The 108,153-nt window shown below is 39.1% G+C and overlaps 5 protein-coding genes across 5 annotated transcripts; all 5 read left to right on the top strand.

The window, feature by feature from the left end:
* The first annotated feature begins 19,267 nt into the window (after positions 1-19,267).
* MS4A7 (membrane spanning 4-domains A7) lies at positions 19,268-32,203 on the top strand. The gene is made up of 7 exons (XM_033121209.1): positions 19,268-19,435; positions 23,494-23,644; positions 24,286-24,420; positions 25,897-25,953; positions 27,784-27,963; positions 30,611-30,709; positions 31,647-32,203. Exons 2-7 carry the CDS (start codon positions 23,510-23,512, stop codon positions 31,782-31,784), a joined length of 744 nt encoding a protein of 247 aa, XP_032977100.1. The 5' UTR covers positions 19,268-19,435; positions 23,494-23,509; the 3' UTR covers positions 31,785-32,203.
* Positions 32,204-33,741: 1,538 nt separating this feature from the next.
* On the top strand, positions 33,742-53,364 carry LOC117029898 (membrane-spanning 4-domains subfamily A member 14-like). Its single transcript, XM_033119184.1, has 7 exons — positions 33,742-34,691; positions 37,291-37,445; positions 38,860-38,988; positions 41,799-41,849; positions 43,441-43,589; positions 46,340-46,438; positions 53,232-53,364. The coding sequence occupies exons 2-6, from the start codon at positions 37,308-37,310 to the stop codon at positions 46,359-46,361; spliced, it is 489 nt and encodes a 162-aa protein (XP_032975075.1). The 5' UTR covers positions 33,742-34,691; positions 37,291-37,307; the 3' UTR covers positions 46,362-46,438; positions 53,232-53,364.
* Positions 53,365-53,939: 575 nt separating this feature from the next.
* Positions 53,940-55,457, top strand: LOC117029897 (membrane-spanning 4-domains subfamily A member 14-like). Its single transcript, XM_033119183.1, has one exon. It carries the CDS (start codon positions 54,107-54,109, stop codon positions 54,800-54,802), a length of 696 nt encoding a protein of 231 aa, XP_032975074.1. The 5' UTR covers positions 53,940-54,106; the 3' UTR covers positions 54,803-55,457.
* Positions 55,458-60,374: 4,917 nt separating this feature from the next.
* MS4A5 (membrane spanning 4-domains A5) lies at positions 60,375-81,531 on the top strand. The gene is made up of 5 exons (XM_033119247.1): positions 60,375-60,527; positions 66,340-66,468; positions 68,918-68,974; positions 69,940-70,092; positions 81,445-81,531. Exons 1-5 carry the CDS (start codon positions 60,375-60,377, stop codon positions 81,529-81,531), a joined length of 579 nt encoding a protein of 192 aa, XP_032975138.1.
* A 5,967-nt stretch (positions 81,532-87,498) lies between these two features.
* MS4A1 (membrane spanning 4-domains A1) lies at positions 87,499-99,874 on the top strand. Its single transcript, XM_033118807.1, has 7 exons — positions 87,499-87,684; positions 93,732-93,909; positions 94,353-94,472; positions 95,772-95,828; positions 97,408-97,644; positions 98,394-98,495; positions 99,384-99,874. The coding sequence occupies exons 2-7, from the start codon at positions 93,748-93,750 to the stop codon at positions 99,597-99,599; spliced, it is 894 nt and encodes a 297-aa protein (XP_032974698.1). The 5' UTR covers positions 87,499-87,684; positions 93,732-93,747; the 3' UTR covers positions 99,600-99,874.
* The last annotated feature ends 8,279 nt before the right edge of the window (positions 99,875-108,153 follow it).

Below are 108,153 nucleotides of genomic sequence, written 5' to 3'. Positions count from 1 at the left end.
CCAGTGGAGATGAATTTCTGTAAAATGGCAACAAGTTGGTTGCATAGCAATAACTAATGTGACACCTTTCTAAATCAAAGAGGTAGCTGGTATCATACAGAAAGCCTGGCCTTGACTAAGACAAAGTCAATTCCAATCATTTATTGCATGACCTTATTATTTCTCTGAACCTAAGATTCCCTATTAGCAATATGAAACCAATACTTTCTTTATATGGTTAGCACAGGGGTGCTCAGCTCTCATTCATTCAGCGTTTTCTTAGAGGAAAATTACTATGAGCCAAGCACTGTGCTGTGTGCTGCAGAGAAAATGGTGAAAAATGACAGACACAAGCCCCGTGCCCCAGGAGCTTATAGACTACTGGGCATACAGAAAGGTAAACAAACCATCAGAATCCAGTTCTTTGCAAGGTAAAGTGGAGTATTCTAAGAAAGCTCATAGGAAGATCAATTAATCTAACAAGGGACCTGATGCATGAGCAAGAGACAGACAAATAGAGGAAGAGTTAGGAGACAAATGGAGACAGAGTCAATAGAATGAAGAAAAACCAAAGGGCTAGAGAGATCTTGGTGCATTCGAGAAACTAAAAGAGCTTCATAGTTGCTGAAGCCTAGAACAGGAGCAGGGAGCGAGACTCGTCAGATGATTCAGAGCCTTACATCACCTGCAGGACTTTGGAGTTTATTCTGAGTAACTGGAATTTACAAAAAGTCTTCAAGTTAATGAATGTGATTGAACGTTGACTGTACGTCAGTCCATATGCTTTAGACATATGCCTACTTTGCTTTTCATAGAAAATGAGACTAAAGCTGAGCTGGCATAGCTGAGATTGAAGCCCAGTTTTGCCTAATTCAACAGACTATGTTGTCTGGAATCCTCTGGAATATCCTTCTCAAAAAAAAAAAAAGAAGTATCTCAGAAATATTGTCCTGGCTACCATGTGGAGTAGAAACAATAGGAAGAAACAATACTGAAGTTAGGGAGTTAGACTCAAAGAAGCAGCCGTCAACCCAGGGAGAGATAATGGTTACTTATGGTTAGTGAAGGCAGAGAGACGTGAATAGGTTTGAAAGGTATTTGGAAAAAAAAGAAAGAAAGAAAAGTGTTTGGGGGGTAGAAACAGCAGTGCTTGGTGGGAGAATGGGTGGGGTAAGGAGAAAGAACAGGAAAGGGTGATCCTCAGATTCTGGTTTAGGGAACTGAATGAGTGACAGGACCATTCACAAAAGCAATAGACATGGACAGGGACAAAGAGTACAATTTTGAGCATGTTTAGTTTGAATTATGTCAGGACCCTCCAATAGGCTTGACAGTTAGGGGCCGGCAACTGGCAGGAGCTAGGGAGTAAGAACACGGCTATAGAAATAAATCGAGGCAATTATTACATATGGACAGATGAGATCACCCAGCGCTGCAAGTGAAGGCAGAGAAGATGAAACCCTTGTGAGACAATAAAACCAGTATTCGCAGAACTAGGAGTTCCCAGAGGAATATAAAAAAAGAGCTAAGGAAGGTAGCAGGAACACTAGGAAAATGGGGCATCACAGAAGCCAAGGCTACAGAGAGTTTGGTGATTTCACAAGAGACATTGAGATGCTGAACTAAGGACAAGTGTCACTCTCCCTTCTCACTCTATATTGCATGAAATGACAAAAAGGTTAGGGATATCAGTAGCTGACAAGTGATTCTGAAGAATTTGGGCAACATCGAACTAGTAGAGACTTGAAACTTGACAGAACAGCATGACTAGAATCACCCCACCCCAAAGTAAGCATAAAAGAAAACTACTATAGTAAGATCAAATGCAGGAAAGTCCAAGTTCAGTGTCAAAAACTATAAATAGCAGGGGGGATGGTGCAGAGCCTTGCACAGCTGTTTATTTAGGTAATTGATTTTTTAAAAATTATGTTGGAAACAGCTGAGTCAGCTGTCCCTTTCTCCCTCATTCAGGCACCACACAACAATGTGGTTTATCCCCAAGGTCTGAGAACTGTTATCCGAGAAAAATTACAATTATGGTGCAGGCAAATACATAGAATGCGAGTGCTATAGCTAAGTAAGAAGCAGAACAGGGACCGGGATAACTTCAAACCTTCAAAGTAACAGGAGAAAAAGAAAAAGTTAGGGAGATGGGTATTATGGAATCGGCCTCCAAATGAGAGTCCGGAGTTCACTTTGTAGAGCTAGGATTCTGATGGAGACACGGAGGGCACCTTGGTCTGGAGAAGAAGGGTGCTCTCCCCCACCTAGATCCCAACCAACCTTCACCTTTGACCTGTCTTTGTGCCACCACCTCCCTCACAACCACCAGATGTAAGCTACAGTAAAGCACTGAGAAGAAAAAAGCAATTACTAAATAAAAGTGTGAATAGACACTAAACATTAACGGAAATAAATACTGTAAAACAGAGAAACAGAATTAAACAAACAATTGAAGAAACAAAATATATTTTCCATTTTTTTTTGCAACTGCTCTATATTCTCTTATCTCCTCTTTCTTGCATCATTTTCAAATGATCGGGTATTTATTATTATTATTATTATATGTCTCCCTTCAATTAGTCTGGTGATGACACCGTTTTTATTATGTGTTTACTTATAACCCTAAAAATTACAGTGTGTATATTTGATTTTTCAAATGCTAATAATTAGAATTTTATTTCTTCCAGGAAGACTAATAGTAACATGGTAGATTCAATACCAAATATACGAATAAATACTGGGGGTGCCAAAAAAATGTATATACATTTTAAGTGATGTTATCTATGCTCAAGCAGTAGTTTGTCGTAATCAGAAGTGTCTGGATGCTGATGGGAACCACTTTGAGCACCTCTTGTAATTGCAGTAGTTAAGCATGACTTGTATCCTTCTTTTGTTATTGGTATATATTAATACAGGGTTATCCTTTCTTAAAATGTGTATACGTTTTTTTGGCACCCTCTGTATAGTATATGTAATCAATGACAAAGATTTCAGACAAGATTTTTTAAAAGTCAAAACTTAACTAGCTATTATTTTTAAAAAGGCAAATCTTAATGGATACCAAAAAGCTTAAAGTAAAACAAAGAGAAAAGATATATCAGGCAAACCCTAAACCAAAAGAGTATTAATATTAAACAAAGTTGACCTTAGAGCAGAAAGCATTACTGATACAATAGAGGAAGTTGAGGGCACAAAAAGTGCTCTTTAAAATGAAAACATTATCACTATATCTTTCATTGTCAGTAATACCTCTTATCTTGAGAATCAACTTTGTGCAAAGCGTTTTACATGTAATCTCAACTATCCCTACAAACACCTTTCTATCTAAGTAATAGTATCTCCATTTAGCAGATGAGACAACCGAGACTCAGAAGGATGAATTATTTTACCCACTAAATTCCATGTAAGACGGGATCCAACCCAGACCTGTTACAAAAACCAGAGTTTTAGGTCTGCCTTTCAGGAGAGCCTCCCACAAACAATGGGGTGATGGGTGGGGATTCAGGGCACATTTTCTTGCTCACTGACTCCCTCTTGTGGGTCAATTAAATATATCACTTCAATGTTAAGGAAATGAAGCAGATTAGGAAAGAGAGTCAGGGAAAATCCATTATTTTCAGAACCCATACGAATCACTTTCTTTCTCTGGGCCACAGTTTTCTCATGTTTCAGTGTAGTTGTGTAGGAAGATCTCCAAGTCTCTTCTAGCTCTTATGTTCTGTATTTACAATATGTATATGGGGTCACTCAGGGGAGGCCCAATCCTCGCACCTTTACATTATGTGTGTGTGTGTGTGTGTGTGTGTGTGTGTGTGTGTGTGTGTGACTTGAGCGCTTCCTCAGTGTGTGTCTCCATGAGTTTAGCACTGCTATAGCACACATACACAAAATTGGTGTGTACAGGGCGCTGAATTCATCCGTGTATCACATGCTCACAAGAGGGCAACCCAGGGCCTAACTCAGGGTACTGCCTAACCTCAGGAAACATGGCCAAAAAGGCTGGTCAGTGCAGGATCCAGGATCTGAACCCAGGTTTGCTGGCTCTAAGCTCCTTTATTCCTGCCACACTTATCTATACCAGACTGAATAAACTTGGTAATGAAGATGCCAAAGACAGGCAAAGAGCACAAAAGGAGCTATAATTGTTTGGTGAAACACCTAGCCAGCAGTAAGAATGTGGGTTTATTATAACTGAAAACATTAGCATTTACCTGAATCCTCTTAGGTCTGTGGGGACAGAGCCAGGATTGGTTTCTAGGTTCTTGTCTTCACATGGAAAGGTGCTGGCTCAGGTAGTAAATGGCCATCAACTGTGATTGGATGGCCATCAGCTGTGGCTAGTTGGCTGTCAGCTGTAACCAATGAGCCATTGGCCACTAATATAACTGCTGTGGCTACGCTAGCAGGAGAATGGGGGCTAGCAAGGAGATGGTGGCTGAGCTAGCAAGAGCAGATTGCAGTTAGCAAATGGGAGTCAAGAGGGAGTCGAGGGGAGTCGGTCGGATGGCAGCAAAGCGGACAGCAGGTCGCACATCGTGTGAATCCAGCCTCCAGTGAGACTATAGTGGTATGACTCCCCTACCTATGGCTCCGTGGGTGTTCCTGTTTGGCCTCACCTTGTCCTGTGTTCTTATGTGGGGAGCGAAAGCAGAGACCCTGCAGGCCGCCCTGCATGACAGGTTATACAATGGTTTAACACGAGTGGCTGTGAATGATGTACACTCTTGTGTCTCATACACAAAACTGACTTAACTAAATTGCAGAACTGTCATAAGGATTAATGAATGTCATAAGAGGGAATGTCATCTTTATTGCTTGGGAAATGGCGATAAAGATGATTGCTATTTCTGAGCTTACAGAAAAGCAACCCAAGAGAAACTGACTAGGAAATTCCATGAATACAAAAAAAAAAAAAAGGACAGAATTCAGAACGCCTCTTGAAGGAGAAAACTTGTTGTCATGGCCCTGAAAGCACAGTGGTACCTCGGTTTTCGAACGTAATCCACGAGTTCTGAAACGTTCGAAAACAGCCGACAGCTAGGCCTCAGGATCTTGCCCTCAGTGGAAGCCGTGAGACTTCTGAGTCGTGTTCGAAAACCAAAGCATTTACTTCCGGGTTTACGGCGTTCATAAACCAAAGTATTAGTCAACGGAGATGTTCGAAAACCGAGGTACCATGTATTTAAATAGGCTAAGCCAGTACCAGAAGTGTTGGGAGGGAATAGCCAGGTAGGGAGGGCAGTGAGGAGACGGGGGAGAAGGCAGCAATTAGGATTCCAAGAGCAACTGTTAGGAGAACTGTGTGCCTTTATCCTTCCGGACACCTTCAGATTGTGCACTATTTTCCACACTGTTTATAGTCAGTAGTGAACAGACCAGGCCCTGAGTGCTATGAGAATTCTCCTGATGTCAGAGTTCGAGGTTTCTATTGTTGCTCCATCCTAAGACATCCTCCCAAAACATGTTACCCTTTTCTTTTTGATGGAGAAAGAGTGAAAAGTGCCTCCTGGCTTGTGTTGCTGGAATAACCAGCCCCTGGGAGGTCTACACCTTGAAGCTTGGATGGGGGCCTCTATCAGATGACTCAGGCTTCTTCACATGGCAGCTGGGCAGGTTTCTGAGACCTGGACCAGACTTCTTGAGGCCTACACTCAATTCGGCACACGGTCATTTCCACTGCATTCTAAAGCAAGTGACAGGGCTGCCGAGATTCCGGGGGAGGGGAAATAGATGCCACCTGTTGATGGAAAAGGCTGGAAACACATTGCAAAGAACAAGGACGCAGGAGAAAATGAAAGATCATGGCCATTTTTGTCATCTACCACCCTTTTCTCTCACCCTCAATGTACAGGCACCTGACGAACACATCAATCCGTGGCTTACAGCATCTCTGAGAGCCTTGAAGCAGAAGCGGCTCTTCAACTTGAAGAAAGTCTGGGTCTTTCTAGAAAAATCCCCACCTTCTATTTGGTTCATTTCTGTCTTTAGCTCTCTCCCTAACTAGTCTGTTGAGTCCAGTGGCTTCTCTATAATTTATGTCTCCCTTGTCCCTTTTTTTATGCAAGAAATTCCCTCCTGTTGGTGTTCTGGTACCTTCTAATCTCTGATTTATTCTTCCCTTTTGTGTGAATGGACTACCCTTAGCAATGAGGGACATTGGACTCCCCCAAATCCACCCCCATCCCTTAAAAGTCACTTCCAAATGTCATAGCAAATCAAAGAAATAGATAATTTTGGACGTTTTATCCATTGGCTTGAAGCCTATATGACTTGTGTCAAAACCATCGCCCGACTAACTTCTACTTCTCCTCCAGGTCTCTGTAAGGTCATTTCCTTAGAGACACTGTCCCTGACTTTTCCACACCTGAGTTTGACATTCCTCTTTCGTGATTTCATAGCACCGTGCTCTTATTCTTCTGTAGTACTCACAACTGTATGGCAATAAGCAAATCTTGCCACTTGCTTCTTTTCTCTCATAGACTCTAAATCTCATGAGGATACGGACAATGAGTAACTGGCTCCTCAAAGATCTTCCAGGAATTAGCACAGAGCCTGATAATTATTAGTATTGAATATTTATTGACCAAACACAGAGGAATAGCCCACAGTCTATGCTAGACAGGCAGCTGGCACACAGGAAATAAACCACTAGTTGTAGGTGTTAAGAAAGGAGAAAAGCTACTTACTACAAAAGTCTTAATATACATAAAGAAAAGAATAAAACGTGTGTATTATGCACACAAAAAATGAGAAAAAAACTCCAAATAATGACTTTGAAAGAGGGGCTATGGATGAGGGGGAGAGAGTGTGAGTTTAGGGAATAACTGAACAAAAAAATCAAAGTCAGGACAAATGTGTTTGAAGATAATTCTACAGGGCCCAGGGCTCGATTTAAGACAATGAAACCGGTACTCAGCCAGGTCAGTTTCACAGATCTTTCTAAGACTGTCCGGCCTCCTACTGAATAAGAAGAAATGACTGGTCGTTCCCCTCCTACCATACTCAAGCTGGTTATGTAACACATTCTAGGAAGAATCTGCATTTCAGCCTCATCGAAAGTCTCTTGAGTTTTGAGAATGCATTCCATATACCCAATAAAACATTATTTTAGGAAGAAACAGAGATATCCCTGACATGACAAGAGGAACCTATGAGAGATGCAGCTCAGGAGACACTCAGAGACACTCAGGTCCTCTGGAGGGGGAGAGGCAGGTAGATAAGCTTGACTCACTTCTTATTCCAGAATTCTTGGATAATCTTTGGCTTGAAAATAGGTTTCAGAATCTCGTGAGGGGGAGATTAAGGTGACTGGGGTATCCGGTGGTTTGAGCCATTGCTGATACTACGTCAGCTCTTGCCAGCAGCTGCTGGAAGGTTGGCTCTGGTATTCCATAGCAGGAAGGTTTGGGCCACATCTGGATGCATGAGGCCAAAGTACCCTTCCTGCCTCCTAGAATGTATTACATCCACACTGAGTATCTCTAATCCCTTGGGTTTCCTTCTTAAAGGAAAACCCTAGGTGATAGCCAATGGGCAGAACATTCCATGGTTCTCCTGAGAGTCCATCAAGGACCTGGGTGGGCATAGCTACTCCCCAAGGCTCTCAGAAGTTGACTCAATTTGATTACTTCCCAGGCTGCCAGGCCAACAAACAAAAACATGCATCTCTTTTAATGGGTGACAAGTTGAAAGGTGTTGATTTAGGGAAAGGAAAATAATGAGGGAATGGTAGAGAGCTATTCTCTGATTCTCCAGTTTTCCATGTGTAGGTTCAGTCCTGGGACACTGGCTGAGACCAGCCTCGCCTGGATGTTTATTGGTCACCTTTGTGTCCACTGGTCACTGGTCAGTCCCAAGCCTGAGCACTGAGGCCTCTCCAGTACTTTCTCTGAACCAGTTAACCAAGATTCTGGATGCCAGGTACAGACGAACCCTAGAGTTGGAATTTTCTGGGCCTGGGCTTTCAGGACAAGAATGAGGACAAAAGATGTTGGGATGTGTAATTCAGATGTTCGAGCCTCTCATTCGGCCTTCCTCATTGGGCCCTTTCTCCAACACTGAAGGACGTATACCAGTGTCGTGCTGTCAGCTTGCTCATGGATGTAACTGTTTTGCATTCTAACTGGGCACAGACAGTAGACAGCAGGACCTGGGTTTCACCATCAGCTCCTAACTGACTGCATGACAGACACCACATTCACTTACTGAAAGAATCCCCCTGGGAATGTGGATTCTGACCCTCTCTGTGCTGATTCTGCAAAAGACCCAATGTTGCATGTCAGGTCCCCGATTCTTCTTTCCCAGGAACTATCACATCTTGCATGTTCTCCCTTGAGGTACCCCAGAGCCTTTCTTCCCACCCCCCTCATTTGCATTTTAGGATACATCACTTTTCATTTATTTGATCACACAAGTCATTTGCTTTCAAATCTAATGTTTTTCATGTATAAACACCTGGCTATTTCTATTTCTTTGAGTTGAATTACATGATCATGTCCTTCCTCCATTTATAGCTTTCTTGTTTGTTTTCTTTCTCTCGCTTGTTACAGATGTTACAAATATTTATTCCTTGTTATAATTTGGCTTTGCCTTTTGAATTGTTTATCGGGTTTTTACGTTAAATAAAAAGTGCTTAAATTTCTGTGTAATCAAGCACATATTTATATGTTTAGAGATTGCTTCCAAACCCTAAACCAAGAAGAAAACAAATATCTTTTCTAGTCTTAATTTTTTAACATTTGATTATTCATTCAATCTGTTATCTGTTATTTATTTGGGGATGTAGTATAAGTGGTATGAGGCAGGGCCTAATCTATTATCCTTTATGGAGTTAGCTGTATTTTTTCCCCATGGTTTGAAAATATTTATTTAGAATACATTCAATAGACATTATTAACATTTCTCATATACTATTTTCACACATAGACGGGTTGCTGTCTGGGATTTCTATTCTCACTGGTTTATCATTCAGTCTAGTAAGGCAGCAGTAACACACAGTTTGTATTATTTAATGTATATTCTATTTGAATGTCTACTAGTACAATCCTTACTTCAGCATTTCTGTTTTTAAAAATGCTTTTGGCTAGATGTACTCATTCCATATGAACTTTAAATCAATGTCAAGTTCCCCAAGGCACTTTTTTGGGAAGTATTTTACATTTGAAATACATTGTAGAATAATTCACATCCAGAAATATGTAAATTTAGTCAAGTCTCTTTTTATGTTCCTGAATAAAAAACGTGTATCTTTCCTCATACAAGTTTTTCACACTTCAGGTTAAGTGAATTACAGTATTTTTCATTTTTGTTGCAATATGAAAAAAATTTACTTCAGATTATTGGTCATTGACAATTTAAATATGTATACATTTTCACTGGGCTTCATTTCTTTATCGTGGGAACCAATATTTGTTTCCCACTTTTTTTTTTGTTGTTTCCCACTATCTATTCCGTATTTATTGCAGTATGATTAGTAAAGGTGACCTGGATTTGTTTTTTTCATTTAATGCGGTTTTCTTTGTGATGAATATATGGTCAATTATTGTCAATATATCAAATGAGCTAAAAAAACATGTTTCCTTTATATTGGTTCATTCAATCATTTTATTATTCAACTCATCTGGTTTTTTTGCTCATGACTATTGTTCATGAGCAAAAATGCTCATGACTATTGTTTTCGTCAGTTTTTCATATTCCTAGGCAACTTTTTTATTATTGGTACATTATGTTATTTGGTCATAAAGATTTCTGACAATATATTGTCATTAGAAAGGAGCACCTTTGTCATATTTAAGAATTTTCCTTAGACTTTTGCTGTCTGATATTAATATTGCATCCTTTGTCCTTTTATTTTGCATTTTCTTACCTGTCTACCTCTCTTTACCTTTGCACATCCTACTGTACTAGGGACCTTTGTAAATACAAATGGGACCTTGTTACCACTCTGCTTAACTCCTCTGTGGCTGCTCGATGCTTCCAGGACGCCTTCAAAGCCCTGGGCAGCCAGGGTCTTGTCTCTCTCCCAGTTGGTTCTCTCACTTTTCAGTGTGTGACAGAATCATAGCAAACTGCTTCCAGGTCGCCCAACAGGCCAAACCATTTCACGGCCCTGGCCTTGCCCACACTGATCCCCTCCCTAGAATGCACAGGGCCACAAGCACCTGTTCTTCTTCGAAAGCACCTTTTAAATGTCACCTGTTCAATGAAGGCTGTTCTTCCCCTTGTTCAACAGACCCCTCACACCTTTGTGCTCCCACAATGCTCTCTACATACCATGTTCAAGGACAAGGACAATATCTTACTCATAAGGTGTCGCTAGTCTCTAGCATAGTACTGGCCCACGGCAGGCACTTCACACATATTGGCTGAGTGAGAGACTCAATTGTGAGTGGCAGTTTATGTGGAGTAGTGACCCAAGAGAGTGCTAGCATGGTAGGACAAAAATACACGATCAAGTGCAAAATAATAATATTAATGTTACAGCCTCTGATGTGATTCTTCAGCTTAGTATCAGTTTTCCACAGCCTAGAAGAACCTGCCAGCTTAAGAACCCATAAGGGGAAGCCAGAATTCCTGCTAGGAGGGGAGCCTCATTTTTTCACTTGGTTGTACTGGACCAGATGCCTGCGCACTTTCCTTCCAGATGCCTCTCCATTGTTTCCCTGAAACACAAAAACTTTGATTTGGGGCAAGTTCTTTCACTTCTCAGTGTCTTCCTCTGTTTGTCTGCAAAATAGGGAGAGTTAAAAATACAATAGCACTCCAAGCTAATAGGATGGGAAAATATATATCAAACAATGCTCAACACAGCGTCACTTCATCAGTACTCATGAGGTTCCTTTTCTTCCTGTATCTTTCCCTGCCTTGTTTTCCTAGACAATAAAGCTAGTTCACCCTTCTGTAGCTTGACTCCTTTATTTTTTCCAAGGGCCCTGACCCCCTTTAGTTCCCCCATCTCCCAAGGCCCACCTAAGTGACTTTCTGGGACCACTCCTGCTACGCCAAACAAAAAGAAAAGCAATATATGGTAGAAAATTGCATCTTAATTCTTTGCATTTTAGATAATACTAAATGTTCCATCTGCTTTCTCACAGTTGTATGTACACACGTATACACACACACACACACACACACACACACACACAAAGTACCACCACGTATGAGTGTGCAGGTGGAGCACTACACAAATCTAAGAAGCTCCATTTGTGCCACCATAGATTTGTGTACTTTTTACAATTGCCCAGCAGATGGCAACAAGGTGTCCTGAGGAAGGGCAGAAGCTACTGTAAACCCAAAAAGTAAGCTGTCGATCTGGACATAATAGAACTCAAGTAGACCAGAGACCACTCAGTTTCATCTGAGGCCCAAAGAGGATGGATAACATAGTGTCCTGCCAAGCACGGGGCAGTTGGAAGTACCTTGTCATGCCGGGAGTCACGCAGGGTCTCTGGTCCTGCTCCCCACATAAGAACACAGGATATGGTGAGGCCAAAAAGGAACACCCACAGAGCCATAAGTAGGGGAGTCATATCACTATACTCTCACTGGCGGCTGGGTTGGAGACACAGGAGGCAGGAGCCACACTATCGCAACCCGCCGTCCACTTCTCTCTGCCAACCAACCTCACTTGCTAGCTGCAACCCGCCATCCTAACTGCAATCCACTCTTGCAGGCTCAGCCACCATCTTCTTGCTAGCCCCCATTTTTGCTAGCATAGCCATGGCAGTTATATTAGTGGTCAATGGTTCACTGGTTACAGCTGACGGCCAACTAGCCACAGCTGATGGCCATCCAATCACAGTTGATGGCCATTTACTACCCGAGTGAGCACTTTTCCATGTGAGGTCGGAGCCTGGAAACTGCACTCCTGGCTCTGTCCCCACAATACCTCCCCCAGGAACAGGCCATTTTTAGATTATAATTTAGACCAATAAAAGATCCTCCCCTCCCTGATGAGTATTTTATTATCACTAATGTTTAGCATTTCTGTACACATGGGTAATAAAGGTAGATGGCAGTTTTGTTTTAAAGTTTCTACAGACAATGCTTCCCCTTACTGCCTGCACCTGGAGGAACCATTCCCCACCACCCATCTTGATCTGCCAAGTAGATGACAGTTGCTCCCGGTTTACAAAATGAAATGCCGTTCCCCAAGAGTTACAAAAGAGCCAAAAAATTACCAAAGAGCCAAGAAGAAGAAATTACAAAAGAGCCAAAAAAATGGTTTTTTCAACCAGCATATGAAAGAAATTTAGACTGAGATCCAACTAAGAGAATTTCATTAGAAACAGAATTTCACTTGAAAACTTTACTGGAGACTTTGCTGGACGAAAACAAAGTGTGGTTTTGCCCCTCCTCCCCCGCAGGAGAAAGCAAGGGGCATTTACCCTCATCTCTAAACTCAGAGAGACAGAATGCAATGGGACCATGTCAAGATTTTAATGTACAATCCCACAGTTTGGGGAAGACGGTAGACTGGAGTCTAACACTCTGAGGAACAAAAAAGGCTACGGCTCGGGCTTTGGGTTCTGATGCCAGTGTACGTGTATTGATCTATTGCTACCTAACAAATGCCACAACTTTAGAGGTTTAACACAACACACCCCGTATTATTTTGTGTGTCTATGGGGTGGGACTCTGGGCCGGGCTTACCTGCTTTCTTTGCTTCAGGATCTCACAAGGCTACAGTCAGGAGTGGCAGAGTCTTGACTAAGGAAGGCAGAAGCTACTGTAAACACTTCAAGCTTCCACTGTTGTTAGAATCCCGTGCCTAGCAGTTGTAGGACAAAGGGCCCCATTGCTGGGTGTTGTCTGGAGGGTTCTTTGCAGGCTGTTAGCTAGAGGTCACTCTCAATTCTTAAAAGCTTGTCCACAATTCCTTGCCACATGGAGGCCCCTAATATAGCCACCTGCTTCTCCTAGCAAGCAAGGAAGAGAGACAGATGGTACTGTGTTTCCCCGAAAATAAGACCTAGCTGGACCATCAGCTCTAATGCATTCTTTTGGAGCAAAAATTAATATAAGATCCGGTACTATATTATATCATATTATTATATTATACCCCAGTGTTATTTTACTATAATATATAAGATTGGGTCTTATAAATATATAATATGATATAATCTAATATTAATATAATATAATATAATATAATACCGGGTCTTATATTAATTTTTGCTCAAAAAGACCCAGTAGACCTGATGGTCCAGCTAGGTCTTATTTTGGGGGAAACAGGATATGACCTTCTGCAATGTAATCATGCAACCACATACATCCTGTCACCTTTGCCATATTCTACTGAGTCAAAGCAAGCCACAGGTCTTGCCTATACTCACGAGAAGCAATCACAAAGAACATGAATGGCAGGAGGCAGGAATCATTAGAACCACGCTAGAGTCTGTCTGCTCCAGAGATGCAGGAAGAATAGGTTGTATTGGGATGGCCTGTCCTTCTCAGTGTAAGCCATGTGAAGGAGACTCCACCTGGGTGGTCTTAGTGCTTGCTCCAAAAGGACACCAGCGGGAAGCAAGGAGATCTTGAAGAGAATGAGGCTAGAGATGTTCACAGGACACTCAGGGGTGAGACAACGGAAGAACCATGAGCAACCATCTGAGTGAGTGCATTAGAATTCTGAGGGAAACAGAGCCAATGGATCCATCCCACTGATGGACTCACAGTGCATTCAACCCCTACCAGCCTGACAGCAAGTTGGGAAAGGAATCAAGGAATTCATCTTCTGCCCCTCAGCTTTTCTCATTCCTACCTTTGGCTCAGCAAGAATCAGAAATCCCTTCTAGCTTGTTTCTTCCCACAATAGGCACCCTGTCCAGAGCAGACCCAAACTGAGGAAAGGAAGTTTTCACTGTAAATGACAGTTGAGTTTTGATTCTTGTGTAAGACTGTACATTTTAATTACTGAAGTGACTGGAGAACTTGTCATTCACTGATCTTAGATTTTAAATAAGAAGCTGAAAGGAACTAGGCCCAGCCCTCTTCATCACCCACCCCAGAACATTTGGAAAGGACAGTTGTAGGGAAACAGTAAGGTTGTTTTCTTTGAATTCTGTGAGTCCCAGTTATTCAAGTACAAGAAACAAAGACTTTAAAAACCCAAAGAGGAGGAAAAGGGCTATATAATTTTTGTGTTCTCCATACTGCTATACTCATGCTTTACAAATTGAGCTATTAAATTCCTTAACAATACGTGATGCCCCTTAAAGGAGAACCGGGATTGTGTTTAGTGCTCTATCTTACAAAAAGGGCTCTATCCCCAAATTCTGTAATTAAAAACCATAACTGTAAACCAATTGTAATATTATTTATTTATTTTAACTAACCCACTGTTTCTACGTAAATACATTCATTTAAAAATAAAATAAATTTCATCACTGTACATTTTTGTGCAGTATTATCTGTTACAATAAAAGGTAAAGACAAATAAATGTGATTTAAATGAAAAATCATCACATTTCAGATAAATAATATCTGTAAGTTTAAACTTAGTTGACTATTTAATGATAAGAATTAATGTGATTATAATTGCTTAAGTCATGAAGGAATTTTGTCTGAATATCACTTACTTAAAATGAAGATGCCATTTCATATCAATAAGATAACTTTTAAAAAATTTGACAAATACTAAGAATCTCAAGTCACACGTGTATTGAGTCAGAATGTTCAAAAGATTTTAATCCCATTATATAAGATTTGACACATGTCAGAGTAAAATAAATATCACTAGAGCTTTCCAAAAATGAATAAATAAAGCTGAGTTTATATGTTTATATATGTGTCCAGTAAGGAAATATCTCAGAGAGGAAATTCAGTAAATATTCACTGAGGGGGAAAGTTAGGGGTTTTCCAGCAGTTAAAAAGGATGTTTCAACTGGTTATGCAAGCTGAAGACTGAAAACTAGCACTCTGGGTGAAAAAATGAGTTGTTTAAATCAAGTCCCATTGTTCAAAGTTTATAATCATTTATCAGCTTCAGTGGGTTGAATTAGTTGTAATGAGATAGAACACTCAGTTTTATTTCCTAGAAATATTTAACTTTTACACTCAAACTTAATTGCTAGCCAAAATTATAGGGGGAAAAATTGGTGAACAAATTTTGTTTTTTCAAAATGCCATTAAAATTTGATATAGGGGAGGGGCTGTGCATGTGTGGGGGGGATTAAAGATGATGTCGTGCAGGGCGGCCTGCGGGGTCTCTGGTCCCGCTCCCCACATAAGAACTCAGGACATGGTGAGGCCGAAAAGGAACATCCACGGAGCCATAGGTAGGGGAGTCATACCACTATATTCTCGCTGGCGGCTGGGTTGGAGAAACAGGAAACAGGAACCACACTGTTCGCTCCACTTGCAGGCTCAGCCACCATCTTCTTGCTAGCCCCCATTTTTGCTAGCGTAGCCACGGCAGTTATATTAGTGGCCAATGGCTCACTGGTTACAGCTGACGGCCAACTAGCCACAGCTGATGGCCATGCAATCACAGTTGATGGCCATTTACTACCCGAGTGAGCACCTTCCACGTAAGGCTGAGAGCCTGGAAACTGCAGTCCTGGCTCTGTCCCCACAGATGAAATATGAAATCCTCCTAAATTTATTAAGATTTGCAGAATGATGGTACATTTTTTTGGCAACCTCTGTATATGAGGTCTGACTATTAAGTTCGTGAACTTGTTGCAATGATGTTCCTAACCTTTTTTGATATCAGAAGGTTTATTCGCTATGAATTTGTACCAATTGGACAAACAGTTAACCAAGTTTACTATTTGGAAGTGCTGAAAGGGCTGCATGAAAAAGACGACCTGAATTTTTCGCCAACAACTCATGGCTCGTGCATCACGACAATGCACCAGCTCACACAGCACTGTCTGTGAGGGAGTTTTTAGCCAGTAAACAAATAACTGTATTAGAACACCCTCCCTACTCACCTGATCTGGCCCCTAATGACTTCTTTCTTTACCCGAAGATAAAGGAAACATTGAAAGGAAGACATTTTGATGACATTCAGGACATGATGACAGCTCTGATGGCCATTCCAGAAAAACAGTTCCAAAATTGCTTTGTAGGGTGGACTAGGCACTGGCGTTGGTGCATAGTTTCCCAAGGGGAGTTTTTCAAAGGTGACCACAGTGATATTCAGCAGTGAGGTAGATAGCACTTTTTCTAGGATGAGTTTGCAAACTTAATTGTCTGACCTCATATGTAATATGTTAAAATTAATATTTTTTTCAAGAAGATTATTGAGAATATAAAGAGGATAGAACTGGTAACCTAGACAGCAAAGTTTTTGCCTCACTTGATGCAAGTTGTATTCATGTTTTTAGGGGAAAAAAATCTTTATTTTTATAACTGAATAAATGAGATACAAACGTGTCAACTACTAATTTTTCAAAGGAGGTGTATTATAAAACAAGCAAATCACATCTGCTCAATACATGCATAGATTCTCTAGAATCTTCTTTGTTCTTATTTTCAGACCATAAACAGTAAAACAGTTTTATATAAAGGGCAGCATGAAATTAAGCAGTTTAGCTTTAGTATATATGCTTTTGCCTTCCATCTGATAATGCAGAAAGATTTGCAGCATCACCCAGTGAGCTATGCTGTGTCCTCATTTTAAATAACATTAGTATTATAACGTCACCATCTCTGTGATCAGACTCACAGTTTCAGCTTTAAGTAAGCTGTCAATCTTCAAATACCTACCCCAATATTCCTATCTCCATCTACCTCTTCACCTCTGGGTTATTCCTCTTCTGCTTCCTTCAGTCATTTTATAAGTAATTCCACTTTGATGGTTATTTGTCTGGCATTTCTCTTGTGACCTACTTCTTAGAAGCCTTTCCCAACCAGCTGATGATAACCTCTTCTTCCAAAAGCCCTGCAACCTATTTCTCCTTCAAAATACATAGAATGCTTGAAGAATTGCTGCTATGCATTACAAAAATTTTTGTTGTTACTATGCCAGAATTGTAGAAAATGGCACCTGTATTTCTTAATTTGTTCATCACCACCAAACTAGTATTACAAGAAATGTTAAAGGAACTTCGTTAAGAAGAAGAAGAAAAAAAACAAAAATATGAATACAAAATTATCATAAAGAAAAATAAAATCTTATTGACAAAGGCAAATACAGAATAAAAGCAGTGGCTCAACCAACTCTAAAACTTTTACAAAGGTTAAAAGGCAAAAGTAGGAAGATTATGTGTAATTACAACAGTAAATTAAGGGATACACACAAGCATACACATACATAAAAGAAGTAAAGTATAATGACAAAAGCAAATGTGGAGGGAATACATAAAAATAGTACTGATTTTAGAATGTGTTCAAATTATTGATCATCAACTTAAAATAGACTACTATAACATAGCTTGTTGTACATGAAACACATGGTAACCACAAACTCAAAAATCTACAAGACATACACAAGAAATAAAGAGAAAGGAACCCAACACAACACTACAGAAAGTCATCAACTTATAAAAGAAGAGAGCAGGAGAATAAGAAAGGAACAGAGAACTACAAAATCAGAAAGCAATTAATAAAATGGCAACAACTACATACCTATCAATAATTACTTTAAATGTAAATGAATGGATTCATTAACATTTAAATGTTAAGTCCTCCAAAGATGAATGGATAAGAAAGATGTGATATATATAATGAAATATTACTCAGCCATAAAAAAGAATGAAATCTTACCATTTGCAACAACATGGATGGAACCTAGAGGATATTATTCTAAGTGAAATAAATTAGACAGAGAAAGACAAATACCATATGATTTTACTTATATGTGGGTTCCAAAAAATAAAATAAATGAACAAACAAAACAGAAACAAACTCATAGATACAGTGAAAAAACTGATGGCTGCCAGATGGAAGGTGTTTGGGAGACTGGATGAAAAGTTGAATGGATTAAGAGGTACAAATTAGCAGTTACAGTCATGGGGATACAAAGTACCCCATAAGGAATATAGTCAATAATATTGTAATAACTATGCATGGTGCCAGGGGGTGCAAGACTTTTCAGGGAGAACATTTTATTATCATTTTACCTGTGAAAAACTGACTGGAAATTTAACTGATTTCCCCACAGATTCCTTCTCCCACAGATTCAGGAGAGGTGTGAGACAAACACAAATGACCAAGGTTCTTCTTTGGTACTTTGTTCAAAGCAGGTCACAGACCCAGAGGAAGGTCTGGGCTGTGAGGGTTTTCTTAGATGAAGATGATGTGGGTCATGGGGCTGAAGATGAAAAAATGGTAGAAACTGTTGCTGTGGCGTCAGCCTAGCTGCAAAGAGACTTGGATTCTAGTCCCATCTCTTCCACTGACTTGATGTGTCATCCGTGGTAGTTTCATTCAGCAATATCACCTCATTTGGAGAGGAAAAAGATGGGACTAAAATTCTCTCCAAGCATTTTATGAGTTTCTTAAACCCCCTGGCTTAGATTTGCTCCTCTCTCGAGAGGATAGCCTTGCCAGCCTTCAGGAAATTGAGAAAGTATGGAGCAGGTCATGCTGCCAGCTTTTGCTACAGGTTCCACTTCCCAGAGACATTTTAACCCCCCAGCCCTTCTGAGCAAAGGCTGTTCCATAAGCATCTTTAAAAAGAATGTGAAAGTAGCAACAATGTCCCCTCAACACCCCACCCTTCCCAGAATATGAGCTTGTTTGCAGCCCTGATGGCTCTGCCTTTGACTCTAATCCACTGACGTCCTTCCCAAAATGTACCTAAACTTCCCCTGAGCATGAAGTTAGGAAGATATAAAGCCAGAGACAGAGAATGAAGAGGCACCCAAAGGAAATACCTATTGGGCTGAGAGTTCTCACAGGTTGCTCTCGGTTTGCCAAGAGCCTGGGAAATGGGAAAACAAACAAATTCTCCCAAATTCAAAATTAACATCATTATTACCGCTAGTTACCGAGTGCCTACGTTTTAGTATATGTGCTGCTGAGCGAGCAAGAGTGCCTACTTTTTATAAGCCCTTTGCATCCTTTCTCTTTAATTCTCCCAAAAGCCATATAGTGGAATTATTATTACCCATCCTATTTAGTAGATAAGAAAATTCAGGCTAAAAGGAACTGGTAGAATTACTTACGGGAATACAGGAATTACTAAATGGGACCCTACAACTCACTAGTCTTGACAAGCTCTTTTTCTTGTGTGCTACTTCTAATTCGTGTCATTTTCCAGACCTTGAAATTTAGAAAGAGGAAGCAGAGGTTACTGTTTATATATCAATGGTGTACAAGTACAGCAAGACTCATATCTTGTGTAATCATAAATACTACTCTGAGGAGACAGGAAGTCTCAGAGTTTGGAGAGCAAAACAGCAAGATCGTCTGACAGGAACCACCAGTAAGCAGGTTCTGGCTGAGAGCTACCCAGTGGTGAGCTGGCTCACCAGCCACAACACACAGGACTGGGCTGCAGGAAACAGGTAGGCCCTTTGCTTTGGATCATGAATTTTTTTGGGGGGGGTGATTACTGTTTTCTGAACAGACAGGCCAGGAATCAGATTTTCACCCTGTCTCTGCTGCTGACCACCTGTTTGGATTGGTGAGTCAATTCCCTCTTCGGACCTCCATTGACTTGCTTTGCAAAAAGAGCATTGCTGGAATGATCCTTAGGTTCTTTCACGATTTTAGGTGGTGATTCTCTACAGTTCTCTGCATTTCCTGGTGTTCACTTGGTCTTACACAAAATATGCTCTCAGCAAATACTGTTGCAATTAGATTGAATCCTGCGTCAGGACCCCACTGCTCCGTTCTAATTCCATAATAGAGACAATTGCTGTGTCACAGCCGTTGTCCTCCAAGCTATGATTTGCCTTCAAAGTGGGGATTTTAGAACTGTCATGAAAAGTTGGGGCCACCCCAAGTTTGTCTCCACTTGGTGAAGGTGGAAGGACAAAGAATCCTTCTTAGACTGTGGAGTTTGGCCATGATGGCATGAGTCTCGGGACTTCATGTGAAGTTATAAAGAAGCGTGGCTATATAGAATTTCTCCTAAAAAGTAGCACTATGTGTCAAAATTCAAGTATCATAGCCTTCAACTCAGTAAATCCACTACTAAACGTTACTCTGAGGACATAATTCACTGGGTGAGGCACCACAAAGTTGCAAAAATGTTCATGATAACATTCTTAATGGTGAAAAAAATAGAATATGTGACTTGGGAAGTGACTCTTGAAACATCTGTTCATATGGATATACTGTTTGTTTTTTTTTATTGTGGTAAAATACATATAACACAAAATTTAGCATTTTAACCATTTGTAAGTGCCCAGTTCAGTGGCATTTAGTACATTTACAATCGTGTGCAACCATCGCTATGACTGAACTCCAAAACACTTTCATCCTCCCAAACCGAAACTCTATGCCCACTAAACAATAACTCCACGTTCCCCTGTCCTCCCAACCCCCTGGTAACCATCATCCTACTTTTTGCCTCTATGATTTGAGTACTCTGTGTGCCTCACAGAAGTACAGTCATACAGTATTTATCTTTCTGTGACTGGCTTATGTTCCTTAGCATATCGTCTTCAAGGTTCATCATGTTGTAGCATGTGTCAGAATTTACCATTTGGCTTTTAAATTTAGGATTTTTATCATCTGTATTCATCAGTGTCAAAGATGGCCACAGAATAATGTTGAGTGCAAAAAAGATTTGTGAATGGCATGGAAAGAGTGATCCTGCTTATGTAGAATTATGAACGTTTGCAAATATGTATTAAGAAAGAGGAGAGAGACAAAATGAGAGAGGAAAGAAAAGAGAAAGTAACAGATATGTAAGAAACAGTAGTTATTGTGTGGTAGTTGAGATTTAAAGAACTTTTTTGTTTTCTTCTTCAAATTTTATTTCCTTTTTTATTTATTTGCTATGCTATGAGCTTTTTTAAACAAAACAGACAAAAAATAAATTAAATAAAATAAGTGTACATGGTATCTGAGAGTGCACTAAGCTAGAAGCACTAAACCAGCTAGGCTTCCAGGTTGTAGCTTAAGACTTAGAATCAAGCAATCAAGCACATCCTTTAGTCCTTGGGTATGAGAACTAAAAAATACAGAAAGGAATCCAGAGCTACAGAGGTTCTTGTTGTTGTCTTTTTCCTTAAGTTAGGGGTCAATTTTTTTTCCTTTCTTGCCAATTTTATTTTTTTAACTGTTTTATTTGGTAAGAACACTTACCATGAAATCTACCCTCTCAACAACTTTTAAATGTACAAAGCAGTATTGTTATCTATAGGCACAATGTTGTACAGCAGATCTCTAGAATTTATCTTGCATAATTGAAATGTTATATGTGTATCGCAACTCTCCATTTCTCCCTCCCACAGATGCTGGAACCGCCATTCTAGTCTTTGCTTCTGTGAGTTTGACCAGGAGGTGTGATTACAACATATGGTGAATGCTTATGATAAAAAAAAAATTTATTACAGTAAAAGACACATTGCCATTAATCCCCCTCAAAATACTCCCCGTCGCTTTGAACACACTTATCCCATTGTTCTTGCCACTTTCTGAAGCAGTTCTGGAAGTCCTCTTTTGTGAGTGTCTTTAGATGCGCTGTCATGGCTGCCTCAGTGTCTTGAATCAATTCAAAACATTTTCCTTTCATGGTCATATTGACTTTGGGGAAGAGCCAGAATTTGTACAGTGTCAGATCCAGTGAATAAAAACACCATAATGTTTTTATTTGACAGAAATTGCCATGCCAGAAGCAATGTGTGACACGGAATGTCGTCATGATGGAGAATGAAGTAGACACGAAAGACAACTCCCAGAATTTCTTCAGAAAGTGGCAAGAACAATGGGATAAGTGTGTTCAAAGTGAAGAGGAGTATTTTGAGGGGGATTAATGGCAATGTGTCTTTTACTGTAATAATTCTTTTTATTTAAACATTCACTGTATTTTGTGATCACACCTTTTATTTTAGATACTTTATATAAGTCAAATCATGCAGTAGGTGTCCTTCTGTGACTGGCTTATTTCACTTAGCATAATGTCCTCCAGGTCAACCTTAAAAAAAAAAATAAGGAAATCTTGCAATATGTGACAATACAGATGAAACTTGAAAGACTGGTTATTAAGACTAGAAAGAAGAAGGGGTCTACATGGCATATTTGGGCTTTTAAACCACAGGAGCAAGGCAGAAGCCAGGATACCAGAATATGGGGACAATTCTGGAGATAGAGATCATCAACCCATATTCCCTAAGGTCAGAAATGTTCCTGTGGGTGAACATGGAGCTTGTGAGCTTCAGCTATCAGCGAAGAAGGATACAAGAGCTGAGGATCATGTGTAGCTAGCTGGGCATGCCCAAACCTACAGGGTATAGCAGAGTTCTGGCCTTAGACTGCCTGGGTTCAAATCTTGCCTTCAGTACATGCTAGATATACAATCTTGTGCAAACCATTTAACCTCTCTAAGCATCATGTTTATCTGCAGAATTCAAATAACAATAGCACCTATCTCTGAGAGTCATTATGTATATTAAGTGAAACTCCACACAAAGCTCTTAACAGAGTGTCAGACTCACAGTGGGTGCTCAGTAATATTAGCAATTACCATTTTATCAAAAACTACTATTTGCTCTTGAAACCTGGAAAATCTCCAAGCCTGATGCTTTTTCTACTTCTCTGGGTTTAAAGATGTGCTAGAATGCTCAGCAGAAGGCACCTAGAACCATCCATGGCATCCTTGCCCCAACTCTACTGCAAGGAATTGGTGTCAACACTAGTCTGCTCATTGTTCATGTAACCTCATCCATACTTCTGCCCAGATTCCAAAATCCCCAAAAAATGATAATTAACTCCTTAGACAAGGAGAACTTTATTTTTGGTAACTCTGGTACTAAAGATGATGCCCAGAGACATAAGAAACTCGACCAAGGCATAGGTGTAATTGTAGAAATAGGAGAGTGGTCACTAGTGTCTTACTGAGTATTATGGGGTATCTGATCAAGACCTTAGAGGCACAAAGGGCACCAAAGGGCACTCATGGGCGTCCCTTCATTCAACTCCTCACAAGAGTCCGATGGCATCTTAATGGAAAGAAAATAAGACTGCGATGGAAGACTGAGCAGGGTAGATGCAACATACAAGTGCAACCCGTACTGGGAGATGTGGTTTGGGAATATCCCACAGGTAAAGCAGAGGAATAGAGGTAAGGAAAAGAAGCTGGAAGTAGGGGTTGTTGGAGAGAGTGAGGTGGATACACTCAAGGTTGCAAAGAATGTTCTATGTGAATTGTTCACCTCTCAGTTGTGTGACTCTTCCAAATGTTTACGGTTTTCTCCCAGTAACACGCTTCCTGTTTACAATGGAAGCTTTCCAATGCCTCCATGGCTCCCCATACTCACTTGTGTTCCTGAAGTACAGGTCATGCCTTGGACAATGGAGAAAAAGCTTAAGTTCCTGCAAAGTCTGTTTCCTGGGAGTTTCATATCATCAAGTCAAACCTCGGGTCCTAACTGAGTTCACTGCCTCTTCCAGCATTATCAGCATCATGTTATCACAGCCCAAGACCAAGAAAGCCTTTCAGTCCTCTACTCCAAAGGGCATCATTATCCCCCCAAAAGAGAAACCTGGACACATCGACCAAAAAGAAGATGAACTGCAGAATGAAGCCACCATTCTTGGAGTAAGTCCACTTCATTATAAGGAAGACACCGGGGAAATACTGCAAATGTATCTCAACTAAGATCCACAGGGGATTTAGGAGATTCTTCCTTTTCTTTTTTTTTTTCCTGATCTGATTCCAGGCTAATTGGGACATGAAATGGGGTTTTATGGGAAGCCTGTATGCTCCTCGGGCGTTTATGTAAGCTAACTAAAACCACTATATCTTTTCCACCTGAAATCTAGACAATAAAGTCTCTTGTAATTAGAGATTTTGGATTTAACCATATGATTTTACTCAATATGGTTAAATTAGATCATCTTCTTTTGAGCTCATTTCTTAAACATTTTGAGAAGAGACATTCCGGACTATACATTCTCTCCCTATTCATCTGAGTAACTGTGAGACGCCCCAGTGTCCTAGGTCATCATTCTTCAGATCCAGGTTCTGAGTATCGCCCTTTGAGACCCAAATCCTACTCATTTCCAGTTAACTACACATGAATTTCTCGTCGAGAATGCCTATTGGCTCCTTATAACACTTTTTTTTCCTTTTTAGTATGACAAATTTTAACATTTTAATACTCGACATAATTCAAATATCACTTTCATCTGTGATAAAATATAAGTGTATTCTAGAATTTCCCCTCTTGTCTCTTGTAGACTGTCCAGATCCTGTGTTGCCTGATGATTTCAAGCTTGGGGATTGTTTTGGTTTTTGCTCCTTACTCTTCTCACTTCAACCCATCAGTTTCCACCATTTTGATGTCCGGGTACCCGTTTGTAGGAGCTCTGTGTGTGAGTAGAGTGGGGTCTCTAAGAGGGGATATGCTTCATAAATACTAACAGCGTGCTAAGCCATGGAGTAACTAAATCCCAAGAGGTGGGGAGACAAGAGAAGAAGGGTAAGGTCTCCAACTTTTTCTCTGTTATCATCCCACATCTTATCTCTACAATTTAGGAAGCTCAGAGAAGGGTTTAATGTGCCTTCTTGTGTGAGCATCCCAGGGAGTGAATGGTTCGGGCAGGAAGCAAGAGGGTAATAAAATGGGCTTACAGTACAGCATTTTTTTTACCTGGTTTTACAGCACACCTCTGGAAAAGTGGAAGATTTGTCACATCTTTCTTTGGGCCATTGGATTCCCTCCATTTTAAGAATAATCCACCTGTCAGGTAGAAAGTGGAAGCAGTCATTTTAAAAATAAAATGAGCACCACTGGTAGATGCCACAGGTTTGCAGAGAATTCAACTAGCAATAGTAGAATTCATGGGAGTCAGGGGCCCTCTTGCTATGTGTTCAGAGGCAATCCTGAGCAGTTGGAAAGCTTTTTTTGCAGCCTTCTATTGAATGCCTCATAAAGGAGGGCCCAGTGAACCCCTTTCTTTGGACAGTACTCAGGGCCTAGTCATCCTCCCACAAAGAGCCACTTTTTTTCTATTATATGTAGTATCCTGTACAGAGGAAACAAAGGCACACATTCTGGGCAGATGCCTTTTTGCCCAGGCATCACCTCTGTATGAATACAGTCATTACGTGGACACAAACTACGTAGTGATGCAAGAAGGCCCTGCTCCTGCCCCCAAAACACAATTGGTCCTGGATTTCTCTATCTATTCAGTAGTTGTGGCTCCCACATTCTCTTAGAGCTAGAATTAGCTGGACCCTCTCTGTCTGTGACTACCCAACCCCTAAGCCACAGCTTAACCAAGGTTTCAGCTCAGAACACCCTCCTTCTACCAGCTGGTCCTTAACACCACTAAGATCAAATACTGACTTCTGGGCTTTATGATACAAGACTCTTCACATCTGACCCTGTACTTCTTACTTTCCTCATCTTCCAGTCTAACTCAGGCCACCTACACCGATGGCTTGAAATCTAGGTGTTTCTGCAACTGGCACCCTCAGATCCCCTTTCCTCAGTGCTTCTGTGGGCTGCTCTCATCTTTCTATCCCTTCAAGTCATTGGTCTTTCTCAACCTCCTTCCTTTCAACCTTGTAATTCATAATGCTCTCCTCCCTCCGTGTACACGTCCTCTCCAGGCCTCCTCAGCTCATAGTGATTTTCACTGACGTAGATTCAGGCAGGCCCTTGTGCATCTGCCTATTGTTCCAGGTCAGTGTAAGCATCTTGAAGGCAGAAATCAGGCTTCTCTATCAGGATGGCCCCATGCTATTCCTACACTGTTATCTCCCTAAAAGTTTTACCTTACTGATTGAGTGATTGACACATTTTCATAAAAACTGAACTGATTGTTTCTCTCTTTCCTGAGCAGTTTGCCATTACGGGATACCTCTCAATTATCTCTGGGAAAAAATCAACTAAGCCCTTTGTAAGTATAAGAACCATCAAACCTCAGCTGGTTGGATAAGAGGAACTTCAGAGTTAATTCTTCCAGTTCAAAAATCTCCATTTGACAATTTATGGAAATAAGACTCAGAGCAAGTGAGAGAGCCCAAGTTCTGCCTGCTAGTCCACTGGCAGAACTAGGAGTAAAGCCCAAGTTCCCTGCTTTTTAGACCAGTGCTCTTTCCCCTAAAAAATGGTGCTCCTGGATCATATTCCAAGCTTGTAGAATGTTTTCCTCAGTTGCTTAAACAGTGGAAACTTTTAAATATACCATGGACTCTTCACAACTTGTTATGTTGGCTCTGAATAGGGTAGACAACCATCCCAGCTAGAGCTGCCAAGATCTTTTTCCTATAAAACCTGCCTCATGATGAGTTGATTTCCCTAAATGTCAAGATCAGAGGCAGAGGTGTGCAGGCTTAGATCCTGTGGCCATCTCCTCTACCCCTTCAAGAACAAGGAATTAGCAGACTGTAGCCACTTTCCTGACAAAGATCAAGAGTTGAGGGGTGGGTGGGGAGGGTGGAAGCAGCTGAGGTCTTTGATTCTGTGCATAGCAACCTTTCCCTGTCCCCTGCCACACACCCGCAGAGATGACTTAGGGAAAAACCACATCCTGACTCAGGAAGATCCGGGGTCTGGTTTGCCGTGGATGAGGGCACATAAGATGTTGTATGAGGCTGGTATGTGCTTCTGATTCTCGAAGCCAGAGTCGAAACCCCACAGCCAGTAGACAGGGCTTTGAAGAGTTCACACCATTGAATGAAGTCCAAATTCTGGATTTGGAATCAGGACACTTACGCTCCTGCTTCAGCTCTGTCACTGACTCATCTGTGAGCCTGAAAAAATTCCTTCCTTCTCTGGGCTTCAGTTTTCCTATTTACAAAATGTAGAAAATGAACATATGGATCTCAGAGCTGGCTCTCCAAGTGCCTTGAATACACAGAAAGGGACAAATATCCTTGGGATGACCTGGCACAATGTGGGCTCCACATGTGGGACATAGGACAAAATGTGGGCTCATAGTCCACATGACAGCTCTGGGCAAAGATGTGCCCATTCACTCTGTTCTTCCTTTGGAGACAGTTCTTAAAGCCATATAGCTTCCAGGCCAAGGGAGAAGAGGGTAGGACAACCATCCTTCCCAACACACAGTCTTCTACAGTGATGCTCAAACAGAAAAGACCGTGTGCTGAGAACCTGGCACAGAGTGGGTGCACCAGTGTCATTGCAGAGGAATCATATCCTGCGTGAGCCCTTTTCCCGAAAAGGTAGACTATGACCCAGGGGAGACTGTGGCGAACGTGGTTCTCATAGGCCTGATCTACCAGTAGGAGGTTTTCCAACTTCTCCAGTTTGCTTCTGCCTTTTCTCTGAAGCTGCTTCTTTATGAAAGGAGAAGCCATAAACTGGTCTTCCCAGGAGGGACCAAAAGCCATATTCCAGAAGCCCTTAAAGCAACAGAAGGATTCTAAGGCTGCTGAGGAAGTCAAGGGAGATGCTGGCAGTGGCCTGAGCAATACCACCTCTGCCTTTGGTGTTGCAGAGAGTAAGGAGCCAGAACCCCCTTCCCTAAGCAGGAATTATTCATAGATTCTCCCATTCAACAAAGAGTTACTAATTACAGCAGGTGATAAATAGATCATGAGGAGGGATACAGAGATGAAGGAAACACAGTCTGTGTCCCTTAGTAGTACGCAGATTAGAGGGGAAACAGATCCAGGGGAGTCCCACTGCAGTGCAAGGGACGGAGGGATAACAGAATGACATGCGACTTCTGTGATGAGATCCCAGAGCAGAATTTCTCTTCCAGGCCATAAGTAGTCTGTCCTCAAGTGCAGTGAGTTTTGTTGCTGCTGGAGCAGGCCTCTTCCTTCTCACTGCCAGCCTGGTGGCCCTGGGGACTGCCACTCAGCTGTGTGACTCAGAAAAGGAGCATCTATCTTCAATACATGAAGTCAAGGACTGTCTCCTGACCCGTGTTAGTCTAATAGTAAGTACTTTCAGATTGAATATCCTGTCATGTGAACTCTCTGTCTTCCCTTGGCAGAATCTTGCTTTTTCAGTAGTCCTTATCCCTGTTGGTTGGACTACCTGGAGGCAGACAGAAGGAAAAAAAAGCATTACAGTTGAAAGAGTTCTGTCAGCAGACTGCATAATACGGGGGGATGCATCGTGCAAAGTCAAAAAAAGGAAATCGAGAAGGAATGTGGGTAGGCCACCCTTTCAGTAGTCTTTCTGAAATAATACAAATTCATTCTCAATAGGTTTATCTCTCAAACTGACCCCTTTGTTGAACAAGCATTTTTCCCCCCTCAACACAGACAGAAATATCCATTTTTATTTGAATTTCATTTGATTTGGGATTATTGTGTCCTGCATTAAGTTAGTACAGAACTTGAACCTGAAGTCCAAGCATAATTATTATACTTTAGTCCAGCAGGGCTGGCAGAGCATGAGAGGAGGATGGGAGATAATCCAATGGTTCCACTCCCAGCAGAAATGCCAGCATTTCTGGGCAGCATTTTATTGTCCTCTTTCCCCCAAACTTTTTGGTCGCCACCCATTGATGGTGATAATCCTGGCTGAGCCAATCCTCTATATACAGTCTAGTAGTTTTAAAACCATAAACTCTGGCTCCTTAAGGAGAAAGATTTCTTCTTTTGTGACTTCTAGTAGGAGTTGGGGAGCAAAAGCAATATCTCTCAATCTTTCAGATCTATCTGTCTCGTGAATGACAGAGAATGTGCACAAGTTTCTGGACTCCATCTTCCATGGGTCAGCCCATGTGACCCAGAGGTTGTCAAAAGCAACCCCTTTGATCCAGGAGCTTGAGGAAGTAGAAGAGCACAGAGAACCATCTGGTAGGAAACCAGCATGAAGAAGCCCAGGAGATAGGATAACCCTGGTACAGGGCAGACATCAGGCAAAGCAATGAGGGTGGGAGAGGCATTTTCCCCACTGGGATAGTGGGGGCTTAATTTAATGAAAATAAATCTCAATATGTCAAACTCTCCTCCCACTCTCAGATAACTGGAGCCAAAGGGAACTTCCTATAACATCAGAGGAGTTACACCATGGCAGACTAAGTGGACTCCAAAGGTTCATTTTTTCTTATTAACACAAAGATGAGCTGGGCAAAAGTAACAAATTAAAAAATATTAAAAATATATATCCAAAGTTGGAAAAAAAAAAGAAGGGAGCATGGAAGGAAGAAATAAATCAAGGAAGAAAAAACATCTTACATTCCAGAAGCTAAGAAAAATCCTAAATCCAGGTAACCAAAAAAATTGCTGAGATCAGAAAACCAAGGAGGCCTGGATAGGAACACAAGTATGAGAGGCTGGAATCATGGAGTTTTACAGCCTATGGTGGAATTGAAGTCTCCGCAGGAAGTAGGGAGCTCACACTGAGTACTCTTCAAAAATGTTAGAAGCTGAAAATGAATATTTATACTATTTTTGAAAATAAGGCAAGGAAACTCTGCCCAATGTCCCAATAAGCTTCAAGAACCTCTGCCATAAAGATTTCTAGGATCACCTCACCAAACCTTCTGCAGGTAGGGTTACCAAATCCAAAATTACGTATAAAATAGAAGATTCTCAAATAAAAGAATTAATTTAAAACCTGTTCCTAGATCTGTGAAACTCCTAAGGTTCTATCAAAATCAAACCTAAAATTACCATTGAGGGAGACCGCCATAAACCCAACTTGTGAGTCTCCTACATATCAAAGAACCCCCTCATAACCACCCACATACTACAATTATCTAAGAATAAAAATATTTTGTAAAACATAAAATATGGGGAGCAGCAGCAAATGGAGCAAACACGAAAATCAGTTGCCCAAGAATTAGAGATTATATAATAATTTGAAAAAGGCTATAGTGAAAATATATTTTAAATGATTAAAGACATAAAAAAGAAATAGACACCAAAATGAAAGAACATGACAGTAAGAAAAAAGAACAAGTGTGTTTGAAAAAGAACTAAAAATATGATTAGAAACGAAAATTATAATCCTTGACATTAAAAACTTAGCATACCAGTTAAATAGCAGATTCAACATATCCAAAGAAATAGTGAAATGAAATGTAGGTCTGATGAAATCACACAGAACACAACACACTAAGATGAAAATTTGGAACATATGAATGAGAAGTTAAAAGACATGGAAGATACAGTGACGTGAAGAGGTTCAACACAAATCTTGGAACAACATGGGAGAGAGCGAGTGTGCAAAGAGAAAAAAATCTGAAAATTTTTCATAATTCAAAAAAGACATAAGATTTCAAACTGAAGGAATGCACTGAGACCATTGCAAGAGAAATACAAACAAATCCACACCTAGAAATATCATGACAATAAAAAGCACCAAAGGAAAAAAGAAAATAACAAAAACCACTAGAGATAAATGAAGGATTACTCTTATCTCAGAATGCAGGATATGATTCTGAGATGAAACTCTCGCTGCTTATGTCCCTTCTTCTGGTAAGAAATCCAAAAAAGAAGTAGAAAAGGGAATTAAACAATTTTCTCTGTCCCTATTCTCTCCACTGCTAGAGCCTTCATCCCCCAGTCTCTTTTCAGTCAGGTACAGCGCTAGTTTGTGGCACCAATCATCTTTGTCCTGATTTGCAGGGTGTGCTGGTGGTGATGCTTACCTTTACTGTGCTGGAGCTCTTAATAGTTGCATACGCTTCTGTCTTTTGGTGGAAACAGGTCTATTCCAACAACCCTGTGAGTACTCTGACATGTCACATGATACCTGCTGGGTCATGAGCTATGATGAGCCAGGTCTAAAAAGTGGAATCAATTATTGGTCATGAGATACATGTGGAAATCAGCTTTAAAACTTTTTTTAAAATTTAAGTACAGCTGGTATATAACAGTATATGTTATATTAGTTTTCAGGTGTACAATATAATGATTCAACATTTTTGTACCTTGCAATGTGATCGATCACCCCACTAATTCTAGTAATCATCTGGCATCGTGCAAACATATCGCAATATTATTGACTATTGAGAAAAGAGTGCAATTAATGGGCTCCCTCATCATGACACTATGGTCATCTGAGATCAGGTGGTGCCCTCTGGGCAGCAAACCAATTAGATGATTGCTTAACATGAAGCTAGATGGCTTTAGAAATCACCTGGCTCAGGCCCTGATAAAAGAACCAAGACTTGGGTAAAATCACATAGAGAATGAATGATACAGACTAACGGGCTGAGAATGAGAACTTGCATCACCTCACTCTTGTCATGAATGGCCACCTGCCTCCCTAAGGAGTCTCCATAGCCCAGTTCCCTTGCTAATGTGATGAGATTTTACCAGGGCATCTCTGTTCTGTTTATACTTTCCCATGTTCTTCCTTACTTCCTCTTGGGTCTTGACATTACAATTTTAAAATACATTTCTTTGCTCTAACAGCTATGGTAGTAAAGAAGGAAAATTGTTAAGGCACTGAAAAATTATGATTCAATTATGATCTTGGTAACATAATTAGCAGATTAGAGAATGGCATTTGAGCTAATATTGATGCAATTATATGTTATAGTAAAGTTGGAAGAGCTACCACTGCACAACATTTTGGGGGAAATGCATTATAAATATGTATCAAAAAGGCTTCCAAAATCAGAGTTAAAAAGCTATTAACTAATTTTATCTTTTCTAGAGTACATTTTCCTTGCTTCAGTCACAAGATCTTATTGAACATGTCAAAAAGATTCTTCAAGGTCATGAATATGAACGACACTTGGCTGTAGAAGAAAAAGGAGGAGAAAGCCCAGTGCTCATGGTTAAGTGTTATTAGACTGTCTTGAAATTTCAGCTACTTTAAACACTGAAAGACACTTTTGAAAAATAGCTTTTGTTTTGTACTGGGTCAGTCTGAGTAATTTTATTGCTCATGAAAATAATTTCCCAAAAGCCCAGTTAGAATTTTATGAGCTAGTCTCCCAAAATGGCCATTAAACTTTATAAATTTCTTTGGGTAAACTGAACAGAAAGTGATTCATCTATCGATAAATAAGAAGAGAAAATGTGCCCTCTCGTGCTGGTGTGAATTGGCTAAGTCCTGTCACCGTGCAGACCTCATTTCTGTATTATTTTCACACACATATTGCTTAACTCTAAGATATTAGGATTGCAAGAACAGTTTAATCAAAAACACTTTAAAAATATAGGGTTCCATTCCTGTCAACTGAATGAATTAAATTTCTGTCAATTTAATACGGCTCAATGTTCTGTCTCATTTAATGACTTTATTCTTAAATATCTGGATTCAAAGATTGTAATTAATCACAATGCTTTCTCCTATCTAAGTTCTAGATCAGATAAGAAATCAGACATATAGAAATAATATCAACTTTATTACTGTATTGGAGTACATGACATGATCTACCCAGTAAAGAGATTCCTAATATTTCCCAGAAGGGAATGTGCAACAGAAATAAATGCACACGTCTGTTTTCCAAATGACACATAAACATGGTCGTAGAAGCTATACACAGAATGGCCCCTAAAAGAAAACTATCCAAATAAACAAAAGAGACAAATAAAAATTGTGGTATATTCAGACAATGGAAAACTATACAGCACTGTGTGTAGACAAACTACAATGTGCACCCACGTAGATAAATCCCATAAACATAACGTTCAAGGGGGGAAATCCATGTATAAAAGAGTACATACTATATGATTCCACGTATATAAAGTTTAAAGACAAGCACAATATACACTGTTAGACTCAGGAGCATGGTCACCTTTGGGGGGAGTAATGGGTTGGGGACCCAGAGGGTCTACGGGTTCCTGGAGACGTTCTTTTCCTTGATCTGGATGCTGGTGCTGTGCATAGATGACATGCTCTCTTTTTCTATGTGATCGGGAAATACAAACATTTTTAAACAGTTACTTTTGATCTTTAGTGCCTGTCCAGTTATTGAGCCATCCCTCACTTCTTCTCCATAGTCAAATTCCTTCAAAACGTCATCTCCCCAAAAGCTTGCAGTCATCCTTGACTCTTCTATTTCTTTCACACACCATATCTAATCTAGCATTAAAACCTGCTAGTTCTAACTTCAACATATATCGAGTCTGATTACTTCTCATCATCTCATGAGTTCATTACTCGTTGGCATTATTCCAACTGGGCACCCACACCATTCATTCTTTTCTCCTCATAGCAGACAGTGCAATTGTTTTTCAAAATCCAAAATCAGATCATGTCATTTCTCTGGTCAAACCCATTAGGTTTCATTCCAAATAAAAGTCAGCGTCCTTAAATGTTCTTATAAGATCGCAACTCTCATTTCCTCTCTGCTCTTCTAACTTCTCTCCCCCTTGCTCCTGCTCTTCCAATCACATTGGCCTTTTGCGGTCACTTGACATCTTTCTTCCAGAAATTTACACGTGCAGGCCCTTCTACCTGGATTGCTTTTCTTGCAATGATTTCCATTGCTTGCTTTCTCACTTCTTTCACATTTTCCTTCAAATCTCAGCCTTAATGAAACTTTCTCCCACCAACCTACATAAAATTATAACCCTCTTTCCCCTTCATGTACTTAATTTTTCTCCATAGTAGTTACTACCATCTGACATACTATATATTTATTTGTTTGCTAATTGTGTGTCTAACCCCCACTAGTCTGTAAGGTACAATGGGGCTTTCACTATTTTCTGCTGAGGTTTTCCGCTCCTATTTGAGTGTTTTCAAGTGTGTGTGTGTGTGTGTGTGTGTGTGTGTGAATATTTTAAATTGGCGGGGGGGGACCTTTGAGATTCCACTTTATACCATAAGTCAAGCAATACAATAAAATTATGTTTTATCCAGGATCTATTTCTTATTTGTGTGGGGTTTTGTTGTTTGTTTGTTTTTTGCTGTAAATAGCAAGTTTCTTTAGAATACCTAAAGAATCATATTTAGAATTGTGTGCAGTAATATTCCAAACTGATATTCCAAACTGTTGCTGTAAGAATATTGCATCTTTCATTTGTAACTCTCCTCTGCTCCCCCACTTCACCCCAACACTGCCCTCAGCCTCGTTGTCTTTCACAAATGGCACAACCATCCACTCAGTTTTTTAAAGTCAGAAATTTAGGAGTCATTCTTGACTACTTCATTTGTCTCACTACTACGTTCATTTTGGGAAAACAATTAGGCAAGAACCACTAACAGGAATGTCAAATAAATTCATGGCAAGAAAGGAAGGGAACGGTTTCAAACCAAGTCCAGGCTGACATTGCAGATCTTTAGCATACGTATTAGAACACTAAGTTCTCATGCTTGATTTAAAAAAAAAAAAAAAAAAAAGTACAGCTTCCCCAAAAGGTAACCCAAAACTAGTGGCTGAACCACACATACTCAGATCCTCATCACAAACTCTGCAATCCTTCCTCTGATCTTAGGCAACTCAGTGAAAGATTTTCCTTGCTGGCCTGCTGAAGTAAACAGCCATGTTGAGGAAGCAAGGAACTGAAGGCATCCTCTAGGATCTGATGGCAGTCTCTGACCTCTAGCCAGCAAAACTTAGAGCCCTTAGTCATACAACCACAAGGAAATAAATTCTGTCAACTACCTGAATGCGTTCGGAAGTGGCTTTTCCCCAGTCGAGCCTCCAGATGAAAATCCAGCCTGGCTGACACCTTGATTGCAGCCATGTGAGACCCTGAACAGAGGCACCCAGCCAAGCCATGTCTCAACTCCTGATCCATGAAAGCTGTAAGATAATAAATGTGTGTTGTTTTAAGCCACTAAATTTGTGGTAGTTACATGGCAATAGAAAACTAACACATACTGGATTGCTGCATGGAAAATGAAAGAAGAAAAGCCACGTTCAAATTTCAGCTCCACCACTTACCAGTAGTAACTGTGGTTCTCAGTTATCCTCACCTTTCAAATGGGTGTGATAATAGAGCCTACTTCCCAAGGTTGTTGGGAGGGTGACACGGTAACACATGCAGAAGGATGAATTTAATAAAGGAATAAATATCTCATTTTATTTAGAACAGCAGTGTCACATACCAAGCGCTAAATGATACTTGTCAAATTCAAGGAAGAGTGAGTGACCTTCTGCAGGTTGAGAGCAAGAGGAAATGCTATTTCCACTCAAAGAATATCACCATGCTTATAGATGTCCCACAGGATTCTCACTTCACTTCGCCGTGGATTAGCCTACTTCCTGTTCCCTGGTCTGAGTCCATATTATAGATTTAAATAGTACACGGCCCATCTTTATGAAGCCAGAAAGTCAAAAGCAGGGGGAAAGGCAGAAGCTTACAACTACAACCTAATTGAAATGATAAAATGAGCTGCATTTTGAAATAACAAAAGCAGATAGAATTATAAGCTTCATCTGCTTAATATCAGTAATTCATTCCTAAAAATAAAGGATTTTGCATGAAGACAGTTCTTTTCCATCACTTCAAAGGAAAAGAATTACAGGCTATTATTAGTCAACCCAACCTCCCATCCAATTTTCTAAAATGTAAGTAAAAGGAAGTAAAATATCTACATATGTGTAATATAAATTAACATGTTAGGTTATAAATTGTTCAAAATATTGTAATTCCTTGATCCCCAAATGATCACAAGTGTCGATAATAAACAGATGTTTTGTATGCAGTTTGTGGCTGCGGTCGGAGTCAGCACCGTTCTGGGCACACTTCCCTTTTTATTGCACTGCACATTTTTCAAAACGTTGCCATATGATTCTCATGATCTATCAGTTCTGCTTAGGATTTAAATACAGACTGGACCTACCCTTTGTTTTATTTAAAATGTTGCATTGCACTTTGGGTACATAAATTAAAGTTTAATTGAATGAACATAGGCACGAAAAGGTTGTATTGAAAAAATACCTTCTCTGAAGTTTGGATGTGAAAAACAAAGAGACATTCTATCAAAACAAAAATTAACAAAGGATACAGTCTGCAATTATATCTAGACATCAGAGATTCTCACTCTGGAATGATTTTGCTCACCCAAAGAATAAATTTGGCAATGTCTGGAGACAACTTTGGTTATCACAATTGGGGACGTGCTCCTAGTATCTAATGAGTAGAGGCCAGACATACTGCCAAATATCCTACAATGCACAGAACTCCCGACAGCAAAGAATTATCTGGCCCCAAATGCCAGGAGTGCCAAGGTTGGGAAACCTGCTATCCGTGGTTCCCACAAACTAGGAAAAACTCAAAATAATATCTGTATATATTGTTTTTGGTTTTGTGAGATCATTTGCCTTTATAATTTAATAGTTAAGATCATAACAAATATAGGAATATAAAGGATTAATGTGGAAAGCAAAATTCCAAAAGGCACTTTATGTTGTTTTGATTGTGTTTGTATAGTTTAAACCAGGAAGGTCTTGAGCAGAGTTAGTTTTACATGTCTTTCTGAAAGCTAAAATATGCTGTATTAAAGGGACAGCTACATCTGGTCCTCTGCCTTCTTTTTTTTTTCCCCCTTCTTCTGCCTCTTCCATCCCCATTCTGGTTCAAGCCATTGTTTCTCAGTCTAGTTGTATAGGACACAGCTCCCTGGCCCGTGCTGGTATTATGAGCCTTGCACTTCCCCGGCTGAGGCAGTAGGTTGCTAGTTGTTGTTCACAGTCTTAGTTATAGAGGGCACAGCTCACTGGCCCATGTGGGAATTGAACCAGCAACCTTGGCATTAGGAGCTCGGTGTTCCAACCGCCTGAGCTACCAGGCCTCCTCCCTTTTACCTTCTTAACGACTGATTTTCAGACTACAAAGGAATATGGTTAAACAATATGTGAGAAAATTTGTCTCCTTTCAAAGAGGATGGAAGCATCATTGAGCAGAGAAACAGCACAGATTTTGGAGACAGACAAGCAGCGCTTGACTCCTTCCCCTACCGCTTAGTATGTGACCTTGGGCCACTTAACCTTTCTGTAACCAACTGGACCTCAGTTTCAGCACTGTAGAATTGTTAAAAGAATGAATGTTAATACATGTTAAAACAGAACACCTACTACAGTGCCTGGAACACAGGGGATATTTCATACATTTTAGTTCCTTTATATATCATGAACATAGGTACTGGAATTTGTTTTATAGATGCCATCTATTTACTTGTGTTTACTTTCTGTTTATAAACAAATTGAGAAGTCTTCTGGATAACTGGATGCTTTACCAGGAAGATAGGGGGCTGGATATTCTCTAGAATTCTAAGACTCTATGACTCAATGACTGATTCTGTGGTTCTAGTACTAAGTGATTGCTAAGGACTCCATGTCAGACTAATGGAAGATCATGATTTGGGCTGCAATGTTCACTCACTCAATTCTTTTTAATAGAGTTTTGCCACTGAATTATGGAGCCATCCTCCGAGGTCAGAAGACCTACGCACGTCATCACTGTGCAACCAAATGAAACTGTACTGACTGCGTTTCCCTATGGGCCTCATAGCTCTCTGCTGAATTTCCTGAAAGGAGACCCAAAAGTCTTGGGGGTAAGTCGTCTCCCATCCATGGGTCTTCCTGGAATGGAGAAAATAAGTTACTTCTCCATGTATGTCTGCAAAGATGATTTTCAGGAAGGGAACTGATACCCTTTTTTACCCCCCGACATTTCCTCTACGATGTATTCTTCCTGATTAATCGTAAACACTTTTAAATCATTTGGTTGTACAAATAACTGTATCATCAGTAGAAGAGCCAATGTATAGCCAATAACACATTTCCCTAGATTTGGGTAAAGAAGAGAAATAAAAGTTCTGTTTAGAAACACACACAGTTTGCCTCACGTCATAGAAATGCTTCTGAGGGCTTATTTATCTCTGAGAAATGGAACATTTCATTGTAATTACTAACTCCCTGAGGCCTAGGGGAAATGCGAGGGCTGTTTCATGAGCAGTCAGTAGTGGTCTTTGAATTCTAGCAGAGGGGATGTAGGAAGCCAGTGTCGTTTTTCCAAATATTTTATTGAGGGGGCGACCTCAGGGTGTGGTGACACCTCCCTTGGAGCTAAAAGCCATTAGAGGAGACGTCCAGCTTCCCCTTTGTGCTGTTCCTGGCATTGGGAGTTGTTCAAAAACCATATTCAAAGCTCCATAGGGAGCCAGCAAATAGACATCAAAATAAGTTCAGTCATAAATGTGCCTAGAAGGGAGCGGTGTGCATAGCTGCCATTCTTAGTACAAGAGTAAAATCACTACTTGTGGCGTGATGACACAGAGGCATGACCTGGGGGGAAAGCCCCGATAATGGAGGAGAAGCTCTGGCCTGAGAAGAGCCCTGAGCCTGCGACACCATCATGTTCCTCTCCCTGCAGACGGCGAAGCCCACTAGGTTACTCCCAGCTCTAGCCAGGCCCTCACATGAAAAGGAGGTGGGACATAACCTCACCCCAGCTTCTCTGCTGTACATCAGCGAACTTCGTAAGATTTTAGAGAAACAGGATGAGCTATAATCCCAAAAGCGTACATTGAATGTGGAAAATGTGTGTGTGTGTGTGTGTGTGTGTGTTTGCGGGGCGGGGGGTTTAAGGGGGAGTGGAGATAATAACAGAACGCTACCAAAGGGAAATCATGTAAAGTTGACTAGTTTGTAGTCTCTGTCTTCGGGGCAGAGTCAGACATACCTTCAAATTTGTCTAATACAAGATAAATTGGTAACAGCAGGGGGTGTAGTAAGTAGCAAAGGACAAGAGGAAAGGATTCGAACCTGAAGGACCCAGGCAAGTGTGACAAGGAAAGAGACACTGGGTCTCCTGGAAAATCTGAGAGTGGTTGGTCAATGGAAAGAGAAAGGCATTTGAATGGAGGGGGAAGCATGACATAAGCTTAGCAGGGTGCCCAAACCTGGGAGACTCGGTCCAAAGAGGCTGGACCTTGTGACCTCATGTACCCATTTTTCTCCTCACAGGCTGTGCAGGTCCTGCTCGCCCTGGTCACTGTGGGCATTGGAGCTATATTTGCATTTAATTACTTCAATTTCTCCCAAAAATTCCCGCTCGTTTTCCTCATAGGATATCCATTCTGGGGAGCATTTATTGTGAGTACTGTCTGTTAGGGGCTTTAGAGAAATTACTGTAAAGACTGGTTTGAACTGCCTCAAGTCTTGGGGTAATGAACCCCAGGAATCTGGTCCTCAAGGAGACCAGTCCCTCCCATGGGAAGAGATGTGACTCCTTTTGGTCACTGGACTACCATCATCATAGTATTAACTACTCTTAGGTGTACAGTGTTTAAGAATTTCAAAACCCTGTGTGTAGAGTAAGGCATTGTCTCCTTTCTACCAATCTGGGAGATTACCGTATTTTGCCATGTATAATGAGCACTTTTGAAACCAAATTTGTGAGGGAAAAATAAGGGTGCGCATTATACATGGGTAGTACTAATTCTTGTATTTACATAAATGTTTTTAATTCTTTTATTTATGCTTATGAGTTAAAAGTGTAGCTCTAGAAATCAATAGCAATATCTGCATGCAAAATAATACCCTGGAATACAATAATCGGTTTTGCTGAATTTACGACGAAGAGTTCTTGGCTTTCTATGATGTGTAAATATCATAAATTTGTTATCGATACATAAAATTTCTTGTACCATGTACCTGTTCTTGTGTTTTGTAATTATTTGTTACATAAAATTTCTTGTACCATAATATGTTAAAAATAAATGCTAAAATTCTTTTATAATACAAAACACAAGTACCTAAACATTTGACAAAACAAATAAACATTTGAATTAAAAAATTAAAATGAAAGATTTTTTTCCCTGAAAGTTTGGGCCAAAAATGTGGGTGTGCATTATACACGGCAAAATACAGCAGATGGGCAAATATCCTTCTCTCCCCTTTGCAAATAAGGAAACTGAGTTTGAGAGTAGGTAATAATTTAAACACATCTAGCTAGCCTCATAGAATCACAAAGTCTCATAGCTGAAGAATTTTGAGATGATTATTATAGTTTATCCCAGAGAGAATTTTACGACTGTCACTCATCATTGGATTTCCATCCAATCCCCACAGGCTTGGTTCCTATTCTTGTGCCACAATATTTAAGGGTAGACTCATTAAAGCTTCCCCCACTAGGACATACCCTCCCAAGAAGGCAAGAATGTGGTCTGTTTCAGTTGCTGTCACGTTCTCAGAACCTAGAATCATGCTAAACTCACAGTAGGCATGAATGAATGAATCATTCAATGAACAGATGGCTGAAATGATAAATAAACGAGACTACTGTCTCTATTAAAAATCTTGCTCTCTTTTAATAAACAAAAATATTCCATGTCTTTTCTGTAAGTCTGCATTTCAAACACAATTAGTAATGTTTTCATTTTCCAACCATAGATAATATTGAATATGATTTTCAAAGTACACATGCTGCAGTGCAGAAAAATCAAGCAGACCAACTATTCACTTGCCCATTTCACAACAGAATTTCCCAAGTGTGACTTCGTGTGACCTGTATGCATGAATTCTAGTGGGATTCTGGCATTCTGCTTGTTAAAACTCCACTCTTTGTTGAGAAGATATTTACTGAGCACATAGTAAATATTCGATAGTGTCCTAGGTGCTGAGAGTTCTGTTAAACAGACCCTCTCTGAGAGAAGAGGTGAATTGCTTAGAATCAGATGTCATCTAATAGGGAGGCTAGAAATGGAAAAGAAAAAGAACTCCGCAGTGACATCACTACGCTTATGCTAAGCACACTAGGAGAGGAGTCCCAGCCGTCCCATGTGAGGGTTTCATGCAGGACACACCTGGCCTGGGAGGTCAGGGAAGTGCGTGGCCCCTAGGTGCTCACCAGGTGATGTGGAAGGAAAGCCTCTCCTGACAAAAACAATCTGTGAGCCAAGGGCTTGATGCAGGAAACAGCAACAGAAAGGAGACCAAAGAGTCCACGCTAGTGGCCCAAAATGTGGGCTGAAGAACATGAAACTTTAACAGGAGAGCCAGGGGGATCCACTGATAATCTTTAAAGAGGGTAGTGATATTTGAGAACTTGTTGTCTTTAAAATATCATTGTGTTTTCTGAGTGGGAAATGAATTCAAGGATGATAACAGCAAACCTGGGAGAATCAGCTGGTGCGTGGGGGTGAGGCTGCAAGTATCCAGGGGAAGAAAGATGTGGCCCTGAACCAGCTGGGCCACAGTGGAGATGAGCGAGATGGACAGCTGTGACAGAGTTGGAGGTAGAACTCAGCTGACGGCGAGCCGATGTGGGCAGGAAAGAGGTGGGAGGTACCAAAGGCAACTTGCCAATCTCTGCCTGTCACCTTGTGGTCCTCGGACACCAAGACCCAGAGGTGTTCAAGGTCCAACACCAAGGCCTTCAGGAGAGGTTCCCATCCCCAGAACTCTGTCACACCCAAAGTGTGACTGAGTGCTCATTTTTCCTGGGTAGTACTAGGCTCTTATATTCCAGATAAAGAAGTGGCTGAGATAACTACACCTAATTCCAGCCCCCATGTCAGCTTGTAGAGAGTTTTTCCCTGAGAAAGTCTCCCTCTACTTGCCCAGAGCAGACAGAGCTCACCCTTTGCTTTTCCAGGCCCAGAGGCCAGGATTACCTTTTTTTTCTGGAGCCCAGCTGGGCCAAACATCTGAGTGGTACCTTTTGGACCTTAAAGAGGAGCCCACCCCTCCCTGCTTATCCTGACAATGCTGAGCACATCCAGCGCCGTCTTTCTTCTTACGTCAGTGCCTACCCTTCTTCTTCCCTGATGCTCAGGTGGAAAGACTGGGTGGTTTGGGAGATTCAAAGACATGTAGAGTGCAACATAATCTGCAAAAGAAGTTATAGCGTAAGGTGGTCAAACACATCACCTGTTAACTTTGATCTCTTTTCTTCTTAAAAGTTTATTATTACAGGATACCTCACAGGACTCAACAGGAAGAAAAAATGTCTGGTAAGTCACTTTTGTGACTTCTATGTCATTTAAAATCTTCTACTTGCTTTACGTCATTTTGTACATAAAGCCTTTAGTAACAATGGATCTCCCAGGAAAATTTTTACACATCAAATTTGCACTTCAAGTCATTCCTGTTTGCCAGCGTCACCATTAGCCTTACATCTGTCCACTGGTTCCCATTTCCCTGGTCAAATAAACTGAAAGAATTGCTCATTGGAGGAGAGTTCCTACATTCCTCTAACTCAACGGTTTTTAATTGGGAGCAATTTAGTGCTTGCGCGCGCGCACACGCCCAGAATATTTGACAATGCCTGAAGACGGTTTTTGGTTGTCACAACTGGATAGCGGGGTACTATTGCCATCTAGTGAGTAGAGGCCAGAGATGTTTCTAAACGTTCTAAAACATACAGGACAGTCTCTCCCAACGACCACATTATCTGGCCCAAAATGTCCATAGTGCCAAGGTGGAGAAACCCTGCTCTAACCAAAACCAATCCCAGAATCCCAGGAATCCTTCCTCCCCCAACACCACCATCGGCAACATAGGCTCTTCTTTGGGGCTTGCCCAGGTCTTGAGAAGAGTCTGGTATTGATGCCAGATGATCCTAGGACTGAATCGAGGTTATCGCTCATTGCTGTGTCAACTTGAAGGGAAAGCACCTACTCCAAAGCGTTATTTTGAGGATTTAATAAGATATTACATATAAGAGGCATGATCTTACTTAAATGTTTGTACTCCTTTCTAACTACTCTCCTGTCTTTCTCTCTCTCCCTCCCTCTCTCTCTCTCTCTCTCGCTCTCTCTCTCTCTCTCTCTCTCTCTCTCTCTCTCTCTATAGATATATATATATATACACATATATATATATATTCACTTGTTACCTTGAACCCTGCAATGTGGGGGTGACAAGTGATCTGTCTACATCTATTATATATATACATCTATCTATCTATCTATTATATTGGTTATTATATCGGTTATTGTTTGAATCACCTGGGGAATGGATATAACCCATGTGAAGGCAGGACCTCTTCTATCCCATTTATCTTTGTGTCCCAAGGGCCTAAGGCAGTGCCTGACACAGTTGGTGCATACAAAATATTTATTAAAGTAAGTGAATAAATGGATATGGCCCTAAAATTAGGTGACATCACTCTCGTTTAAAAGGTAGAAAACTGAGATTGCAAGGGATTAGTTACTTTGTACAAAACCCTAGTTCACTAGGACTCAAATCAGGTCTAATTCCAACACACTATTTTGTTTATAGATTAAGAAAGGTGGTGCATTGGGATAAAACGGACATTTTCTTAAGCACTAACCATACAGCACCCCTTCTCTACCGGTTCTCTTTCTTGGCTTCCTGGCTCTTTCTAAAACTTGGTTTGTCTTCTGACTTTGATGAATCAGGATTTAATTTATCAAAGCCTTTCAAGCATCCTGACCTGATGGAACACTTTATCCTGGGGGGTGGGGAGGCAGTGGGCAGTACCTAGAAAGATAAAAGCACTAAGAATTTCTTACACGGTATTTTGGGTTTGGTTTAGTTTTTATGTATTTCATTAACTTATTTATTTTAACTGTTTCCCAGAGTCAAAGTGTCATAGCCATGAACGTGATCAGTTCCTTGGTTGCAGTAGCTGGGATTACTTTCACCATTATCAGCTTCCGGTATCAGCACCAGTACTGCCAGACGCCTTCCCTTGAGGGAATATGTGTTATAGGTAGAATCCTTTCAATGTAAGTGGTCTTATTCTTGTTTGTGTTATATACATATATATATACACACACACACACACACACACACACACAGTATATATATTATATATATATATATATACACGTATATATATATATATATATATATAATTTTCAATTGCAGTTGACATTCAATATTATTTTATACTAGTTTCAGGTGTACAGCACAGTTGTTAGACCGTTATATAATTACAAGTGATTCCCCCGATAAGTCTAGTACAGATGAAATCTGAATAATCTTATCTGAACTATATTCACGATGCATCAATTCATTAATTTTGATTCCAATAACTGAAGCTCTGTCAGCATTTGAACTGACTATTGAGAAGCATAATGTGATTTAGTGTCTGGATGTGAATCCTGGTTTTGTCACTTATAAGCTTGTGACCTTGGCTTAACATTTTATCTTCTCTGAAACTCAGTTTTCCTCGTGGAAAACAAAGATAAGAATACCTATCCATTGGGTTGTTGTGAGGATTCCTTAAATGAGAACACTACCTGGCATAGTGTAAAGAGTCAATAGGCTTTAGCTATTCTTATTAGTATTGACTTGGATTGGATTATGTTTTACCTTTTCAGCATTAATGAGGAATAGATCCAAAAAGTTTACTCAATTAATACTAAAAACAAAATACAGTGAGGGAAGGGGTTTAAGCCACTTAATAAAATAATTTTAATAATTTTAGAAGATAAGTAATTTTATATAAATGTAGCAATTTTATTCATTAAAACAGATGAGATGTATCTTTATCAGAAAATATAATTGTAAGCGTAATTTTAAGTATTTGTGTAAAAAGTATTCAATGAGATTATTTTTTTATGCATGTCAATAATTTCAGAAAGCCTTTCTCTCTACTTCCCCAAGCAAATCCTGGAGTTTCATTCTATTTCTACTAGCCACATCTTTAAGACTTTGGTCCTAGAATTTTAATAAGATTTGGCCTTTTTGAACAGAAGTGAAGTGGAATCACAGAAAATTGTCTCCCTCAATGAAGAATAAAAGAGAAAAGAGCTATTAGTTACTGAATATGAGATCTTATTTAATCTTTACAGTCATCCATTACAATGAGTCTAAGGACATTCCCACATGTTCTGAGATAAATCCAGACTTCGGCTCTAAAAGGAAAGCCAGGAACCATATAAGGGACAAAATCCTGTCCTAATTAGGCCAAGAATATAACATTATAATCCTTACCCTTTTCCTAGTGGACAGGAGGCCACTACTGTACATTACTTTAGTATAAACGGGAAAGAAGTTGTATCCTGAAAGGGTTAAATCTCCATAGAAGTGAAACTGCTGTCTCCTTCCTGCCCCAGATGGTCAGCTATTGCAGGATCAGTCCTGCATACAGAATCGTGGAGAATGTGTGCTGAGACCTCCCTTGCATAACTCCACCATTCCTTGCTGTAACCCACACATCCTAAATAAGCTGAAAAAGCCAGAACATCAGCTTTAGATATCTCTTGGACTGACCTCTGCTCCAAAGACCATCCATTGTCTATACTGTAGCCAGAGTCATCACTTAAAAAGGCAAATCTGAGCACATTACTCAATGGCTTCCTGTTAAACACAGAATTAAGACTCCAATCTTACAGGACCCTACAGAACCATCCTGACTCCCTTTCTGACATCATTCCAAGCCTTTATCTTCCTCACTCCACTTGTCTGTCACTTCCTGGAATTCCTTAATGTATCAAATACCCAGGACCCTAAGACCAGCTTTTTCTTGCTTCCCCGGCCCAGTGCCTACCCTCTTCTACCTACTCAATTAACTCCTCCCGTTCTTACTGTCAATTTAAACATCACTTCTTTGAAGAAGTCTTTCCTGATTGCACCTCCACCCTTCCCAGTGCAGACCTGGTCAGATCTCCCATTAGAGCAGTGCATAGCTCCCAATACTTTTTCATAATACTTATCACAATTTAGTTAAATAAATAACGAATTTGTTGTTACTGTCTGCCCCATTCACTATGATGGAAGTTTCACAAAGATCAAGACCAAGTCTGTCTTGTTCAACAGCTGAAGCCAGTAAATTTACAGTAGGTACTTCATACATATAGGTTACCAACAAATGGGGAATATCCAAGCTTTTGGATGTGTTGGAGAAGACCACGATACACTCAGTCACTTGTCCAAGGTTAAGTGTAACCTTAGACCCAGTTTGTACCCAGATCTTTTCTGTCTCCAAAGTCTAAGCTTTGTGGACACCATGCTATTCCATGCCGCTTCTCAATTTCTAAACATTGTCTTAACGCAGAATATGCAAAATGACATCTGTGGACTACATCCAACCTGAAGAAATGTTCTATTTGATTCACACAAGTGAACAAATAACTGGGAAATGTCACATTAAAAATACGTGTATCTGGCTTCCATAGGAAAGAAAAAAGAACAAGCATCACGAGGCTCGTGTTCCCTATTCCCACATGGCAACCATTGCCTGGAATTGAGTAATGGACGCATCCTAGGAATACCTTTACTCTCAACCATCTCCCTTCCTCACTCTTTCACTCATTTGGGATGGTTGCCTGGCCCCTACAGGCATTGGCGTTGCCCCTGCTTGTCAGGAAGACAAAAGATGGAAATTGTTCCATCACTGGTGTTTGCAGAAGCATCCAAAACCCCGGGTTTCTTTCGCTTGGTCATACAGTATAAGTGGTCCTTGGCTTGGGTCTGTAAACTGGTACAGCTTTCATCCCCAATGTCATTTATTTCTCCTCACTGTTTGCAGGGAATTTTGTCAGTCTTACTGATCATCAGCGTAGTAGAGCTCAGCATCTCTGTGACTATCATCTCCTTGAGAAGCCAGTGCTGGACAAAGTCAAATGAGGTGCGTTCAATGTTGTTACTGAACAGATCGCCATTGGGAACCTCTGGCCTATCAGTGGATGGAATGATATTCTCAGATGCTGGACTAAAACCGATTCTAAGCTTAGGAAGGTCAAGGAAAGACAAATTTAAAATCGAAGGTCCACTCCACCCTCTGAGACAACTATGCTTCTTTTTCTTGCCCTACCTGCTTTCCACAGTCATCCCCATTCAGACATAGCTCGTTATTTCCCTGCCAAAATATATGAAAGGCCAGTCTTAATGGGAATCCATATTACTATAACATGGGGAGCTTACATCTAGGTGATAAGGGTGTATGAGACGGAGAAGAAGCAGAGAAGAAAAATATTTAAAGTGGTACTAGTATGGTTTATAATAATCATGAGAGCTTACATTTACTGAATGGTATATCAGTCATTGTTGTAATCACATAGCACCAACTCACTCAATCTTAACAAAACTATTAAAACACCCTTATTTTACATATAAAAGAACTAAAGCACAAGGAGCAACTCTCCAGTGTCATACAACATCAGGATTCTGACTCAAGTAATGTGATTCCAGAGTCTTCTCTCTAAGTCCCAGAGAACAGTTCCAGGCCCTGTGTTAGGTGGGGTTTTTTTTCCCTCCTTTTTACATCAATTTTATAGAAGTATAATTTACAAACAATAAAATGCACCTGTTTGAAGGCATTTTGACAAATTTCAGACATCTGTTTAGCTACTATCACAATCGAGATATAGTGAATTCCTATCACCCCAAAAGGTTCCCTGGAACCTCTCTGCAGCCAATATCTTTATCACCTCAATTAGTTATTACTTTCTCAAATTTCATATACGTGGAATCATAAGTAAGTACTCTTTGTGTCTGACTTCTTTCACTCAGCAACGTGTTTATGAGATTTATCCATGCTGTTGCATGCATCAATAGTCCGTTCTTTTACGTAAGGATCCAACACAATTGGTTCATCCATTTTACTTTTTGACGGGCATTTGGTTGTCCAGGAACATCTGAGTTCACATCTTTCTATGGCATATGTTTTTATTTCCCTTGGAGTGTTGTATCTAGGACTTGATGGTTAGGTCATATGGCAAGTAGATGTTTAACTTGGTAAGAAACTGCCAAACACCTCTCCAAAATGACTGTACCATTTTGCATTCTCATCAGCAATAGGTGAAAGGTTCACTTGCTTCATATAATCATCAACACTTGAAATTGTCAGTTGTATTAATAATTTAGCATTCTAGTGGGTATGCATTAATATTTCATTGTAGTTTTAATTTGCATTTTCCTGATGACAACGATGATGAGATTCTTTCTGTGTGTTTGCTGTCCATTTGTATATCTTTTTTTTTGAGATGTGTCTGTTCAAATCTTTATTGTTAATATTTTTCCCAGGCTTGGCTTCCTTTTCATTTCCTTAATAGTTTCTTCAAGCAATAAATTTGATGAAGTCCAATTTATGATTTATTTCATTTATGGTTAGTCTTTTCTGTGTTCTAACAAATTTGCTTATGCCAAGATTGTAAAGATTTTCTTCTCTATTTTCTTGTAGAAATTTTATAGTTTTAGCTTTTATGTTTAAGACTACAATAGATTTTGAGTTAAATTTTATATATAGTTGTGAAGTAAGGTTAGAAGTTCATGCACACACACACCACCACCACCACCACCACCAAGAATTTCAATACTATTTGTTGAAAGTGCAATGCTTTCCCCCATTACTTTGGCACCTTTGTGAAATCAATTGACTTCTTATTTATAATCTCTTTTGGACACTTTATTCTGTCCCATTGATCCTTCAACATATTTAACACTGTCTTAATTTCTGCAGCTTCAGAGTAACTTTTTTTAATTGTGGTAAAATAGACATATTATTTATCATTTTAACCATTTGTAATTGTACAATTCAGTGGCATTCAATACATTCTTAATGATATGTAACCATCACCACTGTCTATGCCCAAAACTTTTTCATCATCCCAATAAAAACTCTGTGCATAAATCAGTACCTCTCTTTGCCTCATCTTTCCAGCCCCTAGTAACTCATCTACTTTATGTCTCTATGTCTACTTTCTATTCTTAGTGCCTATTCTACGTAATCCATAAGAGTTGAATCATACATTTGACTCTGTTTGTCTTATTTTACTAAACACAATATTTTCCAGGTTCATTCATGTTTGTAGCATATATTAACATTTAATTCCTTTTAATGGATAAATAGTAGTCCACTGTGTGTATATATACCACATTTTGTTTAGCCATCCATCTATTGGTGGACACAGGTTTTTTGCACCTTTTGGCTACTGTGAATAATGCTGCTATGAACATTGTGTACAAATGAATATCTCTGAGTCCCTGCTTTCAATTCTTTGGATATACACCTAAGAGTGTAATTCCAAGGTCAAATGGTAGTTCTGTGTTTAACATTTTGAGAAACTGCCAAACTGTTTTTGGCAGTGGTTACATCATTTTACATTCCCACTAACAGTGCATAGGGGTCCCAATTTTCCACATCCTTGTAAACACTTGGTATTTCGTTTCTTTTTAATAATAGCCATCCTAACAGGTATGAGGTGGTTACCTCACTGTAGTTTTCATTTGCTTTTCTTAATGATTAGTGATGTTGAACATCTTTTCATGTACCTATTGCCATTTGTATATCTTCTTTGGAGAAATGTCTATCATAGCCCTTTGCCCATTTTTAATTGGGTTGTTTTTGCTATTGTTGAATTATAGGACACGCACACACACACACACACACACACACACACACACACACAAAGGTCAGACAATTAGTTTGTGAACTTTCCATTGTGCACTTATACACTGGAAAGTTTGCGAACTTAATGTCCGATGTTGGTGTGTGTGTGTGTGTGTGTGTGTGTGTGTGTGTACTGGGGGTGCCAAAAAAAATGTATACACATGACTTGTATTCATCTTCTGTTATCAGTATATATTGAGTATTAAAATTTTAATAGTTTTTTTCCTTTCTTAAAATACATTTTTTCGGCACCCTCTGTATTTTCGTGTTTCCCTGACAATAAGACCAGGTCTTATATTAATTTTTGCTCCAAAAGATACATTAGGGCTTATGTTTAGGGGATGTCATCTTGAAAAACCGTGCTAGGCCTTATTTTCCAGTTAGGTCTTATTTTCGGGGAAACGTGGTATATATATATATATATATATATATATATATATATATATATATATTCCCTTTCTTGGCAGTATTCTTTGATGCACAACACTTCTTAATTATAATAAGGTCCAATTAATCTATTTTTCTTTTGTTGTCTGTGCTTTAGTGTCATATCCATGAAATCATTGCCGAATCCAATGTCATGAAGATTTCCCTCAATATTTTCTTCTATAAGTTTTACAGTTTTAGCCTTTAGGTTTAGATCTTTGATAGATTTTGGTTAGATTTTCTATATGGTGTAAGGTAAGCTCCAACTTCCTTCTTTTGCATGTAGATATCCAGTTTTCCAGCACCACCTGTTGAAACTGTACTTTCCCCCCCACTGAATGGTCTTGGCATCCTTGAGATGAGAAAGCAAAGGACATAGAATTCAGCTGCAATGTGTGAATCCTAACTTGACAAGTTAATAGCTCGGTGACACGAGTCAGGTTACTTAACATCTCTGAACTTCAGTTCTCCTCTCAGTTGTAAAACAAGGATAATTATCTCATAGGACTGTTTTAAGAACTACTTGAGCTGACTTAGGAATCTTGCCTAGTACCTGATAACCACTCAATTATCATCAGGAATGAGTAAATTTAAAATCACAGCACGTAAGAGCTTGAATAAAGTTAGAGAGCCTCTCTCTTAACAAATGAATAAATTACATTTCAAGTGAAACAATAATTTTGGATGAGCAAAAATGCAGGAATCTCTCCTAAAGCATTTCACATAAATAGCCCTCCAGTGGGGATAAAATATAGGTGTGGAAACAAATTAGAAGGGTGGGAAATGACAATGTGTAGTGTAAGATAATGTGGAGATTCTCATTTTAGCCCTGCCCTCAATCAACTAGCTAACCATAATTAGATCATTTAATCACTCAGAGTTCCAAGCACTTCAGCAAACGGAACAAGTAATCTACACTGACCCTATGAATGACCTCAGAAAGGCTGACAAAAATCAGGAAATTGGTCTGAAATGACACCCCTCTCAAAAAAATATTGTAAAACAAGGGAAGCATTGCCTAAAGTTTGTATCAGATACTGTCACTTAGCTGTTCAAAAACTCCAAGAGATCTCACTTGTCTGTAAAGCAAAGCCCAAATTCCCTAGCCTATTATCTTAGTCCATTCAGGCTGCTAGAACAAAAATACCATGGGGGCTCGGAAGTGCAATATCAATGTGCCAATAGACTCTGAGTCTGGTGAAAGCCTGCTTCCTGCTTCATAGACACCCATCTAGCTTCTCACTGTGTCCTTATATGGTGGAAGGGGTAAGGGAGCTCTCTGGAGTCTCTTTTGTAACAGCAATAATCCCATTCATGATGACTTCATCCTTGTGATCTCATTACCTTGCAAGGCCCCACCATCTCCTAAAAGCATCACATTGGGGATTAAGTTTCAACATATGAATTCAGGGGAATCCAGTCTACAAAATTCTATTGTAGCAACCCCCTAAATTCATGTCCTTCTCACATAAAAAAATATATGCTTTCCATTCCAATAGCCCCCAAAGTCTTATCTTGTTTCAGCATCAACTTTAAAATCTAAGTCCAAAGTCTTCTCTGACTTCATCTAAATCAGATATGGGTGAGACTCAAGGTATAATTCATCCTGAAGTAAATTCCCCTCCAGCTGTGAACCTGTGAAACCAAACATGTTATGAAACCAAACTTACAAAACACAATGGTGAGATAGGCATAGGCTAGATAGCCCCATTTAAAAAAAAATAAAAAGAGAGAGAAAGAGAGAAATAGGAAAGAAGAAAGGCTAGGTCCCAAGAAAGTGAAAAACCTAACAAGGCAAACAACTAAAACCTTAAGGCTCAAGGATAATCCTCTTTGGCTCACTTGCTCTGACTTCCAAGCACACTGGGGTTGGACATCACCCCCATGATTCAGCAGGAAGGCCCCCCACAGTGAACCTCTGCCTGGGCTCTACCCCTGCAGCAGGTATCTGCCTGGGTCCTGATTCTTTTTGTTTAATCCCATCTTTCAGTCATTTCTCTCCCCTCACATTTACTATAAGCTGTCAGGAGTAGCTAATCCTCACCTTCAACACTTAGCTAGAAATAGCTTCGGCTAAATTTCATTGCTTACAAGTTCTACCTTCCACAAAAAGAAACTATGCAAATGGAACACAAACACAATTCAGCCAAGTTCTTTGCCACTTTATAGCTAAAATCTCCTTTCCTCCAGTTTCCAATAACACGTTCCTCATTTCTATCTGAGACCTCCTCAGAATGACCTTTACCATCCATATTTCTACCAACGTTCTATTCAGGATGATTTGGGTCTTCTCTAAGAAGATGGAACCTTTCTCTATGGCTCTACTCCTTTCTATGTTCTCACCAGAATCTCCCTTAATGGTCCATTCAGAGCAATATAAGCTTTTTCTGGTTTATACCTCAAGACTTCCAGCCCTTACCAATTACCCAGCTCTAAATCTTCTTCTACCTTTTTAGGTATTTGCTACAGTAACACTCCCACTTCTAGGTACTAATTTCTGTCTTAGTCCATTTGGGCTGCTATAACAAAGACTGGGTGGTTTAAACAACAAAAATTTATTTTTCACAGTTCTGGAAGCTGGAAAGTCCAAGATCAAGGTGCTGACAGATTCAGAGTCTGGTGAGGACCTGCTTCCTCGTTCATAGATGGTAGTCTTCTCACAGTGTTCTCACATGGAGTAAAGGGCAAGGGAGCTTTTTGGAGTCTCTTTCATAAGGGCACTAATGCCATTTATGAGGGTTCCACCCTCATGATCTAATCACCTCCCAAAGACTCTACTTTTATATACCATCACATTGGAGGTTAACTTTCAACATACGAAATTAGAGGGACACAAATATTTTGTTTATAGCACCTAGCATATCATCTAACAATTTCTAACTGCTTACTGTCTGCCATCCCAATACGTTATATCACAACCTTGTGTTTTTGTACCCATTGTTTCCTCTACTTGGACTTTGACTCCAATCTTAATTCATATTACCTTTTTGCCTGAGGAATTCCCACTCATCTATCAAGACATAAATCAAATACCTCTTCTGTGAAGTATTTCCTGGCTCTCTCAGAATTAGGTTATCTTCTATATTCCCATGAAGATGTAGTAGCTATTTTCATAATAGCATTTGCGAAACTATACTATTCATATTTTGGTCTACCTATAATTGTGAGCATCTTATGGGCAAAACCCACATCTAATTATCTTTGATTTCCAGTACCTAGTTCATCTAGTAGGTGATCAATAAATCATTATAAACCTGAATATATGAATATTGAGTGGATAATTTAGAGTATCTTAGAAGCTTTATAATGTTAAGAACTGAAAGACTAATTCAGACAATCTTAATCAAATTCCCCTTTTCAATATTTGAGATAATACAGGGTAATGACTTGTCCAAAATAAAAGCAATGAGTTGATGGTAAAGGCAGTATTGGAATTTGTTTTCTGATTCCTCATGTAGATGTCATTTCCTGTCTACTGTCTTAAGGCAGAGATGAAAATAATTTGGGAATTATTTTCCCAAATTAGAAAAGAATATCCCAAAGAAGAAAACAATATCAAAGATGAGTATTATGATAATGTTTCCCCTACCCCTTGGTTTTATAGGTTGTGTTTTTCTTGCCTTCGGATGTTACTCAAGACAGTGAACTACCTGTCCCAGAAGAAACTGCTGCAATCAAATTTGAGCTTCAAGAAGAGTTTCCCAATGATGACTCCTCAACAAACATACAACCTGTTTTCTTTGGAGGCTACGCTTTCTTCAAGTTGAGAGTGTCAAGAAATCCTTTAACTTGCCAATGTTCAGGGAAGAAAGGCAGTAATAATTACTACAAATCTTTATCTGTGACAGATGAACAACAGAAATATATTCTTCCCCCTTTAAAACTTTATGAGGAAGAAAACAAGCTGAAATCTTTGCCTGCCATACAAGAGAAAAGGACCTCAGAAAATATCACTCATACTGAACAAATTAATGATGAAGACCTACAATTTGCTATGGAACAACCTCCAGAAATGCAAACCCAATTTCTTCAGGCTGAAGCCTTGCCACTCCAAATTTTTCCATCCCATTCTACAAAAACACTTGAAGCATTACCACCCCAACACTTGCCATCCCAAGTTCTGCCAACCCAAACTCTGCCAATACAAGCCCTGCTATCTGAGACCCCAGCATCCCATGTCACACAGTCTCATGGTCTGATATCCAAACATGTGCCATCCCAAGACATACCACCCCAACACACACAATCCCAAGACATACCATCCTTAGGCCCATCATCCAAGGACACACCATCTCAAAATATGCCATCCCAAGACATTCCTTCACAAGATATGCTTTCCCAAGTACAAGTTCTGCCAAAAGAAGCCATGCTATTTGAAGCCCAAACATCCAATGCTGTGCAGTCCCTTAATGTACAACACCTAGAACAGCAATCCCTGCATCTTCAACTACAAACATCCAACAGCAAAACAAGCAATTTATGCATATGGTATATCAAGACATTCAATCAGAAGTCAATTTACTGACACAAGAATGGAAATCTGAGGAGAAACTCCAAAGCAGGCAATCCTTAAAGCAGCATTCCGTAGGTGAGCATAGCAAAGGTTGGCAATCTCCCAAAAGGAAATCCCTAGACCAGCAAATCCAAGGCCAGCAATCTCCAAAAAGGAAATCCCTAGACTGGCCAACCCAACGCCAGCAATCTCCAAAAAGGAAGTCTCTAGACCTGCCAACCCAACGCCATCAATCTCTAAAAAGGAGATCCCTAGACCTGCCAACCCAACGCCAGGAATCTCCAAAAAGGAAATCCTTAGGCCAGTATGTCAAAGACTGGCTATGCCTAAAGAGGAACTCCATAGACAAACAAGTCCAAGTTAAGCAAACCACACAGCAACCACCAGATCAACAAGCTGAAGACCAGCTGGACCAGGAAGAAGAATCCCTAAAGCAGCAATCCCAAAATGGGCAAGGTGAAGACCAGCAGGTAGAGAGGAGCAATCCCCAAAGGAACAATCCAAGGACGGACAAGATGAAGATCAGCAGGCCAATCAGGAAGAATCTCCCAAGGAACAAACCCAACACCAGCAAGCAGAGGACCCGCTGGTCCAAGAGAAGAAATCCCCAAAGCAGCTCGGCCAACACCAGCAATCTCAAATCCAGGGCTGGCCATCTTTAGGTCAACAATCTCAAGGCTGGAGAAACAAAGATTATAAAGCACAAGAATGCCCAATTTGAAATGCTGCATTCCCTAAATTGGGGATCCCAAGACTGGCAAACCCAAGATCTATTAAAGAAAGAATACCTAAAGCAGAAAGCTCTATACCAAGAAGCCCAAACTGTGCATGACCTATGTCGATATCACCGTGGTTGGCAAATACCAGACATTTTATTTCAAGATGCTCAGTATCAAGAGAAGGACCAAAAAGACCTTCAATCCACAGGTTACCAAAAAGAAGATTTACAAACCAAAGACTTCAGACTAGGGGAAATGAAAAGCCTGTGCCAAAACCCAAGTGACCTGCAATCAGAAAACATGAAGCCAGATTTTCATCATTCCTCCTGCGAAAGCTCAGTACAAGACTTGCATTTCACCTGTTTGGCCAACATAGATTCAGATGCACAACAGAAGGTTTCTGTTTGCTCACCTTCCCACAAAAAGATCTAACTTTAACTTCATGTTATGCAAAAGATCGACAGCAATCGGAAGACTCTGACTAACATGAAGCATCTGTCCAAATACCACACTACTCCCAATTATGGAACAAAATTAGGGAAAAAACAATATAGTCTCCTCCAACCTATGTTCTTAAGTGTTATTGCTACCTTATTCACTCACCAGAAATCAAAGAGCATGCAGTACACTCAAACGATGTGTCCTTAATTAAAATAAAATGACAACAAACATTAACACTGTATCAGAACTTTCTGAGGGTAAAGGAATAATTCACATTTAAACTCTGTACTCAGTGTTAGTATTTTCAATTTATCATCAGCAATTCATTTTACAGCTTAATATTTAATGGACCTACTTTTCTATGGGGCTGATATTTCTTGCCTCCTCCTCTGTGTATTATAGGGGCTGAGTAGGTCAGCCAAGAAGAAGACTATGCAGATTCTCTAAGGAAGAGCTCAAGGACCAAAAGAGTCAGCAAGGAATAAAAATCAATCCCACCATCCCCCTGTTTTGCTGTTTCCAATCACCCAATGTACTCCCCCATCCCGTTCAATTATTCATGAGATAGAATGTGGCAATGAGTACAGAATGTGGTACAGGGAGAGAATAAAACACAGCTAGAGATAGGGGAGTAGGAGGCAGGGGAAAGCAGAGGTACAGATGTCATCACAAAAAGATGACAGACTGTAATGTACTGAATGAAGCTCTAGCTCCCTTCCATGTGCTTCTCACTGCTTCTAACTTCTCAACCAACTACAGTGGTTAGAGGAAATTGTGTGATCAAAAGCCATCAGTTACCCTCCATCCTCCAAGCTTAATTACATTTTTCCAACCCTCTTTATCCTTGATAACTTCGATACATTTGGAATTGTTAACCATCCCTTCTCTCTGCCATCTTCATCACTCTTGTTAGTTTCTGTGTTTTTCTCTTCCTGTTTAAAAAACTCTAAAGTATTTCCAGGGGGATCGTTCTCCAATTTCCTTCTTTTTTGAAATCATATGCACTTCTGTAGTTCTCTTATATTCTTGTAAATAACCCCAGACTGTGTCATATCTATGTGTCTTCTACAGAATTCCACCCACAGGCTTGCTTCTAGCAGGCATTCAATAAATCATTCGTAAAAGCATAAAAGGGAACCTGGACTCTCCACTTAGAGATGAGTGAAGTTATGTGTAGTAGAATAATGAGGCATAGAGCTGGAGAAACTGGCTATATGTCCCTTGCTTTCTTTGCCTCTGTAGTAAGGATTAGCCTCCTGAGCTTCCCAAGGTGGTTCGACCTTGGTAGACTCCATACCTGAGTTCACCTCCAGTTTCTAAATGGTTGCCACTTTTATTCAACTTGTTTTAAATAATACTAGTAATTCTCCCTTTTGTTTTGGTGAAATTAATACATTTGTATGGTGCTTGTATAATGGGTTTAACTTTCAGTCCACAAACACAGGTGTTTAGGAAATACATATTTGCAATTCTTAGTCAAATTCTTTGAGAATCCAACCCATGAAACCATTCCTAACCCCATATCTATCCCCTCCCCCAACACACACGCACACACACTGATGCACAAGTGTTCTGGGGTCTAAATAGTGCCGAGTCATTGGTGAGGCGATTCCTGTCATCACTGACTAGTCCACACCACGTATCACTGAGAAACTCATTGTCTTAGTTCACATTAGACCCTCTCTGTCCTGTGAACTTGAAGCCAGGGTTTTTCCATAATTGGAAAAAATACAGTGCCTCCTAAGGTCTAAACTTACAATGTGAAAAAGAATATTAAAAAAAAAAAAATCCTCTCTGAGCTTTTTCCATCCCACTGGAAACGATATTAGGGAGCAAGTCAGAAGCTCCTATTACCCCACAGAATGAATATAAACTAATGAATATAATGAGATTGGCTGGTTGCTCCTATTGTCACTGGACAAAGTGGTGAAAGAAAACGATAAGCTCAGGGATTCGAATTCCTAGCCCAACTACTACATAAATAATTTGACAGCTTAAAAACTTTGAGCCCTGAAGGAAATGCATACATAGAAGCCCAGACATACAGTGAAAACTAAGAATTCAGCAGAAGCAGGAAATACAGAGATGAAGACCACTAAGTAAAACAGAAGACCAAGTTGCTTCCTTCATATCCACTTACCCCTTCCAAGATATATCTGGGACAGAAACTAGGTTTTATCATCATTCATGGGACTAGATCTAGAGCCATTATTATTTATAATTTAAAGAGCAAGAGAAAATGAGAGGCTCCTGGGAACCCCTAAGCAGTTGACATCTGGTCACACTAGTTGACGGCTCCTGTTATATTCTCTAGGATATGGATGTGGATCTTTAAAAAGGGGTAGTTTTGCAACAGAGAGAAAAATGAAAAACTGAAAAATAAATAAAGTTGAGCTTCAGCTGCAGGAAGAGAAGAATAAGAGAAAGAGCACAGAGAGCCTTCCTTGGAACTATCTAGACAGGGAATCAGAGCTATGAGAAGGAGAGGCCTAATTGCACTATGAATCACAGAACTTTGACCACTTGGATCATAACTTCCCTGTAATACTAGCAACAAGAAGCTTGAAATAAAAACTTGACTTAGGAACATTGAGGAATTCAGGGATATCAAACATAAGCCACCTTAAGGCCGGAGTAATTCCAATGAAAAGAGTAGGTTTGGGCAGATTAGGAAATATAATACGAAGAAATCTGAGGACATGGAAGACGAAAAGTGGTGCACAAACAAGTGTTATCTATGTATCAATGGGCCTAGCAGACTTATTAGCAGAACACTATGAAGTTCCACAGTCACCCTGAAATGGAGAAATGAGGTAGAATAACTTCTGGACTAACTCAGTGTGACATGTCCAATATTCTTATCACCAAGCTCATAAAAATAAAACAGGACAATTAGCTGATAAAGAGCCAACCAAAATGAACTTTGGAAATAACATGGAACTAAAGCAAAACAAAACACCTAGCCATCCTGATTTAAAATGGTAATAATAATAGAAATATATTCAATGCTATTATTTTTATTATAACAATTTATCTAGCATCCACTACATGCCAAATACTTTAGAATTCACTCACAATAACCCTACAAGGTAACAATTATTATTTCTTTTTTGGATAAGAAATATAATATTTTAATACATATGTAAGTTAATTTGAATATGTAAGTTAATATATCATTTAGCCAAAACCCCATAACTAATACATAAAGAGAGGACTTAGAATTAATTCTAGGAGAGAGAGAGAGAGAGAGAGAGAGAGAGAGAGAGAGAGAGAAACTGGACAAGGTCCAGAGAAGAGCTAAAGATATGAGTGAGGATGAAATGGTATATATAAAATGTTTGAAATAGAGATTTCTTAACTCAGAGAACACTAATCCAATATCAGAGGATTTTCATAAAGGATGGATACCATAAGGATTCTATGTTCATGGTAAATTGAATGAGAGATGGTAAATTCAAAGAAAATAAATCATAAGGGGGATGGTCTTTTAAAACGTTCTAACTGGCAAGTGGCTAGAGGCTGTGACATCAGGATTTTCAATTTAGGAAAACCTGATCTTATTAGGAAACAATAGAGGATGATAAAATAAAGTGTATAAATGGACACAATTCTTCCCTTCCCTTCATCGATGAAGGTCTGACAATCAAGTTCACGAATTCATCCTAGAAAAATTGCTACATACGTCATTGCTGAATATCACTATGGTCACCTGCGAAGTACTCCCCCTGGGAAGCTATGCACTGATGCCAGCGCCTAGTCCACCCTTCAAAGCAATTTTGGAACTATTTTTCTGGAATGGCCATCAGAACTGTCATCGTATTACCCTTGATGTCCTGAATGTCATCAAAACGTCTTCCTTTCAATATTTCCTTTATCTTCATGTAAAGAAAGAAATCATTGGGGGTCAAATCGGGTGAGTAGGGAGGGTGTTTCAGTACAGTTATTTGTTTACTGGCTGAAAACTCCCTCACAGACAGTGCCGTGTGAGCTGGTTCATCGTCATGATGCAAGAGCCATGAATTGTTGGCAAAAAGTTCAGGTCGTTTTCGTCAAACTTTTTCATGCAGCCTTTTCAGCACTTCCAAATAGTAAACTTGGTTAACTGTTTGTCCGGTTGGTACAAACTCATACTGCACAATCCCTCTGATATCAAAAAAGGTTAGCAACATCGTTGTGACAAATTCGCGAACTTAATTGTCATACCTCATATGTCCTTGTAATATGACAGTACACATCCTCCCATGAAGATATGGAGTCTATTTCCTTACCCTTTGAATCTGGATTGTCCATACAATTTGCTTAGGTCAATGGGACATTAGCACACATGATTCAACAGTTTTGAAAAACATTTGTGAATCAGAGGAGAACAAATTGTCTGCCAACTGCCAGATACGTGATTGAGGCTATACTAAATCATCTAGCTCTGGTCACTTCCCCGGTTGACCACAGATGCATGAGAAAACCTGAAAGAGAAGAGCTGAGCTGGACCAGAACAATGGAACCACCCATATGATCTACAGAATTGTGAGCAAAATCAAATGGTGGTTGTTTGAAGCCACTAAGTTTCAGGGTGGTTTGTTCATAGCTAAAGCTAATAAAATCAGATGGCAAAAAACAAAAGTGACAGGCTAAATAGACACTATGTCTACTTCAAGCAGTGGTGAACTAATTTTATGGCCTATGGGGTGTCCTCTACCTGCCTGAAGATCAAGAACTAGAACAAATGTTCACAATACTCATTTATTTGGGACTTGAAATGTCTTTCTAGATCTTCTAGTCCAACCTGATCCATGTACATATATGGAAGCTGAAACCAAGAGAGAGGGATTTGACTGAACAAGGACTACCAGTCAGGTCCTCGGACCGGTAGACTTGGTCCTTTTACACACTCACCTTCTTGAGATCTTGACCAGTCCAGAGGTTCCATGACTCTGTGACTCTATGATTCTATAATTCTAAGACAAAGCACAACAATGCCAGTGCTCCACATAGCCTTGGTACAGGAGAAGAACATGGTCTAGACTGAAGTACCAACTAAATCAGTTTTTCACTTCAAAAGATCAACTACTCTATCATGGATTCAAACACTGCACACAAACCTGTGTTTCTGGTATTTCCTCCAGAGGTCACTGTTCCCGAATTTCAGTCAATGGATTATACAACCACAACCTATGAGTCTAGCATTCCCTTTCCAAAAATACTTGCTACAAAAGTGAAACTCTTTGGGGTAAGTAAGATTTGCCCCAATGCAAACTCTAGTGAAGGTGTGTTATAGACTTAATATTTGTGTTCACCAAAATTCATATTTGAAACCATAATCCCAATGTGGTAGAATATGAAGGTGGGGTCTTTGGGGAGTAATGAGCTCATGATGGTGGAGCCCTTACAAATGGGATTAGTGCCCTTGTAAGAAGGGGTCAGAGAGCTACCTAGTTCTCTTTTCATCATGTGAGGATACAACAGATAAGTCGGCAGTCTGCAATCCAGACAAGGGTCTTCACTAGAAGCTGACCTCAGTCTTCTGATCTCCTTGATCTCAGTCTTTTAGCCTCTAGAACTGTAAGAAATAAATTTCTGTTGTTTATAAGCCACTCAGTCTATGTTATTTTGTTATAGCAGCTGAAATTGACTAAGACAGAAACTGGTACCAAGAAGTGGGTTGCTGCTATAACAAATAACTTAAAATGTGGAAGCAGCTTTGGAATTGGGTAATGGTAGAGACTAGAAGAGTTTTTAGGAGCATGTTAGAAGAAGCTGAGATTTTCATAAAGGGACTTGTAAAGGCAATTTTAGTGAGAGCTCAAAAAGAAAAGAGTAGAGCCATAGAGAAAGGCACCATCTTAAAGAATACCCAAGTCATCCTGGACAGAATAATGGTAGAAATATAGATAGGGAAGGCTATGCTGATGAGGTGTCAGATGAAAATGGGGAACATATTACTGGACAATGGAGTAAAGGATATCCTTTTTGTAAAGTGGCAAAGAACTTGGCTGAACTGTGTTTGTGTTCTACTGTTTTGTGGGAGAATTTGCAAGCCATGAAATTGTATATTTAGTTGAGGAAACTTCTAAACAAATCATCGAAGAAGTGGCTTGGTTCCTCCTGACTGCTTACAGTAAAATGCAAGAAGAGAGAAATGACTTGAATACAGAATTATTAAGCAAAAGTAATTAGAACTTAAAGATTTGGAAAATTCTCAGCTTAGCCATATTGCAAAAACTGAGCGAGTGTTAGGAAGGGAACACGAGGGGTATGGCCAAAGGGCCTTTTAATTAAGAGATTAGTGTGGGTGTGAACCAAGGACTTAAATCAGCCACCTCAGCAGGCAAACTGTCAGGGAAAGATGACAAGAAGTAATGAAGGAAGGCTGTCAGATTTCTTGGATTTTATAGGATGAGGCATTAGAGCTCTTGGGCCATGAATGCACACTGTTCTTCAAGACATGGGAAGGACCATCCCAAAGGTGATTCAGACAATATCAAGGCTACCACCTGGGCTTCAAGAGGCCAGATGACCGCTGCTAAAACCCATGGGGGAAGAGCCACCAGAACCCTGGGGACTGAGCCAGTCAGAGCCTATGGACCCAACTTCTGTCCAGTGGAGCTGCAGGAACAAGATCACTACCTCAGTGGCTCCTGAAGACCAGACCACCATCCCATTGGATCCAGAGGCAGAGCATCAAGCCATAAAGGATTATTCTGAAGCCTTAAGACCTGATGGATCACCCCTTCCTTCTTTCCTATTTCTCTCTTTTAGAATAGGAATATCTATTCTATATCTATGCCACCATTGTACTTTGGAAGCCATAACTGGATTGGCTGCAGCGGTTCACAGGCTGGACAGGAATTTGCCTCAGGATGAATCGTACCTGAAGTCTGACTCAATATCTGATTTAGATGATATTTAGATGAGCCGTTGGACTTAAACTTTAAAGTTAGTGCTGAAACAAGATAAGACTTTGGGGCTATTATGATAGAATGAATGTATTTTTTGTGTGAGAAGGACACTAATTTGGGGGGACCGTGGGCAGAATGTTATGGACTGAATGTTTGTGGTCCACCCAATTCATATGTTGAAACTCTAATCCCAATATGATGGTATTTGGAGATGGTCTTTGGGAAATAATTAGGTCACAAGGGTGGAGTTCTCAGGAATGGGATTAGTGCCCTTACAAGAAGAGGCCACAGAGTTAGCTAACTCTCTTTCTACCTCGTGAGGAGATAGCAGAGTTCAGTCTGCAACTGGAAGCAGTCTCCCACCACAACCTAACCTCACTGGCAACTTGTTCTCAGACTTCCAGCCTCCAGAAACATGAGAAATAAATTTCTGTTGCTTATAACCTACCCAGTCTATGATATTTTCTTATAGAAGGTTAAACTAAGACAGGGGACAAGGGGAGGAAGAAAGGGAAAAATATCTGATGGCACAATGTTCTAAGGTAGAAGCCAATTCCAACATTCATTTCTATTCGATTCAGGAAGTATGTATCATGTTTCTATACCAATTTCTGTACAACGTTCCATGGACAGAAAGGTATAAAACAAATAAGCCAAAGTCCCTGGGCTCTTAAAGATCACAAAGTAAAAATATCCAAACTGAGCACCTCAGAGATATTTTTCCAGCCAAGTTCAGGGGAAATAAAGGAAAGAGAAAACCAAGTTGAAGTCAATAGACCAGATTCTGTATCCTGGTTATTGAGTTCTACAGTTTTACATTTCTCCAATCAAAAATCAAAATTCAGGGGTGGCCAGATGGCTCGGTTGGTTAGAGTTCGAGCTCTCAACAACAAGGTCGCTGGTTCAATTCCCGCATGGGATGGTGGGCTGTGCCCCCTCGCAGCTAAAGATCAAAAATGGCAACTGGACTTGGAGCTGAGCTGCATCCCCCACAACTAGATTGAAGGACAATGACTTAGAGCTGATGGGCCCTGAGTTCCTGTTCCCCAATATTCCCTAACAAAAACTTTTTTTCTCTTTAAAAAAATAAAAATTAAAAAATTAAAAATTCAGTTTGACAACATGACATGATATTTTTATACATGTGGCTTTTGCAGAAAATCCCATTGATATTGTAAGTGCTCATCTCTCCATCCACGCATCTAACCATTTCATGAATATTAATTACCTTTTATTTACCAATCCTCATTTCAGACAATGTGGGGATTCAGGTATGTTTGAGGCTGTAATATTGCCCTGTCTTAGAAAATATTTGTCCTTTCAATCCCCAGCCTCCAAGTATGGAAAACAGAAAGAAATTAACTTTTTTTTTTTTCAGAAAAACAAAACAAAGAAGTAGAGAAAGATAGTACCACTGACATGCAAGAGGTCCATCTGTTTAAACTGTTTTAGTGTCTTTCGACTATAATGGTGTCCAAACGTTTGCTACAGAGTTCAAATTATTTTAACAACATGTATTGAACTATGTGGAAGAAGCTATGTTAGACACTATAAGGGTTACAGAAATAAATACAACCTAGTTTTCCTCATTGAGGGAAGAAATATACAATTTAGAAGCAATAAAATAAAAATATTAAAAACTACTTCAGGGGCGGCCGCATGGCTCAGCTGGTTAGAGCACGAGCTCTCAACAAGGGTGCCAGTTCAATTCCTGCATGGGATGGTGGGCTGCGCTCCCTGTTGAAAACGGCAGTTGGACTTGGAGCTGAGCTGTGCCCTCCACAACTAGATTAAAGGACAACGACTTAGAGCTGATGGGACCTGGAGAAACACACTGTTCCCCAATATTCCCCAATAAAAAAACAAAAAACAAACAAACAAACAAACAAACCACTTCAATGTAGCATATAACGAGAGCCATAAATGGTGTTGGTGGTGGGGCAAAGTAACCCCACCAGATAGAACAGTTAGTACAATCTAAAAGGGATAAGGCAACAGCATGGCACACTTGGCATTTAATTTGAACTCTGAAGAAGTGATGGAATTTTAATAAGTGGAAACGAAGGGAGAAGAGAGAGGGAGAATATTCTAGAAGGAGAAAGCATCATGAACAAAAGCACGTGGTAGCGTAGTTTGAATATGGCAAAGGAAAGCTGGGAGAAAACAAACTAGAATTAAAAGATATAAGAGAATTAAAAAATACAAATTAAGAAATAAGAAAAATCAGAATGGAAAGATAAGCTGTGGTACATCCATACCAAAAAATATTATTCCGTGCTCACAGTAAATGAGTCCTCAAGCCAGGAAGAGACATGGAGGAACCTAAAACGCACAGTGAAGGAAATCAGGCTGTAAAACCAATAAACTATATGATTCCAACTACAGGACATTCTGGAAATGTCAAAATATGGAAACAATAAAAAGATCAGTGGCTGCCAGGGGATGGAGGGGGAAAGGAGCGATGAACACATGGAGGACAGAGGAGTTTTAGAGCAGGAAAACTATTCTGTACTGCAGTGGAACAGTGGATACTTGTTGTTACACATTTACCAAAACCCATAGAATGTACAACACACAGAAAGAAGGTTTAAAAGGACAAAAGTGAACTCATTTTTGGACATATTGAATATAAGGTAACTGTGGGACATTCAAGTGGAGATGTTTGACAGGAGCTAAAAATGTTGGTCTGGAGTTGAGGAAAATAATATCGTCTAGAGCTCACCTACTTAAAGGAAAATTCACTATGAGAGTATATGAGATTGTACTCAGACTGAGAAGGTGGACTGGGAATAAAAGAGATCAGAGGATACAGATTCATACATTCTACACCTTCCATTTTTCACGTCATTCTCATCAATCTTCCCTAGCATTTGTCAAACCACTGCTTGGTGCTGTAGTGTCACAGGTGTAGAAAGTGCTTTTGTAGTAACATAGGAAGAAAAAACAAAAAAGATGAGGAGTGCTCTGAACCCAGGGATGTGAAAATTCCTCCACAGGCTCAGAGGACTCGTTGTCAACAGAAGGGTTTTCTGACAATCCGCTTCTGCTTGAGGCCAGGCTGGTCCAGTGATTTAGAATCCACTGCTTCTCAAACTTTAGAATTTGTATGCTAAAGACTTGGAGGTTTCTCCCCAGCTTTATTGAGATGTAATGAACATCTAACATTGTGTAAGCTTAAGATGTTCAATGTGATGATTTGATATACCCATGTATTGCAAAATGTTTACCACAAAAATTTTAGTTATCACATCTTTCACCTCATGTAATTGCCATTCTGTTTTTATACTAGTGAGAATATTAAAGCTCAACTCACATAGTCCATTCAAGTATAAGATACAGTATTGTTAACTGTAGTCATCATGTTGTACTTTAGATCCCAAAACTTCTAACTGGAAGTTTATATCTTTTGATCAACATCTCTCCATTCTGCCCACTCTTCCACCCCGGGCAACCACCATTCTACTCTGTTTCTATGAGTTCGATGTTTTAAGATTCCACATATAAAGGAAATCATACAAAATTTGTCTTTCTCTGACTTATTTCACTTAACATAATGCCCTCTAGGTTCATCTATGTTGTTCCAAATGGCAGGGTTTCCTTCTCTTTTTATGCTGGATAGTATTTCACTGTATATATACACCACACTTTCTTTATCCTTTCATCCATCAATGGACACTTAGGTTGTTTCCATGTCTTGCTTATTGTAAATAATATTGCACTGAATAAGTGCAGTTATCTCTTCAAGGTAGTGATTTCATTTCCTTTGGATAAACAGCCAGAAGTGGGACTGGTGGATCATATGGTAGTTCTATTTTCAGTTTTAACCTAGGGATTCTATTCAGTTCGTATAGGATTTGGCCTGATAGTTTGCATTTCTAATTCCCAGGTGATCCTATGGTTGCTGATCTATGGGCTGTATTTTCAGGAGCATTGATTTAAATCATTTTACCTTTTACCAAATACCAGATAGACAGGGATCAAGAAAATACCTGACTGCATCATTAAGGGACTTTTGCTATCCTTCTCTTGTTTATAAAAGAGGGAAATTGTCAAATCCTTTTACGAAAAGGAGATCTTCTAAGTTTTCAAAAGAACCCACCATTTTGCTATTTCCTCACCATGTCTTTTTTCCTCTATTTACAGGCTATCCAGATCTTGTTTGGACTGCTGAACTTTTCCTTTGGAGTTATTTTTCTTTTCACCTTTGAAAAACCATACCCAAGGTTCCCCTTTATATTTGTTACAGGATATCCATTCTGGAGCTCCATTTTGGTGAGTATAGTCAATCGATATAAATTTGAAGCCAAATTTCACTAACAGGCATATTAGTGAATTCTTAGTTATGAAATGAGCTACATTCAGTTGCATGATAGGCTTTGAAAAGTTAAAACAAAAATCAACCTTGTTGAAATTATTTCCCCATTAATTCATCAGAGTCACTGACATTTCATATTGGGTCTTAAAGTTCCTTTGGGAATATTTCCGTGTGTCTTGAGGTTATTTATCCATGCATTCATTCAAAATTAGTTACTATTTATTATAAGCCAGATACACAGAGGAAGGCAATGAGGATCCAAAGTTAATAATATGTGGGCCCTCACTATGGAAACCAGTATGCAGGCTCCTCAAAAAATTAAAACTAGAACTACCACATGATCCAGCAATTTCACAGTTGGGGATATATCCAAAGGAAACAAAAGCACTATGTCAAAGAGATGTATGTACCCCCATGTTCATAGCAGCATTATTTACAATAGCCAAGACATGGAGAAAACTTAAGTGTCCATCTATGGACAAATGGATAAAGAAGTTATTATATCTAGAGCTAGATCTAGATGTAATTAGATAAATATAGATATATTAGATAGACATAGATATATTAGATAGATAGATAGATAGATAGATAGATAGATAGATAGATAGATAGGATGGAATATTATTCAGCCATAAAAAAGAGGATATCCTGCCATTTGTGACAACCTGGATGAAATTTGAGAACATTATATTCAGTCAAATGAGTCAGACAGAGAAAGACAAATGTTGTATGTTCTCACTTATATGTGGAATCTAAAAAAAGAAAAGAAGACGAAAGAGAAAGAGATCAGATTTGTGGTTACCAGAGACAGAGAGTGAGGGAAGGATGAAGGTGGATGCAGGTAGTCAAAAGGTATAAACTTCCAGTTATAAGAGAAAAAAGTTCTAAGGATGCAATCTACAACCCTATACGTGGTGACTACAGTTAATACTGCTATGTGATAAATACAAAAATTTTTAAGAGATTAGATCCGAAGAGTTCTTCCCATGACAAGGAAAAACACATTTCTTTCTTTATTTTTCCTTTTTTGCATCTATATGAGATGATGGATATTAACTAAACTTATTGTAGCAATCATTTCATGATATATGTAAGTCAAATCATGCTGCATACCCTAAACTTATTCAGTGGTGTATGTCAATTGTATTTCAGTAAAACTGGGGGGAAAACAAACACCAAACAAACAAAAATAATAATACATGAGCTCTTCCTTCAAATGCCTCTCAGTCTAGCAAGAAAGAAAACATGTAAACAGATCATTTCCAGGCAATGTGACAAATGATATCACAGAGATGTAGAAAGTGCTTATGTAAGCCAAGATGAAGGATCAATTTAGTCTTCAGAGAAGAGAGAAGGCTTCTTAGATGTACCTTTGAGCTGCACAGACGCATTTATTAGACCACATTTAATCACATTCAATAAACATTATTTTATATTAATTTAGTGCTAGAGAATTGGTAGTGTATAGGGATTCAGAGAAAAGGCAGTCCTGGTCTCAAGGTTGCAGCTGAGTGGAGAATCAATTACCATGTGGTGCAATGAGTGGTGATAGAGGACACACAAACTGCCTCAATAGGAGAAGCACCTACAAAACAGAGGGGAAGTTGCCCAGAGACATTTCCAGCTTGACTGAGTTTTAAAGGAAGTTAATCAGATGAGGACATATACAGAGAAGGGACGTGGAGATGGTTGGATGTCAGGGTGTGTAGGGATATCTTGCTGTATGCCAAAGGAGAAACATGAGAAAAAAGCTTAAGGCATAGGAGAACACTTTCTATTCTGCAAACTGTAAGAGTTCAGTGCAGAGATTAAGAGTGAAGGGATGAAGCTATAGAAATACCAGGCAATGCAACTAGAAATTTAAAAATGGGTGTGTTGTAATCGGATTTGAAGTTTCTGCTAGACAATGGTGATACCACAGATGACTCACCACCATGAAAATGCTTGGGATGCTTTCAGAATTCCCAGAATATTAGCTCCAACTCCACCTATGTTCCCATCCAAGAGAGCACATTGGATTGCAAATGGGTGAGAAGGATGTTCTTAGAAAAATAATGGAATCTGATCATATTGATTGTAAACTGATTTGACTACAGTATGTCAGGAAATCCAAGCTGAGTCTGCAGTCGCTACTCAGGGAGATGGATGAGAAAACTAAAGCCTAGTGAGGTTAAAACAAGTTATCATGTTCAAATAAATAGTTAAGGTTAAAGCAAATTTCTAGTCTAGTATTTTGTCTACTATTCATTTATGGACAACCATACAAAGCATCTCACCCTTGTCATACCCCTGAGGATTGTGTGAAGTACGAAGGAGAGTCTGTAAAAGAAACATGTAGAAGTCTGTGAGAACTCTTTAATATCAGCTAGACATGTTCATAGCTAAGATATTTATTCTTTGTAACAGTTCATTAATTCTGGAGCCTTCCTAGTTGCATTGGAAAGAAAAACCACAGAAACTCTGGTGAGTTATATTTTCCTTTTATTAAAAATTTATAACTTTGAAATAAATAATTCATTCTAGCCTTGGAAATGAATTTGGAAAATCATTAAGCCACTAAAATTCCACAAATTGTCAATTATTGATACCAATCAGTATTGTTTACTTCTTTTTTTCATAGAGAGTTTTCTAGGTCAACTAGTATAATTCTGATTTTTGTATATAAAGACACTGAGGTATAGAATAAATGACTTGTTCAAATTCTTCAGCTAAACGACAGAATGGGTGTCATTATTTCAGTAACTCATCATTGTTTCTCCAGGTATTTTTGGTGCCTATTTCATGACAGAGACTTTGATAAGCTGTAGTTTGACTCATATAATAGGGACACTCTGTAAACAACATAAATAAACCTGATAAGCAGAATCTAAAAAATAAATAATACAGAGTCAATGAATCCAAAATTCTAACTTACAGATAAATCATAAGTCGGATATTTTTACTCTGCTCAAAGAATCGAAGATATGAGATGTTAATTAATAAGCCAATAAATTATTTTCAGCAAAGGATATCTCCTGTAGATTTGTAGTTTTAGGAAGAAATAAAAATTGCCAATAAATATAATGTTTAGTTAAACAGTCATAAAACCAGCATGTAAATGGGTCATGACTTTTACCAGAGCATCAAAATGCAATGCAATGCTACCCCAAGAAGCTTCATTTGTCCAGTGTGTACCCCTCCCCCAATTAAATGGGATTTAGGCACAGTTTATGGGGGATGGGAGGATTATTAAAAGTTCACTGGATCCCCTCGTTCTGTAAATGAGGGCCGGAAGCCCAAAGAGCTAAAGTGACTCACACGAGATGACACAGCTGTTTCGCGGCATTGCCTCGCTGTGACTAAAATCCTGCTCTCCAGTCTCCCCACCCATTGTTCCGTCAACTCAGACTGGGCCTGAGCCACTGTGTTATGTTCTTATTCTCTTTCAGGTGAAGATGAGCCGATCAATGAATTTTTGTAGTGCCCTGGCAGCAATAGCTGGAATCATTCTTCTTGCATTTGGTTTCATTGTAGATCAAAACTACCTTTGTGGCTATGCTGGAGAAGTTAGTGAGTGCAAGGCTGTTACTGCCCTATTCATTGTAAGTATGCTGCCATTTTCAGGTGAGGAGTAATGGGTTTGGTCATAAAGACTTATGCGCACCCAATCAGCACCGTCCAAATAACGTTGCAGACACATGTATTTTCTTTGATTCACAAACATTTCCAGAGATCATAGTAGCTGACAGACATTATACCAGAAACTGTAGAATAGAAAAATAAACACATTATAACCTCCAACTTTAGGAATTCATAGATGAGTAGAGGAGATAACACATGTACATCAAATGAGTATAATATAAACGATAAAGTGATATGCTAAGAGAAAAATGCAGGTATAGCAGTATGGTAGTAGTTCACAGTCCTGGGTGTACATTGGAATCACGAGTGGAGTATTATGGTTTGGGTTTTAATACTTAGACTGGACTTCCGATAAAACAGGGTAGACTGAAAACAGGCATTTATTTCTGCTCTTTCTAAAATCCCACTAAAATTAGTGCAAAGGAATGTAAAAGAGATGAATCTACATGAAGAGAAAAAAATAGCCAGTAAGACCCATTAAAAATTGCTGAGAAAGTTGAAAACTAATTGCCTAACTTTTTGAAAAGGGGGTCCTAATAGAAGTAAAATATTTAAAATGGGCATTTGGATGTACCAGGACCACCAGAAACAGGAGAAGAGAAGAAAATAGAGAGACTTGTTCTGGTAATAGTGAAATGGGTTGTGTGGATCAACCCTTCTCTGAAAACAAAGAAAAAAGCTACACTGAAAAAAAAAAATTTAAAACACCTTACAAGCACTGAAGAGGTGAAAAGTGATCTGGAACTCCTAGATCAAATTTCAGATGAAAGTTTAACTTGAAGTCTGTCAATGGAAAGTAAAAGAGCAATAAAGCTGTTTATACCTCAAGGCCACTTGCCAAGGCTGCTCAGTTGGAATCTTATTCCCAGCCTAAGTGGAGTGAAGGAAAAAGAAATCAAGGTCCAAAGTCCACTGAAGATAGGAAGACATAGAAAAGACATTCCTTGATAGAGTATTAACACTCTTCAGGTAAAGGCAAAAAGACATACAAAGTACTCCGCCATATAATAGCAGAGAAAACTTACTGAACAGAGTGAGAAAGAAAAAGTCCTTGACAAACTGTGTGCACAGACCAGAGTCCCTGACTACATCCTCTCATCCCCCACCCCCACTGGGATTTTAACCATTAGTAGACATCAACTGGGTGAGCCAAGAATGCACAAGCCTGAATTTGAACTTGGTATTTGGTGCATCTAGCATCTGACAAAACCAAAACCAAAGGTTATCTGGGGGGAACATCCAATAGACTCACAAAACTCTGACAAAATTTGGTACAATATTTGATACTACACACTAGATAAATCAGAATGAATCACATTTCATGGAGAAAAAAATACAGAAGAAAGAGTAGGGATATGAAACAGAGTAAATAAGTCTAACGTGAACTTGATTAGAATTATAAAGAGAAGAGAATGAGAAAGAGAAAATAATGACAGATTTTTAAACCAATGAATAGTATTAGCCCAAATAAGCAAGAGGTCCCGTGAACCCCAAACACGGAGAAACATTACAATGAAAATATAGAAAACAAAAGACAAAGAAAAATTTTAAGTAACCAGTGAAAAATGGCAGATTGTCTTTAAAAAAAATAAATAGGCAATTAGAATAATGGCTACCTTGGGAGAGATAGTAACTGGAAGGAAGTACGACAGGGCCCTCCAGGGTGTAGGTCTAGCCTTCCGTTCAAAATAACCTATTTTGACATTTTATAATTCACACTCATGTAATTCTTCACAGAAGTATGTATTTCAAAAGTAAGATTGCTGTTTAGTTTACAACATCTGACCAGTCCTTACCTGGACGACCCTGTGAGTAAATTTATCCTTTCAGGTTATATATATATTCTTTTCTCTATACTCATATTTTTGAGACCCTACTGAGACTTAGACCTCAGAACATTTGATAAATTCAGTTTGTATGGTCAATCGGTTTTCCTGGAATCATTTGCAAAGAGAACTTCCACAGAAAAAGACAGATGTAATGTTGAAGTGTTCAACATATTTTTTAAACTTTTATAAATTTAGGAAGTGTACAGCTTGATGCATCTTCATAAACTGAATACATCTCTGTATCAAGTTACTGCTTTCCCCCCTTTCTATACTGTAGTCTTTGGAATGAAGTCACTGTGGGCAAAAAACAGCGGGGAGTTAGGTGCCAACTCCTTGAAGACAGAGCATATACCTAAATTATTTTAAATTCTTCTAAACTGAGAATTTATCTATTCTTCCTCTATTGATTTATTTATTTAATCATGTATTTATGTCAGTATGGATGTATGGGTGTTTATTTTATACTTCGGGTTATGATCGAAAACTATTCATTTTGTTGTGCAAATTTTTCAATTTTAACCATTGGGAGCTCTTTCAGTTGGCTCCTGTGATCCTTTGACATATCCCTATATTGTGACGGGTGGGGGGTGGAGGGTTTGTTTTAGTGTTTCCATACTTTCTGGCATGACAAGATTCTCCAGGCTCCTCTTATATATCTCCTGCCTTAGGCCTACAATAGGCCAATTCTCCAACGAGCTCTGGTTCCTTTTGTTGGAGAATGGTATTAGAAACCAAGGTATGAGCACTAGGTATACTTTCCGCTACAGACGTACCATTGCTTCTGAGGCCCTCCCAGCTGACAGAGCAGGAAATATGTGTGTGTACTAACCCATGTACATACACACATCTATAAATATTTCTTTATGTATCCATCAACATTTACATTAGTCTGGGCTTGAGTTTCATAATGATGTTTACAGCACTAATCCATCACTACATGGATCATTTTAGTTCCCCCTCCCCATTGGTTATCTGTAACCTCCCCCTCCAACAGTAAGAAACCTCACTCCCACCATCCTCTATCCATTTCCTTAATTTTTCAATTAGTTTATACATGCAGAGTAGTGCCAGATTGTTAAATGATACCGGCATGGGAAACAATTTATAAATAGTAAATTATAACTTATCAAATAGATAAACATAACTTATAAATATAAGTGACAAGTTATATTTAACTGATAAATCCATTGGAAACAGTGCTTACAGTTAGTTACTTTTGCATTTAGTCTTAAAGACTCCATTAACTTCCAAAGCAACTTCATTAAGCACCTACTTCCACCCCTAACCCTCGTTGGTGAGCTTATTTTACATATGTATGAGACAATTAGATTACTTTGTCACAGTCTAATTTACATTCTGGCATTCTTTAATTACCTAAAAGATTTTTAAGAATTTGCATACATTAAGGTTCATTTTTTGCAAAGTAAAAGTTCTTAATTTTGATGAAGTCCAATTTATTGTTTTTATTTTGTTGCTTGTGCTTTTGGTGTTGTATCTAAGAAACCATTGCCTGCCCCAAGGTCATGAAGATGTACTCCTGTATTTTCTTCTAAAAGTTTTATTGTTTTAGTGCTTGTATTTAGCTATACGAGCCATCTTAATTTTTGCGTATGGTGCAAGGAAACGGTTCAATTTTATCATTTTGCATGTTGTCCAAGCACCATTTGTTGAAAAGATTTTTTAAAAATCTATTTTATTTTCATGGCACACTTGATGAAAATGAATTGAGCATAAAACGTAAGGGAAAATATTCTTCAAAAGTAAAGTTGAAGTGAAAATATCAGACTAACAAAAACTGAAAAAATTTGGCATTGGCAAACCTGCACTACAAGGGTATACTAAAGGATTTCTTTAAGCAGAGGGAATCACATGAGATAAACACCAAAGGAAAACACAGTACTGCTTGAAAGAATAAAGGGCATTGAAAATGGCAAATTTGAAGATAAAACTAAAAACATCTGGAAGGTTTAAAAAAATAGTAATTTTTTGTGGTGTTTAAATGACAAAATGGCATAAGAGCAGGAAGGGTATAAATAGAATTAAAGAATTCTCTTACATCCTAGCATTGTCTGAGATGTCAATCTTTTGTAAGTTAAAGAGGCAGTTGGTAATTTCCATGGTCTTCACTTTGAAAAATCTTTTCTTTTTTTTTAATTAAAGTTTATTGGGGTGACAATTGCTAGTAAAATTACAGAGATTTCAGATGTACAATTCTGTAATACATCATCTGTATATCACATTGTATGCTCACCACCCAGAGTCAGTTCTCTTCCCATCACCGTGTATTTGATCCTCTTTACCCTCATCTACCACTCCTCCCTTACCACCCTGAATGCACCCGATTTCGTCTGAAAAATAATTTTTTAATGTAGATTAAGTAAGCTTAGACAAATGATAAATTCGAATAATCAAAACATAATTTTTAAACAGTTTATTAATTCAAGTTTGAAAGCAAAGAGAAAAATAACAAATGGAGTATTTTAAAAATAAATAATGAGAAGAGATATTTAAATATAAATATATCAGTAACCATATTAAATGTGAACTACTCCAATTAAAAAAACAGAGGTTGTCACAGTGAGTTTAAAAAAAAACAAAACTGCATAATGTTTGCCAGAGGCATCTATCTATAGTAATAACAAAAAAAATAAACTTAAGGCAAAAAGCCTTCCAGGATAGGGGGACTTTCATAATGATAAAGGATCAATCCATGAGAAAAATATCACAATTCTAGGTTTGATTTCTCCTTATAACACAGCTCAAAATATTAAGAGGAAAGCTTACAAAACTTAAAAACATAAGTAGAGAAAGGTAAAATCATCAAAAGAAATTTTAGCACACACCTCTTAGTAACTGAAACGATATGCAGAAAGATAATAAAATTATAGGATTTTGAAAAAGACAATTAAGAAAATAGACTGCACCGAAGAACTGCAGAATACTGTTAACTACTTTTGAACAAAATTGATGGAGGCCAGAAGATAATGGAAAGACATTTTTAAAGTGCTCAAATGAAATACTATTAACCTGGAATTCTATGCCTGGTTAAAATGTTCATCAAAAGTGAAGGTGAAATAAAGATGTTAACTGACAAATAATAATTGAAAGATTTCACATAGAACACTTTCAATAAAACTACACACTGAGCCATAGGACAATTCTCAATGAAACTGAAAGGAGTCTATGTTCTCTGAATACAATGGAACTGTTAGATGCCAGGAAAAAAAAAAAAAACTAACAATTCCAAAACACCTTGGAAATTCTAAACTGTGCAAGGCTCTAAGAAGAATTAAAAATATATTAAAATAAAATGATAATGAAATATTCATACCAAATTTTATCGGATGCAACTAAAGTATGTTTAGAGGAAACTCTATGCCATTAAATTTGAAACATTGAAAAAGAAGAAGTATTGAAAAATAAATTATCTAAATATCCATATCAAGAAAGTAAAACATCAGGAGTTAGGACTTTCTATTAGTCTGCTTAGCCTGCTATAATAAAATATCATAGGCAGTCTTTAAAGACAGTGCCATAGGAGGCTCCTAAACTCCCCTCCTCTCATGAACACACCAAATTTACAGCTATATATGGAACAATTCCCTGTGAAAGAAATCCATAAACCAGCTGATTGACTCCTACACATTTGGCAAACAAAACAAATACCCATTTTAAAATACAGGAAATATAAAATCTGAACAGACTAATTATTAATATTAATAAGGATATTGAATCAGTAGTCAAAACCCTCCCAACAGAGAAAAGTCTAGGAACAGATGGCTTCACTCGTGAATTCTACCAAACATTTACTATAAAGAGGAATTAATACCAATCATTCACAAACTCTTCCAAAAAATAGAAGTGGAGGTTTAAATTTCATTTTACAAAGTCAGCATTATCCTGATACCAAAACAGACCAGGACACTGCAAGAAAAGAAAACTACAGGCCCATATCCCTGTTGAATGTAAATGCAAAAAATCCTCAACACAATATTAACAAACTGAATTCAACAATATATTAAAAAGATAATATACTGTGATCAAGTGGGATTTATTCCAGGATGCAAGGATGGCTCAATACCACATTAACATAATAAAGAATAAAAATCATATAATCATCTCAAACATGCCGAATAAGAATTTGACAAAATTCATTATCCTTCTATGAAAAAGAAATCCAATTCTAAACATGTTGAGATAGATGAATGTGCCTGAACACAATAAAAGGTATATCACAAGCCCACAGCTAACATCATAGTCAACAATAAAAAGCCAAAAGCTTTTCCTCTAAGATCAGGAACAAGAAAAAGATGCCACTCTCACCATTTCTATTAAACATTGTGCTGGAAGTCCTAGCCAGAGCAATTAGGAAATAAATAAATAAATAAATAAATAAATAAATAAATAAATAAATAAATAAAAGGCATTTAAATCAGAAAAGAAGTAAATCAGTCTGTTTGCAGATGACATGATATCATATATAGAAAATCCTAGATTCTACCAAAAATAATTGTTAGAATAAATGAATTCAGTAAAATTGCAGGACACAAAATCAATATACAAAAATCACTTGCATTTCTAACACTAATAACAAACTACCAAGAAGAAAAATTAAGAAAACAATCCCATTTACAATCACATCAAAAAATGAAAATATTTAGGAATAAATGAAACCAAAAAATTGAAAGATCTCTAAGTTAAAAACTATAAAACATTGAAGAAAGAAATTGAAGAAGACATGGATAAATGGAAAGATATCCCCTGCTCATGGTTTGGAAGAATTAATATTATTAAAGTGTCCATACCACCTAAGCAATCCACAGATTCAATGCAATGAGTACCAAAATTCCAATGGCATTTTTCACAGAAATGGGGATGGGAGCAGGATGGATCCTAAAGTTTGTATGGAAGCACAAAAGACCCCAAATAGCCAAAGCAGTCTTAAGGGGAATAAAGCTAAATGTATCATACTTCCTGATTTCAAACTATATTACAAAGCTATAGTCATCATAAGAGTATAGTATTGACAAAAGACATATAGATCAGTGGAACAGAACAGAGAGCCTAGAAATAAACCCACATATATATGATCAATTAATGTACAACAAAAGAGCCAAGAATATACAGTGGGGAAAGAACAGTCTTCCCACTAGTGTTGGGAAAACTGGGCAGCCTCATCAAAAGAATGAAACTGGACCATTGTTATTACACCTTAAACAAAAATCAACTCAAAATGGATTAAAGACTTGAATGTAAGATGTGAAATGATAAAACTTCTAGAGGGAAGAAAAAGAAAAAACATAGATGGTAAGTTCTTTAACATATGTCTTGGCAATGACTTTTTTTTTTTTTTTGACACCCAAAGCGAAGGCAACAAAAGCCAAAATAAACACGTGGGATTACACAAATTAAAAAGCTTCTGCACAGCAAAGGAAACCATCAACAAAATGAAAAGGCAGCCTATGGAATGGGAGAACATATTTATAAATCATATATCTTATAAGGAGCTAATATATAAAATATATAAAGAACTCATACACCTCAGTAGCAAAAAAAACAACACAATTCTATTAAAAAAATGTGCAGAGGATCTGAACAGATATTTTTCTAAGGAAGACATACAGATGGCCAACAAATACATGAAAAGATGTTCAGCACAAGGAATCATCAGGAAAACACAAATTAAAACCACAATGAGATATCACCTCTCATTTTATAGAATGGCTATTATAACAAAGGACAAGAAATAACAAGTGTTGGAGAAGATATGGAGAAAAGGGGACGCTGTGCACTGTAGGTTGGAATATAAATGGTGCAGCCATTATGGGAAAATAGTACAGAGGTCCCTCAAAAAATTAACTACCATATGATCCAGCAATTCCACTTCTGGGTATTTATCTGAAGAAAACGAAAACACAATTTGAAAAGATATATGCACCCCTATGTTCACTGCAGCATTATTTATAATAGCCAAGATATGGAAACAACCTAAGTGTCCATTGATGGATGAATGGATAAATAATGTGAGATATATATAATATATATAAAGAATATTATTCCAATATGTATGTGTGGAATATTATGCAGCCATGAGAATGAAGGAAATCCTGCCATTTGCAATAAACTTGAGGAGATAAGTCAGATAAGTGAGCTAAGTCAGATGGAGAAAAACAAATACTATATGATATCACTCACATGTAGAATCCAAAAAAGCCAAATTTGTAGAAACAGAGAGTAGAATGGTGGTTCCCAGGGCCTGGGGGCGGTGGGGGATTTGGGGAGCTGTTGGTCAAAGGGTATAAACTTCCAGTTAGAAGATGAATAAATTCTGGAGATCTAATAATAACTTTGTGATTACAGTTAACAATACTGTATTATATACTTCAGTGTTGCTAGGAAATTAGATTACAAATGTTCTCACCACAAAAAAGAAATAATAATTATGTGATGTGATGGAGATTTTAACTAATGAACGTTATGGTGGTAATCATATTCCAATTATAAATATATCAAACTAATATATTGTACACCTTAAAGTTACACAATGTTGTATGTCAATTATAGCTCAATTTTTTTAAAAGTAAGTGCAAAGGCAAGCACAGAACTGGAGATAATCTCCTCAATACGTATATCTGACAGAGAACCCATATCCAGAGTATATTGAGCATCCCTGAAAATCCATAATACAAAGACAAAAAAATAAAATGAGTAAGACTTCAGAAAGGAAGATATACTAATGGCTAGTGAGCATGTGCTCAACATTATTAGTTACCAGAGAAACGAAATTAAAATTCAATAAGATACCACTGCACATATACCAAAATGACTTCAATTGAAAGAACTGGCATAACCAAGTGTTGGCAGGAATGTGAAGCAACCAGAATTCTTCTTATACATTTTTGGAGGGATTGTAAAATGGTTCAACCACCTTGGGAAACTAGTTGGCAATTTTTTACAAAATTAAGCATATACCTATTTTATGTCTCAGCAATAAATGCAAGAATGTTCATAGCAAATCTATGCATTGTCGTTAAAAATAGAAACAATTCAAATGTCTATCAACAGCAGAGTGGCTAAATAAACTGTGATTAGTCAAACAATAGAATACTACTTAGCAGCCAAATAAAAGGAACAACCTACTGATACAGGCAACAACATGGATGAATGTCAATCCATTATACTGAACGAATAAATTCAGACACAAAAATGAGCAGGCAAATTTAATACATGGTGCTAGAAATCGGAATAGTGGTTCCCTCTGAATGGAGTAGGGGGATTGACTGGAAAGGGACACAAAAGAACTTACTGAGGTGATAGAAATGTATAATGTATCTTGATTTGGAAAGCAAAAACGAGTAACATATATATATATATTTACATATAAACTCTGGTATGGTAAAAGAATTAGAAAAATATTTTTAAAGTAGATAACAGCAAAATTTTAATGTTTTTACTCATATATACAAAGATTGAATATAACTAACAAAAGTCAGGAACACAAAAAATAGACTAAGATTATAAATAAGGAATTTACAAAAATGCAACTGTAGTGGTCAAACCAACTCATAGAGTGACGTTCAAAATCACTAATAGTCAGGGAAATGCCAATTAAATTAACAATGGACTAAGATTTACAGTCACTACATTGGCAGAAATTAGAGAGTTTAAAAAATGATCACAGGTAGGAAAATGGTGAAAAGTATGCTCTTGTATATCAGTGGTTAAATGTGAAAATGTCACTATCATTTTGGAAAGCAAGGAGATATTTACTTCTGTGAAAGATACACATACCTGTTAATGCAGGTGTCTATCTCCACAGCAATTAAACCACCTCTGTGTAAGGGTGTGTGTGCAAGAATACTTATTGCATCATTGTTCAGTGTGGTAAAAACAAACAAACAAAAACAGAAAAGAGGGGCAGCCGGGTGGCTCAGTTGGTTAGAGTGCAGTGTTCATAACACCACGGCCACCAGTTCAATTCCCCCATGGGCCAGTGAGCTGCGCCCTCCACAGCTAGATTGAAAACAACAACTTGACTTGGAGCTGAGCTGCGCCCGCCACAACTAGATTGAAGGACAATGACTTGGAGCTGATGGGTCTTGGAAAAAAAACCACTCTGTTCCCCAATATTCCCCAATAAAAATTTAAAAAATAACAGAAAAGTAGAGGAGGAAGAGGAAATGAATTATTTCCTGTCACAAAAGAATAAATGAATGATGCAACTACGTACATTATGGGATATTATATATTATGTGTGCACTAAAAACCATGTGACTCTAAACAGTTTTTCATCCTATAGTCAAAACACGTAGGCGAATATGGTTGTAGAACAGGACGTCAACCATAGTCATCTTTACTAACCATCACAGGCTAACCACGAGTGTGTCGAGCCTCTGAACTCCTAACAAGGTGTGCAGCCTATTTGTGCTGTTAGCGGTCAGGATATAACATTTTAAAGGTCCTTAGCAATGATGAAAAGGACACAAAATGGTGCTGAGCCTGTGCTTCTTTTTATGTGTCTTTTTCTACATGTTCCTCTTTTTCTGGGCCTGTAGTTTTCTCTTTTCCCTCTTTTTCTTTTCTTTTCTATTTTTGCTTCTATCTTTTTCCTGTTTCTTAACTTTTGGTTCTCCTTCAACAGATCATTTTTTGATATTATTTCTTTGTATTTTATTTATGAAATGGAGTATTTCCTACACATAATTTAGAAAGTAGACTATTTTATGTTGTGTTGTGCTGTGTTGTGCTGTGTGCTGTGTGCTGTGTTATGTGGTGCTGTGCTGTATGTCATGTGTTGTGCTGTGTGCAGTGTTCTGTTGTGCTGTGTTGTGTGGTGCTGTGCTGTGTGGTGCTGTGTTGTGTGATGCTGTGTTGTGTTGTGTTGTATGGTGCTATGTGTTGTGTGTTGTGTGGTGCTGTGTTGTGTGGTGCTGTTGTGTATGGTGTTGTGCTGTGTTGTGGTGTTGTGCTGTGCTGTGTTGTGTGGTGCTGTGCTGTGTTGTGTTGTGTGGTGCTATGAGTTGTGTGGTGCTGTGATGTGTGGTGCTGTGCTGTGTTGTGTGGTGCTGTGTGTTGTGTGGTGCTGTGTTGTGTGGTGCTGTGCGGTGTTGTGTTGTGTGGTGCTGTGCTGTGTTGTGTGGTGCTGTGTGTTGTGTGGTGCTGTGTGTTGTGTGGTGCTGTGCGGTGTTGTGTTGTGTGGTGCTATGTGTTGTGTGGAGCTGTGTTGTATGGTGCTGTGCTGTGTTGTGTGGTGCTGTGCTGTGTTGTGTGCTGCTGTGTTGTGTGGTGCTGTGTGTTGTGTGGTGCTGTGTTGTGTGGTACTGTGTATACTGTCATGAGCCCCCACTGATTAGCTTCCTAAGCATCAGATACACCTGAGACATGTTAGGGATCCTTCTCCCAGGTATTGCTACCTCATTGCCATCAGAAAAACCATTATTGTGCTAAGACCATGACTCTTCATTTCTTTTTCTCCTATTACAGGGAGTTTTGACTATGTTGATGGCCTTCAGCATTATTGAATTGCTCATTTCTATGTCCTTCTCAATTTTGACTAGACCCTTTGACTGATGTGACTGCCAGGAATGGTGTTGAACAGCACTGTGAAAATAAAGATGTGTTATAATATTATGGAGAGATGAATTATGCTTGTGGGAAAAGCCAAAAGGAACACAGGCTCTTAAGGCTGGCAACTCTTTGAAGCAAAGTGGAGTGACTCAAGGGTGTAGAGTCGGGGAACATTTTGGCTGATAAAACACACACTGCCTCTTTGCAACGCCATCTCCTCCTCTCCCCAAAACATATGGTCACATTGGTGTCACCTCCTCTGTCAGTCATGCATTCACTGAACTAGAGAACAGCTATATAGTGTTGCCACTGTAACAAACAGAGAAATGGACCAATACCCAGGGTGTGGATTTCTCCAAGAAACTCTGCCTAGTGGCTCGTACTCCACTGTTGTGTGGAAGGATGAGTCGGTTGGAAGAACGGCTGGGCCCACTAATGTTGCATTGAGTGTGTGAGATCACCCGTGTTACCCACTTATGACAATGACAGTAGTAACAGCAATGGGGGCAAACATTGGTGAAAGCCTCGACAATGTTCCGGGCACCGTGGAAAGGGTTTTACGTGTAGGACTAACTTAATCTCACAAAAATTCTAAGAGGCAACTTTTATTATAATACTCATTTTACAGACAAGAACTGGAAGCACAGGGAGGGTAAGTAATGTGCGCAAGGTCACAAAGCTTGCAGAGCCCAAGGTCTTAATCTCTATACCAAGGTACCAATGTTTCTTGAAACTTTTGATCTGGGAACTCCTTTACACTCTTCAAAATTATTGAAGACTCATTACACATTACTACACATAATAGTTTTATGAAAATACCTAGATTTTCCAAAATAGAAAAAAATAGTGTAGAGAGTAGCACTGATGTATAGTTTTTCAAATTTTTTTTAAAGTTATTTAACATGTTTACTTTTTTAGCTTTATTCAGTTATTGTTGCTATACAAAAAAACTGCACATATTTAATGTATGCAGACACCTGACACCATCCCCATAACCAAGGTACCAAGCATATCCATCCCCGTCAAAAATGTTGCTGTGTTCTTTTGTGAGGTTTTGTTTTTAGTTTTTGGTAAGAACACTTAATATGAGATCTATCTTCTTAACATATTTTACAGGGCACAATACCATATTATTAACCATAAGTACTGTGTTATACAGCAGATCTCTACAATTTACTCATCTCGCATAACAAAATCTTTTGTGACAATATCCTTTGTAAAACAAATCTCTGGTTAACTTCACTGCCCATTCACATCACCTAAGGAACTTTTATAACCCTTCATGCACCACAGACTATCTCATACCAAGTAAATCAGAATGTGGTGAGAGCCGGGCATCAATATTTTTTAAAGATCTCTAGGTAATTCCAACGCAGAGTAAAGTTTAGGAACCACTGCTTCTCTCTAGCTTAATGGAAGACAACTGGGTTCCCTTAACTGCTTTTGCAGTCTGTTGTGACAGCTCATCCTCTGTATCCTGTGGAGAATACCCCTGTAGTCTCATAGAAAGGGGTAAATAAGGTCTTAATATTATTATGAAAATTATTTTGAGGTCACAGATCCCTTAAAAGGGTCTCAAGGACTCCAGGCGCTTCCCAGACTGCGCTTGGAGAACGGCTGCCTTAACTAATACAGCCTCCACTGACGAAACCCCTGCATAGTATTAGAGGTCTTACGTCTGTCACCTCAATTGTCACAGCAGACCCCTGAGAGGTATACCTGGCCTATGTCACACACACGATAATTGAAGCTCAATGTGGTTAACTTTTCTGACACCACAAAGGGAGTACGATTTAGAACTAGGATTTGAATCAAGCTCCCTAATTCTAAATCCCATTATCTTCTGCTGTTTTGGGCCTAGAAGAAACTTTCATACTCAGAGCAATAAATGATCAGGCTTTCATTTCTGCTACAAGCTGGAAAGAGAAAGGCCTCTAGGTTCATAGGTGAGGGCAGGAGATGGGAAGTGAGGTTCTGACGAAATTTTTTTTATTTATTTTTATATATTTATTTCTACTGAAGTGAGGTTCTGATGAAAAGTATTTGGTGGCTGAGTGAAGTTTCAATGTGTGGGGTTTGAGATATATTTAAGTGTGAGAAGCCATCACCTCACGGTGAGGACTTTTCAATCAGACCTAGTTTTAAATGTCGGTTCTGCAATTTAAAACTGATTGACTTGAACAAGTTATTTTACCTTTGTGAGCTTTAAATTTCTAGACTAAAATGCATAATAATACCTACCTAGTGAGCTTACATGAGCCTTAAGTGGAACATGCAAACTGATTTTACCAGTGCCTGGGACTTAAAAATCACTTAGCAAATGATAGGTTTTCTATTACATTTATAATTGAAGTTTTCTTGCTTTCTAAACATTACATTTTATCACTTACTATGTGACTTTAGGCCAGTTTTCCCCATTTCCTGAACTTTAGTTTCCACAATAATAGAACAGAATCAATACTATAGGTGTTGTATACACAGTACTTGGTGTAGAAGTAGGTGTTCAACTAATGTTACTTTCATAACTGTTTAAAATGTAAAATAGTCCCTCAGAACAGAAAGAAACCCTCATAAACTACAGAGCTCTTAAGTACTCAAATTTACATTTTCTTTCATTTTAATTATTTATAAGTACAACATCGGGACTTTCCAACTTGTAACCAAGTTCTATTTGCAATAAGATCTTTAGTTTCACCTTGAAGGACCCTGCATCTCCCTTATCGATTCTCTGAAACCCAAACCCTCCACCACCAGATAATTCTGGGCACCAACACCTTGCTCGGCGTCTAGGAGCACACCATGATGTTAGTTCCTGACGCTGGGGAGTTGTGATAATCGTCTTGGTGGGCAAAAGAACCAGGGCGGAAGCATCAACTCTCAGGGCACTGCACAGAACACCGCAATCAGAAAAAGGGAACCTGCTTCCAAGGGACATTCCAGACCAAAGGACACAAATAATTGTGATAGTCCAGCACAATAAATTACGAAATGTAGTTTTCATAAGAGGCAAAAGGTTTCAGGGATTTAAAAAAAAAGAAAGAAAGAAAGAAAGAGAATGTTAGATGGTGAGGGGAATAATATCCAGGAGAAAAATTCTCTCAGACAAATATTCACTAAATAAAAGTTGAGTGAATAAACTGTTAGGTAGACTTTAAAAAAGAGATCATCATTTGGAAACAAGAAGGCCACTAGCTGAGGACAAGGCTTCATTCAGAGAGACAAATTTTAAAGGTATAATTGACCTGATAAAATATCATCAAACATTATAGACTAAAAAAAAAAAAAAAAAAAAAAAAAAAAAAAAAAAAAAAAAAAAAAAAAATTTGGTAGAACAAAGAAAGTGCCACTGACAAATCCAAATTGTAGTGGAGGTTTCAATACTGACTGCTGAAATGTATATTGATCCAAACCAGCAAAGACACGGTGAAAGTTTGTATATAAAATTCAACTTCAAGTTTACTTAGAAGGAATCACACACAGAGCCACCGAAGTGATTCCACTGGCCACAAAAACCAGAGTAGCAAACACCTGAAGACAGACTTGGAATAAAATAAGGGACCTACTCAGAGACAAGGACATGGCAAATCAGGTGTGTGACCCCAATCCAAGCTTCACTGATGCCAGACATTGGCCAAGTTCTGACCCTGCTCCTATGCTCACTAAAATGAAGGCACAACCTTATAACCACCCATCATCCTGGACCCAAACTTCAGCCTCATCGTCATCCACAACTCAGACCCTATTTAATTACCACCCCCACCACCAACCATTCAAGGCCTCGAGCAGATGCTCAGAGACCCACAACCAGAATATTAAGTGGATGGCAGATTTTAGGTTTCCAGTCCTATTCTCTCTACAGCTTTTATGACAAGTGACTGCATGGCTTACTTGTGCTTACTTGATGACAATAAGTTCTCTATTCAAATAGTAGCCTGCTCCATTGATGAACTGCTCCAATGGTGGGGAGGTGGCATTTTTTTATGTTGCATCAAAATCGGCCTCTCCAGAGCCACTGCTACCCATGGTTCTAACCCTCTGATTCCAAACCGTCCTAAAGAAAAGGGAAGCAGAGGGAGAAATAGAGAAGAAAGGAGAGAGAGAGAGAGACAAGAGAGAGACAGAGACAGAGAGACAGAGAGACAGAGAGAATATATAAATGAACCTTAGATTAAGCAATAGAACTGCCATATTTCAGCCCTTTAGATTAGGCAAACAAATAATTACTAAACTACAGCCCTGGGTCTCTAATGAAATAAAGCAATGGACAAAAAAATTGAAAAATAAAGAGAAATCTAACTCATGAACATACAGTAATTCCCCCCTTATCCACAGGGGATACATCCTAAGATGCCCCCAGTGGATGCCTGAAACCATGGGTGATACTGAACACTATATATACTATGTGTTTTCCTAAACATACATAACACATTATAGCCTCTGCCATGCAGGGTGTCACGGGGGGTCTCTGGTCCCGCTCCCCACATAAGAACGCAGGACATGGTGAGGCCAAAAAGGAACACCCATGGAGCCACAGATAGGGGAGTCATACCACTATAGTCTCACTGGCGGCTGGGTTGGAGACACAGGGAGGAGGAGCCACACTATCCGCAACCTGCCGTCCACTTCTCTCTGCCAACCAACCTCACTTGCTAACTACAATCCGCCGTGCTAACTGCAATCTGCGCTTGCTAGCTTAGCCACTTAGCCACCATCTTCTTGCTAGCCCCCATTTTCTGCTAGCGTAGCCACGGCAGTTATATTAGTGGCCAATTGGCTAACCTGCCACAGCCGACGGCCATCTACTACCCGAGCCAGCACCTTTCCACGTGAGGCTGAGAGCCTGGAAACTGCACTCCTGGTTCTGTCCCCACAGCCTCTCTTTGGCATATCCAAGTTGCCAACATCACTACTCTTGTGATTTGGGGCCATTATTAAGTAAAATAAGAGTTACTTGAACACAAGCACCGTGATACCAGGACAGTCGATCTAATAACCTAGAGGCTGCTAAGTGACTAGTGGGTGAGGAGCACCTACAGCGTGGAGATGCCGGACAAAGGGATACTCGTAATTCACGTCCCCGATGGACCAGAGCAGGACAGCACGAGATTTCATCACGCTACGCAGAATGACACATGATTTAAAGCCTATGAATTATTTATTTCTGGAATTTTCCATTTAATATTTTCGGACTGCAGTTGACTGTGAGTAACCAAAACCTCAGAAAGTAAAACTGTGGATACGGGGGGCACTGCTGAAAAAGATGTGTACAGTGGGGGCAAGGGGTACAATAGCTTTGGGCAAAACTTTCTGATTCATCTCCCAAATGTTTGCAATCCCCTGGTCACCAGCTTCCTCCATTCCCTCACCTGATCTAGCACTAGGGCTTGACAGCCACACAGTTCCAGCCCACAATGAAAAGAGGGGACACGAGGGAACTAAGCAGATGGAGGGAAAAGGTCGGTTTGTAGGTAAAAGTGCTATTTCAATTTATATCCCAACATATGAAACTCTTGCCTCAAGCTTCTGGGGACATGTTCTACAGCTCCAGCATACATTTTTAGGCTATTTCTACTAAATCCAACACAAGACATACATGGTCCCACTAGAACCCTACGTGTGGGCAGGTGAGGACGATAGTTGGAGATGGATACATAGAACACTCCCAATGTACGGGCTTAATGCTTCTTAAATCTCTCCACATGGGTGCCTCCTTCCCACCCACTCACTCTTAAAAGTGAAGTAAAAAGGTAAAAGTCCTAACAGCCCATCTTGGCAGAATTTCTAGAGCCCTTCTTGCCCTTGGGGACCCACGATCCACACCTGCTTTCAGGGTGGGGGCTGCTAAGTTCTTCTAATTAAGGTAGCGTAAAGTACGCCATGCGGTCCCCTGGGGTCTTTTTCAAGAAGTGAAACCTCCTGGTAAGGCAGAAACTTTTTTGTATATCCTTCAGCTCTGGTGAGTGGATTAAATCAAAGTAGTTGGGGCGAAGCTCAAGGTAGCAGAAGCTACCAATTTCCTGTCACCTGGTTTCTATCAGACATCCCAGGCCTGGCCTATCTCACTTACCCCTGTGTATTGGAGAAACTGGCCGTTGAAGTGAACTCAGCAGCGAGCATCTGAATCAGCCCGTGCACCCTAAGGCCTTGGAGACTCAGGTAAGGAAATAATTTGCTTGGTTTTAATGACTAAAAGGGAGTGATGGATAAGGCACAGGATGGTTTTGGAGACTGGAGATTCTCAGGTTTAATTCTAGGGCTTCCCTGGTCAGGTTTTCTGAGAGTCATGATTTGTGGAGGGGTGATATCAAAGCTTACTGCCCACCCACTTTCTCAACCACTCTCTCAAGAATGACCCTGGCCAATGAACTATGAGTCATTCTGCAAAAGTAGCAGGTTGCAGCATCTAGATTAAGAAAGGTTTCTAACCTGTGGGGCTCAGACCTGCACTCTGCCACTTACAAGGCACGTAACCTCAGGCCAATTTACTAAACCTCTGTGTTTCCCCTTCTATAGAATGAGGGAAATAGTGATACCCACTGCAGTATGAAGCTGAAATGAGCTAAGCTCCTGAAGCTCTTAGAACTGGTTGCCTGGTACCAAATAGGAAAATAATCAATTGTGGCTATAATGAAGATAAGTCCATGGCTCTTGCTTTAAATGCTTTTGTCTCCAAAGATATCCTGCTAGATGTAAATACTCTTAGATGTCGTTAAGCCTCATGAGCTAACATTTCTGGAGGGGGTTGATAGTCACCAAAACGAGCATGAAATCCTGCCTCAAATCCATCACAGGAACCTAGAGTAAGAGTGGGCACTGGAGATGAGAGGAAGCGCTAACAAAAGGGAACACAGAGGAATTTTAACCATGTCATAACTGTTTCCTGAAACCAATATGTAATGTGATTCCTTCCCCCGGCTGCCCATAAAATGGCCCCATCTCACTGATCACATCACCTTTTTGTTGGACATCCTGAGCAAGGACTTTGTATAAACCTACTCCGAGGAAGCAGTTCCGTTTTAATGTTCAGTTTAACATTTACTGAGCTCATGTATGGAGAAAACAGGTTCATCCTCGTAGGACATTCTCTTGCAGGATTTAAACCCCAATAGAGAAGGTACACTGTGACATAGAAAGGAAACAGTTGGTGACAAGTAAGAAATGCAAACGTCTTTGAAGGAGAAGTCCTTGCCATGGGTGAGAAGAGTGGGAACAGCCTCAGGTGATGTGAATGTTCCCTGGGTAGTGTGAGTGAAAATGAAGGGGCAGAAGGAGCATTTCACAGTGGAGAGGATTCAGAGAAGACAGCGGGATGCATGTCTGGAGCCGCGGCTCCCGTGGAGAACACTGGGATACGAGCTTAAGAAGTTAAAAGAAGAGAACCATATTTCACTGATATGTGGTATATGAATCTGAAACAACAAAAGAACAAGACAAACAAATGAGAAACAAAAACTCATAGACACAGACAATAGTTTAGTGGTTACCAGTGGGTAAGGGGGGTGGGGGGTGGGAGATGAGGGTAAAGGGGATCAAATATATGGTGATGGAAGGAGAACTGACTCTGGGTGGTGAACACACAATGGGATTTATAGATGATGTATTACAGAATTGTACACCTGAAATCTATGTAACTTTACTAACAATTGTCACCCCAATAAACTTTAATTTAAAAAAAAAAGAAGTTAGGTAGAGCTGAACTGTGATGAAGTAGAGATAGAGTTCAAGCTCAGGAAGAGCGTGGCTTAAGCAGTGATTCAGGGAGTCTGATCTAGCAGCCTGTGGAGGGTGGATTAGAAAAGACAGAGATTGATATGATGAGATCCGCCGTCACTGGGGAGGCAACGTCCTGGGCCCCAAGTCGGTGGCTCGCATTGCCAAGCTGGAAAAGGCAAAGGCTAAAGAACTGGCCACCAAGCTGGGCTGAGTGTACACTGTTGGCGTTTTCTGTACATAAAAGTAATAAAAAGTCTCCTTTAAAAAAAAAAAAAAGAAAGAAAAGACAGAGATTGAAGGCAGAAAAGCAAGCTTTTTAATGCTTAAACCTGGAGAGGATATGAGAATCGAACTCACGGGGTGACACTAAAAGTAGGAAAAAGGTCCACTTGCCAGATAAGATACATTACAGAGGCAGAAATGGCATGACTTGGCCATTGCTGGAACTTGGGAGATAAAGGAGCTGGAGTGAAATATGGCTCCATCTTGTGAAGCCTGGGTGAGAGGGGAAACAGAAATAAAGCAGTCTAAGGAATGATGCCTGAGGAAAAGCCATTGGCTTTGCAGCAGTCCTTGAAGAGAGCAGTTTCAACAGAGTGGCCCTGGCAGAAACTAGCTGTGACGTATTGAGGAGTGGGTGGGCGGTGAGGCAGTGGACGGACAGAGTGGAACCATAAGCTTTTAAGAAGCTGCAGTTAGAGGACAGGGCAGATTGGGCCGTGGCTGGAGACACGGTGGGATTAAAGGAAGGAGATTTGGGATTAGCGGACACTGCAGCACATTCTAATCGTTAAAAACACTCCAGGAATAACGATTATTCTTTGAGTGTTAAGTACTTTATAAATTGCAAATTATCTCATGTTCTCAAAAGAAGACTTTGAATAGAGAAATCACAAAAGTAGCAAGCAACAGATGTGGGACTACCTCTGTACTCCATAGCACCACAAAGAGCGAGAGACTGATGACGCAAGAACCCGTTTCTTAGAACTGATGTCTGGCTGGAAGTAAAGGGGCTGAGGAGTACCGGGCAAGGGAAAGGAAGTTAAGAACACTCTTCCTCAGAGATAAGTACACAGGAGGCCGGAAAGGATAAAAATGCAAAACTATTTTGAGTGGCAAAGGAGGAAGTTGAGGTAGCAAAAGCGAGGTAGCTTTGAACTCAGTAAATGATGGAATTAGTGGACCTAAAAGTCATTACTTAAACCCAAACCCGTAAGGGCTGTGAGCTCTTCTTCAGTGGATGAATGCAGAATCAGTGGTGCCTTTTACAAATCGAAAGAGATTTGCAGAAGTTGCAGTAATAAAATGGGGCAGTCAGTGTCTGATGAAATGAGTCCTGTTTTTAATAGTGTTTAGTGAAAATAAAATCCTTGTGTTACCATATTTTGACCAATGTGGCCAGTAACCCCGATTAATGTACCAACTCGCCTCTGGGCATAACTGTGTAGGGCACTATTTAGTAACTGTGAACAATTTTTTTTTTTTGATAGGGCAAAGCTGTTGGAATCTACAATACCCTTTGGGGTATGTGGTCTGGTTTTATATATTCCAATAGAATGAAATTTTTTTCATTATCCAGTCAGTCTACAGTGTCCTGGCATAAAAATATCTACCTATCTATCTATCTATCTATCTATCTATACATATACATTATAGAGAGATTATTTACATAAAAAATGAAGCAGCAGATAGAAACAGATATGCTTGTGTTTATAAACTACCATTTTACAGTAATATTTGTTGAAGCCTTTGTAGAAATATAATTTCTATAGCGAGACATCATTTTAACAGAGAAAATACTTTTCCCCGATGGACATTACTGCCATTAGCCAGTGCAAACACACACTGAGTAGAACTTGCTTACATAAATGGTTTATCTCACCAATAAAACATGCATAACCTTAGGCAGTTGAAAAATAAGGATAAATTAAAACAACAATACTCCAATCATCTCCTTCTGTCCAGATGATTGATGACCTTTACTATTTAAAAATCACCCTCACTAAAATGAGCCCTCGAGAGAAGAGTGTGGTGTTTCCCAGCTCATTCCATGCTTGTCATGGAAAAATTAATTAACCTCTCTGAACCTCCATCTCCACCTCTGCAAAAAGAAAAAAATGTCTATTTAGTAAGGAAGGTGTTGGGAGAGTCGGAGCTAGATACATACACACTATCCCTGGCACATAGTAGGTGCTCAGTAAACAACTCTATGTGGTCTAGCCTATGATACAGCAGAAAGAGCACCAGCATCAGAGCCATGGTGACTGCCTTCTTGTTTGGCTCTGTCTCTAAGTGCAAGGTCTTTAACAATGCATGACCCATCCCTGGGCCACAGTTTCCTCATTTGTCAAACGAACAGAATGGTTCTGAAGTTCTGACTAGTTCTAAAAATTCTGCCTGTTGACCAGAATCTATTTGTAAACTCCCTAGTGGACCACATTAATATATTCCTTTTTGTTTGTGGTCTTGTGGGGTGGTTGGTGGTGCAAGGCAGATCCCCAAGACCACATGACATCTGATAATCTAGAGCTGGGGCAAAATCAAGTGCAAAGCACCACTCAAAACCTCCTCTCTTCCCTTCAGCCCATGGCCCAGACAGATATTCTGTTTTCTGTTGATTTATAGTCACCGCAAAAAACACATCTAGTTGAAGAAGGGAAAAGTTCATAAGTGAAATAGGCTGAATTCCCATTCCTCACAAGGGACAAAGCAGCTTGGTACCAAAGATACTTCAGTGGATAGGTCCAAGTCCTTATTTTAGATCTCTACTAGTCATGTAACTTTGAACAAGTTACCCAACTTTTCTGTGTCCTTCTTACCTTCTCTACAAACGAGGGCCAATGATTTATCCCTTGTCTACTCTGTGAGGCTCAGGTGAGATGCCAGATTGAAATCTCTTTGTAACCATAAAACGGGTCCAAATGTGAGGCCCAGGAAACTGCCAATCACTTGTCTCAGAGCACACCTGCAGTTGCCCAGCTCTGTGTGACTTTGGTAAGATAAGCAAGGTAGACAGACAGTCTTGGTTTCCAAGGCCCCTTACATGACTTGTACTCAATAAAGGCAAGACTAAAGATGTGTCCCTAAAGATAGATTTCCAGGGCCCGGGAAAGACCCAATAGAATTCATGTATAAGTAACTGACATAAACAAATATCGAAAGGAAGCCCAAGGTGAAGAAGGTTGAGCAGTCTTAAAATGTTAGAGCTGGAAAGGACCTTGGTCCTTTAATACTCACGATCCAACTTCAGAAATGAGTACATTATGGATTCTAAGAACAAACAGCATTTACTACTTTCTCTCTATGTACTAAGCACTTTCATAGGTTAACTTACTTATTTCTCATGATGTGTGTAAAAGGGGGACTATTCTCGTTTTTCAGATGGAAACAATGGAAACTAATGTTCATAAAGATAATAACATGAAGAACAAGAATAGCAACAAAAACAAAGGATTATTCAGACATGGGTGCTTTACATACTTTTATTTCTTTGATCAGATTTACTAACAAACTACTAAATCCAGGCATAATTTTAGCTTATGAGAGAGAACAATGTCTCTGCTTTGATGGAATTTATATTTTAGTGGGAAGAGACAGACAATAAGCAAGCAAGCAAATAATCAAGGTAATTCCCCACAGTGACAAGTGCCATGAAGCTAAAACCATGCGGTGCTGTGAGAGAAAATAAGTAGGAGGGTGCATTGTGGATTAAGGCTTCTCTGAGGATCTGACATTTGAGCTACATTTGAACAAAAAGGCATGCACAGGCCATCAGTCCATTTAAGTCTTATAGCAACCCTATGAGACAAGAATTATTATTATCCCCAAATTACAGCTAAAGAACTTGAGGCCCAGGAAATTTAGAAACCTTGCCCGAAGTTTCACAGCAAATAGAACAATCCTGATTTAAACCTAGACAATCTGACTCAGGAGACCACAGTCTTACATACAACCTTAGAGAGCCTCCTTGAAATGATTTACTCAAGGTCACAGAGTTAGCGGTAGAGGGCAGACTAGAATCAGCCCTTCCAGATTCCAAGGCCCGTCCTCATCATACTCTGTCACGATGCCTCTGGTCCATTACAATGCACAAAAGCAGATAAGCAAAGGGACAAGGATAAGTCAACACAAAACATGTTTTCCAATATTAAAGCATTAAGCAAAGCATCCAGAGGTGAGAGACAAACAGGACATGCAGATATATAAGCATGGCGTTCTCTACAAAGTACACCCCAAAATGGTTGTCAGGAATACTGGCAGCAATCCCTGGGCCCATATGTCCTCACCTGAGATGTCCCCTCTGGATCTGGTCTTAGAAGATGGCAGTAGGCCTTGCCTCAGTCCCAAAGTCATGAGGAAGAGGCCATGTCTACCTCAGTGACACTCAGAGAGAGAATACAAAGAAAAGCACTCAGGTTCATGACACAGGATAAAAGACTACTGACATCCTGTTCTCTCTATACTCATTTGATTATTTGTTTTATTTTTAGGAGTTTTGAAGGTGAAATGACGACACCCAGAAATTCAATGAGTGGAGGTTTCCCAGCAGATCCTCCAATGAAACGACCTGTTGCCATGCAACCTGCTCAAAAATTAATTCCCAGGACAATGCCCTCCATGGTGGGCCCCACACAAGGTTTCTTCATAAGAGAATCCAAGGCTTTGGGGGTGAGTCAGTTGCCCTCTGTTCCATGTCCTGGGGATGCTCTGGCCTACGGAAGCGGGTGCTATAGGCCAAGTACAGAACTCAAAACAACTTGAAGGTATTTGACCCAACCTGAGGTGTTCTTTGTGTCTGACACAGTGGGTCAAATCAGGGGTGTACAGAGACATTATCACGGTGATCTTATGCCTCTGTTGATTTTGAGGCTTGCATATTTAGGGGTCTCCCATCCCAGTTCGTTGCCAGCATCCTAGGCATATCTGCCTTGGAAATGCCCCAGGTGGTGGGGAAAATGGATCTGAACAAGACAAACATCTTAGCACCTTCACCACTTCCTCTGAACATTTTATACAGGCCCCAGTCAGGAGCCTTGGCTTCCAGCCTCACCTTTGTTTTCCGACTTGATGATGCTTTCCGTTCACCCATCAGTGCCCCATTTTCTCCCCAGGCTGTCCAGATTATGAATGGGTTATTCCACATCGCCCTAGGTGGCCTCCTGATGATCCATGCGAAGATCTACACGCCTGTCTGTGTAGGTGTGTGGTACCCTCTCTGGGGAGGAATTATGGTGAGTAAAAGCTCACAATCATTCGGGGAGTGATGCAGACAAAAATGTTCAAAAGCTCCACAGGAACATACCAGGTTATTTCAGTGTTGAGGAAAGTATATGGGTTGGAAATAAGTTATCAGGTTCAAGTAATTCAGTAGAAAGAGAGTTGACTAAATCGAGCAGGAATGCAATGGTTGAGAGTTGGTGGTCATGCTTCATGTGAAGTCAGAGAAAGATGCCCTACATGGATCTACACAGGGAAGGAAGCAAGTCCTCTCCAAAGTTAATTGGGGGTTGGAGGGGAGAAGCACTAGATATTTGGATTGTATAGCATGGTGTTTCAGAAAGCAAAACAGGCAGGAGAAGCCCACTTCCTTCCAACTGATCCTTCTTCCCTATAAGTCTGTTTAATTGCTAATTGCACATGGTGAAATTAGTCCCATCCCATCCCAAACAGATCTCCTTTTGCGTATCAGGAGAGCAGCATTCCTTATGGCTGTTTCGGTGTACATGTTTTCCAAGCTTGTAATCCTGTCTGGGTGTGGTATGGGGCAGTGGTGTGTATATCACCATTACACTTTCATAGTTGCTATTATAAAGAAAGAGTCCAGGACTGAAATTTTCAGAACAAGGGGAGACAGATTAGAACAAGAGTTTTCTCCATTTTACTGCTTGAAGAGTAGAATAGGAAAATGAGAAATAATCATCATTACTTCCTAGCAGCCAACATTTTAATGGCATGCCTATGACTCTCAGGTCAAGTATTTCCTACATTCTTCATTGGCATCAAAGTCATTTAAATAATTATGAACTCCAAAGAGCAATTCCATAAACTGAAAAGAAAGAAAGAGAGAGAGAGAGAGAGAGAGAGAGAGAGAGAGAGAGAGAGAGAGAGAGAGAGAAGGGAGGGAGGGAGGGAGGGAGGGAGGGAGGGAGGGAGGAGGAAGGAAGGAAGGAAGGAAGGAAGGAAGGAAGGAAGGAAGGAAGGAAAAAATAAGACTTCTAAGTTCACAGTGTGACTGTTAATTGACATAGAAATGTGAATTCTGCCTTTTTGGTCTAATATTCCTAGTCACAGCTCCCCAGTTGGTTTAATAAAAGGCATGGATTGAATGTAATTGAACCTGAATAAAGGAGAAACATAACTGCTGAAAAATAAATGAATCCAATAAAAATGGCTGGACAGTTTAGTGAAAGTGGTTGACAGTGTGGATAGCTCTTTTTACAACCCGTTCTCAATGTTAAAAAGTAATCCCCCTCTGCCCCTTCTCCCATCTCTCCCACACCCTGCCCCACCTACAACCTCTCTTTTCACAGTATATCATTTCTGGATCACTCCTGGCAGCACAGAAGACAAACTCCAGGAAGAGTTTGGCAAGTAACCATATGTTCTCCTTTTCCACACACATGAGAGAAGTATCTAATTTCTCAGTTAAAAAGTAGGACCTTAAAGACTTCTGGAATCATAGTAGCATTGAGTTCTCTCAACCCTAAAAGGCAAAAGATGCTCTCCAATGCTGTTGTGATTTCATGTATGAAAAACTTAGAAATGAGATCTCCTTGAAATGTGTCCATGGAAACAGAATTAAAGGCTGATTGATGAAGAACATGCTTATGAACTTATAACTGATCAATGCTGTGTTAGACTCAGAACTCTTGGAAAGCTGTGTCATTTCTCTCAGGCCACCATTTAGGACAACTGTCTCATCGGTGCTGTGATTGAGTCAAGTCCTAGTTAACCTTGAGCTGTAACTTTGAGCAAGTCAATTCATCGCCATGTCCTCTGAGTTTTCACCTATAAAATGGAGATAACAGTCCCTGCTACCATATGAAATTGTCATCAGGATGAAATGGAGTAATATAGAGGAAAGTGCTTCAGAAGCTATAAAGATACACAGTGGTCTTGTTCATATAACCCCTGGGGACATATTTACACCCAGGAAGAGCTGCTATCCTGTATGGGTCAAGAGCTTACCAGCAAGTTTCCTCCCACAACTTTTTAACACTTACTAAGCTGTTACTTATTGGAGTCTGATTTCCAAAGTCAGTGAGGGACTGAGGGGATTAAGATAACTCCTCTCTAGGGGAAAAGAAAAAACAAAAAACTTTATGCAGGTCAAGTTGTTTTATTCTCCAAATATAGCCAGTGCTATGGTAGGTAACATAGTCAGGGATGAAATATGTGATTAAATTGATTTAATCATCAATAATGATTAAAATGATCATCAATAATCTCATATCATTATGGTACTTGTCACATGTATTTTCCTATTTTGACCTTTTATCACCCTTGCAAGGTAGAATACTTCCACTCACTGACGTCCTTTTACCTGTGCTACCAGAGATATTAGCCCTAATTTTATTTTGAAAGATGGCTGACTGGGGCTCATTGCAACCTACGTCAATAGGGAGCAGGTGTTGTTATTCTTGCTGTTGTTTGCCTCCACTTGATGGTCCACACCTAGAGGGCTCTGTCTGCTCTTTCTTCCACCTATACCCACAATACCATCCCATTTCATTGAGATGGAAGGACCTCCTTCTCTCTCTTTCCTCTACCTCTTATGCAGACAGATGTGATCTGAGTATTATTTATCTTCCTTTATCCAACAAATATTTATTGAGTGCCTACTAGGATGGTGGCAGTGCAAGGAAGTGCAAGGATACAATTTATAAGAATGAAGGATTACTCCTACATTTTTTTCTTGATAAACTGATTGGATGGTGATGGCATAAAATGAGATGGGGAAGACTGAGAAAGGAAGAAGAGTGAGAGATGAAGCTTTTTGTTGTATAGTGACAAAGAGACTAAAAACGACTGAGAGAAGTATGAAACAGGATGATTTAGGTGCAGTACCTTTGTGAGTCAGAGGAGTGAGATCTAGAATTCCTTCCTCGCTTATATTCTCCAAATGAAATCAAACCCAAGTAATAACTCTTTATGTCTCCATTGCAGGTCAAAGGGAAAATAATAATGAACTCACTGAGCCTCTTTGCTGCCATTTCGGGAGTAATTCTTTTGTTCTTGGACATATTTAATATTACAATTTCCCACTTTTTTAAAGTGGAGAGGCTGGACGTTACTAAAACTCCCGTGTCAGATATTGACATATACGACTGTGAACCAGCTAACCCCTCTGAGAAAAACCCTCTCTATATGCCATATTGTCACAGAATTCGATCTGTGTTCTTGGTAAGTGTGAAATTTGATTTCTTTTCATAGAGGAAGTGTGGCATTTTTATTATGAGCATCGAGGCTAGATCCAGACTGTCTGCATCTGCTACTTATTGCCTATATGGCTTTGGGCAAGAATTTTCACCACACTTTGTCTCTTGTAGAACGGGGAAGGTAACAGTACTTACCTTGTTAGTCTGTTTTGAGGGATGAGTTAATATATGCAAAGCATTTAGAACAGTGTCTGGTACATTAAAAGTACAATATAAACGTTTGCTTTAACATTAATATTAGTAATGGTATTAATATTTATTATTATTATTGATGAAGATAAACATTGAAGAACTACCTAAATTGTTATGACTATCTTTTGCCTCAAGGAGTTTTTAGTACAGAGTTTGAAGGTGGAAAAAATGCATCTCCCAAGTATAAAGAGGTTTCCTCGGTGTGACGCCACCTAAATAAAGCTGGATATAGTTTAATTTGAGACTCAGTAATTATTCTTTCCTACATAAAATTGATTCTTCAACTAATTATTACTGCCTAACTTTCTATCAGCAACATGCGTTAACTATCTGTTGTATGTCAGGAGTTCTGCTAAAGGTTAAGGTTAGAAAGATACTAGTAGTTCTTACAGTTAGTCATTACTCACCTAAAGATTTTATCTTTTAATCATTTAATTTTAGTCAACAGTCATTTACTGAGCACCTACCATATTCTTATATGTTTCATGACTACATGTTCACCATTTTTCTGTTGTTTTGCAGAGCGTTTTTGCAGTGATGCTGATCTTTGCCTTTCTCCAGAAGCTTGTGACAGCTGGCACTATTGAGAATGAATGGAAGAAACTATGCTCCAGATCCAAAGCTGTAAGTGGTAGCCACTGTGTCCCCAGCCTCCCTCTAGGAAAACCATGTCTTACAAAAGATCATTTATAGAGAATGTGATCTGATGTGACTTTGGGAGCTTCATGAAAAATGGCCTTGGCATATTTCTGGAAAGTCGAAAATACCAATAATGAGGGCAAATGTCTTGAAATTTGAAATTAGTTGGTTAGACAGGTGATATAGTTCTATAATATGGGCACTCTCTTACTAACCTTGAGTTCTGCTTGACTCAGGCATCCAACTTGATTCCACACTTAACGTGTAAAAGTAGGATGGCTGAAGGGTGAAGCCTGGTTAAACCCACTAGTTCTTCCACTTTATTTCTCAGTATTCCTCTCTTCTACGCTCTACCACCAGCTTTTGATCCAATCCCTCTTCCTAAACAATAGGTTCAAAGAGGCTCCACAATGGGATATAGGAATATCCTCATAATAGATCTATTATCAATGGCTTCAGAACCATAGAATGTCAGATTTAGAACAGAATTTAAAAATCATCATTAATTCTTTCATTTTGCAGATGAGGAAAAATAGGATTAGAGAGAGAAAATTATTTTCTCAAGGTTCTCTCCAATAAAGACAAAGCAAAACTAAAATCTCAAGTCCTCTGCTATTGCAGTGTTCTTTGCCAAATACTGCATGATTTTTCCAGGCAAAATGGCAAGTCACTCTTGACCTTGAGGATGAATCTCGATAAGTGATTGGAGAAGGATTTGAGCACCTGGGAAATCAGTCCTGGCACTTGAAGGCACATAGGAAACAATCTAAATAGCATAAAAACGAGAAGGTAGTTGATAAATATCCGTAGAGACTGTTGAGAAATGTGCCAATGATAAAGGTCAAGAAAAGTTTGTTTAACTTTGTGTTCTAGGATGTTGTTCTTCTGTCGGCTGAAGAAAAAAAAGAACAGGCAATTGAAGTAGAAGAAGAAGTGGTGGAGTTGACTGAAATATCTTCCCAACCAAAGAATGAAGAAGACTTTAAAATTATTACAGTCCAAGAAGATGAAGAAGAAACAGAAATAAATTTTCCAGAACCTCCACCAAATCAGGAATCCTCACCAATAGAAAATGATAGCGCCCCTTAAACTACCCAGTTTTTGTTTTCTGTTTTCCTTTTCTAAGCATTAGTGTTCATAGCTTCCAAGAGACATAGTTACCCCCATTTCTTGAAGCACTCTGCATATATCCTCCACACATCTCTTTGGTCTTTGCATGGAGCGACCACACCTCCCGCCTCTCTCTCATCCAGAGAATATAGCCATTGTAGCAGATTGTGTCAGAACGTTTCTTGTTTGGAGCAGCTTTCTTACATTAAAATAAAAAGGCAGAATGTGATTTCCTTTGCCTTGGACAAGCTGTAGTAATAGCAGCAGCAGTTTCTTTTCATTTCTTCCCTTCTCAACAGGGAAACTCTGCACCTGATGCAAAAGATAAATGACTGCTCCATGCCATCCCTCAATGATTTCTAATTCCTTCCACATCTATATTTTTGATGGAGTCACTTTGCACCACTGTTTTAAGGAAAGTAAAATATAATTATAATGAAGTGCAATAAGGAACCTATTCTATCTGTCTATCTATAGCGGTGACACTGTGGCACATTCTCAGAGCCTCCACAGCCCGTCAGAGAAGCTCTAAGTGGACAAACCCAATCCTTTCTTTAGACAAACAGCACAGCTTATACATGGACATGTCTCTGTCTTGTTTCCCTAACTCCTGCTCTAGGTTCTTAGTTACATTGTTGACCTACTTTTAGGAAAAAGAAGAAAGAATGAAAGGAAAATGTCATGAGTATCCAAATCTCAAATGATAATCAACATTTATATGTGTAGAATATTTTCCAGTTCACAAAGTATTTTATTAAATAATTGCATTTGATCTTCCATGATCAAGAAAAAATAATTCAAAAAGTTTAAGTAACTTGTAAATAAGTAAAGGTAATTTGTCAATGGTCACAGCTAGTAATTTTGAGAGTCTTGTTTTGTATCCAGATCTTATTACTCAAATCCTGTAATGTTTGAAATAACCAAATTGCCTATCCAATGCCTGCTAGAGCTAAGTCAACGGGTTTTATCAAGCACCTACTCTCTGACCAGCACGAAACAGGTGTTGAGCGAGACACAAAAGAATCAGAAATCAGGTTTTTCCCTTGGGAATCAGAAGACTTAGACATTCACCACCTTTGAAAACTACTTACATCATTAATATGTAATTAGCTGTCAGATGATATGATGCAGACATTAAGTGCTATAGACAGTCTAAGAAAGAAGATCATGCTTGAAAACAACCTGATCAGCTACAATGCCAACTCTCAGGCAATAGCTATCGTACTTCTTGATTCATGTTCATATTCACAGATACTAGTACCCTACAGAGAAAGAATGTTAACCTAGGAAGATGTCACGGTAGTTTATCAATTACCTTTGTGCATTTGCTACATGTTGAGTGCTTCCAGATTATGGCAGGTAAACAGACAATGTAACCTTCACTCCCTGTATATTTCTACTTTGGAAGGGGCCATCCCTGGAAGATCTTTCCTGACTAGAAAAAAGGAGATAGGACATTTCTCTGTCTATGGAAAGTCCTCAAAATTAGCTTTGAATAAGTCAAACGGTATTTGTGTTTGTGTCTGCAACGGGTGATTTTCCCGGGCGTCTTTCTCCTGTAGCATCACACCATGCGAGGTTCCTAGAGCTTTAAGTTCATATTTCACACAACCCCAATCTGGGTATGAACCATGAGGTGTCAGGACATTGACTTTTCACGTCAGTATATTTTCACACACACACATTCCCAAGGAAAATTTTGCTGGACTGTTATTAATAATGCATTTCTCACACTCCGCACTCCGGAACATGACTGAAATATATGGCAGGCACTCCTTCCCTGAATAGAGGAAAGGGGAGAGAGCATGGCAATGGTAGACTCAAGGGAAAAAAACTAATGAGAAAACCTTCAAAAAAGACAAGATCTTATTTCTAGTCTATTTTCTCCACTTTTGTAATATATATGAGGATCCAAACCCATGGTTTCCTTAAGAATTTTGTTTTATTTTATTTATTTTTATGAACGCAAATAATTCGTTTTTACTGACCTAAAGTAATTCCTTAACCTCTGAGACACTGTTAATATCCACTGTTAAAAAAGAATGAAAATCCTTGCTATGACCTTCTCCCCAATTATCCCTCTGACAGTTTGTCCAGAGCCAGGACTGACGACCCCAGTTTGTCCAGGACATAACGTGACTGACAGATTTCCTGGGATGAAGGACTTTCAGTGCTAAGACCCAGAGAGTCAGTCTGAGGCAAACCAGTATGGTTGAGGACCCGAGTTCATAGTAATCATTTTACCCAGCTAGAATTACTGTAGAATACAATCGGATTTTTATACTTACCATGTTTTCATAAATATTTTACCGTATTAATGTATAATTTTCATAAGTATTATTTTTAGTTGCAACTTAGCACTTCAGTGAATCAATATAGAATTCACCATTCTTCTATAATTGGGTACTTAGGGTATTTCCAAATTTTTGGTTTTTATTTTTTATTTTTTGCAAATCACTTTTGAAGGTGCAGAGACCATGATCAAGATAAGTATTTCTTCTTCTCTTTATTCAAAATGTGGCTTCAAAGTCTGTCAGACGCCCAAATGTAAGAGCTAAAACTATAAAACTCTTAGAAGAAAACATAGATGTAAACTTTGAGACTCCAGATTAGACAATGGTGTTTTAGGTATGACACCTAAAGCATCAGCAAAGAAAATAATAAATTGGATATTGTCAAAATTAGAAACTTTTGTGCTTCAAAGGACACTGTAAAGAAAGTGAAACTGTAAACCACAGAAGGGGAGAAAATATTTGCAAATTATATATCTGATAAGGGTCTAGTGTTCAGAATGTATAAAGAAAGCTTACAACCCAACAATAAAAAGACAAATAAGCCAATTATGAAACTGGCAAAAAAATCTAAATATGCATTTCTCCAAGGAAAATATACAAATGGTTATCAATAAGCACATAAAAAGATGCTGAACATCATTAGTCACTAGGGAAATGCAAATCCAAACCACAGTGAGACACAACTTCACCCTCAGGGGGATGGCTACAATCAAAAAGAAAGTAAAGAATGCTGGTGAGGATTTGGAGAAAGCAGAACCTTCATACGTTGCTAGTGGTAATGTAAGATGGGGTTGCTGCTTTGAAAAATTGTTTGGCGATTCCTCAAAAAGCTAAACAAAGTTACTATAAGACCCAGTGGTCCTCAACGAAGTATATGCCCAAGAGAACTGAAAAACATATGATCACACAGAAACTTTAATACAAATGTTCATAGAAGCATCATCATAATAGCCAAAAAGTGGAAACAACTCAAAAGTCTATAACGAATGAATAGAGAAAGGGTGGTATATCCATGTAATGAAAGATTATTCTGCCATCAAAAGGAATGATGAACTGGTTGATGCCACAACATGGATAAACCTTGAAAACATCATGTTAAGTACAAGAAACAATATAGTATATGATTCCATTTATATAAAATGTCCATAGTAGGCAAATGATAGCAACAGAAAATAGATTAATGGTTGCTAGCGGCTGGTGGGAGTGGGAAGGAGAATGGAGAGTTGACCGTTAATTAATTTAGCTTTCCTTTGGGGGTGATGAAAATATTCTGGAATTATATGGTGGTGATGGTTGCAAAACTATTAAATATATGAAAAAACTCTGTGAAAGGGCGGGTTTTATGGTGTGTGAATTACATTCCAATAAAAATAATTTTAAAAGAGATAAACAGTGACATGAGACAACCAGGAAGGACTAAATAACAGTAAAATGCCCTAGTGCCTAGCACAAAATAATTGCTCAATAATATTACAGAATAGGAGTGAGCTCAATGAAGGCTAGAGCATCACAGGAAAATCTCACGGCATAGGAGGGATTTGACTTGAATCTCGGAGAATAGGTAGAAATTATATAGCAAGGGAAAAAGGAGAGAATATTTCAGGTAGAGGTAGCAATGCCTATACAGGATGAACATAGAAATATTCTAGGTATGTTCAGGGCAAGAACAGAATAACCCGGATGTATCATTGTTAAATCAGAGTGTAATCAGAGTTAAGACAGTAGAGAAAGGTTTGGACCACACTATGCAGGGTCTTAAATTCCCACAGCATCTGGACATTAATCCAGAAGCATTAGGGGATCACTGGAGGTGTTTGAGTAGGGAAGTAACTATAATAAATAGTTCAAAAAATAAGTGAGACAGCAAGAGTAAATAAGAAACTAGACCTAAATTAAAGACTAGAAAAAAGGGAGCATATTTTAGAGATATTTTGGGGTTGACAGGATTTAATGGATGTGGAGAACTTTATTATATATAAAGAGTGAAAATGAGGAAGAAATCAAAGACATCTCTCAGCTTTGAGTTTGGATGATGGGGGTGGGGAAGGAAGGGCGTCCGTTGGTGATGGTGCTAATGGAGAGAGATCAGAAGCTGAGAAAGGAGAAGCCTGGGAATTGGATCATAAACTCAGATTGGGTTGGTTCTATAATTTTACACTGTAGATTAAAGATTCATTATTGCAAATGTCTGGAAATGCTAGTTTGAAAATCAGATGAGAGAACATGATTGAAAATGGAACTGCAGAAAGTATTCACCTGAAATGGATAGTCGTGGGAATGAATGAAAGTTCCCAGAAGAGGGTGACACTTTGTAAGGTATGAACACATTAGCTGTCAAAGAAAGTGGAGTTAGTGAAGATGAAATTGAGGACATCTAAGAAAGTAGGAGAGGGACTTAAGAGAGTAGCCTGTCTTGGAAGCTAAGGAAGGACAAGTGTCTCAAACGGCAAGGAGGCAGCAGAGCAGGTTAAGAAATTCTAAAGAATGAAGATTGACTAGAGGTCATTGGATTCAGCAATTAGGAGTCACTGGCAGCATTAGAGGAAACAATTTTAGAATAGTACTAAGAAGAGAAGACAGACTGCAATTCAGTGAAAAATGAATGTGACATGAAAACATTTGTGCCGTGAGAACAGACTCTGCTTTGGGGATGTTTAGTTATAAAAGGAAGGAGAGAGATGACTCAGTGGGTTGAGTAAGAAGCAGGGCAAGGAATTATCCAGCGTGGTTGGTGGTCTAAAACCTGCAGGCACACAAAGGTACAAGGCTGTGTTCATTTAGGAAATTCAAATATTTATCGAGCACCTACCATGTGCTTGGTATTGTTCTGAGTGATGAGGATATAAGCAGTGAACAACACAGACAAAAATCCCTGCCTCTGTAGAGTTTATATCATTCAAATGCATTAACCTGCTGTCACTAGTGAGTAGTCAAGAGGATGTTGCAAAATTTGCACTTCTGTTCACTTAAAAGCTAGGGTTCATTGTATCACTTCCAACTTATTGACATTCTAACAACTTTCTAATCATTGTGTGTGACTTCTGCAATGTCCTTAATCTTCAAACCAGTGTTTCCCAGCTTTGATAGGAACAACCACCACAGCCAATACAGTAGAAACAAATTTGTGGGCTGCAGTGACAAGAGCAACATTGCTCCATGGACCAGATGAGATCAAGGGAGAGAGAAGGGGCTGGTCCTAAAGTGACAGAAAGCTCTCGAGTGTCAATAACTCTGACACCATTTTTCCATCAGCTTCCGCAGTAAAAGAGCCGCCCAGAGATCTATTCACTACTCTCTGTGCTTTTATCTTTACAGGAAATGAAACTTGTAAAAGTTATGCTTTTGCATTTTGCAGGAAACAGCTGCAGTGAATGTAAGTTTATGACAGGAACAATCCAAGTCACAAGATGGTGGGAAACATTATTAAAACTTATATGAAATGTACATATTTTTTCCCTTTTATGTAAACTTGAATTAGGTGCTTGTCGAAATAACAAGTTGAGCTGCATCCAGGATGTATTATTTATGGACCTTTTGTTTGCCAATGTGGAATGGCCACACCTTGTAAACACGTTCTCTTTCCTAATTAATTCTATTAATTGTATTAATAGAATTAGGAAATCTCTGATAGGCAAATTTGGAAAAGGTTATCACTGACTGGGGGAACTAAAGGAGTAGTAGATATCAGCTGAACTGAGTTTTATGCAGGCGTGTTAGCATTGACAGATCTAGGATGAATGACATTTTTTAAACTGCTAGTTTTCAGCTATAGCTGCACATAGGAATCACTTGGGGAGTTAAGACTCCCGATGCCTGAGTGCCCGCTCAGAGATTCTACCCCTTCTTCTGGGCTCAGTTGGAGCATGAGGATTTTTTTACAAACTTGCACGTTATTCTAAGGTGCGTCACTTGGAGGACCATTATTCTAAATTCCTTTTATGAAATCCAAATAATTAAGATAAAGTAATTTAGTAACTAGTGATCCCTTTAAATACCTTTGGAAATATACTTTTGTATTGTAAAGACAATATTTCAAGAATTTTGAGGAAGTGACAAGAAAAAAACAACACAAAACTTCTTCAAACAGGCCTTTTCTGACCACCCAATTTCACCTGTTCTCTAGACACTCCCTCCCACTTCATCTTAATTCTCTGCCTGGCAACTGCACATCACAATCTGATGTTTCTATCATCTCTCTCTCTCTCTCTCTCTCTCTCTCTCTCTCTCTCTCTCTCTCTGTCTCTTTCTCTCTTTCCTAGAATACAAGTTCCTGAGAGCTGGGACTTGTCTATCATGTTTACCACTAAAACTCCAGCAGCACCTAAAAGAATATATGTCACGTGATAGGTCCTCAACCAACATTTATTGAATGATGATGGTTGAAAAATCAGTTCTGCTTATGGTTACTTGTTTTTATATTAATCCATAGATATATTCTTTTCTCTGCATGACATTTATTGGGTTTCATGTATGTATTTTTTATCTTTCTAGATTCCCATTTTAGTGGTTGCATAATAGTCCATCACTAGAAATGCCAAAATTATTTTACCCATTTACCCTGCTGAACAATAAAATTGACTCTGACTATATACGTACCTAGCTATCTACAGAGCTGTCTTTTCATTTATCTATTAAAATATGAGCAATTCACTTGGTTTTATTTTTCTTTTACCCCTTTATTGGACAAGTTTACATTAGAAGTCAGTGAAATATTGAATCAAAGGGATTTCAATATTTTGTTTTCATGTGTGATAATTTTTTTCTATGTAGTTTGTAGTTAAGATATACAGCCCCCTCCAAACAACAGGCATGTGGTGTGCACTAAATTTAGAATAATTTAAATAATCACTCAGTCTTACACACCCTCCTTGTTAATTAATTAAGCAGAAAATTATATGTAATCTCAATAATTTCTTGTTAGTGAAATGAAATAGCATTCTAATATATTAATTGAATTTCTTTTATTTTCTGCCCACTAAAATGTGATTTTTACTTTTGTTTGTGCTTTTACTAAATTAATAATATCAAGTATTCAAAACGTAGTGGAAACGTAACACATACCAAACCACAAAACCCAAACAGTGTGGAAAAAAGTTGCCTTCCTTCCTTTCTATATTTGCTTTTTCTTTTTCTTTCTTTCTTTCTTTTTTTTTTTTTTTTTTGAGGGGGCACCTTTAAAGAAGGCAGGTAATGTAATTTCTGAAGAAATAAAATAAAGTGAATCCCTTTGAAGAGATCATTTAATAAAGAGAGTAGAGTCAATGACAGAGAAGAGATAATGAGTTAAGAGGATATGATTAGAATATGATCAGAGGGAACAAAAGAGAAAATGAAGACGCAATATTTAACAACATTCTATAGCATTATCTACGAGGAAGACACTGGATGTGAGGGAGAAACTTGCTGAGCCACGCTACTTTCCGTAATAGGAGAAATGAGGGTTGCTCTTTGGGGCTATGCAGTGGACAATGAATGCGGTGGCCCACAAGAGACTTTACAGGCCATCAGGGGTTAAGACGGAAGCAAAAAGGTCATCTTAACAAAAGGAAGTAAAACCAAGGATGGGTGAGACATCCAGAGGCAGAGGACCCCGCCCTGCTTATGTCAGGGTGCAAAGCAATCCAGGTGATGAATCCCTGAAGACTACGTTTCAACCAGCAGGACAGGGAGAAGGACAAAGAGCGAGGAAACAGCGAGGACAAGAAAGAGCAGTGCTCTGCTGTGGCTGAGACTACCCTCCATAAGGCATCTCGGGGGTAGAACCACGCCCACACATGAGAGCACGGGAAGAGGAAACTGATTTAAATGAAGGCGAGAAATACACTGATATAAATAAGGGGAAGAGAAACTGCCCTTTGTTAAATATACATCATGGGACAGGCGTGAGGGGGAAGCATTTTATCCAGCAAATTAGTTATTCCTCACCTCAACACAGTTGAGATGGGTGCAACTGCATTTCACAGATAAAGACATGGAGTTTAAAGAAACATTATTTCCCAAGGTCACACAGCTAGTAAGAAGGGAGCTGGCATTCAAACTTCAGTCTAACCGCAAACTCCTCATGCTTTCTCCTACTGTGTCTCTTGAGACTAAAAAGGAAAATCTTGCTCTTCATTAAACGATACAACATTTAACATCGATTGCATAATTCACATTTTTTTCACCTTACAACATCTTTGCAATCTCATGGTGCCATAAGTTCGGTGGCAATATTTTTCTTTCTTGGTGTTCTATAAATA

Source organism: Rhinolophus ferrumequinum, chromosome 11, assembly GCF_004115265.2.
Source record: "Rhinolophus ferrumequinum isolate MPI-CBG mRhiFer1 chromosome 11, mRhiFer1_v1.p, whole genome shotgun sequence".
Lineage (NCBI taxonomy): Eukaryota > Metazoa > Chordata > Mammalia > Chiroptera > Rhinolophidae > Rhinolophus > Rhinolophus ferrumequinum.
The sequence above is the reverse complement of the archived record's forward strand: the minus strand, read 5'-3'. Positions and strand labels throughout refer to the sequence as shown.

Excerpts from the sequence above, each read along its gene's own strand:
- MS4A7 (XM_033121209.1), top strand. The coding sequence starts at position 23,510 with ATGTTATCACAGCCCAAGACCAAGAAAGCCTTTCAGTCCTCTACTCCA. Across the intron at positions 25,954-27,783 it reads AAAAATCAACTAAGCCCTTT|GCCATAAGTAGTCTGTCCTC; the intron begins GTAAGTATAAGA and ends TTTCTCTTCCAG. Across the intron at positions 30,710-31,646 it reads AGGTCTATTCCAACAACCCT|AGTACATTTTCCTTGCTTCA; the intron begins GTGAGTACTCTG and ends TATCTTTTCTAG.
- LOC117029898 (XM_033119184.1), top strand. The coding sequence starts at position 37,308 with ATGGAGCCATCCTCCGAGGTCAGAAGACCTACGCACGTCATCACTGTG. Across the intron at positions 37,446-38,859 it reads GAGACCCAAAAGTCTTGGGG|GCTGTGCAGGTCCTGCTCGC; the intron begins GTAAGTCGTCTC and ends TTCTCCTCACAG. Across the intron at positions 38,989-41,798 it reads CATTCTGGGGAGCATTTATT|TTTATTATTACAGGATACCT; the intron begins GTGAGTACTGTC and ends TCTTCTTAAAAG.
- LOC117029897 (XM_033119183.1), top strand. The coding sequence starts at position 54,107 with ATGCATATGGTATATCAAGACATTCAATCAGAAGTCAATTTACTGACA.
- MS4A5 (XM_033119247.1), top strand. The coding sequence starts at position 60,375 with ATGGATTCAAACACTGCACACAAACCTGTGTTTCTGGTATTTCCTCCA. Across the intron at positions 66,469-68,917 it reads CATTCTGGAGCTCCATTTTG|TTCATTAATTCTGGAGCCTT; the intron begins GTGAGTATAGTC and ends TCTTTGTAACAG. Across the intron at positions 70,093-81,444 it reads CTGTTACTGCCCTATTCATT|GGAGTTTTGACTATGTTGAT; the intron begins GTAAGTATGCTG and ends CTCCTATTACAG.
- MS4A1 (XM_033118807.1), top strand. The coding sequence starts at position 93,748 with ATGACGACACCCAGAAATTCAATGAGTGGAGGTTTCCCAGCAGATCCT. Across the intron at positions 93,910-94,352 it reads GAGAATCCAAGGCTTTGGGG|GCTGTCCAGATTATGAATGG; the intron begins GTGAGTCAGTTG and ends TTTTCTCCCCAG. Across the intron at positions 98,496-99,383 it reads TATGCTCCAGATCCAAAGCT|GATGTTGTTCTTCTGTCGGC; the intron begins GTAAGTGGTAGC and ends TTTGTGTTCTAG.